A 129,302-nucleotide genomic window follows, 5' to 3' on the forward strand; every position below is an offset into this window, starting at 1 on the left:
AATATATTTTGACACACTAAACAGTGTGGGGCTATTGCTTCCCCTTTTAGAAATGTCACAATAAAATGACTGAAAATTCCACACTTGTTCATCCAACAATAGAAGATATGATAAAAGCCACAGAATATTGCGCAAACTAGATTGTGATCCCAATTACATGGAAGTAAATCCAGAGTCACTCTCGTGATATTAATGCAAGTACCTAGGATTTACAATGATGTAAGTGAGGGCATATTTATATAACAATTTAGTGCATAGCAAGACAGGATGTAAATCTAAATGCTGTAGCCTGCCATAAACTAAATGACCATGTGTCCCATGCGGATATAGATTAAAATTCATGTAGCAGGACACTTTGATTACTGCTGTACAGCAATAATTCAAAGTGCACTTCAGAACTTTTAGTACAAGTTGATTCTCTCTAGTCTGGCACCCTCAGGATCTGATCAGTTCTGAACCAAAGAATTTGCCAAACCATGGGAAGTCAGTATTGTCTAGCAGCAGTACCAACATTTCCACTGCTTACTGGGCTCTTAGTAGATATTTAGGGTAACATTAGAGCTAAATATCAGCATAGAACAATGAGAACCAAGACCAGTGGCTGTAAACAGACTTTATGGGACTGTGGAAAACTTGGCAACATCCATGGTAAGTGGACATCTGGCTAACTAAAATCATGCTGGACCATGGATGTTGTCAGACAAGAGAATATTGGACTAGAGAGGTTCAACCTATAGTTCATGATAGCAGGGTCTACATTATCACTTTCCCCTGGTCTACGATAGGGGATAAGTTCAAATTCAGATATGCAACTTCAGCTACTTTAATTGTGTAGCTTAAGTCAAAGTTTCTTAACTAGAAATTTGGTACCATCCACACTGTGGAAAGTCAAAGGGAGCACACTCTCCCTTTGACTTCCCTTAGTCCTTGTAGAAGCAAAACTACCAGCATCAATGGGAGCGCCCTCTCAGTTCAAATTAGCATGTCTTCACTAGACCCACTAATTTGAACCCCAGAAGATCGATTGTGGCCGCTTCTATCTTATCTGTAGCGTAGACATGGCCTTAATGCACAGCAGACGGGAATGTGGTAGATTCACACCCCAGCCTGCAGAACACTAAATCATATAGAGATGCTCTGAGAGTGGAAACTGACCCTATGTGTTAAATTCTGAACCTGAGTAACATCAGACTGATACAGGAAGAAAACATTTTGTAAACAGACCACATGGTTAGTTATGCTAACATGGAAAGGAAACTGGGTAAAAATATACTGGCAATAATTTAAAACCTGGCTGCCTAAAATGAGCTATCTAAATTATTACTGTTATTTAATATTTATATTGCAGTAGCACCCCAGCAAAGTTGGCATTTTATTGTACTATGCACTGTACCATTTAAAGTAGCCTGATTTTCAGAGGTTTTGAGCACCCACAACACCCATTGAAATCAATTGTCTCTGGATTGCTGAGTATCAGGCTCTTTTTTATGGATGGCTAAATATGAATTTATTGTCATAACTTCAGAGACCCACAGCTGAAAATGCTGAGAGAGAGCAGGAGTCTTTAAAAAGGAAAAGCCAATGCTTTTATTTGGGAAATAAATGCATTTATACACTTGCCTCTGTCATTTTGAAGATCGCTCTCTTTCTTTCCAAAGGCTTCAAATCTCTTCCTCACTATGTCAGTGATCTTGACACTATATCATTTTCCAGAGAGGGCATCATTGGTGTAATGTTCCCATGCCAACGTATTGTTGCCATTCTGTTTCCTCTCTAAGTGCCTGTGTGGTGAGTGTTCCAAGCATCGGCCTATAAAAATCTGTGATATTTTTAGATTCTGAGCTCACATTTCAGTGAATGTTAGGTATCTTTGTGTATCAACATTTCATAAATGTCTCCCACTGGAGCGTGAAGTATGTCAGCGTAGGAAGGACGTAATATGGACAGTTTGTGGAAGCTTACATCATTAAATCTATCACTGGAATATATTAAATGGGTTTAAATGGAGTACACAATCATTGCTGTCCTGGAGTAAAGCCAGCACAATATAATACATGAAAAGCATCTGAATGTGCTACTACAGGGATTGGTAACTGGATGCAAAACCTTTCATTTTTGTTCATTAGTTCAAATTCAGGCTTGGTTGGTAGTGAATTAAAGCTGTTACCAGTGGGCTACTTAGTGTGTTTGGAAGGTTTCAATGCATTCCCTACTGGAAAGGTCCCTACACCATAGAAACCACTGTAATATTTGGAATGTCAGTTGGCAGTCTCAGCAGAGAGCAAGGACTGAATGAGTAAAAGGGCTGACTTCTCTCATCCCAATACATGGTCCCTTCACTTCAGCATGAAGGTTCATTGGACCACATCCTCAAACCCATGCATATGCCAATGTGAAAGGCTATGTGGAATGAATTTCCATGGGGATTCTTGGGAGGAAGGAATCTTCCCCCACCCTAAACCACTGAGTGGCATCTACCAAGAACACAGCCTCACTACACAGACCAGACCCAGGGGAGCCAACAGCCATACCAGGCCCTTGGGCAAGGTGAGGGGGGCAGCTCCACACTCCCAGAAGGGGAGGGACTGGGGGCAACCAGCCCTCTGTGCCCCTTTCATCAGCCTTTAGAGCCACCCAGAGCTTGCCATGCAGTGTTCTAGTATCAGTTGAAAGGGGCCAGAACTCTGGGCACCACCGTTGCTGCAGTAGCAGCAGCGTGCCATCTCCGACCACCTGCAGACCCTGGTGCAGAGACTGCTGCCTACTGCTGCTCCAGCCCCTGCTGCCGCCACAGCTACCGCTCCTCTTCCCACTCCTGCTCCCCCACCCGCTTCTTCCTCCCCTCCACTCTCTACCTGCCCTACCCTCCATACCTGCTCCCCCCCGGGGATGCGCAGGCCCTCGCACCCACAATTCTGGGAGACAGGTGGTCTAGCAAGACCCCCAACCCTGAGCTTCTCCTTCCCCTTTTTCCCCTTGCTTCCCCCTTCCAGCTCCCTCTTCCCAGGTTTCCCCCTTCCATCTCCCACCCTCTCGCCTCCCCTCTCCTGCCTCATTCCCCCCCACCCCAGTTTTGTTCAGTAAAGAGAGTTTGTTTTTGTCAACACATGTGTCTTTATTTACATGAGGAAGGAGGGCTAGGGAGGGGTCAGTGAAAGGATGTGAGGGTGAAATGAGGCACAAGCCCCCAGTGGAGCACACCAGGAGGATCTGGATGACTGCATGGGGGTTGGGCTGCAGCAGAAAGCACAGCCAGGCTTGCAGCAACACATGCAAAAGAAGCACCAGAGTGTTCAGGGTGCTGTGGTGTCCTGAGTGAGGGCAATCAGAGTACGCAGAAAAAAAATTCTTTGCTGTCCCTCAGCGAGGTAGATAGGCAGGCAAGCAAGCAGCTGTCCAGGGGGGTCCCTTTAAGCACAGGCCTCAGATAGCCTCAGGAGGCAGCCACACACAGTTACTCCTGACCTGATGCCCTGCTGGAACCAGTTTCAGGTGGTCTTAAATATGATTCAGTGTTCAATCAGTGTGGATGCGCTATTTGGAAATAGCAAAACGCTATTTTGAAATGCATTTTGTGTGTAGACACGTTATTTCAAAATATCTTAAAGATATTTCGAAATAACGCTGCAGTGTAGACGTACCCTAATTATTAAATTAGAATCAACACACCTTTACTTACCAACTTAAAGAAACAAGGTTTAACAGACTAAAAGTGAATAAAATCAATTAAAAAAGTACACAGAAATAAAGTAAACTTATCTAACTGGCCTTTACACTGCCACCATTTATCCCGCCCCAAAGTGTGCACTCCTCTGGATTTCACTTGCTTGCATGGGTGCCCTTGAAGGTCTGCAACTGAAGGGAAGACAGCACTGTGCAGGTCATGTGTGTGTCAGCCCAAGCTAAGCAGCCAGTCCAGACAAGGCAGTCTAGCAGCTCTGGTTCACTGGGCAGATCACTCTGCCTCTCTTTGGATCCAGAGTCAGTCTGTTTTCTGTGCTGTGTCCCAGGCAGTAGTTTCCCAAACAGCCACAAAGTACTCACAGTAACTCTTATGCAGGGTTATGCAGGCCTTCCTCACCCACAGACTCGGCCAAAGTCTCTCCTCTCCAGGGACAATCACACCAACAGCCCCTGAAGCAACTTCATAGAATCATAGAATCATAGAATAATAGGACTGGAAGGGACCTCGAGAGGTCATCGAGTCCAGCCCCCCGCCCTCAAAGCAGGACCAAGCTCCGTCTACACCATCCCTGACAGATGTCTATCTAACCTGTTCTTAAATATCTCCAGAGAGGGAGATTCCACCACCTCCCTTGGCAATTTATTCCAATATTTGACCACCCTGACAGTTAGGAATTTTTTCCTAATGTCCAATCTAAACCTCCCCTGCTGCACTTTAAGCCCATTACTCCTTGTCCTGTCCTCAGAAACCAAGAGGAACAAATTTTCTCCTTCCTCCTTGTGACACCCTTTTAGATATTTGAAAACCGTTATCATGTCCCCCCTTAATCTTCTTTTTTCCAAACTAAACAAGCCCAGTTCATGAAGCCTGGCTTCATAGGTCATGTTCTCTAAACCTTTAATCATACTTGTCGCTCTTCTCTGTACCCTTTCCAATTTCTCCACATCTTTCTTGAAATGTGGCGCCCAGAACTGGACACAGTACTCCAGCTGAGGCCTAACTAGTGCAGAGTAGAGCGGCAGAATGACTTCACGAGTTTTGCTTACAACACACCTGTTGATACAACCTAGAATCATATTTGCTTTTTTTGCAACAGCATCACACTGTTGACTCATATTCAACTTGTGGCCCACTATGACCCCTAGATCCCTTTCCGCCATGCTCCTTCCTAGACAGTCACTTCCCATCTTGTATGTATGGAGCTGATTGTTCCTTCCTAAGTGGAGCACTTTGCATTTCTCTTTATTAAACCTCATCCTGTTTACCTCTGACCATTTCTCTAACTTGCTAAGGTCATTTTGAATTATGTCCCTATTCTCCAAAGAAGTTGCAACCCCACCCAGTTTGGTATCATCTGCAAACTTGCTAGATCCAAGCCCCAACAGGCTCTCAGCAGCAGGCTCTAGCTTCCAGCAGCAGCTCCTGGACTAGAAAAAGGCTCTACACCAGCAGTCTGGCTCCACTCTCCAAAATGGAGCCCACCAACCCTCTCTCTCCCTGCCTGAAAGAGTTTTTCCCTCCTTTTTCCCAAGGGCTCCTGGGAGTTATAGTTTCTAGGGCTAAAATGCAGCACAAAGAATCCTCCCAGTGAAAGTCAGAGGTTCCTATAGTAAAGAGAACCTACAGTTGTATACGTTTTCCTTGCATTCTGCTTAAATACACATCTTAATAAAATGGAGATATAAGCCAGTGTTTCTTAACCTTTTTTTTGTAAAATACCCATTTTTTTAAAAAAATTAGAAGTACCCCCAGTACCTACAGTTTTCAGACACACAAACATTTTTTAATACCATTGCAACACATTTATTTAAAGAACTTAATCGTAGCGAGGTGGGCGATGAAATATTTAGGTGTAAAACTTAAAACAAAAATTCAGTTTTCTCCAAATTTCAGTTGATGTACCCTCCAGACTTCTCTCAAGTACCCCTGAGGGTACTCATACCACTAGTTGAGAAACACTGATATAAGCAAATGCTTAACTACTGTACAGTAATAGTGCAGTCTCCACCCCTGCATTAACAGTGTTCATTCTTTCTGCCTTCCAATCTCTTTATTGATCAATGAGTCATAGAAGAGTCATGTGTCATGGAATGGGCCATTTGGGGAGATGGACTTACCCCCCTTCTCTGTGCCTGAGGGTATGTCTGCACTACAGAGTGGAGGTTTTTCCAAAAAAACTTCACTTACGATCACACTGCAATCACGTTCTTTCAAACGAAAATCGAAAGAACAAAGGGGTTATTCCAACATTGGTAAACCTCTTTCTATGAGGAAGAAGCCCTTTTCCAAAAGAGCTCTTTCAGAATAAGGCGTGTGTGGACAAGGAAGAGGGAGTTCTTTTGATAGAAGAGGAAACAGGAAAAAGCACAGGTGCCCTCATGGCCACTCCATCCATAGTAATCACAGCTTACAGTTGAGATAGCGTCCATTCAGTATGGACGCTATCTGTGCTATCTGTCGAAAAAGCAGATCGCTTTTTCAATGTGCTTTTGGCAGTGTGGATGCTCTCTTTCAGAAGAAGTTTTTTCGGAAGATCTCTTCTGGAAAAGCTTCCTCCAAAAGAAGCCTGCAGTCTAGACAGAGCCTGATTCACTGCTAGATGATAGGTCTAAGGCCCGGGACTGGTGATAGCCATCAAGTTACCTGGTCCTCAGATAAGGTTGCCAACCCTACAGGACTGGCCTGGAGTCTCCAGGAATTGTCATCAACCTCCCAGTGACTATTGAAAGCATTCCTGGAGATTTTAATAGGCTATTTTAGAAAAATACCATTACCGCATGTTGGGGGGAAAATGTCGCACAAGAGCTTCATTTGGAGTTGGCAGCCCATATCCTCAAATCAAAGCCCAGAAAGCAGCCCATTTTGAGGTGAAACCTGGAAGAGGCCCAGGTTTAGGGGTAAGGATTTAGAAGGGGATTCTCAGGCTATGTCTGCCCATTCTGGACAAAAATTTTGTCATTCACCAGTGCTTAAAAATACCTCCTTGTAAACAACGTTTTGCCGTGGCAAGTGCAAGTGTGAATGCTGCTTTGTTATCAGGAGCACTCTCCTACTGATGAAGTGAAACCCACTCATTGGAGGTGTAAGTGTTTTGTCAGCAGAAGTGCTGATAAAAAGCATTCACACATGCCGACTTTTAGCAACACGGCTGAGTCAACACATCTTTGTCACTAAAAGCGGGGTAGTGTAGACACACCCTCAGTGCCACCCTAGTGGAAGACACCTGTTATGTAGGCAGAAGCAGTGAAGGAGATATTTTACTTGGGCTAGGAAGCATGTTGGACTGTTTCTGTTGTGAAAAATAAATGTATCTATGAAGAAAGGGATTGAAATTCTGCTACTGTTGAAAGTTATTTTGGTGCCCTAGACAGTGAATTGGCTTTACACCATACAGTCATGATTTATACAGCAAGCATATATCACAAAGCAGAACAGGCATCTTAGAAGTACTCAAGTACCTGTTGGATCTAGGAGTAATTGTTTCAATACTCACTATTTTACACAGTTCTTTCTTGGGAAGAGGCTTGATACTTTATGAAATATTAAAATATAACTCTTAAGCTCTCAATAAACCATCTTTCGAGTGTGAAGGAGATTTACAGGGTAAGAGAAATCATATCTTTACAACTGTCCTTTACCTACAAATACTTGAGATTATTGCATTGGGTGAAAAAGACTTCCATGTAACTTTTTTATATCACAAACAGTAGGGATGTTCTGAGAACTGCATTATATGCACTATGATTCATATTAGAATGTGAAGCAACATGATATTCCACATACCCTCTCTGAGTTCAGGAGACTGCAAACTTCACTTGTATTTGAATGTCCCAGAATAGCACTATGAACCACATTAGATGACATGCTTAGACTATTTATAGTAGTATAAAGATTGTCTGTGACTGATATTAGCTGTGATTTATTTTAAGAACATATTGATTTTCATTTTGGCCTCCATTAGTGAATTGCAGGGCATATCATTGTAAACAAGGTCTGAGGCACAGAGGAAGATTTGCAATATAAATATTTCTGCTTAAAATGTCTGTTGAACATGCAGGCTGTGGAAATGAAGGTGGGCGCTCAATCTGCTTGATAATGTTTGTAGGCTATTATTTATCTCTGAAATTCCCAGAAGGTCTTGTAACATCAATAGTGAGTAAGATTATACTAAAGAACTGATCATGCAAACTTGGGAATAGAAGTATAAAGAAGGTAGGATGGAAAATGAATTAATATTTATAGTCTTTTACTTATAACTTTCTACTGAAGAGCTTTGCTAGAGAGGTCCAGGCTGATTCTTCCAGATGTCATATTAACAAACCTCAGCCATTCAAGGGATATGCTGAGAAAGAGCTTTGGAGTCACTATGGCTATATCTACACTCGCAGCTTCTTGCGCAAGTAATATGCAAATGAGGCTAAGCGTGGAGTATCGCCAAGCCTCATTTGCATACCTAATGAGCCACCATTTTTTCCGAAGAGGTTCTTGTGCAAGAAGGAGCATCTACACTGCCCCTTCTTGCGCAAGAAAAACCCTCTTGCGCAACGCCGTTACACCTATTACTTTTCAGGAAGAACGGCGTTGGGCAAGAGGGTTTTTCTTGCGCAAGAAGGGGCAGTGTAGATGCTCCTTCTTGCACAAGAACCTCTTCTGAAAAAATGGTGGCTCATTAGGTATGCAAATGAGCCTCGGCGATAATCCACGCTTAGCCTCATTTGCATATTACCAGCGCAAGAAGCCACGAGTGTAGACATAGCCTATGAATGTTGCCCAAGTAGAGACTGAGTAAAACCTAAGTGCCTGATCCACCTCTTGTTAAAATCAGTGGAAAGACTTCCATTTGTTTTAATAGGACTTCAGGATTTGTCCTAATATTTAGAAGAAATATGTATTTCATTCAGTAAATACTGGTAAAGATTTTTTCACAGCAGCATCACTTATTGAAAAGAGGATAGAATATTAATATAAATATTCCCTTCACTCTTTGCATGTGAGTTTATTGTGTCCTACCACAAATATTCTCTAGTATTTTGGAATCTTCCACCTCTGTCTCACACAATCTTAATGAGCAAAACTTCTATCATTTAACTGCCAACATTAAGGTATCCAACAGAAAATTATTATGAATTTAATATTAAATATTCTGTTCAACCTTGAATTATGATCAATTTGTAGGAAGCATATGCATTATCTCTTGTGGCTGTAGGACCTACTGATATGAGACAGTGATATGGCACTATGGCTCTGTAAAAGACCCCCTATTTATGCCTTTCTAAGGGTATGTCTACACTACAGAGTTTTTCTGGAAAAACAACTGTTTTTCCAGAAAAACAACACTTACATCCACATAGCAACTGCATTCTTTCGACAGAAAGTCAAAAGAATGCAGGTTTTTTTCCGACAGCAGTAAACCTTTTTCTACGAGGAAGAAGCCTTTTTCCCAAAGAGCTCTCTTGGAAAAAGGCTTGTGTGGACAGGGAAGAGGTTTTTTTTTTTCAAAATTAGAGGCCTCCAGGAAAAAGCACAGGTGCCCTAGGGGCCACTCTGTCCATAGTAATCACAAGTTTAATGCGAGATAGCATCCAATCAATGTGGATGCTAACTTTTGAAAAATCAGATAACTTTTTCGGTGCACTTTTGCTGTGTGGACACTCTCCTTCGAAGGAAGTTTTTCTGGAAGATCTGTTCCTGAAAAGCTTCTTCCGAAAGAAGCCTGCAGTCTAGACATAGCCTAAGAGTTTATGTAGCATCTTATCAGCTTCTCAGTACTTCACAGTGCACGCTGTGATTATATACGTACCCTGAGGACTACCTCCTGAATTGTCATACAGCAGAGTATGCAGTAGGGATGTAATAGTATAGTCAATTAACTGATTAATCGATAAGCAAAAGCTTATAGGTTAATGCTATATAATGCACACATTTCCCTTCCTCCACCCGGCCAGTAAATTTTTTACCAGGATGGCCAGCAGCCATGCTCAGTCCTGGCTTGTGCCAGGCCCGGGACCTACTCCTGCTGCGGATCTGCATTTAAAGTGTATTAGGACCCAGGCGGGCAGGCAGCCCAGCTCAGTTCCAGCTCATGCTGGGTCCAGGAGCTCAGATTTGCCTTAGATAGGGGCTACTGCCACCCCACACTGCTACCTCTTTATCACAGGCAGCAGCACAGAGCTGGTTTTTAAACTGGCTCCCCTCGCGGACCAGCTCCCACCTGGCACCCTGCGCTGCTGCCTCTGATACAGAGGCAGCAGCGCGAAGTGACAGGGGCTTCCTCAGGAGTGGAGCCGGAGTGTAGTGACAGCCAGCCCCGCCCCCAGAAGCTATAAAATAGTCAAGTATCTGATAAGAATTCATTAGGTTACTCGACTATTAAATTAACCAATATTTAACATCCCTAGTATGCAGTCATTATCAATATTATTTACTAGTGGTATTACAGTACAACCTCGTGGCCCCAAGAGAGATCAAGGCTCCATTGTGGTAATTGTAAGAGAGAGAGTCTCTTCCCAAAGAATTTAGAGAGAAAATATACAAGTCAGACAAAAGTGAAAGGAAGTGTCCGTTTTAAGATGGGAAGCTGATGCATGGAGCGAGAGAACCCATTTCTCCTGAGTCCTAGTCCACGGCTTTAGTCACAAAACCATCCTTTACTCTCTGGAGATTGTCAGGCTGAACAGTAGTTTTCCTGGAGATAAATATTCATCTCTAGGATATAGACTATGTCAGATGAGTAGGCTCTCTGCTTCTCTTACTGTTTGTCAGTAATGGATCTTCATAATGCCTGATTATTACATACAGGCTCTATCTGGGGGAAAGGGACAAGGAGGGCCATTTGACCCAGGCCTCAGGAGACAAAGGGGCCTCAAATTTTGACATTTTTCTACCAATTCATTTCCATTTATTATACACCTGGCAGTTATAACACAGACAACAAAAGAAGCTATTTATACCTGGAAAAAAATTGATTTAAATCATTGTGGGACCTCGGATCAATTTTTCAGTCACATCCAAGTTTTCATTTGCATGACTGGAGACTGGAATAGCTTCTGTGATTAGTGATTCTATGTTATGAAATGTTGTTTACAGTCATTGCATAGTTTAGAGGTTTTGAAATAAGTAATTAATTCTATTAGTGTATGTCTACACTGTGGCACTATTTGGGATACTTTTGGTATCCCGAAATAGCTATTCCACATCTTTTAAACAAGCCCATTATTTCAAAATAGCTTTCAAAATAATGGGCTTGCTATTCCAATGTCCCTGTAAACTTCTTTCCACAAGGAACAAGGGACGTTTCAGAATAGTTGTTTATTTCAAAATTTGGTGCTGTTTAGACCGTGCCAAATTTCAAAATAAGCTATTTCAAAACACACTCGAAATAAGCTATGTAATGTGTGTAGCTCAAATTGCATAGCTTATTTTGAGTTACAGGTGCAGTGTAGATGCACCCTTACTATAAAGTGATTTTGCTTGGGCTGAGGGTGAGTTTAACCTTTAAATTAGATTTTTGTCTCTGTATAGACAAATTAGATGTTTGTCTCTGTTTTTTCTTATGTGACTTCTTATACAATAATCATATCAGGCTCAGTTGTGAGCTACCTCTTTGTTCAGTATTAGATTCACCTTTAAAGGTTTTTTTGTGATAATAAACTTTTAATTCTAGTTGTTTAATACATTTTGTATCAAATCTGTCAATCATCTCGTCACAGCAATGCACAAGTTATTAGAAGAATTTAATAATGGGAACATGTTAGCAGATGAAATTTCAAGACTTTGAAATAAGGATATAAGGGCCGTATTATATAACACCCCCAAACCGTTGTTATATAGTATCCATTGCAAAGTATAATTAAAATGTATAATCAATAGCCTTCAGTGAATTAATTTATTGTGAGTTACTGTGTTTTAAAAGAACCCCTTAATTAAAATGAAGCGAAGATTTGAAAGTGGTGCAAGTAAGAGACAGCAAAAGCAACAGAGTGAAGTATCAGTTAAAAAGTTTAAAGCCAATAATATAATTTCTCGTACAAAAGACGCCTCATCCATTAGACTGTGACCAGACTGACAGTGATACTTCCAGTTCTGATGATGAAAACTTTGTACCCACAAATGCTGTTTCAATAACACTGCCTCAAAATGAGAAGGTCATTAATCAAGACACAGAATTGCCAACCGCAACGACAGATGCAGAATCTACGTTCATTTTTGAGACTGTTCTGGCAGAAAATGAATATCTTGGAGATACTGAGCAGCAAGAACAAGAACTTATGACTAGCACAGAACAGTGTAACAACAGTGTCATCAGAATCTGATATTGGAGTTCTTGATAAGAACAATGTTGCTCAAACGCAGTTGTTTCTCAAAGTCAGTTGTTTTCAGATTCCAAGTAATATACCGAAAAATGCTGAAATCCATGCTTTTCCCACTTGTCTGCTGACAAAAACTCTTCCAAATGGAGAGCTCTGCACAAGACACTGACTCTACGGGAGCATGGAAAAGCAGGCTCTGTACTGTGTAGCCTGTTTCATTTTTAACAGTAATACTTCAAATGTATCAGTACTGTCTGATCCATCCAGTTGGAGCATCAGTAGAGGTTGGAGAAAGTTGAAAGACAGAATACCTGCACATGAATCTTCAGTATTGCATAAAAATAATTGTTACATGGAAATCAGGTAGTAGAGCAGCACTAGCTGACAGTTCAATTGAAATGTCAATTTAATGTCATTCTTTTTCTTTTTGAACAGGGGTTGGCTTTGTTTGGTTCCAGTCAATGTATCAGTGACCCTACAAACGGAAACTTTCTCGGTATACTTGAGCTTCTTATTAAGTATGACCCACTTTTATCAGGCCATGTCAACGTGTTCATGAATCACAAGAGAGCGAAAAACGCATGCAAAACTAGTTTATTGAGTTGTGTGGGACATTTGTGCAAACAGCTATTCTTTAAGAGCTATGACATGCGAAGTACTTTTCAGTTAGTATTAATGCAATTCCAGACTGTTCTCATAAAGAATAGACGACCTTGATTGTTTGATATGTTAAAACTGCAGGAAGTTCAAATGTTTCAATTGAAGAATGATTCATTTTGTTTGATAATTTAATGAAAAAATATGGAAAAAAAATTGCCGCTCATGTATTAGAAATTCTGGAAGACTTCAAATTAAATTTTCAAGTCTGCATTGGCCAAGTCTATGACAATGGGTCCAATATGGCTGGGAAGTACAATGAAGTACAAGCAGTCCTTCTTGAGCAAAATCCAAACTGTATTTTCTCCAGTTGTGACAACCATACACTAAATCTTGTCAGCATTGATTGCCCTGAATCACATACTTTGGAACAATCCAGCAATTGTACAACCTCTTCAGGAACAGTCCTCGAAAGTGGGAATTCTGAAGCAGCATCTGCCTGTTTTCCTTAACAGCATGTCGATAACGTGATTGTTAGCACAAATGTATGGCATTAAACCAGTTGTTCAGCATTTAGACTCTGTGAAAAAAGCATTAAGTGAGCTTGAATCTCTTACTTTCACAGGCTTGCACTGAGCTTACATCAATTCAGAAGTATACATCCAAATTTGAATGCATTTTAATGTCATCCATGTGGATGAAGCTGCTGAAAATGATCCACAAAACTAATCGTGTAATTGAAGCATGCAATGCTACAATAGCTGTTGAGAGGGATAACAATGAACGACTTCTTAAAGATATTCAAAAGATTCATGATCAATGGGATGCAATCCTTTCTGAGTCCAAATCAATAGCACAGGGTTTCCACCAATAGCAGCCTAAAATCTCAATCAGTGTTCCCTCTAAATTGATCAGCTGCACAGCTTCACGGGTGATTAATTAGTCCCACCCAGTCAGAGGCTTAGGGTTCCATGCATGGAGCTGACTGATTGGGTAGGGCTGATTAATCACTTGTGAAGTGGTGCTGCCCCTCACCTTAGAGGGAATACTAATCTCAATCTGATGCAGAAAGGCATTATCAAGTCAATTTTTTTTGTTATTATTGACTCCATCAAATCTGGTTTTACATGTTGATTTGAGTCACTGTGACAAATTTGTACCCTTTTGGGATTCCTTTGGGATTTCAGAGAACTAAGGGTATGGCTAGACTGCGGGGAGGTTTTCCTGAAAAAACTCCACTGTGTCCAGGGAACACATTTGCTCTTCCGCTTTTTTTTTGCAGAAGAGGAAACACGAAGAAGAAGAATGGGGCTTCTGAAAGAGGAGTTTTTTCTGACATTTGGCCCAGTCTAGATGGGCCAAATGTCAGAAAAGCCTCTTCCAACAAAAGAATCTGAAAAGGTATGCAAAATGTGAAGTGCATTTTGTGTACCTTTTTCCAACAAAAGCTAGTAGTCTAGCCATACCCTAAGGGTACGTCTAAACTACATGGCTCCGTCAACAGAGCCATGTAGACTTGTTGTTTTGGCAAAGGCAAATGAAGCTGTGATTTAAATGATCGCGGCTTCATTTAAATTTACATGGTTGCCGCGGTGAGCCGACAAACAGCTGATCAACTGTTTGTCCGCTCAGCGCGCTGGTCTGGACGCTCCCCTGCCGACATCAAAGCCCTTTGTCGGCAGCCCCGGTAAACCTCATCCCACGAGGAATAACGGGGCTGCCAACAAGTCTCCAGGAGCTGCCCCTCCTGCAGCACTCTACTCCCCCCAACTCCCTGGCAGCCTTCAGGACAAGGATCTGGGGACTGCCCCCGGCCTCCAGCAGCTCCCCCCTGCCATGACCTGCAGGGTGTCTGGGGGACACCCGGCTCCAGGGGCTTCCTCCCCTCCTGCTGCCCCCCTCCACAGCTACCCCCCACCCATAGCCTGCATGTTGTCTGGGAAAGGCCAGGTTCTGGGTGTTGCCCCCTCCTCCTGTGGCCTGCAGGCTTCCATGGGAGAGGCATGTTCCAGGTTTGGGGGACAGAGGCTCGTTACCAGTTTGCTGGCAGGCAATATGGTGGAGCCCCAGCTCCGCTGGCCACTCTCTTGATCAGAGATTGGCAAGGCAGTCTTCACAGGACAGATCTGGCCCATCACACCAGTTGATCCAGCTCTTAGCCACCCTGTCACTTCCCTGCCCCCAGGCCAATGGAGACCTGAGGATAGGGTAGCATGTGAAGTCTCCTCTCCCTGCCAGGGGCATTTGGCACCAGAGGGAACTGCCAGCTGTTCAAAACAGCTGGCGGTTCTCTCTAGGCACTGGGGAACAGGGGGACAAAGGCTTCACATACTCTCCCTCCCCTCCAAGCCAATCAGGGTCTGTGGGCAGGGCAGCAGGGGAAGCCTCCTATCCCCGCCCCTTCCTCCAGATACCATTGCCCCTTCTGTGGAGGCCCTCGACCACTTCAGAAATTTGTGAAGTGGCCCCCTTCAAAAATTATTGCCCATCCCTGCTCTTGATTCTGCATCTGCCCCCAGGGGCCACTCTCAGTATCGCTTCCCTCTCCTCTCTGTACCCCTCTCTTTCACAGTCCTCCTCTCTCTGTCCCCTCCCTTTCCATAATATGGAAAATAGTCCTATTCCCAGCACTTCCCATTTTCCAGGCACAACCAAACCCTAACCTTGGTTTAAGTTAGGGTAAGAAGAAGCTGCATACCAAATTTGGTGGTTGTAGCTCTTAAGATTTAGGAGAATTTCTTGAACAAATGGACAAACAGATGCACAGACAGACATGCAGATAGATAGATAGATAGATAGATAGATAGATAGATAGATAGATAGATAGATAGATAGATAGATAGATAGATAGATAAAATGTGTGGTTTCTTTTTGTATATAGAAAAACAGAAATGAGACTATGCCTTCAATTTTCTTATCCAGAGTTATTACCATGTAAGAACAGTGTGTGCGCATGAATTCTGAAACAGTGTCATTATGGAATTTGGTGATCTGCAATTAACACTATGCAGTCTATCGGTGGTAGATCAGGACTATATATGTCTTATTTACATTATACATTAACATTTATATACATTTAAAATGGTATTAACTTGAGTGAAATCATAGTACTTTAATAGAAAAAGAGAGCAAAATTTATCCTTAGTGTAAGGGGGTGAAGTTCCCCCTTAAGTTAATGGAAATAGTATTTGCTTACACAAAGGTTGACTTTACTCTAGATAATTTCTTAATATACTGGGTCATTTCTCTTTGCCCTATATCCCCTTATCAATAATAATTCATTACTAGTGCAGTAAACCTAATGTGAAAAGGTGTTAGGCGTCTTGCTTATTATAGCAGTGACAAATAGCATACCCGCCAAGACTTCTAATATGACAGAGTGTACTCAGTTTTGATTTATCTTGCTCCAGCTTTTCTGGAACAATTATATCCTGTGACAGAATTATATTTCCCAGTTAATCACAAAATGAGAACACTGCAGATGCATATAGCAAACAGTCAGGAAATATGGGCTTTTTATCATTCGCTTTGCCACTAATTTACTTTCATGTTGCTCTAAAATATTTTCCCACTTTAATAACATAAAATAATTGACTCAATCATAAAGTGCACTTCTCAGAAGTTCATAGCTGTACATCAGTTACAAAAATAATGCACCTTAATAAGAACAGCCATACTGGGTCAGACCAAAGGTCCATCTAGCCCAGAATCCTGTCTGCTGACAGTGGCCAAAACTAGGTGCTGCCAGAGGGAATGAATAGAACAGGTAATCATCAAGTAATTCCACCCCGTTATCCATTTCCAGCCTCTTACAAACAGCCATTGATGGACCTATCCTCCATGAATGTATCTATCTTTTTTGAACCCTGTTAAAGTCCTGGCCTTAAAAATATCCTCTGGCAAGGAGTTCCACAGGTTGACTGTGCATTGTGTGAAGTACTTCCTTTTGTTTGTTTTAAACCTGCTACCTAATAATTTTATTTGGTGACCCATAGATCTTATGGGAACAAGTAAATAACTTTTCCTTATTCGCTTTCTCCACACCAGTTATGATTTCTCCTTAAAGGTATGTAATGAATATTAATTTCCAAGGTGGACTGTTCAATAGCCAGAGAGATAAGTGGGTAGAAGTGTTGGCTGAATTACAAAACATAAGGAGAAAGAAAAGTAGTACTGACCTAACTTAGCAAAGAATGTAAGTTTATGAATAGAAAATCAAGCTCCATTTTTAAAAACACTGAATACATGAGTTTCACTAGTTCATGGGTATGTGTAACATTAACCAAAACCACTGTATATATGGTCACAGACAAATTCACAATGACCATGTGATAACTTTTTTCAGAAAAAATTCTCCAGCTTCTGTTCCATAATACACAGAATGCTTACCGTCTTCCTTCTCAAAAGTAAGTAATGCACACTTGTTAATGTAAAGACATTCTCATTTTCCATTTGTATTTGAAATTTTCAATAGCAGAGCCATGATAAACTCTAAGGTCTTGTTCTAGATCTGTTTTTGCTATTCAGCTCTTGTCTCATGGAGGTGAACAGAGGAGGAGTAGGTGATGGTAGTGACTCTACACCAGCAATGAACCCACTGAGGAGAATTGAATAAATTTCCCACTGCTCAGCACATGAGAAGCCCTTGCCTCAGCTGCCAAGATTTTGCTGTGACATTTGAGCAGTGGGTTTGAAGGGGAAGTGGCACTGATAAACATCAGCAACAGCACATTTATCTGTCACAATTAATTTTGTATGATGCCTTTTCTTAAGGCAGCTAGGCTTGTATTTCTGGCACACTGGATTCCTGGGGAATTTGGATGTTTATAGAATACAGGATTAGCTCCAGATTTGCAGATGAGAAGCAATAAAATGTGGCCAGATTGATAAAACCGCACCAAGGTTTCCTCTAAGCTACACATCAGCACAGCCCTGCAGCTGCTTAATCAGCCCCACACAGTCAGGGGCATAGGGCTCCACACACTGGGGCTGATTAAGCAGCTGTGAGGCCGTACTGCCATGGAGTTTAGAGGGAACCTTGAATCCCACTGGCAAAAGCAGACTCTAATGAAGCAGACCCTGTCAGTGTTCACTAGGTGCTGATGAACAGTCCATAATAATACATGTGTTGAACTTTTATATGCTATGATAAAGATTATCACAGTAGCAGGGGTAGCTGCACCTCTGACCCCTCTCTGGCTTTGTCTACACTGCCGGCTTTTGCCAGCAGACAGTATGCAAATGAAGCACTGATTAGCACTTTGTCACGCTTCATTTGCATAATCTATTTGAGCTGGTTTTTGCGCAAGGTGTTTTTGCACCAAAACAAGCAGTATGGATGTTTCCTTTGTGTGCAAAACCCCCTTTTTGCGCAAGATCCTCTGGGAGAGGCATAAGGATCTTGCGCAAAAATTGGTTTTTGTGCACAAACGAAATGACCATATGTGACAGCGCATTAGGGTTTTCCTGTCTCCTGCACCCCCGTAATGGCATGGACAGACTCCACCAGCCAGTAGAATAGAGGGTGTTTATTGCTTCTCCAGGATACAGCACAGCACAGATGTAATCTGGTTACAGGGCAGGCCTAGGATGCCTCAGCCCCCCTTGAGATGGGGGAGACTGGGCCCCTAAATTCCAGCCCCTTCCCCTACACTGTCTCCTCCATGCTCCCAGACAGAAACTAACTAACTCACTTCCAGCCCTGCCCCCCAGCCAGGGGCAGCATTCCACCTTCCTTTGTTTCTCTCCCTGGGGGGTAGCTGGTCGGACAGGTTGAGAGACCCTTGCCTAGTGACTCATCCCCTGTCCTGCTGGGCCGTGCTACAGACAGCAGCCAGTGGAGGTAACCCACAGCCCACTGCCCAGCATAGCAACCAGCAGGGTACCCCCCACTACGTCACACGATATTGCTTGTTTTTGCACAAAAACCTCTTGCGCAAAAACAGCTCGAATAGATTACGCAAATGAAGTGCGACAAAATGCTAATCAGCACTTCATTTGCATACTCTCTGCCGGCAAAAGCCGGCAGTATAGACATAGCCCCTGAGTGCACCCCTAAAATATCAAGCCTTGTGACTTAATCTCTCCTGGAGTAGAATCACACAGTTTCCCTCAAACATAGAAAAGGCTTTGGACTACAGTACCGTGTGTATCCACCAACTTCCCCACAGCAGGTCCTACTGGGATTTTGCATTTGCCTTTCTCTTTCCTCTGGGAGCCTGTGACTAGAGGTGAATACAGTAACCACCTAGCTTTTGTAAACCAAAGTATTGTTCAATCTTAAAGCAATTAGAGAAAAAGATTTTAAAGCAACAAGCAATCTACATACATGTCTATCTTACCTTAAGCCATATCATCCTGTTACGATGGCTAGGCAGCAGGCTCAACTTCCACGGATGTCTCAGGCTATGTCTACACTTCACTATTCTTCTGGAAAAAGCTATGCAAATTGTAAACTGCAATTTGCTTGGTTTTTTTCCACTTCTTTTTCCAGAAGAGTGTTTTCTGATACTTGGCCCATCTACACTGGGCCAAATGTTGAAAAAACCACCTCTTTCGGCACATCCCTTCTTCCTTGTAAAACGAGGTTTACAGCGATGCCAAAAAAGCGCATCTGCTCTTCCGAAAATTTTTTTGGAAGAGCAGACGCATTCCTTGGACGCGGCAGAGTTTTTCCGGGATACCTATCCCAGAAAAACTCTGCAGTGTAGACATAGACTCAGTGTGAGCAGCTAAACAGCATAACTACCTTAGAAAGATAGAGAGCAACTTTCTCTTCATCCAGAGTTGCTTCATCATCTTGTTTTTTAGGCTTTTCACAGTAGTCGTCAAAAACAAGTTTGGTAGGTTCCGTAGAGGGTCTAGTCTATGTCCCATTGAAGTTAATGCCTCCCTCATTGTCCCATGAGGACATCTTGAAGCGATTGTTCGGAAGTGTTTTATCTTAAGCCACTGAATCCTTCCTGCCTGCTTTTTCTTTCAATCTGGTATTAAACTGCTCCATTATATTCACACAGTAATTTTTCCAATATGCAGGTCAACATATAGTATTCATAAATAATTATAGAGATGCTCCACAAAGATTCTCTTAATGTATATTTGAAATCCATGGTCACAATTAATTTAACTTCTTTCAGATGTATCTAAACTGTTGTGTATTTTTGTATGAAGTCTATAAAGAAATTGCACTTTCTCCTGCTGCACGGGTAAATGCCATGAAAATGAAGTTGTGTTTCTAAAAAAGATAATATGGATTGGAAGAGTCAATAATGTTATAAAAGCAACTAAAAATGGGAAAAAGCAGTTCTTAGTCTTTCAGGTTGCCTGCACAATGAAAAAATAAGATGTAAGTGAAACAACTTAAATAGGAATTTGAGTAAAAATGCAGGGGATTTCAAAATTTAGCCCAATGTTAGTTGCTACATAAGACACATATACCACGGTACCAGTCATCTATATCTATCATCATACGTTATGTATTCATAAGCAAAATACTATATCATAAGCCTTTATTATTTACTGTATCATCTCAGATATACGTTTGTATGTAATCAGACACCTTGTAAAAAATAATGTTGTCGTGCCATGTTTCTCAAATTGTGGGTCCCGACCCCGGGGGTCACGAGCAACTTAGAGGGGGGTTGTGAGCAACTTAGAGAGGGGTCTTGGTATCACAAAGTTTGAGAACCCCTGGTGTAGTGGATAGGATCCTACACTAGGAGTTTGGAGACCTAGATTCTATTCTTGACACTGTTACTGACCTATTGTGTGACCTTGAGAGAGTTGCTTCCCCTTTTCTCTGCTTGTAATCAGCGGAAGTGTTAGTAATGCCACTAGACAATACTGACCTCGTGTGGTTTGGCAAATTCTCTGGTTCGGCACTGGTCAGGTCCTAAGGGTGCCTGACTGGAGAGGTTCAACCTGTAGTTAACATGTTTTCAATGCAAACCTTTTATCTTAGGCTACATAATTCTTTGTACAATGCTTAGCATAAAGGGACCTTAATCTTGGTTGGGGTTGGTAGATGCTACTTTAATGCAAATAATGTATCCAGAATTTGGGGATAAAAACGGCCCTTGCTATCTACAGTACAGCTTTCATTAATCACCCTTACTCACTGACTCTGTGTATCTTCAGGTCTCATCTGACAACATGTCTTTTTCTCTTGCCTGAATGGCTCTTTCCTTTATTAAAGTTGGTGGCTTTGTATTTATTGGCTTGCTCATGATCCCACTGAAGGTGATGGGAAATTTGCCAATGATTTCAGTGAGAGCAGATCAGGTTCTATATTTAATTCAGTGAACTATTCACAGATTCAGTTTGCATGAAAAGTTGCTTCTTTAACAAAGTTATATTGCACAGATTGCACCAAGCAAAATTTTCAACTTGCGTCATGTTCCCATCTCACGGCTTAGGAATTTACTGCAGTGCCATGTATATCAAAAAGAAAATAAATCACTGCGTGCTTTCAGTTTTATTTCAGGCACAGAAAGCGAAGCAGCCTTGGTTCACTGTGTACTTTTGTTTCCTGGTGTTGCAGGCTAATGGCCAGATTCAGTATACACTCAGCCATTCGCACCATGGCAGCAGAGCCATCCCATCCATAGAATGAATCGGGGCGCTGCCCTAGGCCCCACACTTTCATTGGCCGTCCCTTTGGTGGCTGTCCCAACCATCCTATGGATAAGAGAGATCTGGGGGATTGTGGGAACCTGGCGCGATGCCGATGGCAGCAGAGGTCGACTCTCCATCCCACTGACCATGCATTGCAGACGGTGGGAGCTGGAGTGGCCTGCTCTGCTGCTACACCAGCCTGCTCTACTGTGCCACCCTTTCCTGGCCTACAGTGCTTGGCTTTTTAGTGGTGGTGGGGAGCAGAGCACTCCCTTCTATTGCAGACAGAGAAGCTGTGTGCAGCAGACTCAGACAGGGCAGTGTGATGGGGTGAAGCAGGCTGCCGGGCTGCTTTGGCTCCCACTCCCTGTGTGGTGACTAACGGGGGTGACCCCTTCTATCACACTGCACCAGGCCCCCACAATTCTCTGGGCCACATTCCTACAGTGTAGGATAAAGGGGTGGTGCTTGTGGAAAGAGTAGAGTGGGGCAGGGCCTGAGGTGGGGTCAGGAGATTGCCCCAGGCCTCATGCCTGGGGCATTGTGGAACGTTGGTTCAGACTCTGAACCCATCTTGGGATGGCACCGCATGGTAGCCTATATAACCCCCACTAAATCTTTACTTCCTGTCTTCTTCTGCTATGCCTTTAAAACAGCTTTTCATTTAACATATGCAAAGCTCTCAGAAACTCAGATCACTTATTGCTGAGGCAGGTAATCTAAAAAATGCCTGTGAACCACCCTGCTTTTGTATTGTACAGTCCTATCTTGTCCAGTGCTATTTCAACTTCTACCCAAAGCAGTAAACACTTTGTGGCAGAGAATATTGCCTGTTATTCACAGCTCTCCAGTAATTCTGAGCTATGTACCTCTATGGTGATATAGACTCTATAATTAATAAAATACTACTAATAGTTATTAGGCTAAATCCACTGAAGTCAATGGGCGCTTCAGGTAATCAGGACAATCCAGGGACTGGCCCAGTAATAAATTATTAACAAAAGCTAATGATATAGAGTTTCATCAATAGATGATTTCCAAAGGCAAGACTTCAGTGCAAAGCCGAGCAAGATACAAAACTTATCGTTGGAAGCATCTGTAGCTCGTGATTTTTAGACAGACCAAAATGACATGACATCGGTGTGAATTTTTAGATTCAAAGGAAGAAAAAATCTGCACATTCTCAGCATGATTCTCGGACATCTACAGAGATCTGTGATGGTCATGATTTCCTGTCTATGTAATGGGTCTAAGCACTGCCTTGCTTTCTCTGTCTAGGAACTGGAAAAGTAGGGCAGCAATATCAATAAGTAGGGCATTGACTGTCTTACATCAGCACAGGCACAAAGTAGATTGTCTTGGTGTAAAAGTAGATCAAGCCAACCTCTTTTTGGACATCTAAATACCTTAGGTCAGAGATGTAAACTTATTCTGCAGAGAGGACCAAATAACATTTTTGATTATGGTCTGTGGATGGAGGTAAAAATGTGGAATTCAGAACATCTTTAATCCATAGAAGAACTCTCACTGAGGTTAATGGAAGATTTGCACAAAGATCAAGGATAGAACAATGCCTTTGTATAATAACTAACCTTTTAGTTATTAAAAAATTCAGAGGGATAGCCGAGTTAGTCTGTAACAGGAAAAACTTAAAAAACAACAAATAGTCTGGTAGCACTTTAAAGACTAAAAAAATATGTAGATGGTATCATGAGCTTTTGTGGGCGCAGCCATCTACATATTTTACCATCTATATATTTTGTTAGTCTTTAAAGTGCTTCCAGACTATTTGTTGATTTTTAAGTTTTTCCTTTTAGTTGTTATTATTTATCATTTAATCAGTATCTTAGCATTACTGCATTATCACTCAGTGGGTAAATCTGCTCTCCAGAGAGCCACTAATTATCCCTAACCCTTGTATCTTCTGCATCCTTCTTTCTATACCTCATCTGCTTTTGGGTGTGTCTGCACTTTGAGCCTGGAGTGAGATTCCCAGCTTGAAGAGACATACCCACACTAAAATTAATATGTAGATGTAGCAACACAAATGATGGGAGGGGCTAACTGCCACAAACATGTATCATTAGCACCTCTGGCAGGCATGTGCTCAGGACATCTAGCCCCTCTCATACAGAGTAGGCAGGCAGGTTCCAAATGAGGTAGGGATTTAAATATCCCACACCTAATTTGCATAAAAATGGCTCCCGCCTTTTGCTGACTCAGCACTTTGTCAGCAATAGGTGACAGTCTAGAGGGGGATCTGCCGAGAAAGAAAGCCTTTTTCGACAGATCCTGTAAACCTCCTTGCAGGAGGCATAAAGGATCTGTCGAAAAAGGCTTTCTTTCTCGACAGATCTCCCTCTAGACTGTCGCCTATTGCCGACAAAGTGCTGAGTCTGCAAAATGTGGCGGCCATTTGTTATGCAAATTAGGCACAGGATATTTAAATCCCTGCCTCATTTGCAACGTCGACCTGCCTAATCTGCATCCCTCTGCCGACAGAGGGATGCCGTCTAGACATACCCTTTGAGCTGGGAATCACACTCCAAACTTGAAGTGTAGACATGCTCTCCATGTCTCTTCTCTTTCTTTCTTTCTGTATTTGCTTCTCAGCAGAAACTTCCAGTTTGTTCCCCCACCTCCATCCATGGGCTTCAATCCCAACACTTTCCCATTTGTGAAGCAGAGTGGATTGATTTAAATCACAATTTACAGTACATCCCAAAAAATATTTGATTTAAATCAAGTTTCCCACTGATACTTCTTCACGTATTTCTTCAAACAACAGTGCAAATATTAATTTACAGCTCTAGACAGCATTTTTTACAACATATAAAATGGTATACTTTGTGTAATTTTTAGATAATTTGATTTTTATTAATTTAGGACATAATACTCATTACCGATATCAAGCTGCATATGCAGCAGCAGTACACTAGGAATGGTAAGAACTAAATCATACACATAAACATAATAGCACTTACATTTTACTAGCATGACCCATCCCATTGTAACACATGACCTTCTCCCTCCGCGCTGTTCCCGGGGGCAGGGAGGCTTGGGCTGGTTCGTGCCGTGCAGCCACCACCCTTCCTGCTGCTCTGGGGCTGGGGAGGCTGGAACTATGTGGCCTCTTCCCTCCCCACTGCTCCTGGGAACAGGGAGGCTCGGGTTGTGCGGCCTCTTCTCTCTCCGCTGCCCACAGGGGTGTGAGTTGTGGTTGGGACTGTGCTTCCTTTTCCCTCCCTGCTGCTCCAGGGATACTGGGGCGCGTGCGGGCTTTTCCTCTCCCCGTGGTGGGGGTGGAGCCTCAGCAGAGGGGACGGGGCTATAGGTTGGGCTGGGAACCTGCCTCCTCTAGAAACTTCTCAAATCTTCTCTGTATGTAAACAATGTCTTACCTAACTCTGCCATGCTTGGCCCAGGTTCACCACCAGATAAGCACAGAACAAAAACAATCCCATCCAGCCTGCATCTGTCTTTGCACTTGTTAGTCTACTGTGAAACAGAAATTGAAAGCCCATAACTTTCAAAAAGCAAGATGTAACATGATATAACATGTCTATGATAAGATTTAATTGTAACTTATATTTAAATAAGAAATGTAGTATTTCACTGAAGATTTAAAAAATAAAAAAAAATCTGATTTTTTATTTTTGTAAAAAAATCATTGATTTTATCCACCTTGCTATGAAAATAAGCAATGAAGATATTAAGGCGCACATTGAATGTTGGGGGGGTGCTTTAGATCCCTCATGAATAAATGTAGGCAGTTGTTCACAATTAACAGAGACATTTTTTCCAGTTGCTTACAGACTGAGGCAGAGATCACAGTATTGTCTATTAATGTTGCAAAGGTTATTTTTGCAACCTCAAGGAATAGAAACTTCAGGCCACATTCTGATCTCAGTGGGCTTATCTTCTTTAGTAATGTGACTAGAGTTATGGCTCAATTGTTCCTGTTAACTCATCCCCTCTCCAGACACAATACCCTCCTCAATTACATGTTGCTGGCAGAATCACTCGAAATAGATGGCCCTTTCAGGCAATGTTCCCTCTAATTTTTACCATCCATGTGTGGAATAAATGTTATATGCACCAAAGCACGTGCCGATGTGTGCCACCAGTAGAAACACATGCTGCCAGCTTTGGGCAGCCATGGGCACTCTGCTAATCAGCTGGGCAGTATTTGAATTAGGGATGTAAAATCCCATTTAATCCATTAACTGCTTAAACTCGGGCATGGAGAGGGAATGCCGGATTGGATCAGCTCCCTAATGCGGGTGGGGACAACTCCGGCCATGTCATGCCATACCCACTGCACCACACCACAGGCAGAGAGCTGCTTCAGCCCGGTCAGGCTGCCAATCATAGTACTTCACTGGTGATGATTTTGTCAGACCAGCTGACTCCCATTATACTGTGTAGGTGACACTGTTGCAGGCAGTTACATGGTGATGATAAAGGGGAACGGGTCTCTAACAAGTACAGAAGACAAGGAAGGACAGTAGCTCTGTAAACTTAGCATTTTGTGGATACTTTGACTCCCTGTCTTGTCCACAATCTTTTTTGTAGACAACCAAAAGCTGAGGCAGCTGACTTGAAGCATACTGAAAGTTCTGTGTCAATGTTGGTGTTATTGGTAACTGCGCTATCTATTGTAGCAGAAGGACTTGACATTAATTGGCGGCTGTTCAATTTTATTTCTGGTGGTGATGGAAGTGGTGGGTTTCTGCCAGGAGATGGTTGGTACAGGATTTCTATTTTCTTTATATGAATACAGAGGGTAAAAGGGATACTACATGGGCAAAGAAATTCAGCAAAAATTGCAGATCATTCTAAAAAATGGTGACAAATGCTGAGCTGTCGATATACAGTAGATCCACCTAGGATTTGCTTTTGACCTTGAATTGGCAGAGGTTTGCAGAGGAAATATTGGAAAAGTGACCTGGCTCAAACCCAGAAATCAAATAAAAAAGTAATGCAAAACATATTAATGTTGAAAATATAAAAGATTTTTAAGCCAATCTGATGAATTTTTGGAATCTGATTCATGAGTTTTGAACATTAGAGACTGACAATTTTACTTTATTTTTTCTCGCCTTTATACTATGTAAGTACTTGTCTTAATTTCTTCTAGCTATAAATTCTAACTTTGCTCATTAGTACAAATTCTGTTTCCTGCTCTGGTTCCTTAACAACACGCTTTCTTTATAAGATGTATTTCACAGATGAAAACCTGGCTCCACTGATGTCAATGGGAGTTATGCCATTAACTTCAGTTGGGTCACGATTTTATCCCAGAGCAATCCAGAGTCAGCCTGGTCAGACTGCCATAAATTAGTTGGTTTGGGATTTTTTTCTTTGGTTTTAATATTGTTCAGAACATTCTGTTTTGGATTTGTGAGTTATTTTCCCCCCACATACAGTGTCTGTTTCTCTACTCAGTTCCTGGCTAAATCCCAACATACTGTCATAGCAGGCAGGCAGCAAGTCATATGCAACAGACAGGTGTTGGAAGGATGTCATAGCCTCAAGTACACTGGTATTAACACCCCCGTGACTTGAGTCCGGTGATGTACTCCAACCCACCTCCTCGCAGAAGATCTCATTATCAAAATGAAAGTAAAAAAAAGGAAATGTGGTATTTTAACTTTAAGTCGTGACTGTTGAGATGTGGTACTATACACAACTCAGAGTCACAGGAGCAGCTTTGTTCTTTGATGTTGCACCAAAGGACATGCAAACTTAAACATCTGAGTTTTTTTCATTACCACTATGATGCAATTGGCAGCCCACCCGCAAGTGCCAAAGTGGTGTAACTGAACTCATCACAGGGAATTACAAATATCCAGAGGCTAAGACTACTCAACAGTCTTTGGGGCAAGCGTCCGCCCTGCTTTAAATATTGTGAATTTGTCTGCCATGTGTTAGACTTATGATTGTAACACTGAGACGGAAAGCAGTGATATAAACACAAAGGTGAGGAAAGGAAATATTGTGGTCATATTATATTTGTACATTTTATCTCAAAATTAAAAGATATTTCCCAAACATTAATTAGGATATATAACATTCTTGTGCATTAGATAAGTATGACTGTCATAAACAACGAGAAGTCCTGTGGCACCTTATAGACTAATAGATTTATTGGAGCATAAATTTTTGTGGGCAACGACCCACTTTGTCAGATGCATGTAGTGGAAATTCCAGAGGCAGGTATAAATATACAGGCACATGACAAGAAAGGAGTACCAATCAAGATGAAAGCCAGAGACAACAAGGTCAATTCAGTCAGGGACGATGTGGCGCACCTCTAGCAGCTGATGGAGACGTGTGAACACCAAGGCTATGTCTAGACTGGCCCCTTCTCCGGAAGAGGCATGCAAAGCAGGCAAGTCAGAATAGGGAAATCCGCGGGGGATTTAAATATCCCCCGCGGGATTTAAATAAACATGGCCGCCGCTTTTTTTCCGGCTTGGGGAAAAGCCGGAAAAGAGCGTCTAGACTGGCGCGATCCTCCGGAATAAAGCTCTTTTCCGGAGGATCTCTTATTCCTACTTGCAAGTAGCCTGCTTGCAACTAGGAATAAGAGATCCTCCGGAAAAGGGCTTTATTCCGGAGGATCGCGCCAGTCTAGACGCTCTTTTCCGGCATTTCCCCAAGCCGGAAAAAAAGCGGCGGCCATGTTTATTTAAATCCCGCGGGGGATATTTAAATCCCTCGCGGATTTCCCTATTCTGACTTGCCTGCTTTGCATGCCTCTTCCAGAGAAGGGGCCAGTCTAGACGTAGCCCAAGAGAGAGAAACTGCTTTTGTAGTTGGCTAACCATTCACAGTCTTGTTTAATCCTAAATTGATAGTGTCAAATTTGCAAATGAATTGTAGCTCTGCAGTTTCTCTTTGAAATCTGTTTTAGAAATTTTTTTGTTGAAGGATAGCTACTTTTAAATCTGCTACTGTGTGTCCAGGGAGATTGAAGTGTTCTCCTACAGGCTTTTGTATATTACTATTCCTGATATCTGATTTGTGTCTGTTTATTCTTTTATGTAGGGACTGTCCAGTTTGGCCAACATATATGGCAGAGGGGCATAGCTGGCACATATTACATTGGCAGATGTGCAGGTGAATGAGCCTGTGATGGTGTGGCTGATGTGTTTAGGTCCTGTGAGGATGTCGCTGGTGTAGATATGTGGGCAGAGTTGGCACTGAGGTTTATTGCAGGGATTGGTTCCTGAGTTAGAGTTACGGTGGTGTGGTGTATAGTTGCTGGTGAGAATTTGCTTCAGGTTGGCGGGCTGTCTGTAGGCGAGGACTGGCCTGCCTCCCAACAAAGAAAATAACAGAACACCACTGGCCATCACCTACAGTCCCCAGCTAAAACCTCTCCAATGCATCATCAGTGATCTACAACCCATCCTGGATACCTCACTCTCACATCACAGACCTTGGGAGGTTGATCCGGCCCATGGCTGCCCTGCTGTTCCCCCGTCCCCAGACCAATTGAGACCTGAGGACAGGAGAGCGTGCAGTCTCCTCCCTCCACCAGGAGCACTTGGCACCAGATGGAACTGCGCACCCCTGGTGGGGGGAGGAGTCTTTGCCTGCTCCCCCAGGCCAGTCAGGTCTGGGATGTCAGGGATGGTACTTGGTCCTGTCATGAGGGCAGGGGACTGGACTTGATGACCTCTCAAGGTCCCTTCCAGTTCTGAGATAGGTATATCTCCATATATTTTTTATTTGGAGGTGGGAGAGCATGTGAAGTCTCTCGCTTCCTGCCCTGCTGGGAGGGACCCACATGCCCCTGGCAGGGCATGGCAAGGGGACCTCTGCCCCTAGGCCCTGATAGACCTGGGGGTAGGGGAGCATGTGAAGTCTCCTCTCCCCATCACAAAACCAGAGGGAACCTCGTGCCCCAGGAGAGATTTGTTTGCTCCACTGCCCCAGGTCCTTCCCAGCAGCTGGAAAGCAAGGCATGGTGAGGCAAGGGATGGCACCTCCTGAACTAAGGCGAAAGCCTCTCTCTGGCCCCCTCTTGATGCAGCTGCTGCACCAGTGGTGGCCCTGTGGTAGGACTGCACACCTTAGATCCCTAGAAAGAGTCTGTCTGGGAGCAGAGAGAAAAAGGGAGCGAGAGAAAGGGAGAGAATATTTCCCTGAAGTCCTTCTGCCCCCCTGCTCCCAGTTTCTTTCTTTCTTTCTTTCTTTCTTTCTTTCTTTCTTTCTTTCTTTCTTTCTTTCTTTCTTTCTTGGCAAGGGGGCAAAGACTTCATGCTATCCCCCGCCCCCCGACCCTGATTGGCCTGGGGTCGGGGGAATGCGAGAAGTCTCCTCACACTACCAAGGGCACCCGGTGCCTAGAGGGAACTGGAAGCTGTTCAAAACTCAGTGGCTCTCTCTAGGCATCGGGCGCCCCTAGCAGGGCAGGGGCCAAAGACTTGATGCCCTCCCCTGCCCCCAGGCCAATCAGAGTGGCCTGTGACCACTTCTGAAATTTGCGCAGTACACCCCCCTTCAAAAATTATTTCCTATCCCTGTTGTATAACTACGTTGCTCAAAGGTGTAGATTTCATACCACTGATCAATGTAAACATACCAAAGTGTTTAATGTAGACCTAGCCTAAAAAGTCATGGTTTTAATAAAGGCACTGGATTTATGCTGTACTACAGGGGTTCCCAACCTTTTTCAGTCCCCGTACACCCTTGGCTTTTAGTAAACCTTCCTGTGCCCCCTATTCAATACGAAAGGAAATAAATTCTAGAGTTTACCATGCATATGCACATAAGAAATTAAATAAACAGATTAATTTTTCATAAAGAAAACTTTATTTGGTACATAACATTTTTTAGTATTATAAAGTTGTTAAATATTTATCAGAACAAAGTCAAATTTATTAGTGAGACCCTTGATTCTGTTTCTTGTCAACCAGCAGTTTTATTCTCGGTATAGTTTTTGAAAGAGATACACACATATCATGTTCAGCCTCCAGTTTATTTCTTGCTTTGGATTTGATTGAGAACAGACTGAGAATCCTGATTCACAGAGATAAGTTGTTATAGACGGAATTAAAGCCTTGTGATCATGTTTAGTAAGAATGGGATATGCTTCTCCAATGGTCCACCAAAAATTTTGTAATTTCATTGATTGGAAATCAATTTGGAGTTTCTGGTTATTGCGGAGATCAATTAGCTCGTCTTTCATTGGGTTGTTGTCGCTGATTTTTTCTAACTCAATATGAAAAGGGTTTCGTATCCAAACCTCACTTATTTGGTCAGTAGGAATTATTCCTTCAACTGTCTCTTTCAAATTTTTCAGATGCACTATAATGCTTTCACGAACTTTCAGTTCTAGTTGATATACTGGATCTGAAGTGATTTCATCAAGAGATTGGAAATTTGCAAAGTTACCAGACTCCACCCTTCTTCCCCAAAGAGCCAATTTTTCTTTAAATGATTTGATCTTTTCTTCGGCCTCCGAGAGAATGATGTCTATACCTTGCAGGAAAACCGAAATGTTTGTTGGTTTTGCTGACAGGCAGCGCCACCATGCAATAGCTTGGAAACCTAGGGGCTCCATTATCTCTCGCACACGCTAATGTTAGCAGACAATTACAGTTAGAATTTATGATCAGCGATGGTTACCTGGGCTCAGGATGGCAAATATAAATGAAACTATGCCTTGTTTAATAGTCTCAATAATACAACCACTACGCTTCCTCCCTTTCTCACCCCGCTCCCACCTCCTCGCCGTTCTCTCTCCAATCCACAACTTTTTTCACTAACACTACTACTTTTGGAATATTTCAATTAGGTTGTTATTTACCAAATATTCCCCGTACCCTCTTGACAAGCTTCTCGTACCCCCTAGGGGTACGCGTACCCCAGGTTGGGAACCCCTGCTGTATTATAATAATGTATAATCTACTAACCTCCTATGACTGTAGAGATGTTAACAGGCGAATAATATGTTTACTTATGTTAAATAACCTGTTCTACCTTGTATTTATCTGTGGCCCTCTACTTTTCCCAAACCTGACGAGCTCTGTGCTGTTCAATGACTTGTTTCTTCCATCAGCAGAAACTGGTCCAAGACAATATACGACCTGACTCATCTTATCTATCAATGACAGATCTCTACGCCTATAAGGTTGCCTGCCTATGATCACACTCACACACTGGATTCTGGTTAATCCAGATTAACTACTGTCAAAACTGTATAGGCGATGGGAGTGATTGAGACTCTGCACCCTATAAAACCAGAATCATGGCAGGTGTGCATGACTGTCTCACAGTGCCCCACTGCCATGTATATTGGCCAAACTGGACAGTCTCTAGGGGAAAGAATAAATGGACACAAATTAGATATCTGAAAAGGCAATACACAAAAATCTGTTGGAGAACACTTTAATCTGCCTGGACACTCATTAATGAATCTCCAAGTCACCATGTTGCTTTAGCCCAAATCCACAAGCCAAATACATAGGGAAAGCCTAGAACTTAACTTCATTTACAAGTTTAATTCTTATGCAAATCATAGAATCATAGAATATTAGGACTTTAAGGGACCTTGGGAGGTCATCACGTCCAGTCCCTTGCCCTCATGGCAGAACCCAGTACTGTCTAGATCATCCCTGATAGACATTTATCTAACCTACTCTTAAATATCTCCAGAGATGGAGATTCCACAACCACCCTAGGCAATTTATTCCAGTGTTTAACTACTCTGTTAGGAACTTTTTCCTAATGTCCAACCTAAATCTTCCTTGCTGCAGTTTAAGTCCATTGCTTCTTGTTCTATCTTCAGAGGCCAGGAAGAACAAGTTTTCTCCCTCCTCCTTGTGACACCCTTTTAGATACCTGAAAACCACTATCATGTCCCCTCTCAGTCTTCTCTTTTCCAAACTCAACAAGCCCAGTTCTTTCAGTCTTCCTTCATAGGTCATGTTATAAACAGGAACATCAGCTGGCTCCCTCATGACCTTCCACATCCTAATGACTTAACCAACCAAACAATGGAGGTGCTAATTGTTCTTATCATCCTCTTATAACTATTTGAACCATCAACTCACTTTTTTCTTTCCTCTCCTTTTTTCCTCCCACCCTCCCTTTCCCTTATTTATTCTTGGATCTGGACTTCTAATTCTTGTCATCTGAAGAAATGGGTTGCCCCAGGAAAGCTCATGATACTATCTCCATGCTTTGTTAAGTCTTTAAGGTGCTACCAGACTATTTGTTTTTTAAGTTTTCACTTGGCTGTTGTATTTCAAGGGTGGGCTGTATGAGGGGAGCCAGGCTGGAGCACAGGTGGAGGACCCCAGGGCTCTGTCCGGTGACCCCATGTTCCTCTAGGATTGCCTGGTGTCTGGTTTTTGCCTGGATAGTCCAGTAATTGCATCTTCTGTCCCGTAAAAAAAAAAAAACAGAAAACACAGGACATATAAAATGTCCGGTATTTTGTTTTTCTTGGACAGAAGGCTGGTGAGACATTTCCCCCCTGCCACATCTGGTGGGGGCAGGGGGAATGGGGGAATTTAAAGGCACAGAAACTTTTTTTTTTCACTCAACAAGTTTGGTCCCCCCCCCCTTTTTTTCACAACCAATTCCTCCCCCCCAGAATGTTTTGTGAACGTATTTGGCAACTCTACGCGCCTCTCATTGGAGAAACGGGACAGTTGCCCGCCTCTAACCACCGCAACAAGGCAAGAGCTCTGGGAAGGATTCCCCCCCCCCCTCCCCCTCCCCCTCCCAGCAGGGCAGGCAGGACGATGACGTTGCAGGCGGGGAGGCGGTCCGTCCCCTGAGGACGAGACCATCCCGTGACTCACGGGGCGCGCCGGCCTGAGCGAAAGAGAAGGTTCGAGGAAAGGATAAGAAAAGGGGGCGGAGCTGTGAGGAAGAAGGCGAGTCAACTGCCCCTCCCCCACGCGCCTGAAGTCAGAGATAACCTCTGAGCATGCGTAGCAGCCGCGGGGCGTAGAACCACTCCGGAGATCCCAACGATCGCTCCGGCCCCCGTGTTCGGGCGGCGAGGGGGAAGGGAAGGAGAGGGAGCCGCCCCGAGGGAATCTCGCGAGAGGCGTTCTTTCTCTCCGCGCCCCGCCCCCTCCTCACGGCAGGACGGGATCTTTCGAGATCTCTCCCCCTCCCTCGAGAGGAGGCTGCCGGAGCCGCTGCTCATTTAAACGGGCTGCGTCGGCTGCGTCCGCACTAGTGAGGCGCAGGCGCCGGTCGGGACCGAGCCAGACCCTTGCGGAGCTCCTCAGCTTTTGCCCGGCGCCCTCCTCAGCCCCTCCGGCCGCAGCATGTCGGTGGTGGGCATCGATCTGGGCTTCCAGAGCTGCTATGTAGCCGTGGCCCGGGCCGGAGGCATCGAGACCGTCGCCAACGAGTACAGCGACCGCAGCACCCCGTGAGTAAAGGCGGGAGAGGCACGGGCCGGGGGGCGGCGCGCGGTACCGGGGCGTGTCAGGCCTGCGCCTGGGGCCTGCGGCGCTGCTTGCTGGGGGCACGCTGCTAACTTTAACGGGGGGGGGGGGGGGAGTAAATCTCCGTAGCGTGGAAAAGCCGCCGCCAAACCCGAAGCTGCAGGGCCCGGGAACGGCTGCGGTGAGCGGCGGGATGTTTGTCCCCGCAGAGAGCTCGTAGCAGCCCGGGCGCTCCCCTCGGACCTGCCTCCAGGGGTAGGCGCTGCTGCCGGCTCGTCGCGTGCCTGGGCACTGCGCCTGCGAGCCACGCTACGCCCCGTGGGGGCGCGTGTTTTCGGGAAAGGGAGCACAAGCAGCGAGGCCTGAAGTGAGCAGGTTGATGTGGGGAGGAGGGGAATGTAACTTCTCAAAACAATCGAACTCCTTCAAGTAAGAAACTTGTGTCAATGTGTTTGGTTCGCGTTTGTAGCCGGTACATACAGTAAATCCTCATTTAACGCTATAGATGCGTCTCTGAAAATGTTTGTGCTAAGCGAAAACGGGCTATGCGGGGTCAATTTTCCCATTCAAAAAATGGAAAAGGTGGTGGTGGCGGCCAGGTCAATTTTGTGTTGGTGTCGGGTCGTCAATGTCAACATGAAATATCTAGCAACACAAGATAACTAGCAACACAAATTGCTGTGGTTTGTTAAAACAAAGATAAACGTGAGTGAGCGGAGGAGCAGCTTGACCATGTGTATTCATCTGCTCATGTGTATTACCACTTTTCACCAACTTATACTGCTGTGCGAAGTAGTCCACCTCTTGATTATTTTTGTGTTATTTCGGGGATGGTCGTGTTATTCGAAAAACGTTCCCTAAAAAAAATCGTGCAATTGCGAAAATGTTAAGCAGGCAGTGTTAAATGAGTAATGACTATACATAAATGGAACCAAGAAGTTGAGAAACATGCTCTTTGTCACTGCTTGTATGTTTCAGCCTGTCCTCTGTGCTTTTTTTCACAGTCTTATGAACATTTTGTCTGTCAGCTCTTATGGGTACTCGTGGGGGAGTTTTGTACTACCTGCATAATGTAAAGTTTGTGCATAATTGTCTGCAGAATTTCATTTTTCCCTGGAGACTTGGTGCTGCATAGCTGCTGGCTGCCACTAGTGGCCACTGAATCAGGCAGAAAGCCCAGTTTATCACTTTGCAGTGTGCCTGTGTTGGTGGTGTGTGGGCCACAGTGAGAAGAGTACCCAATCTTGTCGGGATGGAGGCCCTGCAATTATTTACGTTCTGGCTACTGCATTCTTTGTCTTTCTGGGGCTGGAGCAAGAACAGGAGATCTAGCTGTGCTGGTTCTCTGAGGATGAGAAGTGGGCAGGACCTTCATTTCTTGGTGGCACAGTAATGAAACTGCATGAAGTCAAGCCTATGGCTGAACTCTGATGGCAGAGGGATGTGGGTGTCTGGCTCTGGGGAGATCTGTGTATGGCTGGTAAAGATTTGTGGACTATCCAATTCTCTCTCCTATTCTTCCTCCCTCCCCCCCGCCTTGCTGCTTCTATCAGATAGAGGCAGAAAAGGGTGAGGGGAAAGGGGGTACTTGAAAGTGTCAGTGCTGCACAGCTGAGCCTGGGATCAACTGTGCGGTGCTGCACGTGTGGAGCACAGGGTCATCTGGGGATGCCAGCTGATCCTGGGTTCCAACATGGCATTTTCGCTGAACCCAGGATCAGCTGGGGAATCCCCAGCAGACCCCGGGCTCCTGCCACACAGCTGAGTCGGAGATGGGCTCTGTGGGCCTGCCCCTTTGAATACCACTTTGGTGTTTCAAAGGGGCAGTGCTGCACAGCTGATCCCGGGATCAGCTGTGCAGTGCTGCACATGTGGAGCCAGGGATCAGCTGGGGACTCCAGCGTGGCATTTCTGCAGAACCTGAGATCAGCTGGGGAGTCCTCTGACCCTGGGGTGGGGAAATGTGGCATGGAACCTGTGTTGACCCTGGCTCTGCATGGCATTTCATTCAGCAGCAGAGCATGGAGCCCAGGGTCAGCAGGGGACTCAGTGTCCCGCGCTGACCCTGGGCTCTATGCTGCGCTACTGCTTTGATATGCACAAGAGACCCTGCTGGGGCTCTTGTACATTTCAAAGGAGGAATGTGGGAAGTGCCTGTTGAGTAGTGGATGGAAATTCCAATGACTACTCAATTAGTCAATCACTAGTTAACATCCTCAGTTCTGTGTGATAGAGATATAATAGTGTAGTATAGTTGATTGATGGATAAGCAAAAGCTTGTTGGTTAATGCTATCGATTACATGCTTATACAGAGGCAGCAGCATGGAGTGGGACTGAGGTTGGAGCGCACTGGCTGATGGCCCTGCCTCCAGGCACTATGTGTGGTGGTCTCTGTTGTATAAAGCTTATATATAAGGTTTATACTGCAGAGCCTGCAGCACAACTGGTTCCCCAGGAGAAGGACCAGGAGGTAGTGGCCCATTCCTGGTTGCCAGCCCCACTTCTTGGGAGCTGGCTTTGCTGCAGATTCTGTAGCATAGTTTTTGTACTGCAGAGCCAATGGCATGGGATAGCTAACGGCTCCCTCAGAGCAGGAGCCAGCATATAACTGTAGCGGAATCCAGTAAGCTGATGCTTATGGTTAATCATTTAAATTGTAATAACTTTACATCCCTAATGCTTACCTGGTTAACTGGCACCCAACCTGACCAGAGCAGCCCAGCTGGGCCCACCACTGGTGGGGGCGCTGCACCTGCCTGGTCAGGCCCACCATCCATGGCTCAGCGGGCGGTTAACCAGTTAAAGCTATAGTTAGCCACTTAACAAACTACTTGGGATATTACATCCCTACTCAGCAGTAGGGCTCCGGATGGAGCAGGGTGTTGTGTGTCTTCTCCCCCACCACCCTTTCAGCATGTCCTAAATTGCAATGGGCACCTCCCATTGCAAATACCCCCTTACAGCTCCTCCTCCCCTAGTCAGTGCCCTCTATTTGGGAACTTGAATTATAGTAATCCTACAAGGAAGAGTGAAAAAATGAGTCAACCAAAAGACTGCAAGGACTGTTGCTAAAAGACTTAAGATGCGTCACAGGTGCCAGCTGGGTACATCCAGATAGAGGCACCCTACCAAACATAACCGAGAAATAGGAACTGGGTGGTTGTTAGGGATGTTAAAATGCATTTAATTAACCATGTTTCGTCAGTTATATGGGAGGAGGCGGGAGGCTTTAAAATTGACTCCGAGCGCATATCTCCCTCCCCCAAGTTACTGCCTTGGAGTCCAGGAACCTCCGTGTAACCATAAGGTTAACTGATGAGCTCAGGCTCATCCATTAACTGTGTACATGGTTACACTTCCACACACCAAGAAGGGAAACTGAGGTAAGATGACTTATGTCAGTAATGTAGCTGAAATTAGAAGTGGCTGTAGGAGGGAGGAGGCTGACTTGTATAAAATTGTTCACTGTGTTTGCTGCTGCATTCTAGTGTGTAACAGGAGTGCGATGTTTCAGAGTAAATGTCCAGTCACTTGAAAACAATATGATAGGAACTGATAGTGTTTTACAGCAAACTCCTAGGTCTGGTAAAATTGTGCCTTTGGAACTCAATTTGTCAGTTTTTTCTCATCTTGCCTTGGAGACAGTGATGGATGACCAGCTGTATGGCCTCATTTTGCTTCCTTCTAAATAATGCTATAACTCTGGCTGTCTTTAAGGAATAAATGGACAAGAGCTGTGTGACTAATATGTTACTTTTACTGGTTCTATACAAAGTATTACTGTGAGTACTTGTTTCTTAAATGAGTATTTAAACAGATTTGAAAAACAATGTAATAAAAGTAGGCAGTAACAGTTTCAAGATGTTGGTTGTCAAATCTTTCCTATTCAGAAAATCATTGCTTTTTAGTTTTGCAACTCTGAAATGAGTGAGGCTTTCCATTTCCATATATACAGTATAATGCAATTTTGCCACGATAGCTAGTAGATGTTAAAAAATAAACTCATGCTGGATTTATACTAAGGGCAGTAGAGGATTAAAAACTTGGAAGTCATTTAGTTGGTGTATCAGAAACAAAATTTGAAATAACCTTAACCAAAGTTTGAAACAAATGTACAAAATATAATTACGTAATACCTCTTAGAGAGAGAAGAGGGCCTGGGTCTCAGAGAATGGATTCTTAGCACATAATATTAATTAGGCTCTTTAAAGGGTATCATCAGGTATGTACTCAAAAAAACAAGGCATCCAAAATCACTAGTCAATGTTGAAACTTTTGGTCCCAATGTGTAATCTAAAATGAGTTCAAAGTGAGTCTTGAACTTCTATGATACGTTTGATATTAACTGGTTCCATAGATTCAACACTTTCTATAAAAACCAAACCAATATGGAGGCAGGGTCAAATAATGTGGGTTGATCTAGTTTACATAATGAGTTTTAAACCAAGAACAGAATCAGGATGTGTGACTTGTTGTAGCAACTATATACTGAAATATTAGCAAAAATAACTTTGCGCAACTCATTACAGTTGAGTTTAAGGAAAATGAGTTGTCCTTGAATTCTACTCTTTGAGCCGTGCTTGTTAGGTTCTTAGTTTGGTGGGATCTACACGTGTTCATGCCATGGCAGAACATGACCTTAAACATTTACTCAATGTTTGCTCAACTTTGAATATATGGAGTCCCTTTCCCCAGTCATGCTGGTGAATGCTTACTATTGACTAGACCTATTGGGCATGAACCCTTTAACAATCATTGGCTTGAATATTTTTGTGTTGAGTTTGCTGACTTCATTTGTAACTGAGATGATGAAACCTAAAAGGGAATATTTTGAAGTGCTCATATGACACAAAAATGAACAGGAACATAACAGATTTCTGGAGAAAATGAATTCTCAATTTTGAAGATTTAAGTTGTCATTAAACAGAAGCAGAAATTGCACCAACCAATCAAAGGCCAATCTGGGAACTATATCAGCATAGCTTTGGTGCCATAACTATGCTGGCATAACCCTGTAGTACAGATACAGTCTATGCTGACAGAAGGGTTTTCTCCAGTAGTGGAGGATCACCAACTCCCTGAATGAAGGTAGGTAGATAACTAGGTTGATAGACGCATTCCTTCATTTACCTAATTGCATATATGCTATGAATTATCATGGAAAGAGCTACAGTTTTCCAAGGTGTTGATTTTTCACCCTGTGAGTGATGTAGCTAGGTTGACTTATTTTAAATGTAGACCATGCCTAAATAAATGGTTTGAGTAGCGCATACCAGATTCTACCCATATACAGTAAAACTCCGATGGTCCGGCACTCCTGATGGTCCGGCACCATCAGGAACCCAGAAGTGCTCCAGGCAGCCAGACCATTGGTGCTGCTCTGACCCCGGCTTCCCCGATTCTGCTGAAACTGACCAGCGGTTGACACCAGGAACCCTGAGGCAGAGCAGCTCTTCCCTGGCTTCCTGGAGTCAGCCACTGGTCAGTATCAGCAGCGGCTTACTTGGGGACATCTGGGATAGAGCAGCTGGGGTGCTGCCGGGTTGGTCCAGTAGCACCGCACCTCGGCGCTGTGGGACTAACCCAGCAGCACCCCAGCTGCTCTGCCCCAGGCGTCTCCAAAAGCAGCTGGGGTGCTGCCAGGTTGGTCTCGCCGCATCAAGGGTCGGTGCTACCGGACCAATCTGGCAGCACTCCAGCTGCTCTGCCCCAGGCGTTCCCCGTTCAACTGCTGCTGGTCAGTTTCAGCAGCGGCTGAATCAGGGACGCCTGGGACAGAGCCGGACTATCGGAAGGGGGGGCTATGAGGGGTCTGGGGTGGCATCCCCCACCCCACCCTAGACCCCTCAAAGCCCCCCTTTCCGATAGTCCAGCATATTTGATAATCCGGCACCCCCAGGGTCCTAAAGGTGCTGGATTATCGGAAGTTTACTGTAGTACCAAATTAAGGTAAGGGATTTTTAAGCCAATTTGAGTGTCCACGTCAGGAAGATGTGCTGGTTTAACTAAACAGATTAAGACCTTGATTTAACATAATTGGTGTAATGTATGTGTGGTAACTGGACTGCTGTCTTGTATGATAAGAGGAATTAATCTTCCAATGAAGTGCATAGGGACAAAGGATAAGTGTAAACCTAAGAATGGAGACTCAAGTGATTATATGAGCAGCACCCACATCTTACTTTGTTCTAACATAATATGGGAGGGAATTCAAAGCTTCTTTAACTGCTGAAATTCTGCCTTGATAAGCTTTCACTAAGCTTCCTGCATCTTTGATTGTAAGGGCATCTGCTTCTATTTAAAATTTATTGCTGTTTGTAAACTAAATTGTAACCAGTTAGTGTGCTTGTCCTGTAATGTTTTTTTGAAATAACTTAAGTGGCTATGTTCCTTAAGAATACATAAAGTATATAGCTTGAGATTTGATGCGTCTGTGTTATACCTGTGACTGAGGTCTGTGTATAGTCAGCTGGAAGGAAAAGGAAATAGTATCAAGTGTCTTAAAATACACAGAAAATATTTAGGAAGACTTGGCCAGTAATGCCAGTATAGGCCAGGCAGGTTCCAAACACAATAGTAAAGAATTGCAAAGCTCCCCAACATTCATTTGCCAGCAATCAGGGAGCGAAATCTTTGATAAATGTCTTCATTTGGTTTACTTATTATGTTCCTGTGAGTTCAGAATGATTGAGAAATTTTGTAGTTACATAGCTAAATATGCTCATGTATCCACGAGAGATGAAGAACCCTCCAGTTAATGTATCTATATTAGTTTAAGGCCAATTTCGTTTAATAAATCTGGTTTCTTGTAGTTAGGTCTACACTAAAAATGCTGCAGTGGCATTTCTTCCATTGCTGTAGTAAATCCATCTCTGAGGCCATAGCTAGGCAGACGGAACAATTCTTCGAGGCTTTGTCTACACTGCTGGTAGGGAGTATGCAAATGAGGTGTGGATTAGCATGTCATGGCTCATCATTTGCGTAATTTATGCACACCATTTTTGCCCCGGGGGCGGGGGGAGGGAGGGGGTAGTGGATGTGATTTGTTGCGCAAAACCCCCGTTTTCCACAAGATCCTTATGCCCCAAAAAAGGATGTTTACCGATCTTGCGGAAAACGTGGTTTTTGCGCAAAAAAACGCGTCCACACTACTTTTTTCTGCAAAAGCCCTTTTCACAAAAACGGTGTGCATAAATTATACAAATGAGGCATGGTATGCTAATCCACACCTCATTTGTATACTCACTGCTGGTAAAACCAGCAGTGTAGACTTAGCTCCATTTACTAGCAGTGTCTACACGGGGGCTTAAGTTGACTTGCTTTATCAAACAGTCCATAACATTTTTCACAGTCTTGTGCTATGTAGTGAAGTTGACCTAACTTTGCAGGGTAAACCAGCCTGTAATATTAGCTTTATAATTGCCATGTTTTTCATAAAATAGAACCTGTTAGTTTTTTTTATTTGTCAAGCCTTTGAATTCTGTTAAGCGCCAGACAGGTTTTTAAATAGATTCCTTTTAATTTCATTTCAGTGTACTCCTACAAGTAAGTACATGACTAGCTTTCACTTGTTAACTGGATATAGCCGTTGTTGGTGATGTAAATAGGCTCTTACCACATTCATAGCCATGAAAAATGTCATGGACCATGAAGAAATCCGATCTCCCCTGTGAAGTCTGGTCTTTTGTGTACTTCTCCCTCATTTTGGTATACATTTTTGAAGGGGACCACTTTCCCCATCTCTTCTGAGGCCCTGTGTCTCATGCTCCATTCCCTCTCCTTCTGTGGTTCACTGTCCCCATCCACGCTCACTTTCACCTTGCAGGCACAGGAGGTTGGGGTATGTGAGGAGTGTGAGGACTAGAGATGCTAACTAGTGTGTACTTGTGTAAACATGTAACTGCTGTACATTTTAGCAGTTACATGTTTACCTGTGGGTGGGGGAGGTAGGTGGGAGCTGGTGCTCATTGACAGCGGGTTTAACAGCTTGCTTTCCATGAGCACTGACTCCCATCTGCCCTGCAGGGGGCTCCACAGGTGCCAATATGTATGGGGAGCCCACTTGAAATCTGCTTCCCATGTGTACCAGCTCCTGCCTCCCCTCTCAGCCCCCACTCTGCTGCCTCTCTGTCGGAGGCAGTGGTGTGGTGCAGCCAGCTCTCCAGGAGCTGGCATGCATGGGGTGCCAGCTTAAAAGCCCCTAACCTTGCTGCCTAGTAGTGGGGGTGCATATAGTTGTTAGGATTAATTGATAAGCCCAGGCTTATGGGTTAATCATGTGATCGACTATATGCCAACATCCCTAGTCCAGACTAGGAATGAGAGTGCATAACAGAGTAAATGGTTAACCGATACGCTTGGGCTTAAAAGCCAGCTTGTGGTATTCACTGGCTCGTAGGGGAGCCAGCTGCAGGTGCGTGTAACGGTTGAGTTTTTCAGTGGTTACATGTTTAGGCAAATATTGGCATTTTAACACCCCTAGTGAGGACTCCAGCTGTGGAATAGAGTGGAGCCAGGGAAGAGGGGTATGGGGCACAAGAGAGGGTTCTGGGCTCAGTCATGGGGTTGCAGAGCAAGGTCCAGGTGGTGTTTCCAGATGCAGTTGTCAGATTCTTGCAAGCTCTGAGGTGCAGGAGCCAGTCACTGGGAATTGCAGAGCCAGCATTAGGGCAGAGGCAGTGCATGGAGTCTTCCTGGCCACTTCTGCACCTAGAGGCTGCTGCAGTGACCTTGCAGATGTTTCTGGGAGCTGTGCTGCATAAGGGCAGGTAAGCCTGCCTTAGCTGCAGGACCCAAGAAGCACTGGGAAGAAGGGGGAGGAGTCTATCAGTAGGGCGCACGGACCACATGGAGTTCCCTTGCAGACCACAGAGAAATACATATTTTACAGGGGAGACAAGCATATCTCCAACTGGGGCTCCTGACCCAAAAGAGGGTCATGGGAAAGTTGCAAGGTTATTGTAGTAGAGTCATGGTGTTGCCACCTTTACTTCTGCCTTCAAAGCTGCGTGGCCGGAATGGCAGCTGCTGGTCAGTTGCCCAGCTCTGAGGCAATACCATACCATGCCATCCTTAATTCTGCTCTGCTGCTGGCAGTGGCAGTGCTGTCAGAGCTGGACTCCTGCCTAGTTACTGCTGCTTGCCAGCTGCCAAGTTCTAAGGGAAGTGCTGCTACCAGCAACAGCACAGAAATAAGGGTGGTAATTCCGTGACACACAATAACCTTGCAAACCCCTCCTCACAACCCTTTTTGGGTCAGGACTCCTACAGTTACAACCGTAAATTCATATTAAGTATGTGAAAACATGAGATTGTTTTTTTTTTTTTTTTTTTTTTTTTTTTTTTTATAACCCTATGACCATGAAATTGATCACAAAGGACTGATTTTGGTTGGGCCTTGGCTATATAAATAATCAACATGATCATGTCACGGCAAATTTCAATGCTGGTGGTGTCTGTATATTCAATATTTTTAAGCTAATTAACACAGTGGGATATTCCAGAAACACATTTTCTTTTGTTTCCCACAGGACCACAAGTTCTGTAGTGGAGCTGTCTTGTCTGCTGCATTGAGCTCAATGTAATAATATCTATTACCAGGCCTCGACAAACTATACAGTCTACTCACCCATGGTGAATAGACTTCAGCCGCGTGCCCTGTTGATTTGCGGCGCGCGCATGCGCAATGCGGCTCTTGTGCATGCGTAGTATGGGGCTGGCAAGCGGTTTTCGCTGCCATTTGTCAAGCCCTGTATTAAGATATGTTTAAGTAGTAAAAAACGGTTGAAATAATCATTTTGTCAGCAAGGAACATTGTAGACAATTTGGCCTAATGGAACCATGTGGGTAATCTGTTTTTGTAAGGGCTATTAAACTTTAAGATGAGTGTGAAAATACTTCAGGTAAGGAAGTTTGACCAGAAGTATGTAACTCTTAACTCTTTAAAAAAGATGGACTTCTTTTATCTCTTAAAGAATGGAAGGCATCACAAAGCAGTATATAAAATTATTTTCCATAAAGTGTATTTATTTGGCTTTCCGTCATCTAAATCTTAATGATTACAGTAGACTTCCGATAATCCGGCACCTTCGGGACCTAGATGGTGCCGGATTATGGGATATGCTGGAGTACCAGGAGGTACTTATAAAGGGGCATACTCCCAACCCAATCCCGCTCTCCTCCCCACCCCCCACCTTATGCTCGGGTCCCAGAGCCGCTAGTATGGCTGTGCGTCTCTCTCCAGGTGCTGGGGCATGTGCGCTGAGTGGCCTGATTTTCAGTGAGCTGGCCGGGACGCCACGTGCGACCCAGTCCCCTTCCCCTCCCCTTTCTTTCCCCAGAACCAAACACCTCCTCTCCCTGCTGTCATCCAATCCCCCTTCTCCCCCAACCTTATGTCTGGGTCCCGAAGCAGCTGCCTGTGTTCAGCAGTCGGCTGCTAGTACTTGCAGGCTGGACGATGAGTGCCCTGGGGACCATGAGTGGAATGGCGTGGACTATGAGCGTGTGTGCGGCTCACAGCGGCCTGGCCGTGAGAACAGCTGACCTGAGCGGTTCCGGGTTCCAGTTGATGCCAGACTATCAGGAGTGCCAGACAACTGGATGCCGGACTATTAGAGTTTTACTATACTTTGGAGTTTGTGCACTTTTTGTCTTGTGCTTATTTTATCCAGTCTTGCTGCTTGTTGGAGCTGCAGAGTTAACTTGAAATTTGGAAAAATGGGAAGTAATAAATAGTTGGCTAATTTTAACTATAAAATGATTTTTTGTCCTTAGTATAACTTTTATATTGACAAATATGATAGTGAAATTGGGTATCTATGATCACCTGCTTTAATGGATAAAAATTAGCTCTCAACTGTAAATTAATCTTGCAGTGAACAACCATCTACTATCCACCTGTGTAAATTACTTTGCCAGTAAACTTTCAGAAGTGACTAGAAATAGTTTTAAATTGTGAATTGTCTTGGTGAAGAATGTAAACATGTTTACATGTTAAAATTAAGACTGGACAAATGTTTTTTTTATGAAACTTAAAGTATGTAACTGAGTAGTTTGCTCTTCTATCATAATGAGTGTCCACAAATTTTAATGGACTAAATTAGGGAATGACTACTAGCAGGTTTCACTGCTCATAAATTCACTGTTTGTTAGAAAATTGCTCCATAATGAGTGTTAAGCTCTTCAGATATTGTTCTAGAGTGGTGGTTTTCAAACTGAAGTCCATGGACCACTTGTGATCCAAACTGCCTTGCAGGTGGGCTGTGGATTGAGGCTCAGCCCCTTGACACCTCCTGGATTAGGGAGTCCTCACTGGTGCTCCAGCCTTACTGGGGAGCAAGCAGCTACATGCGCTGCTGCTCCCCCTTTACCTGACTGGAGAAATGGCAGTGCACAGATGCGCTGCTTGGAGGCTTCTCCCGCTGCTCTTCCATTGGCTTGAGTCACAGCCAAAGGGAGTGCCGGGGGGCACGAAGTTAGGTGAGCACCTCCCATCCTCTCTTATTCCCAGATTCTGCACTGCCATCTCCCTCATGCATCCCACCTACTCCTTCTGAGACCTTACACCCCAGCCCACTACTTTATCCTCCCTTCTTGCACTCACATTCCTGGCAGGCATCCCCACCCCATGTCCACTGCTGCGCCCTTCCTTCATTCCAGACACCTCACCGTCAGCCTGCTCCGGCACCCTCCCTCCCGGCCAGACCTCACACCTTTATACAGCCCCCTCCCTATCCCACTCCCTGGCAGCCCCCTTCTGCACACTGAGCCCTTCATTTTTGGCCTCACCCCAAAGCCTGGGCAGGGGGCTCACAAAATCTAACAACCCCAGAACTTCAAAAAAGTTAATCTGGCCCATGGGAAGCTCTGTGCCTCAGTCCTCCCTCCTCCCTCCCCTCTCCTAGCACACCCTAGGGCTAGAGTGCTAGGAGAATGAGGTGTCGGTTGGGGGCCACATCAGTGAGGATTGGGGTTTTTTGCCTCTCTTGTGTGACCCCCGACTGATTTTTCCCACCTCCTCCCCCAATAGAGCGATTGCTTCTGACCCAAAATGGATTCCTCACCCCTGCTAACTAAAGACAATATTGAAACCTTTTGTCTTGGACATAGTTTTAATAATATTAAGTTTGGTAAACTAACATGATGAAGTATTTAATCTATTGAATTATTTTGATTTATTTAATATTTTCTTTCTTACCAGTTATATACACTCTTATGTTAGTAGCTCTGGTAAGCTAATATGAATAATTTAGTTTTCAAGGTAAGGGTGTTAAATAGAGGTTAGTAAGTTTAATCAAGTAGTTGGAATTTCCATCGATTATTCGATTAGTTGATAAGGGGGTTCACTGTGACTCTGCTTTTTAAACGTAGTAAGAACTGCCAGACTCGCACTACATTTAAAAAGCAGAGGTGCAGCGTCTGGGACCTGGTGCGAGCCCAGACTGCTCAGTCCCATCTCGTGCCGGGTTCCCCCACTGTGCCTCTTCCCCCGGCCTCTACAGAGACGGTGGTGGGGGGAACTGGCTTTTGAGCCGGCTCCCTCCAGTACTGTCTTCTGCTCCCGCCTTGCTGCATCTGATACAGAGGCTTCAGGGGAGAGGGAAGCATCTAGTTGAGTAGTGACTACTTGACTAGTCGCTTACATCCCTAATTCAGCGTATTTAGAAATAAGCAAGGACATTCCATCATTATGGGTGGTTGGCTGGTGGTCCGTGTAAAGATTTGTGTTGAATGGGGTGGGACACAGGCCAAAAAGTCTGGAGAACCATTGTTCTAGAGCAGTGGTCTCCAACCTTTTTACGCCCAATTCACTTTTTAAATCTCAGAACAGGCGAAGATCTACCGCCTCACCCCTTCCTTGAAGCCCTGCCCTCTCTATTCTCCTCCTGTCCATCACTTGCTATCCCCAATTCTTACTTACACCCTCTGATACAGTTTATTTTTAAATTATGCGATATATAAAATTAAAATCACGTGTTTATAGTTATGAAATAAATGGTCTGGTTTTTACTCATGCTATTTAAATCTAAAATGAAGCATTTATAATTATACATTTTCTGGGGACAGAGTTCTGCGGCTGGGGGCAGGGAAGAGGGAACAGAGTGCTGGGAGGGCAGAGGACAGGGTTCTGCAGCTGGGGACACGGTGCCAGTGGGGACAGAGTTTGGGGAGTGGGGATGGGAATAGTGACAGCATTCTGTAGCTGGGGATAGGAGAGTGGGGACAGAGTTCTGTGACTGGGGAGTGGGGTCTGGGGAGCAGGGAGTGGGGTGCCAGTGGAGGCAGAGAGTCCCCTGCATCTGCCTTCTCCCAGGATTCCCCCCCAAGGGAAACCAGCACGTGCCTGCCCCAGGGCCAACCCGCCGCGGCGCTGGGAAGCCCCCTATGTACCTTCTCCGGGCCGACTCCCACTCCAGTGCAGGGAAGCCAGCCCCCTGCGCATGCCTCCCCCAGGGCTGACCCCCCCCCCCCCCCCCGCGCACCGGGAAACCCCGGGGCTGACTCACTGCTCCTGTGCGGTGCAGGGAGCCAATGCTCCCTCCCACAGTACACCCGGCAGAGCAGCTAGCGCACTTCCGGAATCGCCAGAAGTAGCGCTAAGCTGCGGGAAGCTGACACCCCCGGGAAGCTGACACTACCTCCATTTTCACTTGAGGTAGGTAGTGGGGCTTCTCGGGGGTGGGAGGAAAATGGGGGCGGGGCGGACAGGAGGCCTTGCAATCAACTAGTCGATAGTGATCGACCTGTTGGTGACCACGGTTCTAGAGCCATAATGGCAGAGTATGTTCTACATTAAAATATTGGATTTATGTAGTGATAGGCTTGATTTATGTAGTGATAGGCTTAATCTTTAAACAGTTTTTTTAAAATCTCTGACTGCTTGTTAGAAATATTTTATTTCTAAATTTAAATTAGTTCAGAAATATTTCTTCTCGTAGATCGTGTGTAGCTTTTGGTCCCAAGAATCGTTCAATTGGAGCTGCAGCTAAAAGCCAGGTAAGGTTTTTGTATGTTCAATAATTGCTTATAAGACAAAGTAAAACTGTTAGCATAGTTTAATAGTGAAATAAATTATTTTTAAAGAGACTGCAAAAGTCTGTGGGGAAATAGGTATTCACACATCTTAAGAAGCATTTGTGCTTTAAACTGTTCAGTTTGTAACATTGTAATGTATTCTGTCATTGTTCTGGATTGGGATTTAAGGATTATGTAAGTGTGCTACTTGGTGTACATAATAGAATTTGTACCTTTTCCTTTTTTAAAGAAAATTGAGAAATGACTTACCAAAAAGTTTAATGTTTGTATTGCATAACCAAACACTCAAAGTAAATAACATTTTCTCATGAGTATTGGTTCATCCACTTTATACATATAAATTAGGATAATGTTTTTATTATAAGATTGCATATGCATACTGTTCTTTACACAGGACAGTGCACAGGTTGAAGGCAAAAGGGGCAGATTTAAGGTTGCATGGACAACTATAAATCTGTCATTCTACGTGCTTAACTACAACATAAATAAATATTTGCTATTAGTTTTTATATATAATTGGATGTATTTTGTTCTCCCTAATGCAAATAATTGAATAGTTATATAAATATTAATAAGGGAGTAAGGCAAGAGTTAGCGGACTTCTGACTTTCCCTATCTAGCAGTCAGATTGTCATCAATTTTTATTTTTGTAAAAGATGTTTCATGCCAGATATACTTTGTCACATGCAGAAAGTATCTTTATAATTGCTACCAACTTTTCTCAAGAACAAATATCTCTAGATTCTAGGATACTTCCAGAATACTTGAGATGCTTGAACACATAGAGTTTGTACTAGCACATTGTAATTGTGCTACAATTACACCTGTGGTGTGGCTCTACATTTTAAATGTAGTAAGAGCGTCTGGACTCTTACTTCAGTTAAAATGCAGATGAGCAGTGTCCCGGACCAGTGTGAGCCAAGACAGCTTGGTCCTGGCTTGTGCCAAGTCCAGCAGTCCCTGTTGATGGTGGCCAACCTTAGCTGCTGTAAACAGGGGCTCCTTGGCTGCCTCTGATAGAGCTTATCGTTATCAGGTAGTTGACTGCTCACTAACATCCCTAATTGGTGTAGGTACATGATTGATATAAGGTTTAAATGGTAATTGGATTTTTGGAAGTTCTAAGAGCAAGTTGCCTTTTAAAGGAACAGTCAGTTTAAAAATAAAGGAAGATTTATTTTTAAAAAAAAGTAAAGATAATGTCTGATACTACACATGTCCTTGAGTGTCCCACCAATTTTTTGTCTAAGACCTTGTCTACAGTAAAAAGTTGTCCATTTATCTATGCTGATTAGGGGTGTGAAAAATCCATACCCTTGAAGTGTAGTTAAGTCAACCTACCTCTCTGTAGACAGTGTTAAATTGACAAAATAATTCTCTTCATTTAGTTAGTGCCTCTTGGGGAGGTGGATTATCTATAGTCTGATGGGAGAAGCCTCTTGTCAGCATAGATAATGAGTGACTCTACATGAAGTGATTCAACGGCTGCAACACAGCTGTGCTGCTTGTAGCATTTTAAGTGTAGACAAGCAGAGTTTCCTTGTTTCGCTTTCCCTTGTTTCTAGTGAAAGAATCATGTAAATATAATGGAAAATTTAGCGTGTGGAAAGATTGCTATATGTAAAGTGCTGCTAATAGTCCTTGAAATAGGAAGGCGCCAAAGTACTTTGTATTATCATGCAAGAATGTTCCATTGAAAAGGCTGGCCAGAGCAGGACAAGATGATGGACCTGAAACTGACATTTCAGTTAATGTGTTCATGTCCTTCCTAACTTAGTTGATGGCAAATTGTGCAAGGTAGTCAAAGCAGGGGAAGAGAAGAATACAGTGGAAGAGAGATGTTGCTAAAGATAGATTTTATGGCTATTTACAGAATACCTCTTAAGAGTCAACTTTTTATGTGGATTTTCATAAATATTTGCTTAAGGTTTTGAAGTACAATTTTAAAAAACATGAACAAATTACTGCAAGAATCATTTGGGAGATGAAAGAGGAAGTGTTACCGTTTTGAGTGTTTTAGTAGACTGTTTTAATATTTCCAATATTTTTTGAAAATACAGATTAACTACACATCTTGATTTGGCAAGAAAATGGTAAACTTGCTAATGGATTATTTTTCTCAAATTCAGAAGCTCCCATGCCATTTCATACTCACGTGTTTGTTTGGTTTTTTTTCCCCTCGCCAGGTCATTTCAAATGCAAAGAATACTGTACAAGGCTTTAAAAGATTTCATGGCCGTGCATTCTCAGATCCTTTTATTCAAGATGAAAAAAACAACCTGGCATATGAACTTGTCCAGCTGCCAACAGGCTTAGCTGGCATCAAGGTGAGTCAGACCTACTTGGAAAAGAACTGAAGGGGAAACTCTATGACAATTCATCTGTCAGCTTAGCTTTTACCCTTTTGCACTGGGGACTCTCTTTGCAAATGCACTTTGCTGCATGACAAAAATCTTTATTTACTGGATTAATAAATATAGGGAGATCTGTATTGTAGGCTAAAACTGAAACTAGTAAAAGCAACTTATTTTGTGAAGGAGACATAGCCAAGTAGTTCTATTTTAAAATAAACTAAATTATTTCAGAATTATAGTGATGTAATTGACCAGAATTGTACATAGATCCTTCTCACTCTGTGCAAACTTTTTCCATATGACTCTGGCCTGAATAGCAGTACCCTTTTGAGCCCTGAGTGTTTTGAGTAGACCTTCCCAACTGACAGTGGTCACTCATGTGCACAAGTGAAGATTAAGACTCAGATTCCTTTTTACTTGTGATTTAGCTAATCCAGGATTTGAACTCTGTTAGAATGCCACTGTTTATCAAGGTCCATGTTCAGTACTAAACACTTCAGATATACTGCAAGACTAGAGGAGAAAAAAGAATATTTCAGACCATGTTTCAGTAAATATATTTAGATTTTAATTGCAAAACCTGTTCAACAATGGGAGCAATTTTCTTGACTTAAAAATAGCCTGATGATGACTACTGGAACAGGGGTTGTTGAAGGCCCAGTAAAGTCAACTGCATACATTGTTACATTTGGAACCCAGGAAACTTACTTACATAAATGTCCTTTTCAACTTGCCTCTCAATCTCTTGAATTCTCAAATATTGGTATGCATAAGTGAGAATTCAGTTTATTCTGTGATGTCCTCTGGCATGGTTTAGGCAGTGAAGTGGGGTGGGGTGGTGGTGAAATTATGCAAGTATGTTGAAGGCCCTAGACTTGTCTGTTAAGGACCACTTACATTTTTGTGTAGGCTTAGGTCATCAGATCCTTAATGTCATTTGAGCGTATTGTTTCTTGTCATTTTCCAAACTTATAAAAGCTTTTCACTATAGGTTATGTATATGGAAGAAGAACGAAACTTCACTATTGAGCAAGTGACAGGAATGCTCCTCACCAAACTAAAAGAAACTGCTGAGAATGCACTTAAGAAGCCTGTAGTTGACTGTGTTGTTTCTGTAAGTAGGTGATGGTAAACTTGGTAATATTAATTTGGCAATGTAGTGTTATCTGTATACATTGAAGAATCATGGTGGTAATAGTTGTATTGCAGTATTTAAAGCAGTTTTATAAATGAAGTTGACATAAATCACTGTCCCTGCTTGCTTTCAATAAACCTTGTAACTTTTTACTCAGATCACACTGTGAAAACTGATATTGAGTTGATCACAGCTAACATTATACCATTTATTTTTATAGTTTTAATCAATAAAATAGTTTATTTGTGCTGGTTTTGATTAGTTTTCACTAAAATGAATGGAAAGGTTATGAGAATTAATTAAGCAATTAAATGAAACCTCCTCTTACTCATGTAGATACACTTTTCCTTGTTTGCAACACTCAAAATAAAATCTTAATCTTGCAGAAAATACTTAAAAATAAATGAAAGGGAGGCATTCTTTGGTTTGTGAATTAGTCCTCCGAACAATATTTTCCTGGTGATTTGGTAGAGCACTTGCTCTTCTAAATGCTTTGCATTTCTTGCAGGTTCCATGTTTCTATACAGATGCAGAGAGGAGATCTGTGATGGATGCTACGCAGATTGCTGGCCTCAACTGCTTGCGACTAATAAATGAAACTACTTCAGGTATTCTTATTCTCTTTTATAATTCCAATCCTCTAACTTTTAAACTTTTTTCCCTATGTCTGTCAAACCCCTTCCATATGAATTACCAGTTCTATATGCTAAACTGACATTGATTGCTCTCCAGAGTTCCTCAAACTTTAGCAACTTCTGTAATACAGACCCAGACTGTTAGAGTCTTAGAAAGATCATCCAAGAAGTAAATGCAAGACATAGGAGGAACTAAGTAGTTTTGTAGTTAGTCTTCCATGACGTTTGTATATGGTCTATTTAACCAGATGCAAACTTTTATAACTTGGTAAAGTAGCACTAAATCTTGACAAAAAATGATCTTGACTAAGTGCTACCAGTCCATTTGTTTTTTTTTTTCCCTGTAACAGACTAACTCTGCTATCCCCTGAAGTTCCTAAATCTTGACATTTAGTCATTCTTTAACAAGTATGCTGTGTCTACACTGGGCCACTTATTCTGGAAAAGCAGCCGCTTTTCTGGAATAAGCTGCGAGCTGCCTACACTGGCCGCTTGCTTTTCCGGAAAAGCAATGATGATCTAATGTAAAATCATCATTGTTTTTCCGGAAAAACTATGCTGCTCCCGTTCGGGCAAAAGTCCTTTTCCGTAAAAACTGTTATGGAAAAGGGCCAGTGTAGACAGCACTCTAGTCTTTTCCGCAAAAAAGCCCCGATCGCGAAAATGACGATTGGGGCTTTTTTGCGGAAAAGCGCGTCTACATTGGCACGGACGGTTTTCCGGAAAGTGCTTTTCCGGAAAAGCATCCTGCCAATGTAGATGCGTTTTTCCAGAAATACTTATAACGGGAAAACTGTTCTGTTTTAAGCATTTCCAAAAAAGGGTTCCAGTGTAGACGTAGCCGTACTGTTTAAGAAAGCAATTCCAAAAATGGAGTTGAAGGATTGTGTGACTTTTGTTTTCTATATTGGTGTGTGTGTATTGATATTTTTTTTTTCAGTTGCTCTTGCATATGGAATCTATAAACAAGACCTACCTGCCTTAGAAGAGAAGCCAAGAAATGTTGTTTTTGTTGACATGGGACAGTCTGCATATCAAGTAGCAGTATGTTCATTCAACAAAGGAAAACTGAAAGTAAGCAATTTTATGTATTTGTTTTAATGACCAGTAAAACATTCACCATTATATTTATGGATTACAATGTTTGGTTGACTGCCTTAATATGACAGTGTGTGCAGGCAGTGCATCTTGCACTTTCCAAAGGTTCATGTTTGTTCTGTTAGGTAACTGGGGAGAAGATGTGCTTAAGTTTTTTCATGGCTACACTTGTTGAAACAAACATGTTTCTGCGGTAGCTTTTTGGCAGAGTGAAAATAAAAAGTTGAGCTAATTTTTCTCTATACTAATAGTACACCTTATGGGACGTCTTTTTTTAAAAAAGGTGCTCTAATTCAACCAGAAATTCATGTCTTGAAGCAGGAATTACTGGACTACTTTATTATGAAGGTCTGACTAAATGACCATAATGCTTCCTGTTGACTGTAAAACCTGTGATGCGAGTACCATAGGAAACACGATAGGTATGATGTGTCAGTAGTTCAAGTTTTAAGAGTCCTTGGGCAGGGGGCTGGACTTGATAACCTCCTGAGGTCTCTTTGAGCTCTGATTCTAAGAGCACTAATTAACTTGAGAAAGTGATTATGGAGGGTCTTATTTTGAAGCACAATTGCCTGAATAATTGTTCCTTATTTCTGTTCAAAATTATTTTTTTCCTGTGAGAGAAATCTTCAGTAGTGTCAGCCTTGTGGGCAAAAGTGTATTATGAAATCCAATATAGGGATGTAAGTGATAAGCCTAGGCAGCCAGTGGGGGAGCAGGAGCTGGTGCTGGTGAGAGCTGGTTTAAAAGCTGGTTTTCCCCCCCAGCGCCATATCCACGGCAGGGGGAGGGAGCAGGTGAGACAGAGGCACAGCAGAGGACCAAATGTCAGCTGGGACTCAGCTGTCCTGGCTCGATCCCAGATGCTGTGCCTCTGCTTTTTAAATGTAGTAAGAGCTGGATGCCTCTTAGTACATTTAAAAGGCAGAGCTGCAGCAGGGCTAGCTCCCTCAGGATCGGGAGCGAACACTGCTGCAGCTCTGCAGTTTTTCCCCCCTTATAGACTGATTAGCTGATTAAATGCCATTTAACATCCTTAATCCAATAGCCCTATATTGCTGCTTCAGTTGAAAGAACAAGTGAATATGTTGTGACAGGAGTTCAGTTAGAGTGCCTCAAAGTAAAAAGTAGGCTGAAGTATTAAGTAATGCTAGTTTAAATGGAATATAGCTGAGATAAATAATGTTCTAAACCAAAAGTCTATACAATATATGCTCTGGGTCCAAGAACTAATTAATTGTATGGAAACATTATATAGTTAACATACTGAAACAGGATGGTACCTAATGGAGAGGGCTGAAGTGGTGTTAATAAGCACTTGCACTTGTAGACAGGGTGGAATAGTGAATTCAGCATGTTTTCAGAACGAGATTGATCTTTTCTGTTGTATCATTTTACTTCCATCTCACTGATTTCTCAATCTTAGAATGTGGTTCTTAGGGCAGAGTGAGTTTAGATACAGAAGGAAAGGAACTCCTCTTGAAGCCATTTTCTAGTAATGATAGAGGAGGCCGTTTAAGGTCGAGTGATATGTGCAAATGCAAAGTTTCAGAGGGCTAGCTGCATTAGTCTCTAAACTTCATGTGATCAAGTGGGGAGTCTCATCTGATCAAGTGGGTTTTACCCATGAAACCTCATGACCAAAGGGTACGTCTAGACTACATGCCTCTGTCGCCAGAGGCATGTAGATTAGGCTACCAGACATAGGAAAATGAAGCGGCGATTTAAATAATCGCCGCTTCATTTAAATTTACATGGCTGCTGCGCTGAGCTGACAAACAGCTGATTAGCGCGGCAGCCATGTAAATTTAAACGAAGCAGCGATTATTTAAATCGCCGCTTCATTTTCCTATGTCTGGTAGCCTAATCTACATGCCTCTGGCGACAGAGGCATGTAGTCTAGACGTACCCTAATAGTGTTTCCTAATTTTATTTGGCCACGGAACCCTTTTTGGCTTGAAAGAACGTCAGCCCCTAGGTTTTGAGCAAAAAAGAAGCCCCTCCATGAGCTGTCAGGCAAAAAAAACCTGCCGCAATTTGTCTTTGTTTCTTTAAGAGGGGGCTCAGCAGTGCTGGGTTCTTGTGGAACCCTTACTTTCGCTTCATGGAACCCCGGGGTTAGGCGGAGCACCAATTGGGAAACACTGACCTAATACATTTGTTTGTCTCTAAGGTGCCACAGAGCTGCTTGTAAGGGCAAGTGGTAATGTATTTCAAAACTGTCTGGAATTCAGGCAAATTGGAGATGCAGTAAAGAAGGGAGTTGGCACTTTACAGGCATGAATTAACAGGTGAATACTAATTAATTCATCTGCAAGGAGTTAAATATTAGTTTATTTTTATTCCAGTATGGACATAGAACCCTTATTAGGCATTGTACATTAAACTGGGATATGACTCAAACTGTGGCATAGTGTAAGAAAAACACTTTCATGGTAACAATTTAAGAGTACAAGATCATGCCCCTGTCTGCCCCATTGTTCCTTGTGTTGCTATGCATAGCTGAAAAATCTTCCTGTAGCAGTAGGAGTTCTGGCTACCCTAGTTCTAGCACTAGATCCAGGTGTCCAGAAATAGATTGGTGCTAAGAGTTATACAAATCATGACAATTTAAGGCAGAGGAACCACATAATTGCTACTGTAATTCCAATATTGCATATTAATGCATGGAGATATTGATTTTTTTCTTCAAGTAATGTTCCTATGGTTGCTCCACTCCAGGAATATTCACATTCCTGTGCCTTTGATTGTAGATTTAAGATAGACTAGTCTGTTCAGCCTGCATATGTGCTGTTTGGCTTAACTCTGCCTTTTTGCTGTATAATGCTGTGTAGGCAAACTCCTTGGCCTGAGCTGGAGACATAGCAGAGTTCATTGCCATAGCTTCAGTGTTTTCTTACTTGTTGCCTTCAGAGTTAGATGTCGTAAAACAGCTTATGTTAGCCTTAATACCTCTTTCCTTTAAATAGTCTACAGGTGAATAAAGGGGGGGGGGGAGTATCACCGTAGCGTAAGTTCTTTATATTTTCTTCATGTTTGGGAAGTGGACCCTAAAAAAGGCATGCCTGGCTTCCCCAAGTTCAAACGTTTCTTCTCCTGTTGAGAACCAGTTTCTGTAAGTGACAGAATGTAGTGCCCATCTTCAAAAAAGGGAAGAAGGACGATCCAGGGAACTATAGGCCGGTCAGTCTTACCTCGGTTCCTGGAAAAATCATGGAAGGGATCATAAAGGAATCCATTTTGAGACACTTGAATGAGAGGAAAGTGATCAGGAATAGTCAGCATGGATTCACAAAGGGCAAGTCGTGCTTGACCAATCTGATTAGCTTCTATGATGAGGTAACTGGCTCAGTGGACATGGGAAAGTCAGTGGATGTTATATACCTTGACTTTAGCAAGGCTTTTGATACGGTCTCCCACAATATTCTTGCCAGCAAGTTAAGGGAATGCGGATTGGATAAATGGACGGTAAGATGGATAGAAAGATGGCTAGAAGGCCGGGCCCAGCGGGTAGTGATCAACGGTTAGATGTCAGGATGGCGGTCGGTTTCTAGTGGAGTGCCCCAAGGTTCGGTTCTAGGACCGGTTTTGTTCAATATCTTTATTAATGACCTGGATGAGGGGATAGATTGCACCCTCAGCAAGTTTGCAGATGACACTAAGCTAGGGGGAGAGGTAGATACGCTTAAGGGCAGAGATAGGGTCCAGAGTGACTTGGACAAATTGGAGGATTGGGCCACTAGAAATCTCATGAGATTCAACAAAGACAAGTGTAGAGTCCTGCACTTGGGACGGAAGAATCCCAAGCATAGTTACAGGCTGGGGACCAACCAGTTAAGTAGTAGTTCTGCAGAAAAGGACCTGGGGGTTACAGTGGATGAGAAGCTGGATATGAGTCAACAGTGTGCCCTTGTAGCCAAGAAGGCTAATGGCATATTAGGATGCATTAAGAGGAGCATTGCCAGCAGATCCAGAGATGTCATTATTCCCCTTTATTCGGCTTTGGTGAGGCCACATCTGGAGTACTGTGTCCAGTTCTGGGCCCCCCACTACAAAAAGGATGCGGACGCATTGGAGAGGGTCCAGCGGAGGGCAACCAAAATGATTAGGGGTCTGGAGCATATGACCTACGAGGAGAGGCTGAGGGACTTGGGTCTGTTTAGTCTGCAGAAGCGAAGAGTGAGGGGGGACTTGATAGCAGCCTTCAACTTCCTGAAGGGAGGTTCCAAAGAGGATGGAGAGAGGCTGTTCTCAGTAGTGACAGATGGCAGAACAAGGAGCAATGGTCTCAAGTTGTGGTGGGAGAGGTCCAGATTGGATATTAGGAAAAACTATTTTACTAGGAGGGTAGTGAAGCATTGGAATGGGTTACCTAGGGAAGTAGTGGCGTCTCCATCCCTAGAGGTGTTTAAGTCTCGGCTTGACAAAGCCCTGGCCGGGTTGATTTAGATGGGATTGGTCCTGCCTAGAGCGGAGGGCTGGACTTGACGACCTTCTGAGGTCTCTTCCAGTTCTGATTCTATGATAAGGGGATGGTTGGATGAAATAACATGATCTTGGTAACTAATTGACCATTCATTTCCAGTTGGAAATAGGTCAATGGAGGGATGATAGGAGTTGCTATAGGGAACTTTCTGGGTGTCTGGCTGGTGAGTCTTGCCACATGCTCAGGGTTTAGCTGATCGCCATATTTGGGGTCAGGAAGGAATTTTCCTCCAGGGTAGATTGGCAGAGGCCCTGGAGGTTTTCGCCTTCCTCTGTAGCATTGGGCACAGATCACAGCTGAAGGACTCTCTGCATGTTGGGGCCTTCAAAGTATTAGAAGGCTTCAATATCTGAGACATAGGTGAGAGGATTATTCTAAGAGGGGTGGGCGAGATTCTGTGGCCTGCACGGTGCAGGGGGTCAGACTAGATGATCTAATGGTCCCTTCTGACCTTAAAGTCTATGAGTCTATGAGTATGAGCCATTCCTACTACTTTTGGTGCCTCAGAGTCACATGTATCTGGCTTAAGTGTGCATTTTTCTTCAACTAAAATCTGGAGCTGGAAAGAACCATGAGCTAAATTAAGACTTACATGATGGAAAGCTGACTCTGACCAACCACTGCCTTCGATCCCCTGAGTATAGTGATCCCTAACAAGGGCAGTCCTATCAGTGTATCAGCTTAGCACTCTTCAGTGACTTCAAAGAAGAAAACCTTGAGTTCTTCTCAAAGCCCCCCAAAATAGGCTATGAGCCCAGAGTAGGAAATCAGCTGAGAGAGAGAGATCCATGGCAAGGTCAACTGTTTCAGTACTAACTGACCTATAACTAGATACCTGTGTGGCTGCAGGTAAGCCTGAAGACTGAGAGCAGGCTCAAGTAAATTGGTACTGTTGGTGGGAAGGATTGGTAAAGGACCATCTAGTGCCTCTAAAATGGCATGAGTGTCTTGTAGAGATGTGGTACTGTGCATTTGGGTTCTTCAGAAACATAGGGCTATGTCTGCTGTTCATTGGGGCTCAAATGTATGTATGGCTGTTCATTGGGGTGCAAAAGGCCTCTACTACCAGATTTTAGTTTGAGGGGAAAAACAGTAGCAATCTCTCCATTTCCATGGCTCCTAATCAATTGGTATTGATCGCTCTTCCAGTATCACAGGAATTTCGATTTCTGAACACTTAATGGCCTGACTTAACTTTGCTAGGCACTGACATGACCATAGTATGGATTGTAATCTGGCCCTCTATAGGGATGTTAGTGTATAATTGTTTAAATGATTAACCAGTAAGCCTGGGCTTATTGAATTACATGCACATATGCTCCCTCTTCCTGCTGGAGAGGCAGTGGGGGAGAGAGCAAAGGCAGCAGCTGGTGCCCTTGGGAGCCAGCTTTTAAGCTGGTGCCCCATGAGCACTGCATCACATAAAGCTTTGCAGGCCTCATGCCAAAGCCCTGGGCCTTCAGCTTTCGTCTCCTTGCCCAGAACTGTGGGGCTTGGGCATTGGCCTCTGAACTCAGTGGGGCTCGGACAGGCTCAGGCATCAGTATCCCTTCCTGGTATCGTGTAGTAATTTTCCTTGTCAGAAGCAGGTCATGGTGCAATGCAGTTTGAGAATCCCTGGTCTACATCAAAACATTACACAGGTCTTTTGTTCCGTTCCATTCTGGTGTATATCGTACCCCAGTTGTTTCTAACTCGGGGTTAGACAAATATGGTATATAACGTAGTAAATAACTGCTTATTCTTGACTAACTTTGAATTTCGTAACTAGAAGTATTATCCAATCTAAACTCTCTACTTTGATGCTCCTCTGTAAAAGTGCCTTGTATGGGGCAGTAAGGGCACAATCCTGACAAAGCTGATCTTCTCTTAGGGTACGTCTAGACTACAGGCTTTTGTTGACAGAAGTTTTGTCGACAGATACTGTCGACAAAACTTCTGTCGACAAAGAGCGTCTACACTACATTCAGTTCTGTCGACAAAGCAGCTTGCTTTGTCAACATGGTAGTGTAGACGCAAAGGACAGTTTACATGCAATAACACCTTCTGTCAACAGAAACTCTGTCGACAGAAGGCGTTATGCCTCGTAAAATGAGGTTTACCAGCGTCGACAAAACTGAGTTCTGTCGACATTATGTCGACAGAACTCAGCGGTAGTGTAGATGCAGGTATAGTTTTGTCGACAAAAGTCCACTTTTGTCGACAAAACTCTGTAGTCTAGACACACTCTTAGGTTAGCATTGCAAAGTGAAATGTGCCAGAGTGGCACAGGATTGAAGCTTTATTGCTGGCAAGGGATGGTGAGAATTAGGGATGTTAGATTTTGTGATTTGTAGTAATCGTGTAGCTGCAACAATTTTTATCGGTTATATGATGACTAAAAATAATCCCTTGTGGGTGGGGCTAGCAGCCAGTGCGCTCCTGGCCCTGCTCCCAGGGAGACTCTGCCACGGCACAAGAGGAGCCAGTTTTGGCTCTCCTTGCAGAGCAGTTCTGCCAGCCATCCTATGCAGCTGCTTCTGATACAGAGGCAGCAGCATGGGGCGGCAGCAAACATAATCCGTGGGGGGTCCGAGCTACCTGTGGACGGAGGCTGCTTTATGGCAGCCTCCCCTGCCCGCTTCCTCCTTTTCCCCCGCACTGCTGCAGAGTGGAGCAGGTGGCTCCGTGGAGCCAGTGCTTGGGGGGAGCTGGCTTTTAAGCAGGGTGGGAGGTAGCAGTGTGGGAGCAGGTGGCTCTGTGGGAACTGGCACACATGGGGAGCCAGTCCTGATATAGAGGCAGCAAGGGACAGGAGTTGCGTATAGACATTTTGGTTAACCGACAAGCCCAGGTTTCAGTGTCTATACTCTAACATCCCTACTGAGGAGATAAACCAAGTGGAGGCATTGGTAAGGGAAATAAAAGGTTACTAATTGGTTCCTTTTTTCTGCTAGTTGCAATGATTAGGTGTTCCAACACTAAGCATTACCTCCGCATGGAGGCAGTATGGGAATAAAGCTGGCAATGTTGGATTCTTTTTGGTTTTCTCCTGCCACTGTCAAGGAAGGTCTGTGTTAATGTAGCCATGTGTTCTAGACGGGATCATGATGTTGAATATGAATTACTGGAATAAGCTATTCTGACACAGAAATTTTGATATGTATTGATTATTGATGGGTTTTAGCAAGTAATCAATCCTTGTCTCATTTTTAGGTTCTTGCTACAGCCTTTGATACCACACTTGGTGGCAGGAAATTTGATGAAATGTTAGTTAATTATTTTTGTGAAGAATTTGGGAAAAAATATAAATTAGACATCAAATCAAAGATTCGTGCGTTGCTGAGACTATTTCAGGAGTGTGAGAAACTGAAGAAGCTGATGAGTGCTAATGCCTCTGATCTCCCAATGAACATAGAATGCTTCATGAATGATATTGATGTTTCTGGAACTATGAACAGGTATTTTCAGATTGTTTAGCATAAGGTCTTAGTTGATTTTTTTTTTAAACTGCAAAAATGGGGAACTAATCTGTATAAATCCAAATTTTAATCATCTTTGGTACATTTAGGTAACTAGTTCTAATTTGAGTTATTAGCAACAAAGGTCTTACCAGTGACTCTTTTAATAGCCTATGTGAATTAAGCAGGAAGTTCTGAGTTACTAGTGTCCAAATGAAAAACTAGTTCAGTCTGGCCATGGCACTATGAATGAGGATTGAACCATCTTCTTGCACTTTGGGTGTCATGTTTATTTTTCTTCTATATTAGACTAGTTCAGGTGATGCTTCCTGCAGAATTTACAAATACAGTAGACTTCCGATAATCCGGCACCTTTGGGATCTAGGTGGTGCTGGATTATGGGATATGCTGGAGTACCAGGAGGTACTATAAGGGGGCATACTTCCAACCCAATCTCCCCCCTCCCTCACCTTATGCTTGGGTCCCGGAGCCACAGGCTCAGCCGTGCGTCTCTCTCCAGGTGCTGGGGCATGTGCGCTGAGCAGCTGGCTTTTCAATGAGCTGGCTGGGAAGCCGTGCACCATCCAATCCTCTTCCCCTTCCCTTCCCCAGAGCCAAACACCTCCCCTCCCTGCTGTCACCCAATCCCAGTTCTCCCTCAACCTTATGTCCGGGTCCCGAAACAGCTGCCTGTGCTCAGCGGCCGGCTGCTAGTACATGCAGGCTGAACGCTGTGTGTGCTGGGGACTGAGAGTGCTCATGCAGCTCACAGCGTCCCAGTAGTGAGGGCGGCTGACCTGAGCAGTTCTGTGTTCCAGTTGATGCTGGACTATCAGGAATGACGGACAACTGGATGCTGGACTATTGGAGTTTAACTGTATTGCAAAATTGACAATGTGGGAGAAATATATTGACCTTTTGTATGTTGTACATGTACATGGAATGAGTAGGGAATTTGACTTACTAAGCTGTTTAATATGACACTTTATAGATAAACAACATGAGTTCTTAAAAGAAGGGTTTTGTGTTGGCATTTAACAGGTAATAGGAAACTGAAGCTCTCCCTTAAGGAACAACAGACTGATAGGTAACAATGTAGCTTATAATTATCAATAGACAATTAGGAGGTAAAGTGAAATGATCAGTGGTATACACTCTCCAGTAGATATTGATGTTGCTTTTTAATTAGTAAGCATCACCATCTCTTGCCCTACATTTTGTAATAAGATAAAAATAGCTTGGAACCTCTTAGGATAGAACCTTAACTTTAAACTCTCTTCATCAGTAGTAATGGGCACTTGTCTCTAGACTTCATGCTCTTTGGTGGCCTGTCAGAATCTGAATCTAGGGACTCTCTAATGCTCAACTGATTCCCTTGTGCTTGATTCTTATTTTTGTGTTGATTGTTGTAATCACTATAAAATTGATCTCATGCAAGTTCTTTAGGATAGGGGCTGTGTCTGTAAAGTACTGTATCTAACAGAGTCATACTACAATCCTGATTAGGATGCTTTGGGCACTATCCTAATATAAAGGGTGGTTGGATTTGCAGGGATCATATCAGAATTAGTATCACTTGTACAGGGGGCTCTCTCAAATATATACCAAAATATCTTTCTTTTGATGAGTTTTCTTTTGGCGTGAAGCTACAGATGTTGTCAATTGCATACACTTGTATTGTGGAATATTCAGCACTGTTGCCATACAAAAAAATTGCTTTAGTAAAAAACAGAACTTTATACATACTGTAGGATTTTGGGTGAAGAAAAGTAAAATTTTATACTTTGCAGGTTTCAAATTGCATTTTCCAATTTCAGTTCTATACATTTGAATTTTGCAATATCAATTTTGTTCATGTAAATCTAAATTGACATATGGCTTCTTCCAACAGGGGCAAATTTTTAGAGATGTGTGACAGTCTTTTAGCTAGAGTAGAACCGCCTCTTCGCAGTGTTCTGGAACAAGCTAGTAAGTGTACATACATTCTCTTGACTACAGTGCTTAATGGGGGGAGTGTGCATACACATGAGGAAAATCTCTCTCTCATTTTTAGCTGGCCTTAGACATTTGCCAGATCTTCAATTTAAACATTGCACTTAAAATTTATGTAACAATTCAATTGCTAGTTGCATACTTTCTTAAAAAATAATTCCTGTGTAAATAACATTTGATAACTGGGGATACAAAACTTTTAATGGTGGCTAAAATAACTTCAAAACTTCTAGAGATTTTATTATAATCAAGTGCAATACCTTTCTTGTAAAGAGGAACTAATTGCTACTAATTTAGTGCAGGAATTTTTGTAACGAAGTTACTAATGTATGTCTAATTTTTTAGAGTTAAAAAAGGAGGATATTTATGCAGTAGAAATAGTTGGTGGTGCTACAAGAATCCCTGCTGTAAAGGAGAGGATCAGTAAATTTTTCGGTAAGGAAGTCAGTACAACTTTGAATGCAGATGAGGCTGTTGCACGAGGATGTGCATTGCAGGTAAGAACCAATTATCTGTATGCTAAGGGCTTCTTGATTCTATGTTGAAGTCAATGAACATTTAAGCCCAAGGGTATGACGTACTACATTATCTGACATTGAGCAACTTATTTCACTTTTGGATGTGCATGTGTTGTAGAAGTGATTTGATTGAACTTAAGAAGTGAACAGTGGACAGTTTGGCTCATTGTATAGACTCTGTTGGTTGATCAACTGAAACGTCTGGGGGCAAACAGCACAACCAACAAATTGGCATGTTATCTAGAATTGGGTATACATTCCAATTATGACTGGCAAAAATAGATGCAATATAAACACGTAAAAGGGTAGCTGTGGGAAAAAAAAGTAATGTAGCACTTGACTGGTATCCAGCAGATAGCTAAATTCTTCTCTGGAACTAACACTAAAGACAGGATAACCTTAAATGTAATCATGAAATTAGTGCAAATATGCAGTACGTTGCTTAAACATATTGCATATATTTTTATACAAATGAAACCTAGTTCAAGTAAAGAATAAGACGATATGGCTTGATTTAAATTCTTGAAAACGAAAGCTACGTTGGTGTGACATGTGCTATGTCCAGCGCTGGAGCGGTGCTGAAGTCATTGTTAGAGCCACAAGTTTAAAGGTCCAGTAATTTGTGGTATTACCTGAGCTAGAAGCAAATACTGTGTGTTGTTTAAAGTGCTTACTAAAGTGATTATCATTTTAGACAACTGTCTTTTCAACCATTATTGTAGTGTAAAACATCTGTGTCAAGTTCTTGCTGTTCTCAAGAACTTGAATTGTATGGCACATGAATACCATGGTGCTATACCCCTTACAATCTCTGTTAAATTAGGGGAGTTTTGAATCCTACATCATCTGTTAGTACTAAAAATATTTTATAGGAGCCATTACAATATTCAGAATCAGAAAACTTGCCACCATAAGGTCCTGAATGAACTGGAGGAGAAATTTGATTAACTTCAAATAAAACATGAAAGTCCCTGAAGTTGTCTAGTAACTGTGCATGACTCCATCACAAAAGAAATAGGATATTTTTAGTATATAGATATGTTTAACTTGGAATTCACATACTTGTAAAAGTAATTAACCATAAGGGCCTAGTATTACTGCCTACCTATATTTATCTGTACAATTGTACTTACCCTTTTGCTATTTCTTATAGTGTGCTATTTTGTCCCCGGCTTTCAAAGTGAGAGAATTTTCTATCACAGATTTGGTACCATATCCTATTTCTTTAAGATGGAATTCACCAGCAGAGGAAGGGTTAAGGTAAGAATTTAACATTATGAAATTTAAGCATGCCTATAAAAGGGTAAGAACAAAAGCTGCTGAAACTTGTACCCGGTCGACCCACTTATTGTAAAAAAATGTTTGAAAGCCTAAATTCCAGAACTTCAGTTGCTGCTCTTGTGCTAGTAAGAATAAAAAGCAATCACTTGAGCTTTTGTCATGTTAAGTTCTTCAGCTTTTTAAATGCAACCTTTCTGTTTTTTACTAATGAGAACCTTTGGTAAAATGATGGTCAAGATAAAGCTAGATGTTGTCATCTGTTTCCATCTCTATCGGGCATTTCGTGCTTCTGCTAGGTTTTGCTGCATATTTCCCACTAGTGACATTGTAATAGCTACCTGTTTCCTTACATCTTTCTCTTCCACAGTAACTGTGAAGTTTTCCCCAAGAATCATGCAGCTCCATTCTCCAAGGTCCTCTCATTCTTCAGAAAGGAGCCTTTCACTCTTGAGGCCTACTATACTTCTCCTAAGGAATTGCCTTACCCAGATCCTACTATAGGTAAAGGGATAGGGAAAGAAGAAATGAGAACCAGTTCCACATAGTTGGAAAAGGACATGGTGGGGCAAAGGGAGCGGAGTGGAGTGTTGTCAACTTTCTGATTTTGTAGGGTTGGACTTTACCATCCTACTGCAACAACTATGGTACTGCAAGTGTGTTTAGCACAATAATATCTTATGGATATTTTTGTATGATTCAGATTTAAAGCAACATTAGTGGAGAAGAAAATCCTAAATCCATTACTTGGTGGAGGAGAAACATATGCCAAATGGAAAAAGATAGTTGTTCAGTTACTTATTTGGGTAAAGTTGAAGACTTCCTAAAACTACCCATAGCAACTTTTCCAAATGCCGCACTTCCAAGCTACAAGGCAAACTGCAAAGTAGAGTAAATTTTACTGTGACTGACTGAAGAAAATCAATTATTTGGTTCAGTTAGTTTTGTGAAACAACTTACACAACTGGATTTAATTGCAGACTGTTGTCAGCAATAGTTAGAAATCAGTTAAATGTTCACACTTGATTATTTATCTTAAGTAAATATATCCTTTTTTTCTCTCTTGAAATGTTTAGCTCATTTTTTGGTTCAAAAGGTCACACCGCAAACAGATGGATCCAGTTCAAAAGTGAAAGTCAAAGTCAGAGTAAATATCCATGGTATTTTCAGTGTTTCCAGTGCATCTTTAGTAGAAGTTCACAAATCTGATGAGAATGAAGAGCCCATGGAAACAGATCAGAAAGAGGAAGAGGTAATACATTTTTTTGCTATGGAGATCTTGTGGGAAAACTTGAGACTGAGAACAAACTGACTCTCAGTTTGGTATCAGTTTCAGAAAAAAGCCAGGACTAACTCTCTAAACCAGGTCAAGTAATAGTTGTAACTTTGCCACCCACATTGCTTCTTACACATAGATGAATTTGAACACAGTGTACAAATGTTGCTTAATTCATCTAAAATTATGATGTAAGTGTTGAAATGTAATGCATTAGTCCTGACTTTTCCTGAAACTAGGGCCAATTTATAGGGAAGTCACAAGTGGATGGTTTGTTCTTGCTCAACTTGTGTACATGACAAGTCACCACACACTTATCACTCTGTCTAGGGAAGGCCCATGACTAAAGGACTGGTTTGATGATGCAGCTGAAGATTTAAGAACATTGCCAAATCTATAATCAAGATAATACAGGGCTAAACTTAATAGTTCTGTTTGAGAATAATAATCTTGGGCAACAATAGTGTTTCAGATAAGTTAGTGAATGGACTGTTCTTCTTTGAATGATTACTCATGTGCACTCCAGTGTGCATGTGCTGTGTGAACAATTGTCAGGTGTTTCCCCTAGCAGTACCTGTCAGGCTGTGGAGCCCTCTGGAGTAGTACCTTGCCATGCCAGCCCCCACCTGGCACCACAGCTTACCTGCCGTGATGAAGCATCGCTGTTGCCCTGGCACCAATCACTGGCACAGTTGGGCTCTGACTACGTCTCCGAGTCAGAGACCCATAGGACCTAGTGTTAATCTTGATCCTGGCACTGGTCACTGGGATGTTAAAATGCATTTATTTAGGTAAGTGTGTAACCGTTGAAAATTTCAGCAGTTACATGTTTACATGTGGTGGGAGTAGCTGATAGAAATAGCAGTGTGACGTGGGAGGGGACAAGTGGTTCTGCGGGAGCTGGTAGGTGTGGGAAGCCTGCTTAAAAGCCAGTTCCTTGCTTGTACCAGCTTCCACCTGCCCCCTGCACTGCTCTCTGCTGCAGCCCCCACTCTGTGTTGTATGTACACATTTACACTTTCACATCTCTACTGTTCGCAGCACCAACAGTGGGAACTTCCGCGGCACTACATACGTCTTGGCCCCCTCAATGACTGACTCCAATGCAATGTCCCTTCTGGACTGCTTGGGCCAACCATCAGGGTTGAGGACCCAGTGTCAAGTGCTGCATTGCTGGTTTCCTCTACTTGGTAGCTTCCTTTTGGCCTTGTCTTCCATAACAGAGCTCCAAAAGGGGTCTGAGATGTACCTGGTGCAGGCACTGAATAAGCAGCAAGCCTACATGAGTGCTACCATGTTCCCCACTGCTGATGACTCTCCAGCCTAACATCTCTGAGGACACCAGAGAGTCTGAAGATCAGGAAGACCTGTTTTCCAGGGCCTCTTCCTCCTCTTAATTGGAGGAGGCAGTAGTGGATACTTCATTGTCCTTTCAGCCCTGGACTCTAAGGTGCATCTGGGTCGTCTTAGATGGGTTGATTGCAGTCTCAGTGTGCTGACTGAGGAGGTGGTGGAAGAATGGACCCTATGGTGGACATACGCCTGTCCTCTGCCACTTAAGACAATCCAGACCAGCATGAAGGTGCTCTGGCAAACCCTGGCCTCAATTAAAAAAAAGACATTGAGAGGCTCTTTGTCCCACAATAGGGGGGGGAAACATTTTTGTTTACTCATACCCAGCTGTGGGTTCCTTGTGGTTGATGTTGCCAACCATAAGGAAATCAGGAGCATCCCCAAAGAACAAGGTGAGGAAGCTTAGACCTCTTTGAAAGGTTTACTCAGTGCGCTTCAGATCTGCATATCAAACCAGACAGTGCTAAACTGGTATGCATATAACTCTTGGAACATGCTGTCCAAATTCCAGGAGTTCCTCCCAGCTGAGTCTTGACAGGAGTTTGCTGTCCTCTTGGAAAAGGGTAGATGTGTGGCTTGCACCTCCTTAAGAAATCCAAATCTTCCGTGCATGAAAGTTTTCTGAAAAGACAGACACCTGACTAAAAATTCTAAAGGACTCTCAAATTACTCATTTGCTCAGCATTCACACACCAATGCCTCAGAGGAAACCCTTTAAGCCATAGCCCCTACACATTTTTTACCTTGGTTCCCCATGCCTGGTGTATAGTAGTAGGAAGGGTACAAACAGAGGAGGCAGTCCTTGCAGTTAGTCTCACTGGCCAGGGTCAGTGCCATTAGAAACAGCCCTTCAGCCCCAATGCAAACTTCTGAAGGTGTGCCTGGGAATGGAGCACCAGCTCAAATCCCAAATCTTTGCACCTCCCCCACCCCCCATTTGGGAACAGTCTATCTGACTTCAACCATGCTTGGGCCCAGATGACCATAGATTACTGGATTCTGAGCAAGAGGAAAATGGGATAGTCTATCCAGTTCTCTGCCTTCCCAGCCTTCCAACCCCCACCTTCCCTGTTCCTATTGGGCAATAGCTCCTCATATTGTGGGAGATAAAGTAGGATCACCAGGAGTTATGGGGTAGGGGTGTCTACTCCTGTTACTTATCTCCAAGGCCAAGTGTGAGATCAGGCCCATTCTAAACCTTTGAAAGCTTAATGCATTCATAAGAAAGTTAAAGTTTCTTATGGCTTCTCTGGCCACCAACATTCCCCCCCCCCCCCCCCCCCCCCCCCCCCCCGCCGATCCAGGGGACTGAGGCATCCCCTCGATTTGAAGGATGCATATATCAGGGTGAGCAATAACTTTTGATGTGGGGGGCTATTCCAAGGGTTTGGGAAGTGGTGTTAAGGGCTGTACTCTTGCATATTAATCAAGGAACTGCGGGGTCTGGGATGGAGGCTGAGGTACAGAACGGAGCTTGTAGTAAAGGATAGAGGTGCAAGAGAAGGTGTGGAGTTTGGGTAAAGGAGGCAGTTGTGACCTGGGTTAGGAGACTGGAATGCAGAGATTTAGGTTGACCTGTGGCGGGGATTAGAGTACAGGAAGGGGCGGGGTATTTTGCCCCAGTCTAATATATACCTACCCAGTATACAGAAGGTTCCTGAGATTTGTCATCAGCAGTTGACATTATCAGTTCACCGTGTTCCTGTTCATCTCTTCAGTCACACACATAATCACAAAGTGCATAGCGGTAGCAGCAGTCTTTCTGCACAAATGGGTGTAATTTATCTGGATTACTGCTCACAAGGACCAATCACAGGAACAAGTTCTAGAACACGTAGCAATGACATGAGCCACTTTCACCAAACTGGGGCTCATTCTGAGTGCCCCCAAGTCTGCACTGGTCCTGATGCAAAAGATAGAGTTCTTTGGGGTTGAGAGCCTACCTGCCCAAGTCCCAGTTGCACACATCCATAGATCTCATCAGCAGTATCCAAGAGGTCCCCATCACCACAGCAAGAACCTGCTTAAGGCTCCTCAGGCACCTGGCAGCCCTCATGTGGCTGATGTAGAATGCCAGGCTGTGCCTTTAGCCATCTACAGGCCTGGTTTGCCAGTGTGTACAAGCCCAACAGGGACTCACAGGGCAGGCTAATCATTTCCCCATCTCAGGATTCCCAACAGATGCCTTTCTCACCTCCTTGAACTCTGGGACTGACATATGTCTTTCAGCTGATCCCTCTCATAACCCTGATGGTTATGAGAAAATGTGAGGCAAAGGATTGAAGGACCAGTATATGGATCAGGCAGTTATAGTATTAGGATCTGATGAATCCTAATTCCAGTAACCTTAGCTGCTCTGATTGATTAGTCTCCCAGAACAACTGCCAGGTCCTGCCATTGAGCCCAGTATCATGATCCCCAACATCTGAGCACTGGATGAATAACATCCACTTAAAGAGGCTGTTCACAATAGGAATATAAAATCCTGTATGTTAACTGGTTTAACCAATTACGGGACTGGAGTGGCCTGCCCACCCAACATGGCTGGGCTGGAGTGCCCCTCTCCTTCCACCGCAGTGGGCATTGGCTGCTCCAACCCCCCATCAGTTTATCATAACCAGTAAATATCACCTGTTAAGTGATGCTTTCTGGTTAACCATTTACATCCCTAGTTCAGTGTTGTGCTCCAAAGCAAGAAACCCATGACCATTCTGACTTACAAAGCTAAATGAAAGAGCTGTTCTATTTAGTAATAAGGGAGAAAAGTGGTACTTTACTGTTTCAGGCCTAGCAAACAATCTGGACTTTCTGTCTCTTCTAAGAGTCTTTTTTTAGCAACAATATCTGACAATGCTTTCTGATCCAGATTTTCTGAAAGGTCTCCTGCTTGTTTGGGAGTCATTTCTTCTTTGGACTTCAGTATAGTTTTAGTTAGGGATGTAAATATGTAACCAAACAGTTTAACTGTTTCCATTATGGTTCACACCGACTCCCTGGGAATGGTACTGGTAGGGGCTACCGGCTCTGCTCCCGGGAAGCCGACTTCGCTATGAGCTCTGCAGTACTGCACATCCCATAGTGAAGCCACCTAAGTTGCTGCTGACTCTCCTCCCGAGGAGCCAGCTTCACTACCGCAGCAAAGCTTCCCTGGGAGAGGGCTAGCAACCCTTGCAGGCTCCACTTGCAGGGAGGCATTGCTGAGAGCTCTGCAGTGTGTATACATAAGCTTTATACGGCAGAGCCTGCAATGCATAGGATTTGTAGTGGTTAAGTATCTACACTTTTCAATGACTGCTTATATCCCTAGTGTTAGCAGGATTGATGGATCCCTTCTTAGAGTCCTTAGCAACCTGTTTCCTAACCACCTGTCTCTTGGGTAGCTGTTGCATGAGCTAGGTGGGCAGGGGGGACTCAGCTCAATATGCAGTATTGAATAAGGACAGAATTATGTTTAGACCTCAACCTTAGTTTTCACTAAATATTTTCTGTTCCATATAAGCCATTTCTAGTTTTTCTTTCTTAAACCTCACTTAACCTTCCAGAAGAATGTAGACTTCACATGCTTAATGTAATAAAGAGTATTGTTTTTATTTAGACAAGACAAAATCATCCAAGAGTATGCCAGCTGTTTGTAGTTTTTGCTATATTTTTTGTTACTATAGGATAACCACCATGAGATCTCCAAGAATAAAGAGAGCTCAGTTAGCCAACGTAGATACTCTTAGGCTACATCTAGACTGCAAGCCTCTTTCAAAAGAGTCTTTTGAAAAAGAGCGTCTAGACTGCAACCAGTACTTTCGAAAATGCAAGCCGCTTTTTCGAAAGAGTACCCAAGCAGCCTGGATGCTTTCTTTCAAAAAAGCACAGCTTGCATTAGATAATGCCTTTTTTTGAAAGAGCACTTTCGAAAAAAGGCATTCTTCCTTGTAAAATAAGGTTTTCTGCTGTCAAAAAAACTACCGCATTCTTACGGTTTACTTTCAAAAGAATGTGGCAGCAGTCTAGATGCAGAAGAAGTGTGTGGGTGTGGGGTTTTTCTTTTTTCAAAAAAAAAGTCACTTTTTTCGGAAAAAACAAAACAAAAAAACTCTGTAGTCGATACACACTCCCTGTAATATTAGAGCTCATTCCACTATAGCTTAGGAAGCCTAAGGCTGAGGAATGATCCTGTAGCAAATTTGTGGAGCAGCTATATGCAGCTCAAACCACACCTTTTCAAGCTGCTATTCCTTTATAGAGGCTTCCAGACTGAATGCAGCATAACCCCATTAATGACTGCCAGTTTAAGTAGAACTCCTGTTTCCCATCCTCAAGCATTAGAGGACTGCTTAGTAGTCACCAAGAGTAGAATCTGTGTAGACAGTTGTTTGAGGAAAAAACATTTATCCTACACTAACTCTGGTTCTTAGATGTTTTATCACAGATTCCACAACCTTCCCTTCTTCCCCTTGACTACAGAATCCTACTCCTAGAGTAGTCTGTATTCGTAAACGAACTGAGATAGTTGGACAGACCTGGCCTCAATAGTTACTCTTGGCCAAAACAATCCAATCTCATGTGCATCTGTACAGAGGCATTTGTGTGTACAACACATCTTGAATAACTATAGTTACTGTAGGGCAAGGGTGAGCAGGAGGCTGCCAGCTGGCTGGATCCATCCCACCAAGCCACCAGATCTGCCCCTGCCCCAGGCCATAGTTCTCTCCTGTATCCTTTACCCCCCTCCTGGAGCCTGAACCCCAAGTCCCTGCCCCAAATCACAGCCCCCTCCTTCACTCAAACTCCAGACCCCTCATCTCCTTCTGTACCTGAGTTGTGTACCTCAAGCTCCCTTCTGAACCCAACCTCTGTCCCAGATACCCTCCACAGAAGTGTGGCCCTTAACCAGTTGCCAAAATCTTGGCATGGCACGTCCCCCCCCATTAAAAATTATTGCCCACCCCTGCTGTACGGTAAGTAACCATTGTTTTTAAAAACAAACACACAATTTGTCTCCATTAAATTTCAGTATGGCAAATATTTATCAATAAAGATTAGATGTAAAGAATATATATTATATAATTTGTCACTTGAACTAAACTTAGATTCTTGTGGAGTTAAATCTTCACTGCAGGACCTTAAGTATACAAGCACAGTGACCAATCCAGAAGTTAAATGGGTTATATGCTAAGCCATAGTAAAGTAAGTATTTGAGACTTAGTTTTACATTTAAGAGTTTTCTTCTAATTTCAGAAGATGCAAATAGACCAGGAAGAGCAACAAAAGAATGAAGAGCAGCAGCAAGCACGAACTGACAAGCCAGAGTCTGAAGAAATGGAGGTACTAAGTGTAACTGATGTCTTATAGTCTGCTTAGCTCACCTGCTTAGAACAGTGGTCCCCAACCTGGCGGGGCCGCTCACATGCCACGCTTCTGGGGGGGTGAGGCCACGCATGTGCCCAGGGGTGGGGGCCGCCCATGTGCCCTGAGCCCAGGGCCGGCACCGCGCATGTGCCGTGTGCCCGGGGCAGGGACCGCCCACGCGCCTTGCACCCAGGACCGGCACCGCACATGTGCTGCGCACCGGGGGTAGGGACTGCCCACACGCCCTGAGCCCAGGGCCGGTGCCGTGCACCTGGGCCAGGGGCCACCCACGCGCCCGGGGCCAGCACCACGCATGTGCTGGGGGCGGGGCCAGCCCAGATATTTTGGCGGGTGTACATAAATGCCCCAGCAGTTGCCGGGGCGCCCATGGGGCACTGCATTGGGGACCACTGGGTTAGAACACTTTTGCCTTCTACAGATTGAAATTCTCTTAACTGGGATTCTCTGATTTGGCAACATCCATGGTCCGGCATGGTTGTTGCAGGACCAGAGAGTCCTGGTGGAAGGTCAGCAGTAAGGATCTCTGCGGGGCCAGCAGGACAGTGGGCTACCCGCAGGGAGCTGATGGCAGGCTGTCCAGTGGCAGGGTCCAAAAATGACCTCCCCTGATCTGGCAGAATCCCTCATCTGAGACCAGGAACATCCAGCCTGTAGAATGTTTGGTCTGTAATGTAATCAGGGACCGGTTCTACATTCTTTGGCACAGAATTAGGCTCTGTAAACTGAATTGTCGCTTAAATATTTTTCTAGTTCTCCTGATTGTGACTGTTCCTTAAAAATACTAATTGATTCAGAGCTGTCTCCCTGAGGAATCAGGGAGCTCTGGGATGTGGGAATTGCCCCATTCATCTGAAAGGACTGCACTTGCCAAAAACTAAACTGACACCTTTAAATTAAATGTTTACTATAACTGGCGCATATTTAAGCAAAAAATGTGCTAAGCCCTCTCTGACAACATTACTAATACCAAATGCTCCCACTGACTGCTACTCAGCTGCCAGAACCACAATTTTCACCAATTTGTGCCATATAGTTTTGGTTTTGATACAGAAAATTAGCATAAAGCTAAATTAAAATTTAAAATAGCACAAGGCTTTTGTATTCACATGCAATTCAGTATTTAAAAATGTCTTGTTTTTAATAAATGAACTGCTGCAGAATTTCGTTAATGCCAAACTAGAGAGCTGCAAAATCTATAGACTGACACAATTTCAAAGCAGCTAAGAATTTCATTCAGGTGAAATGAAATAGCAGAGACTGATAGTGTGCTCCTAGTAAATTAAATTTTAATAAACATTGTAACAAAAAACGGAGACACATGCAACTTGAATAGTGTTCCCTTAGTGACTATTGCATCCTGAATGTGTTTGTGGGTGCGTGTGTTTTTTTTTTTTTTTTTTTTAATGCAGACATCTCAAGCTGGATCAAAAGACAAGAAAATGGATCAACCTCCTCAAGCCAAGAAGGCTAAAGTGAAAACTAGTACAGTGGACCTTCCCATTGAGAATCAACTGCTGTGGCAGATAGGGAAGGATATACTGAACTTATTCATTGAGAATGAGGTAAAATACTGTTTGGTTATTTTGCCTCATTACCTAGACCAGTGGTGGGCTATCAGGGTTCTATGCATGATCCACATGATATTTTGTTTATCATTACCCATATGCTGGGGTTGCCAGATTCCGCTGGTTTCTGTCTGCATAACTTTTTTCCTACTGGTATTACTAAAGTGACACCCACGTGAAGTGCGTGCTGATTGCACACAACATTGACTTGTGAGAGTTTTGTGCTCCCTCTGCATCCAATCAGTGTGCTGCTATAGTTTGATTGGCATCCTCCTACATATTGGGTACACAAGCAGTTAGCAAATCTACCTTATTCCGGGAGACCATCTTGGTTCTGACAATATTATGGCCCACTGAGATGGATGGCCACTCATGCAGCCCACTCGCTAGCCTATGTTGCCCATCACTTATCTAGTGTGCACAGAGACTGCTGGTCACAAGGTGCTGACTTCACCTTATCTCCAGCTGGAGAAAGGGTGAACTATTAAGAACAGCAAAAGGAGACTGTTTAGCTAATTTTCTCCAAGGGCAAAACTACTGCAGTGAAGACAGCTAAAAATGACCCCTTTTTCCTGATGAGCAACTGCTGTAACTTTCTGCAGGAATGTTCTACAATTGCAGATAATTTGTAATTACTTTTTGGAAAATCGCTTGGTAATTGAAGTTTCAGAACCCATAACTTTGGTATTTATTACTGTACTACTCATGCTTGTTTCTAAAATAATGTTAGCAGGAGTGGGGCAAATTAATAAAATAATGCAAGCTCCAAAAGAATGTTAATCAAAGGCAGATATCTCAATTCTGGGGTCATGTGGCATTTGGGGAGATGTTAATGTGCCAGTTAATGGAAGCTGCTCACCTCAATCCACAAGGCTTTGAAGGACTTCTGAGACCACCTTAAATGGTAAAAACCCTGCAGTTATGAGGTAACTCGATAGTGCAAAGAATTCATTGTAACAAAAAATCTTGTTTATACTTTTTACGGCAGCTAAATTTTTCTAACTCTTACTGATTTTTATTTTACTAGTACTGGATTGCTTTATAGACTTAATGGTTATTCTGAAGTGCTTGTCACCTATTCTAGTCAGTTGATCCATCTAGTGCCTTGAATGTCTGCTACCTGTTTGGATAGCCACAGCTAAAACACTTGTCCTCCAGCTACTTGGGCAGTTCGGATTGTATTGGTCTTGCATTTCTTTGCTATGTTATGACCACTCTTAAAATTGGAAAGATAGATGTCAAGTTTTGAGTTGGATGGGTATGCTACATAAATTTTAAGCTAGGGATTGTCAGCAGTCACCAATTCTGCTTGGTGATCCTACTCTTTTTTGTAATACAAATAATATGCCTCACCTGTCAGTATCCCTTCTGCTAGTGCAATCATCTATAAGGAGTTTGTTTACTACCACATTCCGTTTTTCAGAGTTATAAAACTTCTTGAACTACTAGTCCATTTCGTAATGTTTCTGATGTAGCTGAAACAAGAGACGGGACTATGCAGCACTTTAAAGACTAACAAGATGGTTTATTACGTGATGAGCTTTCGTGGGCCAGACCCACTTCCTCAGATCAATATGTGGAAGAAAATTGGCACGACTATATATACCAAAGTGATACAATCAAAAAAAGTGAATACACATAAAAATGACGAATCAGGTTTAAGAACAGAGTAAGACCTGTACGCAAAGTGTCAGAGAAGCCTCAGAACTGTCATTCATGCTTAAATTTGACACTTTGCATACAGGTCTTAAGATGCTAATTATCTCACCCGTTACAAAGATAGCTTCCCCAATTATCACTCCAATGTCATTACCTCACAGACACTAATCTTCCCCCCTCGCCCCTCCTCTGTTCTTAAACTTGATTCGTCATTTTTATGTGTTCACTTTTTTTGATTGTATCACTTTGGTGTATATATGGTTGTGCCAATTTTCTTCCATGTATTGATCTGAGGAAGTGGGTCTGGCCCACAAAAGCTCATCACCTAATAAACCATCTTGTTAGTCTTTAAAGTGCTGCATAGTCCTGTCTTTTGTTTCAGCTAGACCAGACTCATACGGCTGCATTTCTATCACTATTCTGATGTATCTGGCTCTTTATTCTTCTACCTGGTTTGCCTGTGATCTTGCTTGTGAGTGCTTGAATGAGTCGTTCTGAGTGGTGAGCAATTTGTTGGCAGAAAGATGTTCTATGTGCCAGAGCTATTTCTCTCATGATTGAAGAGATTTCCGTTGCTACTGAAATCTAAGGTACCTATTGCATTGGACACTGGGCTGGCAGACGTACATGTGTTACTCTGCTGTGTTGTTTTTTTTCTATTTAGGAAGTGTTGACCTTGCAAAGGGTTGGAGAATTTCTGAGGCTGAAATTAGGCCCAGCTACCTGAATCTTTCCTTTCTCCCTTTGAAGATATAGGCCCTACTTGGGACTCATCCTCCCTCAGCGATGGAAACAGTGTGGGATGATAGCACCCTGATCATCAAAAAGTACTGTTTCCAAACCAAAAGGGCATTGTTCTCAGTATCTCTTCTTTGGAGATACCAAGTGCCCAACTAAAGGCAAAGAAATCTAATTATCAGCTTCAAAATTGGATTTAGTTCCTAAAGATGGGGTTGCCTTTACAAAGGCATCCCTAACTAAAAATACAGAAATCCTTATGGAAAGCAGGTTTCATTTCAAGGAATCAACAGGCAGGAGAATAAAATTATTCATCAAATAAAATGTAAGCTTTGATGCCGGCCTTTGGAGTATCTGCCATGTCTGCTTCTCAGTGATGATTATAGAATGAGCAGATAAGCTTAAATTCACTTCCCCATAAAAATACTCAATTAGAATTGCCTCTGTCCTGATCTCCAGTGCATCTCTTCTTTTGCTCATATCTGCTACTAAGTATGTTGTTTCTCTAGTGCTATTTTCAAATAATTTTAATTGACCTCTAATTCTTGAGTAAGATTGAACTAACTTCTTTTCTGCAGGGTAAAATGATAATGCAGGATAAACTGGAGAAAGAGCGTAATGATGCCAAGAATGCAGTAGAGGAATATGTGTATGATATGAGAGACAAGCTCTGTGGCTTATATGAAAAATTTGTTAATGAAGATGTAAGTATTACCAATTTGACTACTATTTTTGTTCTTTGTAGTCTAATATTTCAGATCAATTTCAGTAGCAGTCTTTAAAACAGGGGTGTCATATACCCAGAATATGTTTGTGGTCTGCATGGTATATTCAGAATGAAGCTTTCATTTTTAAAGAGAAGTGTCCTCATAACCATGAGGACTGGAAAGTTATTCTAAACTTGAGACAAATGTAAACTGATAATACATTTTGCAAATTACTGGAGATAATAACGGTCTATTCCCCTGCTCTACACTAATCTTAAGGAAGGGTTAATTCTAGAACTCAAAGACTTGAATGCTTCAACTCCCTTTTCCATTTCACCTGGGAACAATCAGTAATTAAAAAGTTAATATTTGCAAAGTCCAAAAGAGTGAGAATGGGGAGTACTTTGTCATAGTCAGCTTAATTTGTGGATAAAATATTCTCATTTCAGGACCATTGTATTTTACCCTTGTTCTCAATGCAAATCTCCCCCTTTGAGCTGTGAATTCAAAGATTCCAAGGCGAGAAAGGACTAGTAATTATTTAAAATTTTACTAATCTTAGAATTTTCCCCAAATAATTCCTAGAGCATCTTTTTAAAAAAAAAAACTGATAGTGGAGTCTCAATGACTTTTAGTAAACTGTTGTAACAGGTAAAAACTTACACCTTATTTTCAGTCTCAATTTGTCTAGCTCAGAGGTGGGCAATAATTTTTGGCTGGGGGCCACTTCAAAAAATTACTGAAGTGACCATGGGCCAGAAGGGGCGGTGCCAGAATGCTTCTGGGCTTCCACACCTCCAGACCATAAGTGGTCTGGGGATGGGGGAGCCCCATTGCCTCCCTTCCCAGTAGGCACCCATGCCCCTGGTAGGGCGAGAAGAGGCTTCACATTCCCCTGCCCCCGGCCTTGATTGTGAGGAGCGTGTGGCACTTTGACGTGTCGCACACTCCTCGCAGGGCTAGGACAGGGCGAAGGAAGCTTCACGCAGCTCCCCCACCCCCAGGCCTTGATTGGCCTGGGGGCAGAGAGAGCATGCGAAGCCTCCTCCAGCCCTACCTCTGCCCTGCGAGGAGCACGCAGCACTTCAAAGTGCCATGTGCTGCTCGCAGGACGGGAGATGTCACATGCTGTCCTGCTCCTAATCCCTGATTGGCCTGAGGGTGGGGGAGCTGTGCGAAGCTTCCCTTGCTCTGTTTCCACCCTATGCGAGCATACAGCACTTTGAAGTGCCATGTACTCTTCGCAGGGTGGGGAGGAAGAAACTTTGCATGCTGCTCCTGCCCTCAGGCCAATGAGGGCTTGGTGGCGGAGGAATGTGTGATGTCTCCTCTGACCCTGTGAGCAGTGTGCGGCACTTCAAAGCACTGCATGCTGCTCACAGGGGGGAGGAAGCTTTCTAATTGGCCCGGGGCGGGGGAGTGGCAGGGCCTCCATGGGCGGATCAACCCACTTGGCAGGCCAGATCTGGCCCACGGAGGCCCTTTTGCCCAACCCTGGTCTAGCTTCAACTTCCAGCCACTGGATCATCTTGCATCTTTTTCTCGATTGAAGAGCCCATTATTAAATATTTATTCTCTGTCAGTATTTATACACGAAGTCCCTTTGTTTTCAGTTTAAACCAGGAGTGGCCAATTTGTAATGGGGGAGGGGTGTCACTCCAAGATTTTGGCAAGTGGTCCCCTTCTGTGGAGGTGGTGTGGGGTCTGGGATGGAGGTTAGATTCAGAAGGGAGCTTGGGGTAGGAGACCTGGGGTGCAGGAGGGGATGAGGGGTCTGAGAGGGAGTTTAGGTGAAGGAAGGGGCTGTGATCTGGGCCAGGGGCTTTAGGGTACACAGTCCAGGAAGGGGTAAGGGTGCAGGAGAGAATTCTGGACTGGGGTAGAGGCTCTAGAAGGGGGTATAAGGTCAGGGAAGGGGGCAAGAGGTACAGAAGGTTTGGGTGGTAACCTGGGGCCAGTTGTCAGAGGGAGTGGGGTGCCAGAGGCTGTTCTACATGGCTATGCTCTGGGCATGGAGGGGGAGGGAGACAGCTTCCAACCCTGCTCCTATCCAGTGGGTAACTGGCCAGTGGGAGATGAGAGATTTTGCTGGGGCAGGAGCAGTGTGGGAAGACTCCCTCCTCCTTCTTCCTCAGCTGTCCAGAGTGGAGAGCAACTGGCTTTTTAAAAAGTGTGAGCTGCTTTCTAAGGGTTCTAGCGAGGTGGCCACAAGCTGGATCTGGTGGCTTGGTGGGCTGGATATGGCCCACTGGCAGCCTTTTCCCAACCCCTGGTTTAAACCAGTCTTTATTGAGACAGTCCCAGGTTCTATCAAAATATATTTTTTCTGAATGTTCACCCTACTTTTTGCATCTTCCAAATACAGATTAGACTTCTCTGGTCTGGCACCCTTGGGACCTGACCAGTCCTGGATGAGGGATTTTGCTACACCAGGGGAAGTAATTTCTGGTCCCCCTACCATTGCCCCCAGGAATAGTCCAGCAGGTGGGTTTCCAGCTGGCTCTTCCCCACTGCTGAGCTGTCAGTCCTGCCAGACAGTTATGCCACCTGTCTCCCAGCCCTGCCATCAGCAGCCTGCCAGCAGGGCTCCCAACCACCAGTCTTCCATCTGGACTCTGTGGTCCTGGAACATCATGGTCTTGCTGGATCAGAGAATCATGTTTAGAGACGTCAATCTATATTTTAAAAAACTTGTATATTGTGTATTATAATAGATTATTGCAGGTTGCCAGAAGTGAGCTGGCCAGTGGGGCTGGGAACCCAGCATGCAGTTTCCTGCCTCTGGAAATTTCCACTACATGCATCTGACGAAGTGGGTCTTTGCCCACGAAAGCTTATGCTCCTATACTTCAGTTAGTCTATAAGGTGCCACAGGACTCCTCGTCGCTTTTGCAGATTCAGACTAACACGGCTACCCCTCTGATACTTAATTCTGTAGTAAACCATATTGAATTCTGTTCATCACTGCATTAATTTACTGAATATTTTCCCTATCAGACGTCTGTCCATCAAAATAAACCCCAAGATATATTCAGAAAAATGAATGTTTGTACAATTGTCATCAATTTTTTGTTGTAGTAATAAGTGGTTATATTTTCCCTGGGAAAAATTAAAATAGACTGGTAGTGAAGATCCTTATCTGTTGTTCATCTCTTAATATTTTCTTTGTTCATCAGAATTGGTTGAGCAGTTTGATGAACCATGGGGGTTTTATTCTTTTATAATTCTTGGCTTTTTTTCTAAACCCTCTCCCATTTATTCATGTCGTCCTTAAACTGTGGACACTAGAACTGGGAACAGTGTTCCAACAGCAGTTGCACCACTGCTAAATAGAGAGCTTAAATAACCTCTCTTCTCCTACTCAAAATTCCTTTGTTTATTCAGTGGTTCCCAACCATTGGAGGTTGCTGGGCGCCAGGGGGCGTGGCCGTTCGCCTGCCAGGCGCCAGAGGGCGGGGACACTTGCGTGCCCAGGGGCGGCCCCCCCTCCATAGCCACGGGGGCAGGGCAGCCCCCTGCCAAGCGCCGCGTACCCAGCCTCCATGCCAAGCGCCGCGTGCCCAGCCTCCATGCCAAGCGCCACGTGCCTGGGGCTGGCTCCGGCACCATGCATGCGCCACGTGCCCGGGGCCAGGCCAGCCCTGAGCACTTGGGCGCACACAAATGCCCGCCTGCAGGCACCGTGTTGGGGACCACTGGTTTATATGCTCTCGGATTCAGTTAGCTATTTTGATCACAGCCAATTCAAGGGAATAATCCTTACATTTAATTTCTAGCCCACAAATTAGAATAGAATTCAGCCCTTGTCATAATTTGACACTCCTTGCCTCTATATAATCTCTATTTTATAATAAGGCTAGATATACACTAGAAACCGTTGCTGGTAAAATAACATTAGCGGTGTGGTTTATACATTTCTATACCCCACAAAATGATAGCGTAGATCCAATTAAACTGGAAAAACTGTTTGCTGTGCTGGCAAACCCTTTCTAGTGTGGACCAGGCTTCAGTAACAATATTCTACTGTATTCTACATCTTTTTTAAGTTGTAACAGAAAAAAATATTCTACATCTTTCAGGAAAGAGAATCCAACTGACACCAGGTGTTTATTTCTTTTGTTTTATGGGAGATGATCTCTGAATTCAGTATTCAATTTATATTGGTTTTCTGGTCTCAGGATAGAAATAGTTTCACTTTGAAACTAGAAGACACTGAAAATTGGCTGTATGAAGATGGTGAAGACCAACCCAAACAAGTTTACATTGATAAACTAACAGAACTTAAGGTACGTAGCACTTCAGCACTGTAACTGTCATGCTCAAATTTGCATTTATTGAATTGATTCCACTTAAGCTATAAATCACGATCTAATGAACCTAAATTACTTAATGAGTTGGGAAGTGATGTTGCTTGCAAACATGAAGAAAATAATTTAAAAGGATAGGCAGAAGCAACTTTTTAATTGAGGCTTACATGAAAGGCAATGATAGTTATATGTAAGACTGTGAGTGGACATCTGTCTTTCTCCTGAATCTCTTTGGAAAAGGAAGGAAAGCTTAGATGCAGGAATTGCTACTTGCTCTTAAAAGGTAACACGGGTCGCCTATAACAGGAAAATGTCTTTTTATAAAAATGAGTTTTAAAGTTCTGGAAGGCTAGTTTTGGAGGTGAGAAGAAAATTACCTTGTCATATGATTTAATCCTGATGTTAGTCTGAATCTCTTGGATTATTTATTTTAAGTAAAAAGATAGCTATATTCTGTATAAAAAGTTGTAACTAGTTTTAGTAAAGCTTCCCTTTTGGATTTTATTTATTGACTTATAAAATACTAGCACATTTACCCGGCATTGCTCAGGTCCTTAAATCAATTAAGGGGGTTTTTAATAAAAAGAAAACATACATGCTTTATTTAAAAGATGGTATTTTTTAAAAAAAAATACAGGGAGCAAGAGCCAAGAGGCACATTTGTGCTCCCCAGCCAGAATGAGGAATGCAGCAAACTGTGCACTTTCCCCTTGCACCCTGACAAAGGGAAACTGCCAGCGATGTCCCCATATGAATTGGGGGGGAGCCTTTTAGCCCTCCCTGCCAAGTCCTCCCTAAAGGGCAGTTAGGGAGGTAGGAGGCTCAGGGCTTGAGCAGTCCCAGATTGGAGAGGGAGCATGCTGCTAGGCAGCCCTTTTCACCTGCCTAGTGATTCTCTTCTGTATGGCTTTGAGAATCAGTTCCATTCCAGGCACATCGTTTTCCTGGTACAACTAACCCCTTACTTTGCTCTAAGTTATAAGAGGAAGCTTTATGCTGAATTTGGTGATCCTACTTAAGAGGAATTCTTGAAGACAGACTAACTCTCAAATATGTAGTAGATTTTAATGTGAATAAGTGGAGCCCTGTACTTTCTCTTGACGAGTGATGAAATACACATAATACCAGTATTTGACAATGTGGGATATGCCTCATGAGCTGGGAGTGAAAGCAAATTAGGGAACCTTTGGTATACAGTGGCAGAGTCTAAGCAAATAAAATACTGTGCAACTGGTTAGTATGCTGTGGCAGTTGCACCCCTTTTAGCGTGCATTGCTGCTTCATGTACACAAGTCCTGAGTTAGCAGAGAGGATGAAATAATAGTTCAGAGACATGAACTACCTTTACACTTCAGTTTGTATGAAATAAAATGCAAGTGATAATCTAGTGTCAATAGTTAACTTTCACTTCCCATCAAATAATGCAGGAAAGGGAAGGAAACTTCATATTATAGAAGAACTAATATGAATACACCTTCAGTTCAGCACATGGCAGGCTTCCTAACATGGAAGGGGGGGAGGGCTCATTTTCCTGCCTTTGAAAGCTACTGCAATGTATTTTTAAAAAAAATCACTGTAGGTCCAATAAATGTCATAACCTGTTCTGTCCTTCATTTCAGACTCTGGGTCAGCCTATTCAGGCACGGTTTCAAGAATCGGAGGAAAGACCAAAAGCATTTGAGGATCTGGGGAAGCAAATACAACAGTATATGAAAATTATTCATGCATTCAAAACAAAGGTATCTTCAGTTTATCAAATATTTTGCTGATTATCATAAGGAAGTGTTAAAAAGCTACCTTGAAATTTCTTTCCACCTTTTTTCAGTGTAGTAGGAGTGTCCGACAAATAACATGGTCTCCTGATGTGTGTTTTTTTGTTTTGTTTTTTTAAAGTAGTGTCATTGCAAAGTAAATGTAATGTGTTGTGTACTTTTCCCATACATTAGGACGATCAGTATGACCATTTAGATGCAGCAGACATGATAAAAGTGGAGAAGAGTGTAAGTGAAGCTATGGAATGGATGAACAATAAACTTAATCTTCAGAATAAGAGAAGTCTTGCTTTGGATCCTCTTATAAAGACTAAGGATATACACGCTAAAACTAAAGTAAGATTTTGTTTGAATTTGAAAAAAAAAACTAATTTCATTTTGCATAGTGGTATCCTAGTTACCAATTTTTATGCTTAGAGAAGCTCTGAGTAGAAGGGAGGGATGGAAATAGTTCAGGAGGTTTTGTTGAAAATAGTACTCTATGTAGTTCTTCAGATGTGACTTGTCATTGTAAGCTACTTTAGGCAATGACTGTTGTAGGCAAAAGCTGTAATATGTACTGTAACTTAAAATCTCTCAATTGTTGTTTTAGGAATTGACAGATACCTGCAATCCTATAGTCACAAAACCAAAACCCAAGGTAGAAGTCCCTAAAGAGGAGCAAAATCCAGCTGAACAGAATGGACCAGTAGAAGGCCAGGGAGATGCCAACGTAGGGGCCCAGCCTGCTGAAGAGAGCACTAATACCACTGCTCCAACAGCTACAGAAAAAAAACTTCCAGAAATGGACATTGACTGAATGTCAGCACTTGTTTATATTACAAACTACAATAAAGCTTTAAATGGTCAACTTCATATGTTCGGAATATAAATTGGAGCAAATGAACACTACCATTTTATCACAGCAATCTTTGGAGAGGATTGGTCAGTGTATTGAATCAAAATACTTAGGTAGCTAATTACTCAGTCACGTATATTTTATCTCTTGCCATAAAGAGTGTATTTAGATGTCCCTAGTAGTAATTAATAGATTTACTGACCGCCATCAGCTGATCCTGGTTTTTTTAGTTATGTTGATGCAGTCTTGTTTTAAAGAAGATGACAGAATATGAAACTTGACTTTCAGCAACTGTGCTGTAAGTGTCCATTAATATTTCAAAGACTACTTGGAGATGAGTAAGGTCTTCAGCTGTTTTTTTTTCCAGAGCACAGAGAAGAATTAGCTAAATAAAATACAATTTGAATCTAGTTCTTTCTCGTTAAGACAAAATACTGACATGTTTCAGTCTGTGTGAATTCCACTAATTTCATGTTTGCACTTGTTCAGTTGCTATAAAAGGTATATGGAGCTCTGGTGGAAGGTGAGCTGTATACCTGTAGTAGTATTTCCTAGGAACTTAGCTCTAAGGTTCTTCAACTGGTGTCCATGTTCCATAAGGAAGAGTATTAATATGGAGAATCAAAATCATATGTCTGATATGCAGATTAGCAGTTGTCTGAATGATAGATGCATACTATCAGAACCTGCTATTAGATATGCCAATGTATACATTCATGGTAAATTGCCCCCAGCCATCTAAATATTGTATACAACTTTCTAGTTAAACTAGATGCTTGTAGAGAGAATGAAGATTTATATTCCTGGCTGCTTGCACAGATGGGATTCTGATTAGTTGCCAATCATTGAGAGAGAGAAGCAGTAAAAGCCCTTTTTGTCTGAATTTCACCAACCAGCAAGCTCATTAAACAACCATTTCTGACCTGCACAGAAAGTCCGATTTATCATGCAGTTGGTGTATGGCTGGCAGGTCTGTGGGTGGAGTTTGGGTTCAGGAGGGGCTTTGGGGCATGGGAGGGATTGGGAGTGCTGGACTGGAGGTGGGAGGCCACATTTCTGATGGCCCTCTGCATATGGTTCTCTGTTGCTGCTGTGGCTGGCAGAGGCATAGCCAACTGGCTTTGCTGACATGCCACCTGTCTCCACCCTCCTGGAGTGCAGACACAGTAGCGGCCAGAAAATGCAGGGATTGTTACCTGCTGATAGAGACAGTAGAGCTACCTGGCCATGCCTCTGGCAGGGATGGGAAGCTGCTTACGGGAGCCACCAGAGGTGACCATGCCCCATCTGGCATCCTGAACCTCTCCCTTGCCCCAACCCCCTTTCTGAACCCAAACTCCTGGAGCTCATGCCCTGCAGCCCCTTCCATGCCTCTGCTCAGCACTCCAAATGCCTCCCTCTTAGTTCACCGGCATTTTCAATTTACCAGCATCCCTGTTCCCCCAGTGTGCCAGATGAAAGGGCTTCAGCTGTACTTGCTTCTATAAGGCCTGCATTTGAAATGCTTGGTTTTATTATCTTCCAGTAAGATAAATTTGGTTTTTTTAATGAGCTGCTCTGTGACTTGGCTTCTAGTATTCATAATTGTCATAGAAACCTGAAAACATTAATTTTGTATGTTTTAAATCAAAAGTTGAAACATCCACACATTACAAGAAATAAATTCACTGGATTGTACTGGGTTATTTTTTTTAAATTGTCAACTGTGGCCAAGGTAACTGTTACAATTTAGGTTGGTGATAGAATTGAGGTCTGTCACTAATCAATTTATTTGCCACAGGGATGTATTTGAAGGAACAAGAAGTTGCAGTGTGTACAATCTGCTCATTTGCTCTTTCCAGACAAATGAAAGAATTTGTGTTCCTATAATAAATTAATTAGAACATTGTGCTTCTACTATAGCTCAATTAAATCAATTTTATGGGGTATCAGAAATGGTATACATCTTAAGATATTAAGGTAAATGGTTGTGGCTAATTAACCTGCTGTTAAATGATAATACCAGTTTTGCAATATTTCCTGTACAGTGCCTGTTCACAAGAAGCTCCCAGAACTCGTAATTCATAGTATTTGCAGCACCCATTTCAAGTACTGGAAACATTTTAAGAAAAAGTGCTATACGGCCTACTGTGAAACATTACAAGTACTGCTCCAAATGATCTCTGAGCTAATGTTAGGACTCATCAGCCTTCATCAGTTTAGCTTGAATTACTTCAGTGCTAGCTCTAGTTACACCACTAACACTCCTATAATCCCACTCATCCTTCAGTGAAAGTACTGGAAACCTGTGGTATCATACACCTCTTCCCTTTCCATCCTCTAGTTCCACCAATTAACTATACATCCTGTTTTTCAAAAAGCTTGTTTGAGGATGGAATCCCATTGATATATGAAGATTCAGCAAATGTTAAGTAGCCATAGGTGTGTAAGGTCAGTATAATAGGGGAATTTCAAACAATTATCTAAAACACAGAAGATCACTGGCTGCATCCTTGCTTTACATTGCTCATATTGATGGTATTAGATACTATACTATGCTTTGCTTCAGAATAGTTAACAACTTATCATAAACTGTTATTTGTCTCTAATGGGATGTGGCTTCTCAGTTGCTGGAGTCAACCTTGCGTGAATTCAAATTTGATTTCAGTGTGTCTTTTGCTGGTACTAGCTGTTAGAAGAACAGATACCTTTAATTTATCTGATCATAAAATATGGCCTTAGTTATTCTTGAGTCAGCTGTACAAATGATAGCCAGACCAAGCTATCATCAAACATAACAGCTCTTGTGCAAAGGCTGGCTATTTTTGTAACTTTGTTCAGGCTATAGTTGTCTTGTCTCCTCCAGATAGTTCTGATTTCCTTTTGCTTCTGATAGTGTGTGGGTAAGGGATGTCTTATTTTTGAGAACTTGCTCTATATCTGTGGTGTGCAACCAGTTCTATTGCTTTTACAAACAAGCCACACTCAACCAGCCAAATGGCCACATGTGGCTAGCGTAGTGGATGCTATATTTTTGAAAGATCAGTATAATTGGATTCAAAATTTGAAGTAAATTTTAAGTTACAGTTGTGACTGAAATCCTGGATACATTGTGTACTCTGAAGAGAAACCAACCTACAGATTATGCTCCATTTGATTCTCTCCATCACCCTTCTCCATCTCCTCTTCCCCCTCCCTCCCATGGTGGAGCTAACACAGGCAACAAGCAATGTTACTCATCAAGTTAGTATTTCAACCAATGCAAAAAGTATTTTTCAAAAAGAGGCCACAATTTCTTAAATGTGTAAACTATCAAAACTTAAAATCTAGCAGCACCTTAAAGACTAACAAAACATGTAAATGGTGGTATGAGCTTTTGTGGGTACAACAAAAGCTCATGATATCACCTACATGTTTGTTAGTCTTTAGTGCTGCTAGACTATTTATTGTTACATTTTTCCAGTTAGACTAGCTTGTTAAACTATCAGTAAAGTTAAGTCCTTCCCAGGAAGAGTTTACAGTTTGATAGGCAAGTTTACATAAGGAACTGAATTAGGAGAACCAGAATTAAAAGGAGAACAGCATTGCTTGAGTTGTGATGGTGATAGATTCAAAGTTGGTAAATAAGTATCCATCACTTATTTGCAATCATCATCCCTGAAATGCTTCGTTTGTCATTTTGAAGTAAATGGAATTATAATTAAACAAAATTCCCTTTTTTTAAATTCTGCATTGAAGGGCATAAACATGCTTCCTCCAAGTTTTGGAATAATAGGTTAAAGTAACTGATTTTAAAAAAAAGTTTAACCTAATGTTAAAATGCAATTTCTTGCCTGTGAGAATTTAAGCAGTTTTTGGTTTGACACACACAAGGTGGGTAAGGTTCAATAAAAGGTATTGATTCCTGTGACACAAGTTTTGAATTTACACAAGGCCCTGTGAATTTGCAGTATCTGATGGGATTGCTTTTTTCACCTTTAGTGATTTTTCCAAAATAAAGTTTCAAGAAACTTAAACAGCAAATAGTCCTGTGGCACCTTTAGGCTATGTCTACACTCGCGGCTTCTTGCGCAAGAACATCTTGCGCAAGGGTTCTTGTGCAAGAAAATATCCACACTGCCATGTGCATGCTATGCTTTTGCACAAGAGCTCCCATGGCAGTGTGGATGCTCTCTTGCACAAGAAAGCTCCGATGGCCATTTTAGCCATAGGGCTTTCTTGTGCAAGAAATCCCTGCTGAGTGTCCACACTGCCCTCTTGCACAAGAGCTCCTGCGCAAGGGGGCTTACACCTGTTAAGGAGCATAGCTCTTGCGCAAGAAGCCCTCTTACCACACCATACTGTAAATTTCCTTGCGCAAGAGCGTGCGGGCAGCGTAAAGGCTCTGCAGATTCTTGCGCAAGAACAGTCATACTTGCCCAAGAAGCCGTGAGTGTAGACAGAGCCCCAGAGACTAATAAAAATGTAGATGGTATCATGAGCTCTTGTGGGCACAACCACTCCTTCAGATGAATCATCTACATTTTTGTTAGTCTAAGGATGCATAAAAATATACCCTTACCTTGATTTAAGCTACACAATTTATGCCTCCAAATAAGATCATTTTGAATTTAATTTTGAAATAGTGGTATTTTGACAATACCAGAAGTAGCCTGAAATAGCTCTGTTGTGTAGATGTAGTCTGAGGTCCTGCAGACTATTGGCTGTTAAGTTTTCTAAAATAGAGATCTATCATTAGTGGCATTTAAAACAGTATAACTTAGTTCATTATGGCTACGTCTACACTGGCCCCTTTTCCGAAAGGGGCATGCTAATTTTCAACTTCAGAATAGGGAAATCTGCGGGGGGTTTAAATAAAGATGTCCACCGCTTTTTTCCGGCTTGGAGAAAAGCCAGAAAAAAGCATCTAGACTGGTGCGATCCTCTGGAATAAAGCCCTTTTCCGGAGGATCTCTTATTCCTCCTTCAAAGTTTAAAAGGCAGCAAAGGGGGCCACCTAGGAGTCATGCTGGTAAAGCAGCAGCAGGTAAGAACTGCCTTCCTGCCAGAGCACCAGAAGTCAGGCGCTGCCTCCTGCTGCTTTGGCTAGGTTCCAGCGCAGCAGGAAAAATCTGTGCAAAAGTCCCTGCACACCTGTTTTCCCCAGGAGAAGAAACAGAAAAGTGCAGCCACCTGTAGCTATGCTGCCGTTTCTGGGATGTTTTCAGTGTTTTATGGGGCACCTGGACAGGCAATTAAAATTTGGGACTCTTCCAGATTTTCTGGGCTGTATGGTCAGCATAGTCATGGTGGTGCCCAGCCAAACCTCAATATTGATGCACAAGCCAAAACTCATTCTTCTCACAGTTGGAAAAATCTTAAAGGGAGCACTGGTCCGCACTGCCATTACTAGTCTATACTAACCCCTCAGTACCTCCCCAAATAACTCTTTGAAATACAAGCAGCAGTGTTAATTTGAAATAAGCCCATTATTTTGAAAGAAGAGGCGTGGTGATGTGGCTGTTCACTGGGCTGGCCCACACCCACTGAGGCTCCCTGCAGCCTCGTTTAAAAGGCAGTCATGGCTCTTGCTGCAGGCAGGTTTTTGGTAGGCGAAGTTGCTTCTGCTCTAGGACGTGCTTTCTCCTCCGGTCCCCGCACGCTTAGCACCTAGAGCACGTGCTGGGGGCCAGGCGGCGGCGAACACACCCCGCACTCTCCAGCGCTGGAGCTGCCAGGGCTCGCAGCCTCGGGAAAGCCAGGCTGGGCTCCCACGCGTCTGCGCCTCGGCTGGACGTAGACGGGCGCCGCTCAGACCTTCCTCTCCTCTTGTCCGCGCGGCCCGCTGACCAGCCACTCCCCCGTCCCGCTCCGCAGGGCCCTCCTCCCTCCGGCAGGGGGCGCTGGCTCCTGGCAGCGCTGCTTAGAGCTCACCGGGGCCGCTCTTGGGCCCGGCCGTGCGGGGAGGGGCGGACAAGCGGTGGAGGCCGCCCGGGCCCAGGTGAGAGCGGGGACCAGGAGGCTCGCGGTCCGTAGCTCGGCCGGGGCCCGGCGCTGGCAATGCGCGGGAGACGGGGGTGCTGAGGCGACTGGAGCCGGGCAGCCCTGAGGGGAAGGGCGCGCATGGGGCGGGGCGGGGGGGCTGCCTGGGAAAGTGTCTAAGAATCCGGGGCCTGACGCTTCTCTCCTAAAGTCCCGTGGGAGCGCCCGTGCCAGGCCGGCGTCTCCTTTCAGGCGCTTCCCCTTCCCTCGCAGCCCTGTCCCTGTGCGGGCCAGAGCCCTGGACCCGTCTGCCGCCCCCACTTCTGATGGAGGCAGCGGCCCGAAGGGGCTAGGCTGGGGCTGATACTTGCGAGGACCCCGCTTTCAAGCCGGCTCCCTGCGTGTGTCAGCTCCCTGGACCTACCTGCCCCCCCCCCCTTGTTGCTTCCTTAAAATCCCATTTCCCCCCCTTCCCCAGCACCAGCTCCCCGGTGCCACCTGCTACCCACTCTCCCTTCTGTGCTTCTAGCTCCTGCCTGCCACCCTGCATTGCTGTCTATCAGAGGCTGGCAGGAGGCTCCCTGGAATATACTGGCTGCCAGCCCTGGCCCCGGGGACTATCGACTAGTCAGTCATGTAATGATAAGATTTCATGTGTTTACACGACTGTTCAATTACAGGATATTTAACATCCTTAGTGTTTACCTGGCTTCATGCCCCCACTGCTTCAATTGGTTGTGATTCCAGTCAATGGGAGCAGCAGGGAAAGCTTCCAGGTGAGCTGTTTCCTGCACTGCTGTTTCCCTGGCTAGAGGGAACACCGAGTGGCAGAATGTGGAGCCACTTCCTTCACAAGCCAGATCTGGCCTGGGAGGTTCTCCTCCACCCTGCAAAGTGGGAAGCCGGTGCTGGCACTCCAACCTCTCAAGGAAGACTGTGGGACTGGACCACCACTGCAGGGGAGGAGCCTGTGGCCCACCTGCAAGATGGTCATGGACCACACTTTGAGTATTACTGCCCTGGGTGTTGAGCATTATGTGTTTGACACTGGTCTGGAGTTAGTGGACTCTGTGGTGTTAACTCAAGCTGCCCAGGCTAAAGTTAAGTGTTCCAGCAAGAGTGGGCACACTGGGAACTGGAAATATTATTTGATTTGCCTCCAAACAATTGTGAGAGAAGCTGAGGGATTGTTGTAGTTGAGCTGCAGTCTGCACTCCCCTGACCAGCCAGCCAACCTGAGTTCAAAGTGTCACTGCACTTAAGATTTTTGTGTGTGGTCAGGTATTGGATTAGGGGCAATACTTGAGTTATAACTAAGTCTTAACTGCAGCAAAGACAAGCACTAAGTGTTGCAGGAGTCTGAATCCATGTATGCTGTACATCTGTGCTTCTGTAATGTAGACAATACTTCAATGGAAGGGATTTTTTGGAGGGCTAATTTTTGGTGTCCTGGACAGAGCAGCCCCTGCAAGGCTGGAGTAGTCTCCTGCCCGTGGCAGGTGGAGAGCTGCTCCAGCCCCACCAGTTAAATGGTTAAACTTTTGCAACCCTAGTGTAGAGAGGTACCTGCACTATCTTTCATCTAGCTAGATAGTTTAACAAGGCAGTGTGGGCTGGTAGTGCAGGCACATAGCCAGGGGACCATAATGGTCTTGGGCTGCCCACTATTACATCCTCGCTTCCTTCTTTAGTAAGTTATTTAAAGATAGCCTGGGTACAGCTACATAAGCTGTCATTTTTTTTCTTTCTTCAGTCTCCGATTTCCATCTCATCAAATGAATAAAGTGTAACCTTGATACTATTAGCACTGCCTTACATATTTCATTCTATAGTGTTCTTCAGCCGTTGACTTTCTAAGAGTTAGTCTCTGATTATCTGGGTTTTGAAGAGAGCCATTTTTTAGAACTTTAAAACTGCCAACAAATGATAGAGCATGTGTGGGATCTGTAACTGGAAGAAAAAGAGTAATTATGTATGGTATGTTTTTATGTTGTGCTATTGTGGTTTTTTTTATTTTCATTTCAGTGACATTTATATATATACACACACACACAGACCATTCAAATTGTCTATTTAGTCCTTGATTTTTTTGGTTGGTTTCTTAATTCTGCAGAAAAGTTAAATGTCTTCAGAAGATAAGGAAGCTCAGGAGGATGAGCTGCTGGCATTAGCTAGTATTTATGATGAAGATGAATTTAAGAGGGCAGACTCTGCCCAAGGAGGAGAAACAAGAATTTGTCTGGAGTTGCCCCAAAATTTCAAAATATTTGTGAGTGGTGAGTCCAGATGTTTTTCATTATTCTAAAATGATTTTTTATAAAAAAAATACTTTATATTTTCATACATATATTCCAAAGGTGGCTCCCCAAACATTTTTATTTTATTTTCGTGAAACATCAAAGTCAGGAACAATTTGTCATACATTACGTTATTCCATGGGGGACTCTAGAAGCAAATTGATGTAGATATTTGAGTTACTTTCATGTCCATCTAGTGTGTTTTTGCATTGCATTGCATTTTTGTAGTGCCTTTCACCCAAGACTCTTGAGTTTTGAAATATTAGATAAAGTACATTATCATTTTTAAAATGTTTTAAAGAAATATTGCTTACTATCACAGGTAACACTGAGCATTACTGTAAGTGTCAACTTTGAGAAAATATTATTTTGTATTTGTTCAGGGCATTGAATTCTATATTGGACACAATAGTGCGTGTGTAGTTAGCTTCATTGGTTCCCATATGCAATAATTCTGTTTTCCTTGTTTGTATAGGCCAAATTTGGCTACGGGAATAACAAGTAACAAACACACACTTTTAAACTTTTGGCCGAGGGACTTGAAATTATGTTTAATTCTGTTTTTAATTGTATCTCTTTTAAGCTTCACAGTCTGTGAAGTGGGTATTAACTCAGAGAGGTGCCTTTGCTTCAGTTTACTTCTTAATTGTTATTTGCCCAAGATTACACACTGAAACAGTAATAGATACACAATGCTGTGCTCTGTTCACCCCCTTCTCTGGAAAGACCTCTCAAATATGAATTAGCTTTTTATCTTAAGGAAAACTGCCATAGTTGCATAACCAGAAGGGCCCAACTTCAGGTGGGTGGGCAAGAATGAGGGTGGGAGAAGCTCCGCAGCCAGCGCACCGGAGTGGAGCAGTGTAAGCCCTGGTCCCTTTCCCTAACTGGCTCGACAAGCGGCGTGGGGTAAGCCCCTGTATTCCGATCTTGCCCCTCAGCTGAAGTGCTGGGTGGGCTGGTAGGGATGGGCCTAGATGCAAAGTGTGTAGGTAATGGCTCACTCAGGCCCACGGATGGCTATGCCCCTGACTGCCAATGATAGATAAACTAGAGATCCTTGTTCCTTTTCTTAAGTATGTTCACCCTTATTCTTGAGAATTTGTCTTTACAGGTTATCTGGTTTGTGATTTATCTGATAGATAATAATGCTTACATAGTCAATATTCACTGATTCAGCCTCCCAACACACAATTGTTTATGAAATGTTGTAACACTAAAAAGGCATGTTGTTTACTAAAGTCTGAATAAAGCTGTTAAACTAGAACATTATCAAATGAAAGCAGTTTCTTGGGAACCTGATGTAGGTTCCCAAGTAACTTCATTAGGCTGCAAAACTTAGCATCATAGTTCTGTTGATCTCTCTTAACTGGCATCAATCAATTGTCTTTGGTTCAGGCAGTCCCACAGAGTGTCTCCAGAAGAATGGGTTTGAATACACAATTTGCTTTCTGCCTCCACTTGTGTTGAATTTTGAACTCCCATCAGACTACCCATCAGCCTCTCCGCCTGTGTTCACACTCAGCGGTAACTGGCTCTCCCGGACCCAGGTTTGGTTTAAAATCTTTTTGACACTTGTTGTACCTTTCAGGAACATAACAAAGGTTCTTTATAATTCATAGCTACTAGTTGTAAATGCAGCAGGTGAAGGAACTTGTATAGAATCTAGTTGTATAGAACTTCACTTTTAGAATCAGTTCAGTTGAAGGAAACAACTAGTATCTTGAAGTGTAATACATACTTATGATGATTTGTGTACATAGTAGTTTTTATTGGCACCCTATTTATTGGCAATTATCTTTTTCTCTTCATGCTGCAAGAGTTTTAAGGATAAAGGATGGATCTTCAAAAGCATCTTAATTACTTAGGTGCACAAATCCCATAGAAAATCAGTATATTTTAGGCTGCTAAATCATTTAGGGTAATTTTTTTAGAGCATTTACATTATTTAAGAGCCCATTAGCTGTCAATGAGACAGACTCTTACATGTTAAAATCATTTTTGAAAATGACTAAGTTCCTAAGTCACTTATACATTTTAAATGTACTTAAAGATGTAGAGATATGTATAGTGATATTTTCATAAGTATGTATGTGATTTGAGTGGGTGATTTCAATGGGTAGTAGATACATTTATAAATCTTGCTTGGTGCTTATCTGCATCTTTGAGTACCTATTTGGAAATGTTATGGTTAGACCTTTCTGAAAATCCCAATCCCAATTTGATGTCCTGTTTCTCTGTTTATATCCTGTGTGTGTTATATAGTGTATACATATTAGTCTGTAAACACAATGCTGTACAAATATAGCTTGTATCTGAAAATCTGTTCTATAATGTGTCATGAGATTCAGGTACCTTCTGAACAATCATTCTCCTTGAAATATTTTTTTTTTTTTTTTACTATTTAAAAGTATGAAGAACAAAACACTAAGAACACATAAGAGTATATATTTTAAAATCTCTGTAGAGAGGCATAGTTCTGTCAATAGCAGCTAATGATCTTTAATAGTCCCTTTAGCAGCCTTTGGATTTTAAGATCATTAAAATTAAAAAGATGCTATTAGTATTGATATCCCCAGAATTTAAGTTGTTTTTTCTAATGTTTGTAAACATCAGAAAGTAGTAACCCAGCGTTTGTGAGTAACCCAAAAGTAACAATCCAGGGTGCAAGTGTAGATAGAGAGCAGTCTTCACTGAGGGCACTTCAGTTTCAAAATTGCAAGGAAGAGTGCAATTGATCTATAAAAATAACTAAAAGATTTATCCAGCATGCCTCGGATCCTTAACTCAAATAAGTTTTGTTTTTCTTCATTTAAATCGTTGTTCTGAGTAGGGATGTAAGCTACTAGTTGACTAGGCAAAAGCTTATCGGATAGTTGACTAGTGTCACAAGAGGGCGCTGCCTGCTGCTCGAGTGATCAAGTCAAGCAAACAGAGCTCCTGACCATGTATTATAACCTGCTCGCAGAACAAGAGTTCCACAGTAGACAGATTGTGCCCTTGATGAGTTTAATGCAGGCAATTCAGGAGAAAATTTTAAAAGCACTATATGTATATGCAGGGCTCAACAAATAATACAGTCTACTTGCCCGGGGTAAGTAGATTGCAACCCAGAAGAGCCAGGTTCAGACGATCTGTGCATGCACAGAATGATCTGTGCATGCGAACCGCGGCGAGCCCTGTGTATGTGTATATTTAGTACTTTAAACAATTAAAACAAACAGTGAAAGACATTAAAAGGCATTGCAAGCATAAAAAGGCATTAAAAGCAACAATTAAATGGAATATTTAACAATTTAAATCTAATTCTTAACCCAATTTAGCAGCCTAATTCTTAATCCAATTTAACACACACTCACCCTCTGGGGCTGGCCAGACCCCAGGGCTACGTCTAGACTGGCATGATTTTCCGCAAATGCTTTTAACAGAAAAATTTTTCTGTTAAAAGCATGTGCGGAAAAGAGTGTCTAGATTGGCACGGATGCTTTTCCGCAAAAGCACTTTTCACGATCGGGGCTTTTTTGCGCAAAACAATACCGCGTTGTCTACACTGGTCCTCTTGCGCAAAAGCATTTGCGCAAGAGGGCTTTTGCCCGAACGGGAGCAGCATAGCATTTCCGCAAGAACACTGACAATCTTACATGAGATCGTCAGTATTCTTGTGGAAATTCAAGCGGCCAGTGTAGACAGCTGGCAAGTTTTTCCGCAAAAGCACTTGCTTTTGCGGGAAAAACTTGCCAGTCTAGACGCAGCCCAGGTTAATTTGGTTGAGGTGGAAGTCCGACGTGCATGTCAGCCTAATATGCCGAATCGATGGACTCCTACTCCTGGGGCAAAATGGTGTGGTATATATCCCCTCGGCAGGTGCCAGTTCAGTGGGATGCATCCACTGGTTGCACACAATCCAGGTGGGGTGATGTCCGATACTAACACCCCCTTCTTCTTACTGGTGTGTCCACGACCAATCCAGAAACAGCCGGTTTTTGTACTAACCAACTTTGCTTGTCTCACCAGGAGTGAGAAACAATGGTCTGTCCTTGGTTAGATTCTTCCCTTGTTACTTTTTTTTTCTTATCTGCAAATGCTGGAAAAACTGCCTCAGCACATGTACACGGTTCTTTTATTTCACACAGTTCTTTTCTTAAAGTTGTAAATAAGTCCATAATCCTCTGGGGCTCTTGCCTGAACCTCAGCATAGCCTCTCTTCAGCTCACTTACTGTTGATTCACTCATGCTAACCATTCACACTAACCATGATTCGTGACACTAGTCCCTCAACTAATCCCTTCTCCTCCTCCCTCTTGCTGCCTCTAGCAAGGGTGGGAGAGCAGGAGCCAGTGCTGGGAGGAGCCGGCTTAAAAGCTGGTTCCCCCCATCACCATCTCCACGAGAAGCAGGGGAGACAGAGGGGGTAGCAGGGACCAGGCATGAGCCAGGAATCAGCTGATTTCCAGCTTGTGCCCTGTACCAGACGCTGCACACTCTGCTAGTGAACTAACATGACAAATAAAGTTAGTTGCAAGATAAAAAGAATGCTTGTATCCTAACTATATTTAATTTATATAATTATTTTAGTAAACTGGAATACTAACATTTCACTGCAAATCAGGTAGAAGTGGAAAAGGTCTCTGCTACAGCACATTAGACAGCAGATGTCTAATTCAGTATACAACATTAGAAAGTTTGATAATAAAAGCCAAAAAGGCTAATGCTTCATGAATTAGTGCAGGCATGTAATATCTATTGTATATCAGATTTTAATGTTTAAAATAACACTGTTGAAGTACATTAGATGACAAAACACAGAAAGCGTAATACCTAAACCAGAGTTAAGTAGTTGGCTGAATCTTGAATTGGCTTCCAAATGTGCTATATTTAGTTCAATCAGAATAATAAGGATGAGCTCGAGTCCCCATGGACAGGGGCTCCCTGCAGATATCAGCTCCTGCCTGCCCCCTTCACCCTTTGACAGAGGCAGCACCACTGAGAGAGTGGGAGGTAGGCGGATCTGGTGCCCACAGGGAGCTGGCTTTTAAGCAAGCTCCTCATGGGCTCTGACTCCTGATCTCCCCCTGGCCGCACTTGCTGCCTCTGATGCAGAGGCAGCAAAGGGGGAAAGTGCATGTAGTTGACAGGATTAACCAATAAGGTTTATTGGTTAATCATGTATTCATCTACACATTGACATCCCTACTCCTACCTATGCACTTGAAAGGAAACATTATAGGTGGCTTGTAATAAGTTTAAATCTGACCTGCAAAGTTGGTGGGAAATTAGGTGTTCCTTTATGCTGCCTTATGATTTATGAAGAAAGCAAGATATTATTCCAAATGAATTTTTCATTTTATTTTATTTTTATTTTTTTACTTTTGGAGTTAAGGCCTTGTCCTGCCCTGATTTTCCTGGAAAATTCTGTGGACCAGAGGAAAAGTTGGATATCCGATTATCAAGCAAGTGAAAACTAATTTGAGAAGGAGAGTGACTAGGGCACCAGACATAGTTTAAATATTTTTAGATAGGTTAACTCGAAGCAAATAATATTTAATCCATACACCAAAGTGTACAGAACTGTTACCTCAGTTACTTATCACATCATATGATTTTTATTTCTAAATTACATTTCTTTACAATTACTCGTAATATTTTCTAGTATTTTGTAATGCAGCTCACTTTGTTTTCTATACAGGCTAAGGTGTAGACTGAGGATTTTTACTATGGAGCTTAGCAACTAATCAAATAAAGATGTAAAGGGGTGCTCTCCTATTATTTCCCAATGACTACAAGCAGCAAATACCTTGTTAAACTAAATTAGTTTATGGCCTAAACTTGAAATTTGAAGTTTTCTCAGAAGGTACCATATGAAAAGGGAAGTTTGCTCAGATGAGTTAGGAATCGTTGGAAGATGTAGCTATTCTTTTTGGGTTTAAAATGTTAACTTTTCTTTTCTAGCTTACTGCACTATGCAAGCACTTAGACAACTTGTGGGAAGAGAACAGAGGCTGTGTGGTATTGTTTGCCTGGATGCAGTTTCTTAAAGAGGAAACACTAGCTTACCTGAACATCACCTCTCCGTATGAACTAAAAATATGCCACCAAGAAAATGGGCAAAGCAGGACACCTCTGTTTCCTCAGAACTCTGAGCTGGATAGTTGTGGTGCAGCAAGTGGTACGACAACACAAGAGGAAATCCTTGATGAAAGAGCTATACAGGATGTGGAGTCTCTGTCAAGTCTGATAAGGGAAATCTTGGATTTTGATCAGGTTCAGCAGAAAAAATGCTTTAACAGTAAGATGTTCTTGTGCAGCATCTGCTTTTCTGAGAAGCTGGGTAGTGAGTGTATGTACTTCATGGAATGCAGGCATATATACTGCAAATCCTGTTTAAAGGACTACTTTGAAATTCAGATCAGGGATGGTCAGGTCCACTGCCTCAGCTGTCCAGAACCAAAATGTTCTTCTGTTGCTACTCCAGGCCAGGTAATAGAAGAAGTATGTAATCAATGCATGCACATATCTAGCTAACTAATAAAGCTGAATTGTATATAATGGATTTTTATTCAAACCATAGTAATTTCATACTATTCAGAGGCCACTTACAATTAAAATTAAATCACCTGGCACCAGTTTTGCAACACTATTAGTTTCAGATGTCTTGAACACTAGTTTGGATTAATGTGATCCCACTGACTGTGCTAATCGTTTTCACTATGGGACTGTAAACTGTCAGTGCCCAGGATTTGAATTGCTAGTGAATATTTAAGAATATTCAGAATATTTAAGATGATTATGCTCAAAGCTAAGATTTAGTTACAGAGCATGATGAATAATATGTTTCCTTTTTCTCTAATTATTGTAGTAATCTCCAGGTCAGAATGAGAGTAATGTTTAAAATATGCTAACGCATATTCAAACTAGTTGTTGATACTCATGTCCTAGAATAAAACCTTTTTTTATCAGAGCTAATAGATTGAACATCCAAATCCAGGAAATGTAATGCTGTTTGATTTCTGTTTAGGTTAAGGAACTGGTTGGAGAGGAGTTGTTTGCACGTTATGACCGTCTACTTCTGCAGTCCAGCTTGGACTTGATGGCAGACGTGGTATATTGTCCTCGTCCATGCTGTCAGACGCCAGTGATGCAAGAGCCAAGTTGCACCATGGGCATATGTTCCAGCTGCAACCATGCCTTCTGTACCCTCTGTAGAATGACTTACCATGGAGTCTCTCCATGTAAAGTCACTGCAGGTGAGTTGCACCCTTTTGGAACTGGGTCACAAAATGAATTGCAACTTTCATTGTAAAATATAGTGACAATAAGTAGATACTTGGAAACCGTTCTATTTCTGTATCCACTATACTAAGGAGTAAGTGAGTTAACACTTCCTTCCATGTAGTGGGGGTTCTCTGTGTAATGGGGATGAGAGGTTAAATGTAGTTGAAAGGCTGGCCTCTGCCCTGAAGAATTTATAGCTCAAAGTAGGGATGTGAAAGGTTAACCAGTAAGTATCACCAGGGCTCGCCGAACTGCGGCAAGCCCCGCTCGCCAGCCGTGTTGTCCAGCAATTTGCGCATGCGCAGATTGCCCGAACCCAGCTCTTCCGACAAATTCTATTATTTCTCAAGCCCTGAGTATCACCCTTAATGGGTGATACTTAGCTATTCTGATTAACCGGTAGAGGCTGGAGCAGCCCGTCTGCCGCGGACAGAGGGCTGCTCCAGCCTCATGGTGGGCCTGTAGGGGACTATTCAGAGCAGCCCCTGTCCACAGCTGAGCCTGGGCTCATTGCAAGTAGAAGCCCTCTGCAGACAAGGCCATGCTGGAGCAGCCCCTGCCTGTGGAAGAGGGGCGCTCCAGTCCAGCCTCAGCATGTAGAGGAGCCACTCCAGTCCAGTAGGGCAGGAGTGCTGCCCATGTCCTTTAATCGGTTAGCTGATTAAACCTCACATTTAACTGGTTTACCAATTAAACGGGATTTTACATTGCTAGTTGAAAGTCTGAACATACCTCAGCGAGTTAGATGAGCAATTGATATAATTAAGCACAGTGGTTGTGGCACTACAGTTCCTCATGATGCCTGTTTGTATATCTTAAGGTTTTTTAAAAACAAAATGATGATTTTTGATTACTTGGAGGAAAGAATGTCACATGGGGTACATTTCTGTCTCCCACAGTGGCTGGTAGCAAATGCTTGAGGGTTGGTACAAGAAACCATGAAGTGGACACTTATGGAATAACATGAAGCATTTACCCATATGCCATGAAGCAAGAGGGTTTATATTTCAGACACTTTAAAATCCATACTAATGTAACTCAGGCTGTTATCTATATGAAAGTTCCTTCCTGTTTTGAATCTTGAGCATTTGACCTTGATATCTTGTGACAGAGCTCCACTAAATTTATGGAGCTAGTAAAAAATATCTTTGTAACAATTTTTAATTTGCTGCCTATTTCAATTTTATTAACAGTCCTCTTGTACTTATTACAAGAGACTCACAGGTATCTAATCTTATCTTTTTTCTAATGTTTATTCGGTATGTCATGTACACTCACTCACTCTTAACTAATTATCTCCTCTCTAAACTAATTATCCCTCGTATTTTCAGTCTTATATCATAGGAATTTTTTTTCCCATGCCTGTAATTGTGTTGGTTGCAAATAACTGAAAACCTTTTATTTCCACTTAACCATTTTGAGGTAGGATGACAAGAAGTATAAAGTACTTGTTCCTTGTGTGTTCTCTTTTGTTTGTCCTGGAGTTTCGACAACTGCGGGGTGGTAGATTATACTAGCTAGGGTCAGCCACTGGGTGGAACTTCTGGATGGCTGTTGCTACCTAAATCTCTTATCAGGGTTATTAGAATCCTCTTGACCCTTGCAATATTTGGAATCTCCTGGATTTTGTTTACAATTAGTTTGACTCATTGTCCTAGCTAATAGTGTGACTTCATATGCAGTGAGGTATGTAAGGCTAATGTGCATTTTGGTGTCTTTATTTCACTCTTTAGAAAAGCTAATGGATTTGCGTAATGAGTACCTAGAAGCAGATGGGGACACAAAAATATTTTTGGAGCAGCGCTATGGCAAAAGAGTGATTCAGAAAGCCCTTGAGGAGATGGAAAGCAAAGAATGGCTAGAAAAGAACTCAAAGGCCTGCCCTTGTTGTGGCACTCCTATAGAAGTAAGTTTATTGGGCTAACTTTGGAGAATTGTAATTTGTTCTTAATTGTAACTGTTCTATGTTGCTAATGTGATTGACTATAGAGAACAGTGCTAGGGAATTAGGAATTTTATTTGTAAAGGGTTCAGATGATGCTACTTATCTCATCCCTGCTGCTGGCTCTGGCTACTCTAGTTTTATTTTTGAGTATTATATTTAATAAAAAGTATGTATTTTCAGTTTTTAAAGGTATTTATCAGTGTTCTCCAGATGCCAGGTAATTGTCAGGAAACAGTTCAGGAAAAGGTGAATTTCCAGTGTGTTTAGTAATTCAGCCAAATAAGACTTCTGTGCCAAAGGCTATTAGTTCACAAACAGGGAATAACATTTACCTATATTGGAGACTTACACTTGTTGTAGAGCTTGTTCTGACTTCTGCAGCCAGGAAAAGCAGCTGACATTATAATAAGAAGAAGCTCCTCCTTTGGTTACACATCTTCTGAAACCAGGTTGAAGTGAGGACTCACAATAGACCTCACAAGGACATTAGATTTTATGGTCCCTCCTAGGGATGTTAAAATTAGATTAATCAACTAATTGAATAGTCGATGGAATTTCCATCCACTATTCAATTAGTCAATAAGGGCACTTCTACTTCGAAATGTAGCAAGAGCCTTCCTGGCCGTTGCTACATTTCAAAGGCAGAAGTGCCAGGTGACATTCTGCCTTTGAAATGTACAGGCAGCACTTCTGCTTTGAAATGCCACGTGGAGCCCAGAGCCAGTGGTCCCCCACAGGCTCTCTCCTACTTTGAAATGTACAAGGAACCCCAGTGGGGATTCTTGTACATTTCAAGGTGGAACACTGCCGCTACATCCCTGTCCCTTCCCACGGAGCTGGCGGGAACCAGCTTTTAAGTCAGTTTCCTTCAGGACTCCTCCTCCTCTCCCTCCCCCGCTGCCTCTTTATGATAGAGGCAGCAAGGGCAGGGGGAAGCGATTAGTCAATTACTCGCTTACATCCCTAGTCCCTTTTGCATTCTGGTTGAATCACAAAGGCAGGCGGTGTTCTACAAACATCAGGGAGATACTCCTGTCACCAAATATTCTGCAAACTAGGCAAAGAGGTATTGAGCTGGGAGCCAAAAAAATATAATTTCAAATCTCACATACTGATTGCTGTTAGTATTTCCATCCATTTCAGACTTTTACTTTTATATCTCAACCCTAGAAGGCAATCAAATATTCACGTCTCATTGGGCAAATAAATAAACAGATTGTCCAAAGTCATGTCAAAGAGAATTGGGAAGAAAACAGAAGTCTGTAATACAGCAGAATCAAGTTTTTGCCACTTTGCAACACTGACTTTCTGGCTAAATATCCCAAAAGATTATCCTGTCTAACCAGTACGTGCCACTTTCTTTCCAGAGTCAGAAATAGATCTCAGGAATCTATTTCTACTGGAATCTAGTATTCTACTGCTTTCTAACAAATAGCTGCGTAACCGTCTGGCAGAATTGTCTTGAGTAGCCCACATAAATAGCTATTCCACATGGAGAATAAATTATTTCCATCGTTCAAGTAGGTAGAGATCTGTACTGATGATCTGAAGATCCAGGACTCCTGGATAGTAATTCCTGAAGGTGACCTTGTTGTTGAATGTGATAGCTGGTGATGAAAAATTATTTTTTTGAATAAAATTATTTATTCATACAGTGGGTAAATAGTCTATGAAATCTTTATAGTCTGTCAAAGATGGTGTGACGTGTAGTGTAATACTGTACAGATGTTCCATTTCTGAAAATACACTGCTGATATTGCACAAAGGTAGGTTTGAAGATTTAGAAGTGACATGAGATATAGTCAATTCTTACTGCTATTCCCTGTTTCTTCTTCCATCAGAAACTAGATGGTTGTAACAAGATGACATGCACTGGCTGCAGGCAGTACTTCTGCTGGCTTTGTATGGGTTCTCTGTCTAGGATGAACCCATACAGGCACTTCAATGACCCATCCTCCCCCTGCTTTAACCGGTATGTATTCACAATATATGTCCTCAGATACAATAGAAACTCCATATATGTAGCATTTTCTTGCAAGCTCTCCCAGAATTATTTTTTGCATAATTATATAGTTAATTACAAAGTTAAAATAAAAATGAGAAAATTTGAGGTGTGGGTAAAGATAAAAAAAATGTCAGATGGGATTTGGAATATCTCTTTTGAGAGATTTTTTTTCTATTAGAACTGTTCATTTTCATGAATAGGTGCTCAGTCTGATATAAATACTTAGATAAAAAAGCTGCTGTAAATTTTAGGAGCTGCAGAACTGGAAGTTAACATAGGGATTGTGTGGAAGAATAGAGATTATTGCTACTTGGGTAGATGGAAAGAGAATTGGATGAGAGAAGTATAATAGTGTGAAAACGTAATTTGCTGACTTGTATTTTGTGCCTTAGAATATTTTGCTAATCAAGCAGAATCAAAGAATCTTTGAAAATATATTCCATTCTCAAATCTTTCTGTGCATGTGTAATGTGCCCATTACTGTCCTACATAGGTGTCATATCAAATTAATACTAAGACAGTATTTTTCACCTCTCCATTGCTGATACTGCTTTCTTTAGTGGATGTGTTCAGATACTTTTATTTCCAGAGAAAATGTTGCTGGTCATTGTGAAGTCATTTTCAAAGTCAATGCTTTGCAAATAGGCCATGTTGTGCATTCTGCTGTGAAGGCAACAGACTTGGAGTCTTCCTAAACTCTGGTGGTAGGAATTTCCTAGCAACAGGGGGTTATCTGTAGAAGGCATGACGACTTGAAAATTTAGCTCTGGGTTTCATCAGCCTTAACAAAATCTTTGATTCTAATAGGTTTTGGCAAAGGAAACCAATGTCTTGAGTTGTAGCCAGGCTCCCAGCTATTGAAGGCTTTAAAGATTAGCACCAGGAACTTGAGTCTTTTATATTAGACATTTTATTGATGCGTCCATGGCAGGGAATAGGAGTCAGCACTTCTAAGATCTGTTCCATATCCTCGAATAAACGAAAGTCAGTAGTAAAATTCAGGTACTCTCTGTGCCTCAATTTGCCTACTGTAAAATGGGGCAAGGATCCATCCGTAACTGGACTTTCTGAATTGCAATGACTGGCTGTTTCTCCAGCCTTGTTTCCTCTTCTCTTTGGTTTCACTCCACAACTGCCCTTCCTTACCCACCTTCCCTTCAACATTCTATCTCCCTTCCCTTTTCTTTCCATTTATCATATTCTCTCCGAACTTGAACCAACACCCCAAAAATAATTTAATCATTGAACTAATTTGATATGTTTGCAGCATCATATTTTCACTTTGCTTGTGTGACATCTCGCTCACCTGTCCTTTTCTGCTTTGATTGTAAACTCTCGGCAAAAGGTACTCTTTACTACTATGGACAGTGTCTAGCACAATGGGCTCTCTACTTCAGTTTGGTCCTAGGCCCTGCCATAATAAACAATTAAAAATAATACTCTCAAGGATCTTTAAAGGCCTAATTATCATTGTGCTATGTTTGTATTACCATAGTGCCTATGAGCCCTGGTTGTGGACCAGGACACCATTGCACAAGCACTGTTCAAGAAGCTGAAAAGTTCAAATCATAGTTTCAAATTCAAGTTGTTGTTCACTGTTTCCTAACATAAATTCTGGCCTGTCTCACAGGTTGTTTCAAGCTATGAATGTTGATGGTGACTTCTGGGATGCTGAAGATGAACACTAGTTAGCTTCTGTATCACCTGAAGCTGAAGAAACCAGGAATGAATTTTTTCCACTTTTGTCAAGTTTGTTTGCTTTCATATGATATGTTACCACTCTTATCATGCTGCAGGCTGCTTATACAAATAACTATTTGGATGCCATTGCCACAAAGGAAATCATTTTCCTCCTCTTACCTACATATTCAATGCTAGATAGAGTGAATAAACTGTCATCCAAAGGCTTAAAAATAATCTAGGAAACGTAATACCATAACGTACCCCCTTTTTCAGAAACATCTTAAAAATCTCTGTTTGGGAATTTCTCCAGGAAGTTTGACCTTGCAAGGATTTCTGGAGTCCATCCTGGGGAGTAATCTTTTCTCTGACTGAGGTGGCCTTGATATGCTCTCTCTGGAGTACTTTGGTGAAGCTGCTAGTGTTCGTTGCAGGAAGACTCATCAAATGTAGCTTAAGAATTTTCCCCCTCCCTCAGAAACTGAGTCAGTTGTTTTCATAGCAGTTCTTGACCTGGATCCAAACTGATTTTTCGGCGGTAGTTCACTGGTCTAGTACTGACACACTTCATTGGGGGTGAGGGGTTAGAGATTTATAAATTGCTGAATGTTTGCATCCCATTCCTCCTTCTCCCCACCTCTACAAAGTGGATCTAATGTTTGGATCTTGTGTAGAAAGTTCCTGACAAACATTTTCTATTTTCATAAGTATTGCTATTCAATTTCAATAATTGATTTCCGTGTTTCTATCAGACCTTAACATGGAATGAATTTGTGGTTTAGTGATTATTTTCATTATGATGGATATTAAAACAATCTGTTTAATGTGCATCCTATCTGAAATTCTGGGCAGTATTTCTTGACTCAAATATTAAGAAAATTGACCTCAGACACTGAACTGAAATTTTACAGGTGCATAGTCAAGTGAGACTTGAATCCCTTAGCTGATGTTTTTCCTTCCCAGTTTCTAAAGTTAGTAGAACATTTTGTGAAATGGTGTCTTCTGGCCAAAAAAAACCACAACACAAATGGCTGGGACGAATGTGTGACCCTGACCTAGGGTCATTCTGTCATTATATTTCCCCATGAAAGTTATTGGGAAAACAAGTCTGCCTACCCTGATAGTTTCACAAGCAGTCTCAGACATGAGAGCAATGTGTGTGGACTAGATTTTTAGAAATATTTTTCATCTGTAAGATGGGCTAGAAAACAGCTGCTTTGACTTTTTAATGAAAAGAATCTTGTTTAAAATAAGACAGCAGAGCCTGAATGGCTCTGGAGCTAGATGATAATAGTGGTCAAGGTCAATTCTTCATATGTAGTTTTGGTTGTTAGTAAATCTTTACTCAGATGTCTGTATAGCTGAACTAAGTGAAAGGTTTAATCCATTTCTAGAAAGGACAAAGATCGCTGTTACACAACTCCTTGTGATGGTTGGTAGCCTGAGAGAGATCAAAGATAGCATAGGGACAGATTCCCCTTGCTTAGAACTGAACAGCCTTAATGTTGGTAGAGGGTAGGAGAAGCTTGGTCACTACTGTGTGTGGATTGTTTAAGTTGCATTCCAGCACCTTTTACATACACTAACTTCACTTTTGAAAAGAAATTCAATTCTCTGCACATTTCTCTATTATGGAATGTATATCAGCACATAAATTATTCTGCTTCTATGCAGCAACTGTGGTGATCACTGCAACTGATAAATTTGCTTAGCTGTTTGCAATAAGGTATATTACAATAGTAGTACCCAGCCCTTGTGCATACCCAGCTACGTGGTAGGAGATCTTGGATTTTCACCCATTCACAAAATTCACTCTTTTTAAAAAACCAACCACATTGCAGGGTTTTTCTTTTAAAAGATTGTGTTTGGATAGGCTGCATGCTAGCTCTGTATTATTTTGCTCTGATAACTATTTAAATATAATGATCGAGAATTCAAAGCGTAAAGTTAATTCAGCTGAAGCTTTCCTATTTAAGCACTTTCTGGAATGTGCTTGTTTATCATTCAAAAAGGTTTTTAAAAAAATGGATTATGCATACAGAAACAGGTTAGAGTGTCTGCTTCCTCATCTCTCATTCTACCTGTGTTAGCTTTGCAGAAATAACCATGAGATGTTATGATGCAGTAAAAAGATTGGTTATGATTTTATCCTTTAAAATTACATGGTTCAAAAGAATCCTATTCTCTTAGCTTTGTAAAAAGGTTGTAAATCCTGTATTACCAAGATGAATGTAAGATGGAGATGAATAAAAGTTATTAAAATTTAGATTTGTTCTTCAATTATAGAACATGTATCTAGGCTCTGATTTTTTTTGCTGCTGCTTTCATAGCTTTGGTATTAGCTTTCCATTTTCTTTTGTGGACAATCTGATACGCTCAGTACCTTAATATATGGCACAGTCTTTGGCCTCATATACAATTTATTGCCACCGCTTACACCTAAAGATTGACAAATTATAGAAGATAGAATAATTCTACCTACTTATGTTACCCATAGCTATTAGAGGGCCAAAGTTATAGTTCAAGGAAAAATTGTCTGCAGCAGCTCTAAACTCTTCTAGCAGGAGCATAAATATATATATTTACTATATATGGCCTGCTTAAAAAACAGCCTCCAGTTTTTCTGGTGTAATTCACACATGTAGAATAAAGGCAAAAATCTTGCAACAGCTTGAAGGAGGTGGCTCTGGAATTAAGTAAACCTGCTGTCCTGCCAATTTTTACAAGTTGCTTTTTAAGGCCAGAAATGGCAATAGACCAAATGATGTATAGGAAGCCAAGATTTGCATCACTTTTCAGGTTCTGCCAGATGAGCAATGTACTCAGTCTTGCCTCAGTTTTATTTAAAGTCAAGTACTTATAATTCCTAATAGAACTTAGAAAGTTAATGGGTAAGGACAGTCAACATGACTTAACTTATTTGGATATAAATACAGGCAGTCCCCGGGTTACGTACAAGATAGGGACTGTAGGTTTGTTCTTAAGTTGAATCTGTATGTAAGTCGGAACTGGCGTCCAGATTCAGCCGCTGCTGAAACTGACCGCCAGTTCTGACTTACATACAGATTCAACTTAAGAACCCCAAGCTTCCCCAAGTCAGCTGCTGCTGAAACTGATCAGCGCTGATTCCAGGAAGCCTGGGGCAGAGCAACTCTGCCTCCGGCTTCCTGTAGTCAGCGCTGGTCAGTTTCAGCAGCGGCTGAATCAGGACGCCTGGGGCAGAGCAGCTGGGGTGCTGCTGGGTTGCTCCAGTAGCACCGCTCCTCGGCGCTACTGGACCAACCCAGCAGCACCCCAGCTGCTCTGCCACAGGTGTCCTGATTCAGCCACTGCTGAAACTGACCAGCAGCGGCTGAATCAGGACCTGGGGCAGAGCAGCTGGGGTGCTGCCGGGTTGGTCCAGTAGTGACCAGAGCTGCTCTGCTCCAGGGTCCAAAACAAAAGCCTGGTCTGCTGGGGGGGGCACACTAGCTGCACCCCCGCCCTCCCCCCAGCAGACCAGGGACACGGGGAGCAGAGCCGCAGTGGCAGCGGGGTGCTGCGCCTCTGAGGCTTTGCTCTGGCAAAGTCTCAGGCGCGGGACCCCCCCCCCCCGCGGCTGCGGCTTCAGTCCTGGTGCCTGTGGTCTGCTGCGGACTGAAGCGGCAGCAGCGGCGGGTTCCCACGCTTCTGAGGCTTTGCTCTGGCAAAGCCTCAGAAGCGTGGGAACCCGCCCGGTGCCCCTGGTCTGCTGGAGACGGTCTCCAGCAGACCAGGGGCACCAGAGCAGCTTACGAACGGGGCTCTCTCGCCCCGGAGCTCGCAGGTAGCAATCCGCTACCTCGACCTCCAGGGCGAGAAAGCCCCGTTCGTAAGTGCGGATCCGACATAAGTCGGATCCGCGTAAGTCGGGGACTGGCTGTACTGCATTTAATGTAGAAAATTACATTATGAATAAGTTGTAGGATTTCTGTGTAAAATATATACCCATACCTAAGCAACATCCACAGTGACATACAATAGTTTGTAAGCCCTTTTTGTAATAATAAAGGGCAAAACCAATAGAGTTTGAAAAGTAGCAACAACCAACTGTCCAGTTAACTGTATAGGGGAGAAAAGCAAATCCACCTATATTTAGGCTTAGGTATAAAATATTTGTCTAATGTTAGTGCCTTAGTCTTAATGTACATTAATTCCAATGTTCAGATTTCTAGAGTTGACCATAAAGTATAATAGTAGCCATAGTGATACAGCTGATAAGCAACAATTGGCTGTTTAACTATTTGGCGATAGCTTCATGAAATAACTAAGAGTACTGAAGAGCCAGAGTGGGTGCAGCATTTCTCTGATTTTGCTCAGGTGAACAGCCCCAAGGCTAGAATGTAAATTAATGCAGGAGAACTTTGAGGAAGTTTATTAATGACTAACTCTAGTTGGGGCTAGAACTTCAATTTCATGATGCTAATGCAGTTGAGATTAGTAAATATGAGGGGAGAAAAATGTAAACATAGGTCATTCAAATGTTAACACCTTGTACAATTACCTGTTTGATTTTACTTCTACCTCACTTATTTTCTATTCATTTAATTGCTTTATAGATTACACATCTCATTTCAATTGGCTTCATCACTAAACAGTGAATATTGTTGGAGGTTGCTAGAACATATTATATAAAATCCCGCTCTCATCTACTTTATTAAGATGAATGTACTCAGCTCCTACGATGGAGACAATAAATGAACACATCTTTGATTTATGTACAAGCATATGGAGGGATTCCTTGTGTCTAGTGCTGGTTTCCCCGAGAAAAGCCTGCTTTGCATCATTCCAGACCTCCAGAAACTAATCACTGTATGGCTTCTTTGACTGTTTTCTTTCTGCTCCGGTCTCCTTCATACTGTATAGGGGTTCCACAAGCTTGTTATGAACAAGCATTAAACCTGGTACGTGGGAAAAGGAAAGGCTAGGTATGGGTAGGAAGTGCAGTGAATGAACAACTTTGCTTTTAAATTAAGGTATGGGCACTAATTCTTAACTGACCCCTTTACGCACAACCCTCTTAGTATTTTTCACCCCATTGCTGTAAACCTGATATTAAAAGCAATATCAGTATACATTTAAAACCTCATTTACTTTTCATTGTGTACAGAAAGAGGGACATACTTCACTCTCCTTGGCCAATTAAACTAGCTTCACTCATTTTGTGTATGGCTTGTTATCAATAGCACTTTATTAACTCAAAAATAGAAAACACAGGATTCATAATGGTAGTGGAAAATTTAAATAAAGATTTCCATTTAAGTGTTGTCCTGAATACATTTCTAATTAGGAGGTTTTTTTTAAATTAGGGTTAGTACCACAGAGTTACCTGACAGCCCTTCCTCCAAACACACAATGTGTCGGACAGGGAAGATTTTCTAAATTAAATGGTGACACTGAAAAGAGAGAAGCTAATTAGAAAAGTGGCCTGATCTGGCCAGTTTCTTACCTTTAAAGTATTTCACTGTTTTAACTTTGAGTTCCAGAGTGGCATCTTCATCACATACAAAGACAGTGCTAGGATGCTGCTGAAAGGCAGATACCGTCCACATGTGGTTCACTCCTTCCTCTATAGCTTTGTACAAAGCAAATGCTTTATGGGCTCCTGTGATTAGAATCATAACCTGAATTGGGGGAGAGGGGAATACAGGAATCAGGTTGTTAGGTTCTGTGATGCACATTTAAAGGGAGCATACCCAAGTGTGATTTGAAGCCAATACATGAGCAAGTCATCTAAAGAAGAAAACTATTTTAGTCCTCTCCAGCAATGTTTCACTTCATTGACTCAGTATTGTTCTCTTTGGCTGTATCATTTTAAGTAATAAAATTACGGTTTGTCTGGCCATTTTAAAGTTTATGCACCTGTTACTTTGAGCTCTCCCTTTTATGTTTATGCAAGAGTAGACTAGAGCATGTTAGACAGCTAGAGGAGCTGATTAACAGTTATGAACTACAGGTGTAAAATAAATTCAACCACACACCACCTTGTGATTCTCAACTTGTTGGTATGCCTCTGAGTAAGTCCGTGGTTGATCCCTGCCCCTTCTGCAGCGTGAGGGAGAACCTGGTGCACACCTATCTTGAACGTGCTAGGTTGCAACCCCATTTCTGACTCCTCCAGAACCTCCTGCTGAGGTTGTGGCTGCTCTTTTCCCCATACCTTTTCATTTATGCACACACGTACCATGTCCCCACAAAGTCACGAGACCTCCTCCTGGTGCTGGCAAAAGCTGCCATATAGAACACCAGGAGGGGGATGCTGGATGAGGGGGTGCTCTGCAATTGTGGAGCCTATTTCCGCTCCTCTCTAGTCTCATGCATCAGAGCAGAGTTTCTTTGGGCAGCGTCCACTGGCTCCCGAGGATCTCTGCTTGGTGTCCGCTTCCAATTCCCATTTTAAACCAATGACCTCACCCCGATCCTGATTTTCATCATTGGTCCTATGAAATCAGTTGAACTCCAGATCCAGTGGGTCTCTCCCACAAGGCTGGGGGAGAGTCCTTTAGAAGTGGGCGGGTGTTCCATAATTCAAATAGTGACTTGTGAAATTGACCCATACGAAACTTCCTTATCCAGCTTCCCAAGCACACTACAACTGTATTGCATAGTTACCTGAAAACTGTTAAAGCAGCATAATGGAAACCAGATGAATAAGCTCATTCTGATGTAATGAACACAGCTGTTTGGTAAGACATCCTTTCTTTTCCTATCCCTGCATATATGATTTTACTTTTAGTAGCATCATCTCTCAGCTATCATTCACATTTATATGCCCCTCCATTTGTGTGTCTAATTTGATCATAGCTAAAGTAGCAAAGAAACCCCAGGGGAAAAACTAAGGTACTTTTGCAGGATACAAGGTAATTAGGTTGTGTAATTGATCAACTATGATCAACATTTTGGCAGCCCTGTAATGCCTACAGCTGTGCTGCAGAAAATGCCACTATTTGAAAACTAGACAACTTTTTGATGCTCTGTGAAACATTATATTAAGTCATTGGATTTTTCTTCTAACCTCTCTAGCATCCATGACTGTGCCTACTCCAACTGTCAGAGCCATTGTGGGAACTTTGGAGAGGTCGCCATCAAAGAATCTAGCATTAGCCAATATGGTGTCCATAGCCAATGTCTTCACTCTAGTTCTGGACACCAGACTTGAGCCGGGCTCGTTGAAGGCAATATGACCATCTGGGCCAATACCTGTGTTGGAGACAGTTTAAGAATGTCACTACCTTAACACTTACAAAAAGCAAAGCCAACATCACACTTACTATAAGGATGCTATAGGCTCCAAACAGCAGCTATGGCCATTACTTTCATACAAGAACTTGCAGCATTGTTAAAGCTCAAAGATCTTGCTTCCTTTCACGTGAACGGAAAATTTCCCACTGAAGTCAACAAGATTAGAAACACTGTTTCTTAGCATTTTTTGGAATAATGAAAAATTAATTAGCACCCAAAAGCAAATTGATCACATTAGAAGTCACCACTGTGTCAGAGGGTTTATAGCTGGTTACAGCAGTTACCTACTAGAACTTACTAATGTAAAGGTTGCAACACCTCTCTTATCCTCCCCTCCCCATCTTCTCAAGAATTCACTTACTAGGCTGAAATATTCAAATCTAGATCTTAGCTGAAATGGTGATTTAAAACATAAATCAGTAAGTATCAACAATATTTCTTTAGCCATTTTACTTCTGAGAAAAAAAGTCAACATTCCTTCCCCAGTCTGTCCCCATATACCTAAAAAAATGCCTGAACTTTAATGAATGATCTTTACATGCTTAGTTTTAAAGAGGTCATCCACGGCCAAGTGGGTCAGAAACACTCTGCCAGTGTTCCTGGCATCCCCTATCCCTGCAGCCTGAGACTTTGGAGCAAGTTGCTGCTTCAAATTTTGAGACCCATACTTGATCAGGAGGCACATTACACTGACCTAGTATGACAGAAAGGCTTAAGCAGGAATGGAGCTGCTTCTAGGACAACCTAAGCATCTCACTGAGTCAAAAATAAAACACACACAGACTACCAGTGAGTCACCTATGCATTGGCGATGTAACATCCCTGTTTATCTGGTTAGCCAGTTAAACATTGTTTAATGGATTAAGAGGGGGAGGAGGAGGAGGATGTTCCAGTCAGGCTAGACCAGACCCCATCCCCACCCACTGCTGGCCTGGCACAACTTTCTCCCTGCCCCACAACCGCAGACAGGAGCTGCTCCAGCCCAGCCACAGCAGCCCCTGTCCATGGTGGGCCCTCTGTGGGCCTGGAGCAGTCCCCCTGCCTGCAATAGGTGGGGAGCAGCTCCAGTCCCCACCAGTTAGCCTCACTGGAGGAAATGGCTAGAGGTGACACTTTACAGACAAGTACCCCATACACTCTTTGGGGCAAGGGAATGCACATATGGCTTTTCTGACTGCATATCTAATAAGTGGCTTTAAAAAGGAACTCCCCAAACAAAGTTATCTAGGTTTATGCTAAAAAAACAATGCTCTATTCTCTTCTAGTCTGTTATTCTTTCAGATTTTCACCTCCAACAAAGAGTTCGATTCCACCAGCTGCTTTGATTTTCCTCTCAAAAGCATCACACTCTGCCTGTAGGTCAGCTGCATTTCCATCCAGAATGTGAGTGTTTTCTGCAGAGATGTCAACGTGCTTGAAAAAGTTATTCCACATGAAGGAGTGATAACTTTCCAGGTGATCCCTTGGGAGACCTGGTGATCAGGAACATTAATGCAGGTTTATATTACAGTCACATCTGCAGACCCATTAAGGACCCAGATCTCATTGTACAGGACATAGTACAAAAACAATTCCTGCTTCAAAGTCTTTCACACCCTATTTGTTACAGCTTTCACGACTTGATAAGTGGGCATAAAGGAGGAGGATACAATAACCTATGTAAAAACTTTTACATATATTTGCATAGACATCGGTGATTTTGATTACAAATGAATGCCAGATATCACCATCTACTCTTCAGCTGGGTGTCCTTAATGCAAGTTTAAAAAGTCACTATAGTTCCAGTAAGATCACACTGTGAGGGAGAGGCAGATTATCCAAATTCTATGAATAAGATGCATTAATATTATGAAACAGATCTAATTTTTTTCCTCAACATTCTGCAGAATTATTGTTATTCTAAGCTTGTTAATGGTATGCCAAAACCAGAGAAGCAACTTTAGTTTAACAATTCTTCCAAAAACTCCCTGATTATAAAGGATGATTCTAGAACAAACTACATAACCCTTAACCTAATCCAGAGTACTCGGATTATGATTATTCACAGAAAAAAAATCAGTCCAATCAAATCAGGAAGATAATGCAATAACAGTAGGGCCATAGAGTAAACTAATGTGTATGTTTAGCACATTGGTACCTTGATAACCAGAGGATTTGTTCACTTGTCACTGAACCAGCTCCAATTGAATATTGCATCATAATGTCACAAATAAGGCAATCCTTATCTAACATCATAACAGGGCTACATATCAGCAAGTCTAAAGTGCAATCTTGCTGGAGCACTGGCTATTTCCTTTACTAATTATGCACAGGGCTATAGCATTCCATCCAAACCAGCAAAACAGCAGAAGGAGCAGCAATTTCCCTGATCAGAAGAAAGCTGGGATAAAATGGTAAATTCAGAGATTTTACATTCTATCTACTGTACTAGCGTCATCAGTGGGACTTCTTTAATGAAATACTCAGGGAATGTATCAGTCAGCTTTCACAGGTCATAGCTAATGTGATCTTTCTAATTAGGGGACAAAGTTGCAGCTCATTAGAGGGTTGCCCACTTTCCTGACCAGACACTATTTGCAGCAATGGTGCCTGGACCATTCGGTCTGGGAGACTTGGCAACTCTAGCTTGTTAATAAGTATTACATAGCATTCCAATCCCCTGTCTCTCCCTTCCCAATCTGTTTTGGGGTCATTTTACATTGAGTTCTATACAAAGTGACATATTTTGTATTAACAGAAATGTCTGATTTCATTCAGCACAATAAATAAAATGTGGGGACCCTCCACCTAAAAAAAAAAAGCTTGATTGTTTCCTCAGCACAACATTTTATGAATTAAGATGACTCACCTACGTATTCGTCCATATTGAAGGTTTTTACATATTTGAAGGACAAATCTCCATTCTTGTAATACTCAATCAGCTTTTTGTAACATCCTAAAGGAGTACTTCCTAGGAGAGATAATGCGGGGGGAAAAAAATCAAAATATTTAGTGGAATTAGTGTTTCACAATGCTGTGCATACACTGAGCTGTGTAAACATTCTGCATCATTAATTCAATAATTCGAAGATTTTTATGTTACTGAAAGACTGACCTATTTAATTACAAACTATTGGCTAACAAACACATCGAAAGCCATCTCAACAAACTCAGTACTGGTGCTAGCTGCTCAAAAACCTACTCAGAGCAGAACCTCATTAATGACTGGAAGACTCATTGATACTAAGTATAGCAAATAACACAACCACTCTATCACATTTGTCTCTTTGGGCCTCAGCTTCCCTATGTGTAAAATAGAGACAGTATTCATCTATCTTACAAACCAGGGGTTGTGAGACAGGAAATGTCTGAATACAGCTGTTTTGAAGATGAATAGCACTAAATATTATAAAACAAAAATAAAAGCAGACATATATACCAAACAGTGTTTTATTGAGACATTACATAAGTAGCTTGGGTGAAAACAAACTAGTTCCTATGGGGTGTGGTGGCAGGGAAGTGCCCAGTGGCTTATATTTCTGATGCTGCCTCCCCAAAAAAAGCCAAGAATGTGGTTGGATCACAACCGTAACAAAGAAATATATATGGTAAAAAGCTTATGCCACCTTTCAGCTTCAAGAGTATAGAGTCTAGCACCTGTTGTTCCAAGATTACAAACACTTTTTACTTGAACTAAAGGAGACTCCCCATCATCGACCATGCAAGTTGAACAGTTCCAATTCTGTCCAGTTGTAATAAACTGATTGTGTGCTATTTCATCCTCAACTGGACAGAATCAGAACTACTCAACTGTCTGTCAGCTCTGCACAGCTAATATTGGAGAGTCTCTTTTAATTCAAGCAATAAGGATCTAGTCTTAAAAGTAGATGAATTTTACACCTAGAGGAAGCACATAGTTTTACCATCTATTCCACTTATGTGAAGAGCTGTCTCATCATGTAGTGCTTCACCTTCTATCTATATGGACTCTTTGTTGTTATTTGGGAGGCATCACTATAAATAATTTGCTTACTTTAAAAACAGAAAAAGGTTTCTTAAAGGAAGTAAATTATACAAACTGTTGCTCCCCAAACAACAAGGCTATGTCTACATTGGCATGATTTTGCGCAAGAACTCTTGCGGAAGAGTTCTTGGGCAAAAACTCTTCCAGAAGAGAGCGTCTACACTGGCATGTGCCTTTGCACAAGAGATGTGCTTTTGTGCAAGAGCATCCGTGCCAGTGTAGATGCTCTCTTGCGCAAGAAAGCTCTGATGGCCATTTTAACCATAGGGCTTTCTTGCGCAAAAAATGCATGTTGCCTGTCTACACTGGCCTCCTGCGCAAGAACAGTTGTGCAAGAGGGCTTATTCCTGAGTGGGAGCATCATAGTTCTTGCGCAAAAAGCACTGATTTCATACATTAGAACGTCAGTGTTCTTGCTTAAACATGTTAAATCATGTTAATGAATCCTTCCAAACCTACCTGTGGGAAGTCCAAGAGTGAAGTATTTGTCTGGGCCGGGGTTAAACTGGATAATTCTATTCCTAATGTACTTTGCAGCCCACTCACTGGCTTGTGCATAGTTCTCCAGAATGATGAGTTTCATGATGACCTGCACATTTAAATAAAGATGCTTAAAAAAAAGGAGTTAACTTTCTACACTGAAATAAACATGGAGAACTCATTGTATTAGTACTAATTTTAGTGTATGGTTACATTTTTCCTTCATCTCACATGAAACAATAACCACGTTATACTGGCCCTGTGAAAGGAACACTGTTAGCCAACAGCAGATACTACCAAGATGAATTAGCCTACGCAGGGGTCTGCAACCAATGGCTCTCAAGCCAAATACAGAACCAAATGTAGCTCTTTTATCATTCCCAAAGTACATGCAACTTTGTAAATTAAAATGAAAAATTAATTCAAAATGTTAAAAACACATAATTACTCATGTAGTTTGAATGCATGCAGGAACCTGAATTTGACCAGTTATTATGTAAATTTCAAAGAAATGTGCAAAAAGATGCAGCAGCAGAAGTCCCATTAAATAAAGTCTGTGATTAGTATTTCATTTCTGCTATTATTAATCATGTCAATTATCAATAATATTAAGTTGTATATTTTCAGTCATGCAAAGGGGCATTCTTATACTGGCTCTTTGTTGGCCACTTGTTCTAGATTTTAATATAGTTTGGCTCTTTGGTTTGAAAAGGTTGCAGACCTCTGCGCTCTAAATTAGATTGCTCCCTGGGCAAATTATTCCTATATTGGGCAGCAGACCATTCCTGCATGTAGATTAGGGATGTTAAATATTGGTTAATTGAATAGTTGAGTATCCTCAAGCATTCTTATTGGTTAGTTGACTAGTCTATGGTTCCTGGGGGCAGGGCTGGCAGCCAGTGTGCTCCAGTCTCACTCCTGAGGAGCCCTGGCCACTCTGTGCTGTTGCCTCTGTATCAAAGGCAGCAGTGCAGGGTGCCACGTGGGACCAGGTCTGCAAGGGGAGCCAGTTCAAAAACCAGTTCCCCTTGTGGACCAACTGCCTGGTCCCCTGTGCTGCTACCTCTGATAAAGATGCAACAGTGCTAATAGGCAGCAGCCCGTCTGGGGGGTGGGATGGGGAAGTGTCCTGAGCTCCCAGACCCCCTATGAGCTAGAATGGAGCAGGGCTGCCCGCCCACCTGGCTCCTAATACACTTTAAATGCAGAGCTGCAGCAGGGGTAGGCCCCAGACTCATTTCAAGCCAGGACTGAGCCAGACTACTAAAAAATGTACTGGCAAGTGGGAGGGAGGAAGTGCATGTGTCTATAGCATTGACCTATCAGCTTTTGCTTATCGGTTAACTGACTACACTATTACATCCCTAATGTGGATGCAGCTATCCACTGCTTGTTTTTGTGGATGCAGATTCTGTGGCTAGACCCCCACAAATCCACAGCTACCCGACTTATATCCACAGGTATCTACAGCCACGGGGGTGCTATCTGCAGATTATTCTTGCAGATCCACATGGGGATCCCAATTTTGTATCTACTCAGGGCTCTGTGGATCGCTCACTCTCCTAAGAGCCTGTTCAAATGGAGTTAGTGCTCACAGAGCATGCAAGGCACAAAGGCTCTGTGGGAACCTGTCCCTCCTCCCCCAAACTCCCTGTTTGTTCCTCTTCTGTTCGCAGCTCACTGGTTTTTTTTACCAGACTGCAGGCTCCAGGCAGTTGCCCCGCTTAAACCCTCCCCTGCAAGCGGCCGCTCGGCCCCCCCGGGAACAAAGCGCCCCCAAACTTTTCAAACAAAAGGGGCTCAACGAGAACAAGTTGAAGCTCGGCAGCTCCGGAGTCCCAGGCCAGGCCCTGGCCTGCAACAGGGCGAGCAAGGCCGCTCCCCCGGAGCTCATGGGCAGGAGATGCACCAGGGAGCCCGGGAAGCGGGAATTTAAAGCCATTCCAACAAATTAAAGCCTAGTTCCGCCGGCGCCATTTTACCCGGGAGGGAGCGGCGGGGACTCGAACTCCTGGCCCTCCCGAACCCTTCTGCCCCGCGCCTGGCCCAGGCGCAGCCTCAGCACCGCGTGCTCTAGCGCCTCCTGCCGCCGCCGCGCAGCCCGGAGACCGTCTGGTTCGCTCACCTGTCCGGGCGCACGGCGCCCGCCCCCGGCTCTGCTTCGTCCCAAGCCGCGGCCCCTTGTCATATGACGGGGGCGGGTCACGCTAGTGAGGAGCTGAATCAGCAGCGCGGAGTTTAGGCAACTCTCCCCGCGCCGAACACTTCCCGTGCTCCGTTCTCTGGCTGGCCAGATTCGTGCGAGGCTCCCGCAACAGGCTGAGCGCGATTTACGCTTCGCCTCCCACGCCCGTCCCCCAATCCCGGCCTGGGCTCCCTTGTGAGCTTGGGCAGCACAATCCTGGTTTGCTGCTTTGCAGCTCCTGAAAAGCTCGGCTGTTTATCACCCAAGAGCTGTCTCTGGAAGTAGCCAAGGCAACGCTGCCTGGACAGAATCTAGTCGAGTTCCTTGGGAAGGGGGGAGGGCAGCCAACACATGGTCCAGGTGAGCCAATGGTTTTGGTTTCCTTTGGGCAAAGTCCCCGAGCAAAGGCTCTTTAGCAAAGCAGTCAGTCATGGTCTAGAACAAGAGGGGAGGGTCCTCTGGTGGCTCAGTACCGGATTAAGAACGAGGGCGCACTGGGTAGGAAGGAATAGGAAGGTAGCTGGGTTTCAGCGTGGAGAGAGGCAAATAGCAGAGTCCCGCAGTGCTGCTCAGTGTAAATAAGCTTGGGAAAGGGATAAATGCTGGGGTGGCAAAGGGTGCAGAGAATACACCATTAGTTAAAATATTGAAGGACAAAGGATTCCTAGAACTGGGTGACTGGTCTCCCCCGAGTTATCCTCTGAACTGTCATTCATGTTAAAATTCGACACTTTCCAACAAGGACTTAACAAACATTTGAACTATCTCACCCATTACCAAGATAGTTTCCCCAATTATCACCTCTAATACCATTAACTCACAAACATCCCACTCTCCCTACCTCTAATATCATCAATTCACAGACACTTACCTTCCTTCCCCCCCCCCCCCCCCCCCGCATCCCCCTCCTGTTCTGCAATGTGATTTGTCCTTTTCATATTTGTTCATTTTTTTTAATTGTATCCTTTGGTATATATGGTTGTGACTACTTTCTTCCACTATTTGATCTGAGGAAGTGGGTCTGGCCCACGAAAGCTCATCATCTAATAAACCATCTTGTTAGTCTTTAAAGTGCTACATTGTCCTGCATTTTGCTTCAACTCCCCCGAGTTATGACCTCCCACTTTTTACTGAATGGTCATAAGGGGGAGTAGGGGTGGAGACAGAGAGGAACAAATGGGGGTTGGGGCAGCATGGGAGTGGGACCTGGGGAAGAGGTGTTGCCTGGACAGGTCTTGGGGGCATAGGCAAGTAGTGGGGAGGATCACCTGCCTCGTCCTCATGTGACTCCTCCCCATGCCACTGCTATCCCTGACATGAAATATTGTTACTACTTAGTATCTTTCTGTAGTTATATTTTCATTTGTTTCAATAGCCACACAACAGGTAATTTTTTTTAACTATCCCAGTTTTTCAGAGACCTGTCTTTGTCCCTTGAAAATCTTCCTTTGATAATGGATTTTAACCACACCCTCTCTAGAGTTTTGAGATTTCAAAAATACTAACCCTTGGCCCCTTGAGTTGTAATTTTTTTCAAAAAAGAGGACACTCCTGAGAGGGAGTGTATCTGTATCAGTATCTGTCAACTCAGGTTATATTAATGTGTTACATTAATACAACCTGGTTGCGTCTAGATTGGCATGATTTTTTCCAGAAATGCTTTTAATGGAAAAGTTTTCCATTAAAAGCATTTTCAGAACAGAGCGTCTAGATTGGCACGGACGCTTTTCTGCAAAAAAGCCCCGATCGCCATTTTTGCGATTGGGGCTTTTTTGCGCAAAACAAATCTGAGCTGTCTACATTAGCCCTTTTGCGCAAAAGGGACTTTTGCCTGAACGGGAGCAGAATAGTATTTCCGCAAGAAGCACTGATTTCTTACAGTAGGAAGTCAGTGCTTTTGCGGAAATTCAAGCAGCCAGTGTAGACAGCTGGCAAGTTTTTCTGGAAAAGCGGCTGATTTTCCGGAAAAACTGACCAGTCTAGACACAGCCCCTCAGTTGGCAGATACTGATACAGATACACTGCCTCTCAGGAGTGTCCTCTTTTTTTGAAAGTTCAAATATGGTAATCCTAATTTCACAATAATAGCATACGGAGAGCTACAGTGTTTCTCCCACTTTCCTCTCAGGATTTGGAAGCATGCTCTCACTTTCAGGTGACATTGTAAATAAGAACTAAGCAGCATTATCTCCTTCAAATTGTAACCAAACTTGAACAAGAAATAGGAATGAGTGGACATATAGGCTCTGAAGTTTTACATTGTTTTGTTGGAGTGCAGGGATTTTTTTGTCCTTCTACATTTATAAATTCAGTTTCATGATAAAGAGATTACACCACAGTATTTGTATTAGGTGAACTGAAAAATACTATTTCTTTTGTTTTTGTATAGTGCAAATATTTGTAATAAAAATAAATATAAGCTGAGCAGAGTACACTTTGTATTCTGTGTTTTAATGGAAACCAATATATTTGAAAATGTAGCAATATTTGAAATGTAGAATATTTAATGTAAATATTCAAAAATATTTAAATTAATGGTATTCTATTGTTACTGAACAGTGCAATTAATCATTATTAATTTTTAATTGCTTGACAGCTTTAAGTGGAATATTTAAATGAGTGTAGTGTTGGCTAATGGAGCCAAAGCTTGAAGGGCTATGAGTGTCCACATCATAGGCAGTGGCAGTAATAGCTTGGGCTCCCTCCACATGCCTCCTCCCACCCAATAAGAGGAAAATATAATGGTCAATAAATCCACTTGTGTCAATGGTCCTGTGTGATAATACTTGTTACTTTTTTGCCATGTAAGGACTAAATGATTTTAACGTTATCTGTTGAGCTCAAGAGAATTCATAGGCTATGAAGTACCATTTCCATTAATCCCTGGGGAATTAAACTCTGTAACTTGAAATATTCCGTTCTAGACCATTGTCAGCAAACATTGCTGATCAGACTGAGCAGTGATAGTTTTAAGTTCCAACCAGTTTTGGTCCCTAGCATCTGAAAAAAAAAGAGCTTTGATCTCTGGTTCTTATTTTCTCATATTTTCATTTTCAAGGAAAATCTAGTAAATCTCCCTATCAATATAAGTGTCACTTGTTGAAAATTCATATTAAACAAACATTTCAGTTATTGAAACACACATGCAATTTCTGGTGTTCAAAGACAGACTGCTGAATAGTCCCCCTACAACAATGCACAAGAACCTCCTAGACTGCAGATAGAGCTCACATCTCATGCTGTTACTATGGTAACGTAGCCAGGTCTCTGAGTTTTCTAAAAAGCAAATACTGAAGACACAGACTGCATAAGAATGGATTATAAGAGCGACAGCACTAGTCTCTCCCAGCAATGTCACTTTAGGGGTTTGGGTAAACGCAGCTAGGTCACGTATTCTGCTGTGATTAGAATGTTATCAGATTTTACTTCTTTTACCCCTTCTCTACTTACGCTACATCGATGACATCTTTATGATCTGGACCCACGGCCAAGAAACACTGGAGACATTCCACAGAGATTTTAACAACCATCAATCTCAGCCTGGACCATTCTACATGAGAGATCCATTTCCTGGATACCACAGTACAAATCACCAATGTAAATTAGACACCACTCTCTACAGAAAAATACAGTAACTTTCATGCCTCCAGCTCCCATCCAGAACACACCTTACAACCCATCATCTATAGCCAAGCCCTTCGATACAACCGCATCTGCTCTAATCCCACTGACAGAGACCAGAAACTTCAGGATCTCTACCACGCATTTATAAACCTCAATTACCCACCTGGAGAAATAAAAAAACAAATTGAAAAGGCCAGACGAATACCAAGAAACCATCTACTTCAAGACAGACCCAAGAAAACCAACAATAGAACACCATTTGTCATCACCTATAGCCCCCAATTTAAACCCGCCCAACACATTATCAATAAATTACAATCTAGACTAGAACGGGATACTACACTCCGAGAGGCTCTGGGAGACAGACCCATAGTCTCCTACAGACAATCACCTAACCTCAGGATGATTCTTACCAACAACATACCACACTAATACCAACCCTGGAACTTTTCCTTGCAACAAACCCTGTTGCCAGCTTTGTCCACATATTTACTCTGCTGACACCATTATTGGACCTAACCAATTCAGTTATAAGATCAAGAACACATATTCCTGCTCATCTAGAAATATAATTTATGTCATCATGTGCCAACAGTGTCCGTATGCTATGTACATTGGACAAACGTCTCAGACACTTTGCCAAAGAATCAATGCACACAAAACGGATATCAGACAGTATCACAAAGAAAAAACAGTTTCTTGCCATTTCAACCAGAAAGGGCATTGTCTCAATGACTTGATTACCTGCATACTGCTTCAAAGACATTTTAACACCAAACTTGAAAGAGAAACCTCTGAACTGTCATTCATGCTTAAATTTGACACTTTACGCCTGGGTCTTAACAAAGACACTAATTATCTTACCCATTACAAAGATAGCTTCCCCAATTATTACCTCTAATATCATTAGCTCACAGACATTTACCTCCCCCCCATCCCCCCTCTGTTCTGAAATTTGATTTGTACTTTTTATATGTGTTCACTTTTTTTTTATTGTATTCCTTTGGTATATATGGTCATGCCTATTTTCTTCCACAATTTGATCTGAGAAGTGGGTCTGGCCCACGAAAGCTCATCACCTAATAAACCATCTTGTTAGTCTTTAAAGTGCTACATAGTCCCGTTTTTTGTTTCAGCTAGACTAGACTAACACGGCTGCATCTCTATTGCTATCAGATTTAAAGGGTTCTACATGGCATGTGCCCAGACTGTCACTCTGCAGCATAGTCTTCTGTTCCAATGGCCCTCTGCTAAAAGGAGCACTTCTACATCCGAGGACTGATCTCACAATATACAATCAATCAGCCAAAATAGGCTGAATGGTCCTAGTTCATAGCACATGAACTAGAAATTGCCCAGGACACCTGGATTAACTTCTACAGCTCATAAAAATGCCATGAAATGTTAATAGTCACAAATGACCAAGCCCTTGTTTTACATTTTATTCAAAAGTCACTTTGATAGACACACTGTGCAAAGGCACAGGGATCATGGGCAGCTCCTGACAAAAACAAAGCAGAAATAAATCCCCAAAGCAGGAGGGAAAAAAATCCAAGAGACACCCAGGCTACATATAGACTGCATCCTTCTGTTGACAGAGGGATGCAAATCAAACACATTGAAATTGTTAATGAAGCCGGGATTTAAATATCCCGTGCCTCATTAGCATAAACATGGCCGCCACTTTTTTCGAAATGGAGTTTTTTTGAAAAAAAAAAACACTGCAGTCTAGATGCGGATCTGTCGAAAATAAAGCCTTTTTCGACAGATCCTGTATTCCTCAAAAAATGAGGTTTACAGGATCTGTTGAAAAAGGCTTTATTTTCGACAGATCCGCGTCTAGACTGCTGTTTGGTTTTTTTTTTTCAAAAAAACTCCATTTTGAAAAAAGCAGCAGCCATGTTTATGCTAATGAGGCACAGGATATTTAAATCCTGACTCATTAGCAATTTCAATGTGCTTGATTTGCATCCCTCTGTCGACAGAGGGATGCAGTCTAGCCGTAGTCCCTGGTGCATGCATCAGTTATGAGATGCTCTGTTTACTAGGTGTGACTGCATATTCTGAGTGCTAAGTGGGATACCTTGAAGTTTTGTATAATGAGCAGCTGTGTGAATATAGCATGCAGTCCATGTACAGCTATGATTATTTACACATTTCAATGTTTTCCTACTTATAGTCAACAGTTGTCAGTGACTTGAATGGTAAGCAGCTCCATAGTACCTGTACAGGCTCATTTGCTTTCTTCTCACATCTAGCAGATTGTGGGGGAGCAAACAACTCTGCTCCTCAGAGTAAGAGAATTTTAAGTAGGTGACTAATATGTAGAGTATTTCTCTTACTCTCTCTGTTGCCTTCAGAACTCAGCAGAGTTTAGAAGACAGGATTTTCCCCTTCGGGAGTTGCCTGAAAAACTTTTAATTTTATTTTCTGGGTGTGAAAATGTTGATTGTTTTAATTTCTGTAAAACACCAGTACCACCATCAGGGACTTCTTTCAGATCCCTAAGTTGACATGGCTTCTTTCAGCTTTACCATGTGATACCCCTCACTGCTTGGGCATGTTCCACTTCTCCTCTGAATCCTGGTGTAATAAACAAAACAAACATCGACAACAGATGAAGAAGAAGGAAAAAGGTGAAACTATTGCACCCTGGGAGCCAGGTTCACTGGCTGGCTCTTGCCAGCAGAACCTGAATGCCAGTCTTGGATGGTGAGTCTGTCAGAAGTAGAGATTTAATAATCCAAATCACCAACAACTCCAACTGCATCAGGAGGCCCAAAGCTTGCCAGTACTATCATTGTGGGCTTGTGCAACCCCCATCACCGTAGTATCTCAATGCTCACAAACAGTAGCCTCCCCAGGAATTGAAATGGGGGGGGGTGTTCAAATTTATGGGGGTGGGGTGTCAGGGCCGATGAGGGGTTAGACCGTGAGGGTGAAGGTGGGCTGTATGGCACCATAGTTCACAAAATTGGGGGTGGGGTGTTGGGGAAATTCAGGGGAGGTATACACCCTCATGGGAGGTATAGGGAAATCCCTGCTCACAAAACATTTATCCACAATAATGGGGAGCTGAGGCACAGAGAGATTAGGCGGCTTGTCTGAGGTCACCCAGGGAGTTTATGGCAAACCCAGGCATTCAGCCCAGATCTCTATTGTCTCAGTACAGCGCCTCATCACATAATTAACCTTCTTGTGAACGAAACTCCTTTTACCTACAGAAGTAGCTAAGCATTTATACCAGGCTCTTTTCTGCATTTTCTGAGGGCTTGTCTACACATCCCATTTATAGGATGGTTTGAGGCAGCCACACAGACCCCACATTTTGGGGCCCCTGTAGCAGCTGCCTCAGCCGTCCTATGGATGGGCCTGGCATGGGGCCACTGTTAAAGTCAATTTTGGTACTCCGGCTTTTCACAAGGAGTAGAGCTAAATTCGACCTTGCATGATCAACTTTACAGTAGTGCAGATGCACCACTGAAAGTTGACATTCTTGGCCACTGTGTAGTGTCCCACTGTACCCCACTGTGACCACTCTAGCCAGGACTTTTAACTCTCTTGGTCTCCAGGTACACAAGAAAAGCCACAGGAAAATTTCCTGTTTGGTCAGTGTGGCGAGCAGACCTCGGAGCAGGCAGCACACCTCAGCAGCACACCTGACCACGAAAGCCCAAGGTCTCAAGCAAGCACCAGCATGGAGCGTGCAGGAGATCATTGCTGTGTGGGGAGAGAGACTTTTCTTGCAGAACTATAAAGCAGCAAAAGAAATGCAGATATCTATGCCAAGATCACAGAGGCTCCCGTTGGCTGGAAACAGCAGACCGGAGTCAATGGGAGCTGCAAGGCTCCGTGGCTATAGACTCTTTAGATAAACAAGGCAGCTTGGGCCCTCTAATGGCTTTCCCAAAGTGGGCCTGCATGAGAAACACTTGGTTCCGAGATAGGAAACAAAGGGTAGGAATAAATTATCAGATTTCAGAATGGAGAGAGATATATAGTCGTGTCACCTAGCCTTTATATTGGAATCAATCCTGTCATAAATGACCTGGAAAAAGGGGTTGACAGTGAGGTGGCAAAATTTGTAGATACAAAATTATTCAAGATAGCTAAGTCCAAACAGACTGCGAGAGTTACAAAGGGATCTCACAAAACCAGGAGACTCGACACAATGGTAGATGAAATTTAGTGTTGATATATGCAAAGTAATGCACACTGCAGAACCTAATTCCAACTATACATACAAAATGATGGGGTCTAAATTAGCTTTTACCACTCAAGAAAGATCTTGGAGTCATGGACTGTCCTTTGAAAACATCTGCTTCATGTTCAGTCGTGGTCAAAACAGTTAATAGAATGTTAGGAACCATTAGGAAAGGATAGAATCATAGAATACTAGAATTGGAAGTCCAGTCCTGTGCCCTCATGGCAGGACCAAGCACCATCTAGATCATCCCTGATAGATGTCTATCCAACCTGCTCTTAAATATCTCCAGTGATGGAGATTCCACAACTGCCCTAAGAATAGCTAACAGGAAAGAAACTATCATAATGCCTCTATGTAAATCCATGGTGTGCCTACTCCTTGAATATTGTGTGTAAATCTGGTTATCCTATCCCAAATATACATATTGGAACTGGAAAAGGTACAGAGAAGGGGAACAAAAGTGATTAGGAGTAGGGAACAACTTCCTTATGAGGAAAGATTAAAAAGATTGAGGCTTTTTATCTTGGAAAGGAGATAACTAAAAAATAATATAATATAAAATCTTGACCGGTGTGGAGAAAGTGAATAATGAAATGTTGTATACTCCTCACATAACACAAGAACAAGGCAGCAGGTTTAAAATAAACAAAAGGAAGTACTTCTTCACACAATGCAGAGTCAATTTGAGAATCTCTACATCAGGAGATTGTGAAGGTCAAAAAGAACTGGATACATTTCTGGAGGATCGCTCCATCAATGGCTATTAGCTATCATCATCAAGGCACACAGCTGAAAAAAAGGTGGATTAGTTTAAATATTTGGACAGCACCATCTTAAGTGATAGTACCCATGGAAAGGAAATTATCTCCAGAGTTAACAGAGCCAATCAGGCCCATGAACAACTCAAAAATCCTTAGCCAGCACAACATTTGTCGTTCCACCAAACTGAAGACCTATAGTGCAGTGATTCTAACGTATTCTGTAGGGATCTGAGAGGTGCACTCTTTATAGAGTAGATTAGATAAATGTCTATTAGGGATGGTCTAGACAGTATTTGGTCCTGCCATGAGGGCAGGGGACTGGACTCGATGACCTCTCAAGGTCCCTTCCAGTCCTAGTATTCTATGATTCTATGATATTGGCATAAAATTGCTGCAGTTAGTATATCACCCATGTACATGTATACTTGACTTCTTGTGCCGGCGCAGTGTGTACTCACCAAGATAGCTCATGTCACTGCACAGTGCAGAGCACCATCAGTAGGTATTCCAGTGTGCAACTTGTCCAGTGCACTGTGTTGTAGGACATTTGCACAAAGCATGGTGAGATAGAAACATCAGCAGCATCTGAGTCTGTTATTTGGGAAGGCTCAACTGTGAGCACTGGAAGCTCCCTAGATGTGGGGATGGGACACCAGCTTCTGGAAAGTGGCCCTTCCCCCATTTGGCCTCTTCCTTTCAAAGTCGTGCCTTCACTCAGACTCTTCCCAGCTACTCCTTTGAGGTCCTGCCATCGACTGCTCTCTGAGAGAAACCTCAACCTTCCCGGCCAGATCAAACTCTGCCATTTCCCAGCGGGCTGTGGAGGAGCACAAGGGAGAGAGAGCAGCAGCACATGGGGGGCAGCAGAGCCTGAGCATGCCCCAGGTTGAGGCAGCGGATCCCGAGTGTGCCCTGGGGGGCGGGGGTGTACAGCAGAGTCCAAGCGTGCCCCAGGTGGGGGGGCAGGCAGCAGAGCCCGAGTACACCCCAAGAGTGGACAGCAGAGCCTGAGCGCACCCCGACAGGGGGAGGAGCAGCAGAGCCCGAGCGCACCCCAGGTCGGGGGGCAGCAGAGCCCGAGCCGGGTTCCATGTTCCTCGACTCCGGCCACCCCTCTCCCTCCCAGCAGCAGCGGCTGCTGTAAAAGCTGCCACCTGCACGAGGAGGCAGAGGCTGCAAGGCACCGGAACAGGGCAGACCTGCGCGGTGAGGAGGGGCCGCGCCGTGCGAGAGGGTGGGGCAGCCACAGTGGGTGGTGGAGTGGCCAAAGCCGCATGCCCCCAGAAGCCCATCCTCGCTGGCAAAGCCCCAATGGGAGCTGCCTATGGGTTTTGCAAGGGGCAGGGGAGCAGAATTTTTTTGCGGAACCCCGAGTTTCACTTTGTGGAACCCCAGAGTTCTACGGAGCACCATTTGGAAAATACTGGTGTAGACTAACCCTGGGGTCTACAGGAAACTGAA

General features: G+C 42.8%; 3 protein-coding genes and 1 long non-coding RNA gene across 8 annotated transcripts in view; 2 read left to right on the forward strand and 2 right to left on the reverse strand.

Annotated features, from left to right (window-relative positions):
- Positions 1 to 1,738, reverse strand: part of LOC142818727 (uncharacterized) — a 2,170-nt gene extending 432 nt beyond the window's left edge. Inside the window, exon 1 of the long non-coding RNA XR_012896348.2 lies at positions 1,621 to 1,738. This is a non-coding gene — a long non-coding RNA (uncharacterized LOC142818727). The remainder of the gene's footprint in view (positions 1 to 1,620) is intronic.
- A 31,280-nt stretch (positions 1,739 to 33,018) lies between these two features.
- HSPA4 (heat shock protein family A (Hsp70) member 4) lies at positions 33,019 to 84,199 on the forward strand. Of its 2 annotated transcripts, none has more exons than XM_006128531.5 (19): positions 33,019 to 33,613; positions 47,571 to 47,628; positions 49,854 to 49,994; positions 51,013 to 51,135; positions 51,665 to 51,764; positions 52,732 to 52,865; positions 60,571 to 60,815; positions 62,707 to 62,783; positions 63,153 to 63,304; positions 64,479 to 64,585; positions 64,974 to 65,107; positions 65,680 to 65,855; positions 72,465 to 72,551; positions 74,006 to 74,158; positions 77,137 to 77,262; positions 81,444 to 81,551; positions 83,192 to 83,311; positions 83,519 to 83,680; positions 83,937 to 84,199. In XM_006128531.5, the coding sequence occupies exons 1-19, from the start codon at positions 33,507 to 33,509 to the stop codon at positions 84,141 to 84,143; spliced, it is 2,517 nt and encodes an 838-aa protein (XP_006128593.1). In that variant the 5' UTR covers positions 33,019 to 33,506; the 3' UTR covers positions 84,144 to 84,199. The 2 variants fall into 2 exon arrangements, with proteins under 2 accessions (XP_006128593.1, XP_075756435.1); XM_075900320.2 differs by lacking the exon at positions 33,019 to 33,613 and adding an exon at positions 33,994 to 34,058.
- A 5,784-nt stretch (positions 84,200 to 89,983) lies between these two features.
- Positions 89,984 to 107,587, forward strand: RNF14 (ring finger protein 14). 3 transcript variants are annotated; one of them, XM_075900317.2, is made up of 8 exons: positions 89,984 to 90,141; positions 92,236 to 92,398; positions 93,818 to 93,969; positions 98,369 to 98,896; positions 99,435 to 99,663; positions 101,425 to 101,597; positions 103,478 to 103,608; positions 105,272 to 107,587. In XM_075900317.2, exons 2-8 carry the CDS (start codon positions 92,245 to 92,247, stop codon positions 105,327 to 105,329), a joined length of 1,425 nt encoding a protein of 474 aa, XP_075756432.1. In that variant the 5' UTR covers positions 89,984 to 90,141; positions 92,236 to 92,244; the 3' UTR covers positions 105,330 to 107,587. The 3 variants fall into 3 exon arrangements, with proteins under 3 accessions (XP_075756432.1, XP_025043238.2, XP_089625637.1); XM_025187453.3 differs by lacking the exon at positions 89,984 to 90,141 and adding an exon at positions 90,269 to 90,898; XM_089769511.1 differs by lacking the exon at positions 89,984 to 90,141 and having other exon boundaries at positions 92,254 to 92,391.
- A 2,281-nt stretch (positions 107,588 to 109,868) lies between these two features.
- Positions 109,869 to 119,568, reverse strand: GNPDA1 (glucosamine-6-phosphate deaminase 1). 2 transcript variants are annotated; one of them, XM_075900319.2, is made up of 7 exons: positions 119,190 to 119,568; positions 117,044 to 117,173; positions 115,430 to 115,531; positions 113,871 to 114,053; positions 112,355 to 112,539; positions 110,789 to 110,963; positions 109,869 to 110,240 (listed from the first exon to the last, which is right to left on the reverse strand). In XM_075900319.2, exons 1-7 carry the CDS (start codon positions 119,250 to 119,252, stop codon positions 110,143 to 110,145), a joined length of 936 nt encoding a protein of 311 aa, XP_075756434.1. In that variant the 5' UTR covers positions 119,253 to 119,568; the 3' UTR covers positions 109,869 to 110,142. The 2 variants fall into 2 exon arrangements, with proteins under 2 accessions (XP_075756434.1, XP_006128599.1); XM_006128537.5 differs by lacking the exon at positions 119,190 to 119,568 and adding an exon at positions 119,047 to 119,183.
- Positions 119,569 to 129,302: the final 9,734 nt, after the last annotated feature.

Source organism: Pelodiscus sinensis, chromosome 16 (genome assembly GCF_052426305.1).
Source record: "Pelodiscus sinensis isolate ZL-2025 chromosome 16, ASM5242630v1, whole genome shotgun sequence".
NCBI lineage: Eukaryota > Metazoa > Chordata > Testudines > Trionychidae > Pelodiscus > Pelodiscus sinensis.

Bases quoted from the DNA above. Each gene is read 5' to 3' on its own strand.
- HSPA4 (XM_006128531.5), top strand. From the start codon at position 33,507: ATGTCGGTGGTGGGCATCGATCTGGGCTTCCAGAGCTGCTATGTAGCC. The intron at 74,159-77,136 runs GTAAAATACTGT...TCTTTTCTGCAG, and splicing joins ACTTATTCATTGAGAATGAG to GGTAAAATGATAATGCAGGA. The intron at 83,681-83,936 runs GTAAGATTTTGT...TTGTTGTTTTAG, and splicing joins ATATACACGCTAAAACTAAA to GAATTGACAGATACCTGCAA.
- GNPDA1 (XM_075900319.2), bottom strand. From the start codon at position 119,252: ATGACAAGGGGCCGCGGCTTGGGACGAAGCAGAGCCGGGGGCGGGCGC. The intron at 110,964-112,354 runs GTTAGAAGAAAA...CCCCCAATTCAG, and splicing joins CAGTCATGGATGCTAGAGAG to GTTATGATTCTAATCACAGG. The intron at 110,241-110,788 runs GTAAGAAACTGG...CCCACGTACCAG, and splicing joins AACAGTGAAATACTTTAAAG to GTTTAATGCTTGTTCATAAC.
- RNF14 (XM_075900317.2), top strand. From the start codon at position 92,245: ATGTCTTCAGAAGATAAGGAAGCTCAGGAGGATGAGCTGCTGGCATTA. The intron at 93,970-98,368 runs GTTTGGTTTAAA...TTTCTTTTCTAG, and splicing joins ACTGGCTCTCCCGGACCCAG to CTTACTGCACTATGCAAGCA. The intron at 101,598-103,477 runs GTAAGTTTATTG...TTCTTCCATCAG, and splicing joins GTTGTGGCACTCCTATAGAA to AAACTAGATGGTTGTAACAA.